The sequence below is a fragment of the Scleropages formosus genome, chromosome 10, assembly GCF_900964775.1.
Source record: "Scleropages formosus chromosome 10, fSclFor1.1, whole genome shotgun sequence".
Classification (NCBI taxonomy): domain Eukaryota; kingdom Metazoa; phylum Chordata; class Actinopteri; order Osteoglossiformes; family Osteoglossidae; genus Scleropages; species Scleropages formosus.
In genome coordinates this window covers 30,420,996-30,559,975 of record NC_041815.1, presented here as the reverse complement: position 1 = coordinate 30,559,975, position 138,980 = coordinate 30,420,996, and the positions used below count along the sequence as shown (strand labels likewise).

The 138,980-nt window shown below is 45.0% G+C and overlaps 12 protein-coding genes and 1 pseudogene across 12 annotated transcripts; all 13 read right to left on the bottom strand.

Moving 5' to 3' along the window:
* Window positions 1-1,995: 1,995 nt before the first annotated feature.
* On the bottom strand, window positions 1,996-4,725 carry LOC108932254 (extracellular calcium-sensing receptor-like). Its single transcript, XM_029255896.1, has 4 exons — window positions 4,072-4,725; window positions 3,676-3,906; window positions 3,348-3,471; window positions 1,996-2,903 (listed from the first exon to the last, which is right to left on the bottom strand). Exons 1-4 carry the CDS (start codon window positions 4,723-4,725, stop codon window positions 1,996-1,998), a joined length of 1,917 nt encoding a protein of 638 aa, XP_029111729.1.
* Window positions 4,726-14,317: 9,592 nt separating this feature from the next.
* Window positions 14,318-17,849, bottom strand: LOC114911677 (extracellular calcium-sensing receptor-like). The gene is made up of 5 exons (XM_029255799.1): window positions 17,571-17,849; window positions 16,394-17,209; window positions 15,998-16,228; window positions 15,670-15,793; window positions 14,318-15,225 (listed from the first exon to the last, which is right to left on the bottom strand). The coding sequence occupies exons 1-5, from the start codon at window positions 17,823-17,825 to the stop codon at window positions 14,318-14,320; spliced, it is 2,334 nt and encodes a 777-aa protein (XP_029111632.1). The 5' UTR covers window positions 17,826-17,849.
* A 3,454-nt stretch (window positions 17,850-21,303) lies between these two features.
* On the bottom strand, window positions 21,304-24,841 carry LOC114911663 (extracellular calcium-sensing receptor-like). Its single transcript, XM_029255746.1, has 5 exons — window positions 24,563-24,841; window positions 23,386-24,201; window positions 22,990-23,220; window positions 22,662-22,785; window positions 21,304-22,217 (listed from the first exon to the last, which is right to left on the bottom strand). Exons 1-5 carry the CDS (start codon window positions 24,815-24,817, stop codon window positions 21,304-21,306), a joined length of 2,340 nt encoding a protein of 779 aa, XP_029111579.1. The 5' UTR covers window positions 24,818-24,841.
* Window positions 24,842-43,506: 18,665 nt separating this feature from the next.
* Window positions 43,507-47,973, bottom strand: LOC108932252 (extracellular calcium-sensing receptor-like). Its single transcript, XM_029255564.1, has 6 exons — window positions 47,777-47,973; window positions 46,737-47,025; window positions 45,740-46,537; window positions 45,310-45,537; window positions 45,018-45,141; window positions 43,507-44,420 (listed from the first exon to the last, which is right to left on the bottom strand). The coding sequence occupies exons 1-6, from the start codon at window positions 47,932-47,934 to the stop codon at window positions 43,507-43,509; spliced, it is 2,511 nt and encodes an 836-aa protein (XP_029111397.1). The 5' UTR covers window positions 47,935-47,973.
* A 735-nt stretch (window positions 47,974-48,708) lies between these two features.
* LOC114911650 (extracellular calcium-sensing receptor-like) lies at window positions 48,709-53,369 on the bottom strand (annotated as a pseudogene).
* Window positions 53,370-59,655: 6,286 nt separating this feature from the next.
* Window positions 59,656-64,114, bottom strand: LOC114911631 (extracellular calcium-sensing receptor-like). The gene is made up of 6 exons (XM_029255567.1): window positions 63,918-64,114; window positions 62,877-63,165; window positions 61,880-62,677; window positions 61,450-61,677; window positions 61,158-61,281; window positions 59,656-60,560 (listed from the first exon to the last, which is right to left on the bottom strand). The coding sequence occupies exons 1-6, from the start codon at window positions 64,073-64,075 to the stop codon at window positions 59,656-59,658; spliced, it is 2,502 nt and encodes an 833-aa protein (XP_029111400.1). The 5' UTR covers window positions 64,076-64,114.
* Window positions 64,115-64,849: 735 nt separating this feature from the next.
* LOC114911647 (extracellular calcium-sensing receptor-like) lies at window positions 64,850-69,510 on the bottom strand. Its single transcript, XM_029255617.1, has 6 exons — window positions 69,338-69,510; window positions 68,286-68,577; window positions 67,344-68,153; window positions 66,998-67,222; window positions 66,781-66,904; window positions 64,850-65,763 (listed from the first exon to the last, which is right to left on the bottom strand). The coding sequence occupies exons 2-6, from the start codon at window positions 68,541-68,543 to the stop codon at window positions 64,850-64,852; spliced, it is 2,331 nt and encodes a 776-aa protein (XP_029111450.1). The 5' UTR covers window positions 68,544-68,577; window positions 69,338-69,510.
* A 6,288-nt stretch (window positions 69,511-75,798) lies between these two features.
* On the bottom strand, window positions 75,799-80,256 carry LOC114911625 (extracellular calcium-sensing receptor-like). The gene is made up of 6 exons (XM_029255545.1): window positions 80,060-80,256; window positions 79,020-79,308; window positions 78,023-78,820; window positions 77,593-77,820; window positions 77,301-77,424; window positions 75,799-76,703 (listed from the first exon to the last, which is right to left on the bottom strand). Exons 1-6 carry the CDS (start codon window positions 80,215-80,217, stop codon window positions 75,799-75,801), a joined length of 2,502 nt encoding a protein of 833 aa, XP_029111378.1. The 5' UTR covers window positions 80,218-80,256.
* Window positions 80,257-80,991: 735 nt separating this feature from the next.
* LOC108932260 (extracellular calcium-sensing receptor-like) lies at window positions 80,992-85,652 on the bottom strand. The gene is made up of 6 exons (XM_018748506.2): window positions 85,480-85,652; window positions 84,427-84,718; window positions 83,485-84,294; window positions 83,139-83,363; window positions 82,922-83,045; window positions 80,992-81,905 (listed from the first exon to the last, which is right to left on the bottom strand). Exons 2-6 carry the CDS (start codon window positions 84,682-84,684, stop codon window positions 80,992-80,994), a joined length of 2,331 nt encoding a protein of 776 aa, XP_018604022.2. The 5' UTR covers window positions 84,685-84,718; window positions 85,480-85,652.
* Window positions 85,653-91,940: 6,288 nt separating this feature from the next.
* On the bottom strand, window positions 91,941-96,092 carry LOC108925607 (extracellular calcium-sensing receptor-like). The gene is made up of 6 exons (XM_029255365.1): window positions 95,926-96,092; window positions 95,492-95,780; window positions 94,164-94,961; window positions 93,734-93,961; window positions 93,442-93,565; window positions 91,941-92,845 (listed from the first exon to the last, which is right to left on the bottom strand). The coding sequence occupies exons 1-6, from the start codon at window positions 96,060-96,062 to the stop codon at window positions 91,941-91,943; spliced, it is 2,481 nt and encodes an 826-aa protein (XP_029111198.1). The 5' UTR covers window positions 96,063-96,092.
* A 671-nt stretch (window positions 96,093-96,763) lies between these two features.
* Window positions 96,764-100,108, bottom strand: LOC114911592 (extracellular calcium-sensing receptor-like). Its single transcript, XM_029255362.1, has 6 exons — window positions 99,912-100,108; window positions 99,470-99,761; window positions 98,512-99,324; window positions 98,135-98,362; window positions 97,904-98,027; window positions 96,764-97,677 (listed from the first exon to the last, which is right to left on the bottom strand). The coding sequence occupies exons 1-6, from the start codon at window positions 99,995-99,997 to the stop codon at window positions 96,764-96,766; spliced, it is 2,457 nt and encodes an 818-aa protein (XP_029111195.1). The 5' UTR covers window positions 99,998-100,108.
* Window positions 100,109-118,106: 17,998 nt separating this feature from the next.
* On the bottom strand, window positions 118,107-121,449 carry LOC108932250 (extracellular calcium-sensing receptor-like). Its single transcript, XM_029255363.1, has 6 exons — window positions 121,253-121,449; window positions 120,811-121,102; window positions 119,853-120,665; window positions 119,478-119,705; window positions 119,247-119,370; window positions 118,107-119,020 (listed from the first exon to the last, which is right to left on the bottom strand). The coding sequence occupies exons 1-6, from the start codon at window positions 121,336-121,338 to the stop codon at window positions 118,107-118,109; spliced, it is 2,457 nt and encodes an 818-aa protein (XP_029111196.1). The 5' UTR covers window positions 121,339-121,449.
* An 8,191-nt stretch (window positions 121,450-129,640) lies between these two features.
* LOC114911591 (extracellular calcium-sensing receptor-like) lies at window positions 129,641-133,208 on the bottom strand. The gene is made up of 6 exons (XM_029255361.1): window positions 133,012-133,208; window positions 132,570-132,861; window positions 131,612-132,424; window positions 131,012-131,239; window positions 130,781-130,904; window positions 129,641-130,554 (listed from the first exon to the last, which is right to left on the bottom strand). The coding sequence occupies exons 1-6, from the start codon at window positions 133,095-133,097 to the stop codon at window positions 129,641-129,643; spliced, it is 2,457 nt and encodes an 818-aa protein (XP_029111194.1). The 5' UTR covers window positions 133,098-133,208.
* Window positions 133,209-138,980: the final 5,772 nt, after the last annotated feature.

The following is a 138,980-nucleotide window of genomic DNA, read 5'->3' as shown; positions in this document are numbered from 1 at the left end:
CTTGCCGCAACTCCCATTCACATTGGAGACCGCGGAGGCCCTGTTCCAGAACGCATTTCGCCTGTATGGTCTTCCGGAGGACATTGTCTCCGATCAAGGCCCACAGTTCACCTTACAGCTCTGGAAGGCCTTCTGGCGGAAACTGGGGTTGCGGTGAGCCTTACATCGGGGTATCATCCACAGGCAAACGGCCAGGTCGAGAGGCTGCACCAAGACCTAGGACAGTACCTCCGGTCATACTGCAGCTAAAAAAACCACCAGTGGGCCCGATATCTGCCCTGGGAGGAGTACACGCATAACTCCTTGCAGCATTCCTCTACTGCACTCACCCCTTTTCAATGTTTCCTATGATATCAGCCTCCCTTTTTTCCCTGGCATCCAGAGCGTACCGAGATCCCGGCCGTCGATGAATTGTACCGGAACAGCGAAGAGACCTGGAGGACAGTCACAGCTCGGCTATGCCGTAGCTCATGCAAGTACAAACATCAGGCAGACCGTTACCGGGGTCCAGTCTCCTTTCGTCCTGGCCAGTCGGTCTGGCTATCCACCCGGAATCTGAAAGTACATCTCCCGTCCCGTAAGCTCAGCCCCCGCTTCAGAGGCCCTTATCGGATTGTCCGCCAAGTAACTCCCGTCACGTACCACTTGCGTCTGCCCCCATCCCTTCGGGTCCATCCGTCATTTCATGTGTCCCTACTCAAACCATATAAAGAATCACACCTTCAGGCCCCTAGGACGTCAGAGCCACCCGCACCAGTGCAGGTGGAGGGGACCCTGGCATATCAAGTAACGCCGCCTAAAGTATGTGGTTGATTGGGAGGGGTATAGCCCGAAGGAGGGCAGTTGGGTACCGGCAAAGGATATCCTGGATCCGGACCTGATTGCCTCTTTTCACCGAGAATATCCGGATTGCCCAGCACCTCAGCTTCAGAGACGTCTGCCTCGGCCTCAGCGGACGTAGATGGGGGGGGTACTGTCATGCCCCCAGAAACAAGCAAACCGGCAACACCTGCGACCAATTAGGAAGACCCAGGATAAAAGCAGCTCCGTGTTCACACATAAAACATGGATTCTTGCAATTGTCTTGTGCCCTTGGAGTCTCAACGTCTTTGCTCAGTTTGTGTCTTGCCTGTTCTTGTGTTTTGACCCTCGCCTGTTCCTGACCTTGACCATGTCTTGTCCCACGATCCTGGTTGCAAAGAATAAAACCTACCCACGACTGGGTCCACCACTCACCTGTCTCCGGACCTCGTGCCTGACAGAAAGATTGCTCAACAAATATCAATTAATTAAATTTTATTTATTTTTACTTTCTATAAAGTTTAAACCCTTTTGATGTTGACCTTGCATGCACTTTACAAAGTAACATTACCATAAAAATATACATTATTTTCCCTAGAGAGTGAGTCACAAAATTGTCAATTTAATTCCATTACAGGGTTTAAAGGCGATTCTTTGCATTTTCCTTTTGGTTAGTCCAACCTTGTGTGAGTTTTCAAATCTAGCTCCCTGCTGTTGTTTATTCATTGTTTCATACATATCATTATGACTTTTGACACCCTTTCTCTTGCCTTAAATTATTAAATAGCTTTACCCATAGTAGCACTTACTGATTGACCTGCAGTTTGTTTTCTAACTGTTCTATTCTACCACTCTTACTGATTTCATTTAATTTTCCTTTATATAGATGATATAATATAGAAGGTATCCAGAAATTATCAGATGTGTTTTATTGCTGATGTGTTTGATATTGGCTTTGCAATTTATAATGAGTCTCTTTATGTACATCTTTATGTTTTGTAGCTGTACAAACTGTGATTTGGGTAATTAAAAGTTTGACTCCTTTTTTTTTCCTTTTATTCTCCAGCCCCCGAGTTCCAAAATAATTTTGACCATGGATTAAATACATTTAGAGTAACAGTTTGATGTGTACTTAAATGTATTTCACTTGCTTAATTTTAAAGATGAAGAATGTTTTAAAACGGAATTTTAGTGTTATTTTGATACCATTTTACCCATCACATGTTTCTTTGAATTCAACTCAGGCTTAAATATAATTATATAACACTTAGGTAAGAAAATGCAAAAAAGCAAACCAAAACTTGAAGCTAAAATAGCAAAGATCTCAACAGCTACAGTGAACTTGCCCGGTGAGCTGACATAGGCCGGGATAAAGGTGATCCACACTGCACAGAATATGAGCATGCTGAATGTGATGAATTTGGCTTCGTTGAAGTTGTCAGGCAGCTTCCTGGCCAGGAAAGCCAGTACAAAGCACATGAGAGAGAGGAGACCAATGTAGCCCAACACAGCCCAGAAGCCCACGGCTGAGCCCACGTCACACTCGAGAATGACCTTGTCTTTGTAGTACTTCATATTCTTGTTGGGGAAAGGAGGGGATAGTGTTAACCAGAGCACACAAATGAGGACCTGAATGAGAGTGAATGCAAGAACACTGAGTCTCTGCTGTGGAGGTCCAAACCATTTCATGACATTGCTGCCTGGCAGTGTAGCCCTGAAGGCCATCAACACCACTATCGTTTTGCCCAGAACACAAGAGATGCAGAGGACAAAGGTGACCCCGAACGCTGTGTGACGCAGCATGCAGGACCACTGAGAGGGCCGGCCGATGAAAGTGAGAGAGCAAAGGAAACAGAGGGTGAGCGAGAAGAGCAGCAGGAAGCTCAGCTCTGAGTTGTTGGCCCTCACGATGGGAGTGTTTTTGGAAAGATAGAATACAGCAAAAATGACAAGTGCTAAAAGTGCACCAAGACAAGCAAACACAAGGAGAAGTAGTCCCATAATGTCCCCGTAAGACAGAAACTCAGTGGCTTTCAGAATACACTGGTCTCTTCTGTCATTGGACCAGTACTCCTCAGGGCACTTCATGCAGTTGACAGAGTCTGTTCAAAACAAAATAATGCACAAGAATATATGATTCTGTAATTTATTTGTTTGGTAATTCTAAGATGTAGCAGAGTCTATAATAATAATTTTTTAACAATGTAATATGATAGAGGGGGGGCAGCGTGTTTGGCTGGGGCTTGCTCTCTGGTGGGTCTGGGATTCGAGTCCCACTTGGGGTGGCCTGCGATGGGCTGGCATCCAGTCTTGGGTGTGTCCCCTCCCGCCCTGCAGGCTTGTGCCCTGCGTCCTAAGCGGGGTTGCAGTGAACTGGAGCCTAACCCAGCAACGCTCGGACCCCAGACCCCCAGAGAGGAGGACCCCACCAAACCCACTGCATCACCGCACCCTCCATTATAATATGTTTATCTGTCAATATCTATTTTGTCTTCGTATTAATTTCACTGGATGACAAAGGATAATTTTATGTCTGCATATAGTACCTGTCCCGTTACTTATTTCTCCATCAGCACACTGAATGCAGTCGAAGCAGCAGACAGGCCTTCTCTTGTTTAGTGCTTTCCGTGTTCCGGGAGGACAGCTTTCTGTGCAGACTGACTTCGGCACCTTTCAAACACATAACGTGCATGAATGCAGACTTTGGACTGATAATGGCTCCTTTGGGACATATTAACAAGACTTTAAAATTGCAATTTCATTAAAAAATGTATTGATTCATTTACTAATCTCTTTTATGTGTGGCAGTATATATCTACACATACAGTATAGCGTGTGTAGAGAGTGAATATTTATGTAAACAGTAGTAATCACCTTTTCCTGGTTTCCAGACCACATAATGCTAACATTCTGCTTTATTATAAACCTTTTTCCACTTGGCAGGGACCCGTCGTATCGGCCAATGTTCACAATTTTGACAGAACCCTTTGAGTCAATTTGCCAGTTCACTAAATCATATTCGGGCACCGAATTTCCATTCTTATCAAAATAGACCTTGTCCCCAGAAAACGTGGTAAAATTTACTGTCTTCAGATGTTGCAAAACCTGCAGACAGAGAATTTAACTGCAGTTATTTCACAGATTCTAAAACTCTTAAAATCTGCACTTTACTGAACTTTTCTTTCTATTTAAATTCAGTATTCAAGCAAAATATGTAATATTCAGACTTAAGCATCTGTGATTTTGTTAAACATTACCACTGTGTCTCACCTGCCATGGCTGGATGTCACTCTTATTGTAACAGTGCTCTCCAGTGGTGGGATTTTTCCCATTGTGACACTGCAGGAGATTGCGGATAGCATGTGCTACGGCATACACTGCCTTGTAGACACTGTAAACAGTTCTTGAATCTGACATGTCTGTGTAGTCGTTAGTGACAGTCCTTAAATCCTCTGATCCGTTGCACAGTTTAAGGTTGATCGAGCTGCTGGAGGAAGAAAGACTGCAGCCAAACACTGTTTCCCAGAAGGTTCTAGTGAAGATGCTCTCAGGCACGTCTGATGGCTGCAAACTCAGTAAAAAATCTGCCAGACCTGGTATGTAACTCTCGGTAATGGCAAACCCCATTGCACCTTGCAGAATATTAACTCTTCCAGCATTTGCTAATTGTCTTGTTGAAATCCAAGACTCACTTCCAATCCACTGGATTCCTGTAATATTCATCTCTTTTGTCATCTCTAAGAAAGTTCGAAAGTATGACATTGACATGAAAGCTAAAATGACTTTGGAAGTGGATCTTTTTATGGTTTTTACTATTGAAAGTACCGTTTTTTCTGGTGCAGTATCAAAGAACTGTAGCATGTATTCAGTGCAGATTCCTTCCTTCTTTGTAATTTTGATGAATTCTGCTGTTCCTACACCCATTCAGACCCTCTCTCCACCAATCACTTAACAACTCAAGTAACCCCCACCTCCCCCCCTCCTGTACCTTTGATCTGCGAAGAGGAGGTGCGTCGGGTCTTCATCAAACAGAAGACAAGGAAAGCACCAGGCCCAGACGGTGTCTCACCGGCCTGCCTAAAAACCTGTGCTGACCAGCTGGCCCCTATCTTCACAAAGATCTTCAACAGATCACTGGAGATGTGCGAAGTTCCTTCCTGCTTCAAACGCTCCACCATCATCCCCATCCCAAAGAAACCCAAAATCACAGGACTTAATGACTACAGACCTGTCGCCTTAACATCTGTGGTCATGAAGTCACTTGAAAAACTGGTGTTGGACTACCTGAAAGACATCACTGGACCCTTGCTGGACCCCCTGCAGTTTGCTTATCGAGCAAACAGGTCTGTGGATGATGCAGTCAACATGGGACTGCACTACATCCTGCAACATCTGGACAAACCAGGGACTTATGTGAGAATCCTGTTCGTGGACTTCAGCTCAGCCTTCAACACCATCATCCCACACCTCCTCCTGTCCAAATTAACCCAACTCTCTGTGCCTACCTCCATCTGTCGGTGGATCATCAACTTTCTGACATACAGGCAGCAGATAGTGAGGCTGGGAAAATTTTCATCCAATACTCGCACAATCAGTACTGGCGCCCCCCAGGGATGTGGCTCTCCCCACTGCTCTTCTCCCTGTACACCTACGACTGCACCGCTAAAGACCCCTCTGTCAAACTCCTGAAGTTTGCAGACAACACCACACTCATTGGCCTCATCCGGAATGGCGACGAGTCTGCCTATAGACAGGAGGTCCAAGAGCTGGCTGTCTGGTGCAGTCATAACAACCTGGAGCTGAACACGCTCAAAACGGTGGAGATGATCGTAGACTTCAGGAGAAACACCTCAGCATTACCCCCACTCACCATCATGAACAGCACTGTGGCAACAGTGGAGTCATTCAGGTTCCTGGGCACCACCATCTCACAGGACCTGAAGTGGGAGTTCCACATAGACTCCATTGTGAAGAAGGCCCAGCAGAGGTTGTACTTCCTTCGCCAGCTGAGGAAGTTCAACCTGCCACAGGAGCTACTGATGCAATTCTACTCTGCAGTCATCGAGTCTGTCCTCTGCACTTCTATAACTGTCTGGTTCGGCTCAGCTACGAAATCAGACATCAGAAGGTTACAGCGGATAGTTCGGACTGCTGGAGGAATCATCGGCACATCCCCCCCAGCTCTCCAAAAGCTGTACTCGTCCAGAGTCAGTAAAAGGGCTAGCAAAATCATTGTAGACCCCTCGCATCCAGGCCACTTCCTCTTCGAACCTTGCCATCTGGCCGGCGCTACAGAGCACCGAGCACCAGGACAGCCAGGCATAAGAAAAGTTTCTTTCCTTAGGCCATCTACCTCATGAACACCTAAATCTCTCCCCTAGAGAGTAAACCAGTGCAATACATAATGCTATTTATATTTATATTTATATTTATAACTTTTTATCACATCATATCTCTTCTCACACTCCCTTGCATTTAAAACTAGTGACTGTTTTTGTATATAATATTGGGTATTGTATATTTTTATATATTTTTCATCCCTTATTCACATACTCTATCTTCTCACCTGTCTTGTCACTGTCATTCTGTCTGTGCTGTGGAAGTTCCTGTCACCAAGACAAATTCCTTGTATGTGTGAACATACTTGGCAATAAAGCTCGTTCTGATTCTGATTCTGATTTATGATCATCCCCAGATTACACAGCTGCTACTCTGGCATTGTTTGTGAATGTTTGTGTTCCTTATTAAATGAATGAATAAATAAATAAATAAATAAAATTGTCGGTAGGTTATCCATCCTGCGTTTTATGCACCTACTCAAGCAATGAACATTGGTGCATCAAATGGAAAGTAACAAATTAGGTTTACTTAATCACATGTCTGCAGCTATGTCTCTTTCTTTTAATGTAATGCACCAATTGTATTTTCGCTGAGATGTATGTTGCTTTGGAGAAAACATCTGCTAAATGAATAAATGTAAATATAAATATTAAATCCATAATCCAGTCTTGCAGATATATCATGCATAAGACCCACAGAATCTGGCCTTATCTCACAAAATTTACATGAACATTTTTTCATTTAGCAGGTGGTTTTCTCCAAATCAGCATACATCTCCAAGAACAATACAAAAAGTGCATTATACCAATCTCAACAACAAACTGCGCAACTTTTGCTCCAGGCTATGGTGATACACTACTTGGACTATTGCTACTGTCTTATCTCTGGACTTTCAGCCGCTACCATCAAAACCTCTCTAGTTGATAATGCATGCTTCAACACAGTTTTTATTTTACCTACCGAAGCATTCCCATGGATCCTTCTCCTCATTGCTTGCCAGTGGCTTCCTGTACCTCTCTGCATCAAATTGAAGACTTTAGTTACAACCATCAGTGGATCTGCACTGTAAAATTTACAAGACCTGATCACTCACTATGCTCCAGCCAGACTGTTATGCTCCTCTGCCCACTTGATTGTCTCACACACAAGATCAAAATCAAAAGCACAGATGTTTTCGGTTCTGGCTCCAATATCATGGAATGACTTCCCTCTCTCACTCAGAACTGCTGAATCCCTCCCAGCATTCAAGAAGCATCTTGAAGCACATATCTTTCGGACTCACTGCTCCCCGATCTCCTGTATCCTCAGTAAACATGTATTAAGTTTGTTTCTGTTTAATAATGAAAAAAAAAAAACATTTTAAATACAGCTACCAGTGAATCACATGCTGCTTTATATGATGGTATGAGACAAATGATCAGTCCTCAAGAATCACATGTCTGCATGTAGATCTCTCCTTCTGTTTGTGAAGTGCACTGTTGCATTGTCATCTGGTGTGTATGTTGCTTTGGAGAAAAGCATCCGCTAAATGAATAAATGTAATACTGTCTTAGTTTTTTTTTTTTTTGCAGCATCATTAGTTTACATTAGCTTCCTTCCTAAAGGTCACCCGGGTACATGTCATTCAGGTGATTATTGACTCTAAATTACTGCTACTATGCTGTGATAGACTGGCAGCCTGGCCAGGGTGTACTTTGTTTAGAGTGAATTAGATTCATTAAGCGGTGGACACATTGTTTAAATTATTTAATCCCATGTTAGAAAATATGTGTCATCTGTGTTGGACATTAAATTTGCATGCATTGTTTTTATTTGTGAAAATGGTGGAGGAATTTGACTAAGCATCAATGACCTTAACATCGTAATGTGTATGTACACACTCACTGGCCACTTTATTAAGAACATCAAGCTAATACTGGGAGGAACCTCATTTTTTGTCTGTGGAACTGGATGGATTCAGTAACAAGGTGCTAGATGCAACACACATAGTTATTAGTCCATGCTGATTTAACAGCTTCACATAGTTTTTGCAAATTCTTTGACAGCCCTTTTCTTTTATTAACATCACATTTCACCTCATCCCAAAGATGGTCCGTTGAGTGTGAAAGCACTTGGAGTGAAAGCATTTCCATGTTTGTGGAACCATCCAAAGATGATGTGTGCTGTGTAACATGGCACTAAATCCTGCTGATAGTATCGATTTCGGAAAGGCTATACTGCCCTTGAGTAAATTTGACAATAATATTTTTGTACTTTCTGGCAAATTCCGAGAGGGTGTGGTGGCATAGCAGGTTTGGCTGGGTCCTGCTCTACGGTGGGTCTGGGGTTTGAGTCCTGCTTGGGGTGCCTTGCGACAGACTGGTGTCCCATCCTGGGTGTGTCCCCTACCCCTCTGTGTTGCCAGGTTAGGCTCTGGTTTGTTGCAATCCCACTTGAGACAAGTGGTTTCAGCCTCTGTGTGTGGCAAGTTCTGTGGATGCTTAAATGTAGGGGGTGGGGAAAAAAACTGCTAAATCCACACTCAGTAGATCAATACCAAGTTTATTAATCCCAAAGGTAACCATACAGAATTCTGAAACTGCATTGCATGTATCAATGTCATTTGATTATCTACAGTTCAGGTTCATTTTGTTTTATACAAACAGCTTCAGTCTTTTTTTTTTAGTTTTGGGATGCTGTTATACCCTCCCCTGTAGTGAGATACTAGACTATTGTTCAGTAAGAAGTACATACAGCTCTACGAGGGATGAAGGACATGTAAATAGACTCCATGCTCTCTGCTGGAGAATACCTCACAGATGTTCAGATATAGTTTTCATGACAGATTTATGTATGAGTGTTTATGGAGTTTCATTATCTTAGGATATTGGAAAATTTTGATGCGACATTCACCTGTACCACATATGATGATAAACTTAATTTATACATGTTGTGTTTACGGGTGCAATAACTACACTCGAACACAAATAAAGATAAGACGCGATGGATGATGTTTTCTTTTTCCTTTACTGAACCACGTGCAGCAACAACTCTTCTACCCTTTTTCTGTACATATTGCCGGCCAACCAAACTCTAACCCATGGTACTATTAAGAGTGGCCTATTAACACTTAGCCTGGAGTTTTCACTATAATCAATAGACAACAACTCCTCCCCTCTAGATAAAGCAACCCTCTAGAGAAAGCAACCCATAACAATAACACAACCGCAAGTCCCTTTGCATGATGTCTTCGCCTCGGTAGGATTCCAAACCTTATAAAGTAAGATGGTCTGGGGGTTTCTGTGTACAGGTAGGGTAACGTTTCTCCTCACAAGCTGGGATAGGCGTTTGTGGCACTTCCTGTTAAGACATCGCGGCATCCTGTGGTGTAGTTCTGTCACTGCCATTGGAAGGGGCAACAGTAGACGTGGATGGCACATTTCCTGTAACACCTTCCAAAGAAATATCTGCCTTTCTCAACTGATCAATATGTCGTCTCCAGGTGGTGTCTGGTCCAATCTCTACTGTGTAAGAAAGTGGTCCTGTTCTTTCTTTTACCTTCGCAGGCATCCACTTGTAATCCCCGCGGTAGTCCCTAGCGAGCACACTCTCACCAATTTCCAACTCTCGTACCAGTCCGTCTCTTTGCACCTGTCTCAACTGGTTGTCCTGCACAACCCTCTTCACATTCGGTCGCAACAGGTCCAGCCTTGAACGTAAAGGTCTTCCCAAGAACAACATAGCTGGCGTTCGATTCGTGGTAGCACGTGTTGCGTTACGATATGCAAACAAAAACCTGTGCAACTTATGGGTTAACGTAATCTTGTCACCCACCATGGCACGCAGCGCATTCTTCAAACTTTGTACAAATCGCTCCACTAATCCGTTTGTAGCGGGATGGTATGGGGCAGAGGTCACGTGCCTGATCCCATTGTTCTTTAGAAAGATCTGGAACTCCTCAAATACAAACTGGGGTCCATTGTCACTCACCAGTTGTTCTGAGACACCAGTCCTAGCAAAAAGTTCTCTCAGCACTGTTATAGTTTGGGTAGCGGTTGTGGACGACATGCTCAACACTTCTGGCCACTTAGAAGATGCATCGACAACCACCAGAAATGTAGTGCCCATGAAAGGTCCTGCAAAGTCAACATGAATCCTTTGCCATGGCACAGCAGGCCATTCCCAAGGGTGCAACAGTGCAGGTTTTGGCATATTTTGAACCTGTTGGCATCCTGGGCAATGCATGGCGAGCTGCTCGATCTGCTGATCGATTCCTGGCCACCACACAAAACTTCTAGCGAGTGATTTCATCTTCACCACTCCTAGGTGACCAGCATGAAGCTCTTCCAAGACTCGAGCTTGCAACTTCGGAGGTATAATAATCCTTAATCCCCACATGAGGCAACCTCCATCCAGCGTCAGTTCATCTCGGCGCCAATAGAACTGCGGAAACTGTACCTTCTGTTCTTCATTCCAGCCAGTCTGAGTAGCTGTGTAAACTCGGGACAATATTGGATCTCTCCTGGTTTCCCTCTGAAGCATTTCAGCTGTAACAGGGGAACTCTCAAGCTGAGCAAGAGTAAAAACATCCAAGGGAATGCTTCCTTTTGCCGGATTTGCATCATCATCACCGCCTAATGGTAGCCGTGAGAGTCCATCAGCATTTGCATGACTGTGAGTTCTTTTGAACTCAATCTGGTATCTATGTCTGTGAGTTCTTTTGAACTCAATCTGGTATCTATGTCCTCCCAAAAACAACGCCCACCGCTGCATTCGCGCTGCTGCTGTCAGTGGAATGCCTTTCCGTGGATTAAAAATGGAAACCAAGGGTTGGTGGTCAGTAACCACAGTAAATTCGTTTCCATACAAATACTGATTGAATCGTTTCACACCCCATACTAGACTCAAAGCCTCTTTATCAGTTTGTGCATAATTTCTTTCTGCAGCATTGAGAGAGCGTGATGCAAAAGCTATGGGGCGTTCAGTTCCATCACCCATGACATGTGATAACACCGCTCCAATACCGTACGGCGAAGCATCACAGGCTAGCTTGATGGGTTTACGTGGATCAAAATGGGTCAACACTGTTTCTGATACCACCAGTTTCTTCACTTCCTGAAACGCTCGTTCACACTGTTTTGTCCACATCCATTTCTGTCCTGCTCGCAATAACGCATTCAAGGGGTGGAGAACAGTGGCGAGGTTTGCCAAAAACCGGTTATAATAATTAACAAATCCAAGGAACGACCTCAATTGTGAGACATCTTTTGGTCGTGGGGCCTCTGCGACAGCCCTTATCTTGTCATGACACTTGTGCAAGCCGTTTGCATCAATTTCGTGTCCACAATATGTAAAAGTACTCCTGAAAAACTCACACTTATCACGCCTCGCACGCAGTCCATAACTTCTTAGTCTCTGTAGAACACGTGTCAAGTTCTCCAAATGACTGTCGTCATCCTCTCCAGTGACTATAATATCATCAAGGTAGCACTGGGTACCTCGACATCCTTGAAGTACCTGCTCCATCGCGCATTGCCATAATGCTGGCGCTGAGGCAACACCAAAAACCAGTCTATTGTATCGATACAAGCCTTTGTGAGTGTTAATGGTCAGGAACACCTTTGAGTCTTCCTCCATTTCCATCTGCAAAGATGCTTCTGCCAGATCTATTTTACTGAAAAACTGTCCTCCTGATAAGGAAGCAAAAATATGCTCTATTCTTGGTAGTGGATATTGTTCTGCTTGCAGTTCAGAGTTGATGGAGACTTTAAAATCCCCACACAGTCTTACAGTTCCATCCTTCTTGGCAACAGGAACAACTGGTGTTGCCCAGGGGCTCCAGTCAACTTTGGACAGTATTCCTTCAGCTTCTAACCGATCCAGCTCCGTTTCCACTTTCTGACGAATAGCATAGGGGACAGGCCGCGCTTTGTGAAATTTGGGTACTGCACCCTCATTCAGGGTTATTCTCCCTTTAATATGCTTCAACGTTCCTATTCCTGGTTGGAATACCACTGCAGCACCATCCAACACCTTTTTCAGTTTCTCTTGAGTGCCTGACAAAACAGGAACTGAGATTTGTAGACTTTTTATGGATTTCCAGTCCAACTGGAACTTTCTCAACCAGTCACGTCCCCAAAGTGCTGGTCCTGCCATTGGAACTATATACAGATCTAGTTCGTGCTGTTGATCATTGTACCTTACAGTCACTGGCATCACACCCAGAGGAACTATGGGCTCACCAGTATATGTTTTCAATTTAACAGGCGATGGCTTAAGTTCTGCTTTTGTGAAATGTCTTTCAAACTCAGTCTGTGACATGACAGATACGGCAGAGCCTGTGTCCAGCTCCGTTCGGATTGACTTTCCATTCACTCGTGGTGTTAGCCAGATAGCTTGTTTCAAGTCACCTTTCAGACTGTAGATTTCCAGAGTTGCCAACCCTGTGTCACTTTCTTCATCGGATCTTTGAGCAACAGCATGCACATCTCTACTTTTCTTTTTCTGAGCCTTGTACTGTTTGTTCTTCTCGTGGTGTGAAAGATCCGAGCGACAAGCTCTTTGTATGTGTCCAACTTTGTTGCATTTTCTGCACGTTTCAGTTTTAAATCTGCACTGGTTTGCTTTGTGTCCGCCCTTGCCACAACGGTAGCACAATTCTGCATTTTGCACCGTCCTTTTTACTTTACACACAGTGGTCACTTTGTTCACCGACATTTTTACTCCGGATCGCAACTCTACAGCGTCTCTGGCTGCTGTTTCCATGGCGACAGCAATTTCAACTGCCCGTTTGAATGTGAGATCCGACTCCGTAAGCAATCTTTTCTGGATACTCTCTTGTAAAATACCACAGACTAGACGGTCTCTGTTTGCACAATACTATCAAAGCTGAGGTCTGCCGGATTTGTGGGGGCAGTGAGGGTTCTCAGCAATGCATACGCTTTTCCCCCATCGCACTTAAGTTAACAGAACCGACACCCGCTTGTCGTCGGCAATGCCGTTGGCTTTGAAATACTGTTCGATTCGCTCACAGTACATCGGCCAATCATCCGTAGCACTGTCAAACGCATCAATTTGTCCAATATATCCAGCCATCTCTCCTATATATTATTTCACTTACAGGTCTGTATTCACTCAGGATTGCGCTTCCCCCTCGGAGCCGGAGCCGTGGCACGTCGTCGTCCCGTTCGTCTCCCAGGAAAGAAAACGTCCATCCACAAAAAAAAAACCCAGGAGAAACTGCAGGGCAATATCCAAAACATCCTCGTCGCCAACTGTTGTGTTTACGGGTGCAATAACTACACTCGAACACAAATAAAGATAAGACGCGATGGATGATGTTTTCTTTTTCCTTTACTGAACCACGTGCAGCAACAACTCTTCTACCCTTTTTCTGTACATATTGCCGGCCAACCAAACTCTAACCCATGGTGCTATTAAGAGTGGCCTATTAACACTTAGCCCGGAGTTTTCACTATAATCAATACACAACAATACACACAGACCTACAGTTTTTATGAGTCGCCAGAATAGCTCCCTTTATAATTCATATGGTTTTTTGAAAATGCAGTTGTAATTTTATTTTCCAAAATGTAATTTTAAAATTTACCTCAGTTCTAAACATAGCCTGAACAGTCAAGGTAACCATGCTTGTGTTTCTTTATTTCTCTTGCATTAAGATATACATGAAAAAATATTTCCATTTACTGCCATTTTCACGGTAAACTTGCCTGGATATATATTCAGGGAAACAGTTATGTGTTTATTTAAGTGAACCTGACAAGCGCACTTTTAGAAATGATAAATATAAAAAAAAGATTTGGGGGTGCGCTGGCGCAGTGGGTTTGGCCTGTGCCGGCTCTCTGGTGGGTCTGGGTTTTGAGTCCTGCTTAGGGGGCCTAGTGACAGACTGACATCCTGTCCGGGGTGTCCCCTGCCCCTCCGGCGTTGTGCCCTGTGGTGCTCAGTTAGGTTCCTGTTTGCCGCAACCCCCGGCTCAGGGCAAGCAAATTCAGGCTGTGTGTGTTTGTTTAGAGTTGTTTTGATGTCATTTTGCCCATTATATTATTTATTTATGTATTTTTTAACTCAGGCTTAAATATGATGATATAACATTTAGGGAAAAAAAATTAAAAAGAACAAACCAAAACAAGAAGCTAAAATGGCGAATATCTCAACAGGTGCAGTGGATTCAAATTCATTTTGAAATAGTTTTGCCTATTAAAAGTTTTTTTGAATTTAATTTGGGCTTAAATATGATAATATAACATTTAGGCAAAAAAATGCAAAAAAGCAAACCAAAACTTGAAGCTAGAATGGCAAAGATCTCAACAGCTACAGTGAACTTGCCCGGTGAGCTGACATAGGCCGGGATAAAGGTGATCCACACCGCACAGAATATGAGCATGCTGAATGTGATGAATTTGGCTTCGTTGAAGTTGTCGGGCAGCTTCCTGGCCAGGAAAGCCAGTACAAAGCACATGAGAGAGAGGAGGCCAATGTAGCCCAACACAGCCCAGAAGCCCACGGCTGAGCCCATGTCACACTCGAGAATGATCTTGTCTTTGTAGTACTTCATATTCTTGTTGGGGAAAGGAGGGGATAATGTTAACCAGAGCACACAAATGAGGACCTGAATGAGAGTGAATGCAAGAACACTGAGTCTCTGCTGTGGAGGTCCAAACCATTTCATGACATTGCTGCCTGGCAGTGTAGCCCTGAAGGCCATCAACACCACTATCGTTTTGCCCAGAACACAAGAGATGCAGAGGACAAAGGTGACCCCGAACACTGTGTGACGCAGCATGCAGGACCACTGAGAGGGCCGGCCGATGAAAGTGAGAGAGCAAAGGAAACAGAGGGTGAGCGAGAAGAGCAGCAGGAAGCTCAGCTCTGAGTTGTTGGCCCTCACGATGGGAGTGTTTTTGGAAAGATAGAATACAGCAAAAATGGCAAGTGCTAAAAGTGCACCAAGACAAGCAAACACAAGGAGAAGTAGTCCCATAATGTCCCCGTAAGACAGAAACTCAGTGGCTTTCAGAATACACTGGTCTCTTCTGTCATTGGACCAGTACTCCTCAGGGCACTTCATGCAGTTGACAGAGTCTGTTCAAAACAAAATAATGCACAAGAATATATGATTCTGTAATTTATTTGTTTGGTAATTCTAAGATGTAGCAGAGTCTATAATAATAATTTTTTAACAATGTAATATGATAGAGGGGGGGCAGCGTGTTTGGCTGGGGCTTGCTCTCTGGTGGGTCTGGGATTCGAGTCCCACTTGGGGTGGCCTGCGATGGGCTGGCATCCAGTCTTGGGTGTGTCCCCTCCCGCCCTGCAGGCTTGTGCCCTGCGTCCTAAGCGGGGTTGCAGTGAACTGGAGCCTAACCCAGCAACGCTCGGACCCCAGACCCCCAGAGAGGAGGACCCCACCAAACCCACTGCATCACCGCACCCTCCATTATAATATGTTTATCTGTCAATATCTATTTTGTCTTCGTATTAATTTCACTGGATGACAAAGGATAATTTTATGTCTGCATATAGTACCTGTCCCGTTACTTATTTCTCCATCAGCACACTGAATGCAGTCGAAGCAGCAGACAGGCCTTCTCTTGTTTAGTGCTTTCCGTGTTCCGGGAGGACAGCTTTCTGTGCAGACTGACTTCGGCACCTTTCAAACACATAACGTGCATGAATGCAGACTTTGGACTGATAATGGCTCCTTTGGGACATATTAACAAGACTTTAAAATTGCAATTTCATTAAAAAATGTATTGATTCATTTACTAATCTCTTTTATGTGTGGCAGTATATATCTACACATACAGTATAGCGTGTGTAGAGAGTGAATATTTATGTAAACAGTAGTAATCACCTTTTCCTGGTTTCCAGACCACATAATGCTAACATTCTGCTTTATTATAAACCTTTTTCCACTTGGCAGGGACCCGTCGTATCGGCCAATGTTCACAATTTTGACAGAACCCTTTGAGTCAATTTGCCAGTTCACTAAATCATATTCGGGCACCGAATTTCCATTCTTATCAAAATAGACCTTGTCCCCAGAAAACGTGGTAAAATTTACTGTCTTCAGATGTTGCAAAACCTGCAGACAGAGAATTTAACTGCAGTTATTTCACAGATTCTAAAACTCTTAAAATCTGCACTTTACTGAACTTTTCTTTCTATTTAAATTCAGTATTCAAGCAAAATATGTAATATTCAGACTTAAGCATCTGTGATTTTGTTAAACATTACCACTGTGTCTCACCTGCCATGGCTGGATGTCACTCTTATTGTAACAGTGCTCTCCAGTGGTGGGATTTTTCCCATTGTGACACTGCAGGAGATTGCGGATAGCATGTGCTACGGCATACACTGCCTTGTAGACACTGTAAACAGTTCTTGAATCTGACATGTCTGTGTAGTCGTTAGTGACAGTCCTTAAATCCTCTGATCCGTTGCACAGTTTAAGGTTGATCGAGCTGCTGGAGGAAGAAAGACTGCAGCCAAACACTGTTTCCCAGAAGGTCCTAGTGAAGATGCTCTCAGGCGCGTCTGATGGCTGCAAACTCAGTAAAAAATCTGCCAGACCTGGTATGTAACTCTCGGTAATGGCAAACCCCATTGCACCTTGCAGAATATTAACACTCCCAGCATTTGCTAATTGTCTTGTTGAAATCCAGGACTCACTCCCAATCCACTGGATTCCTGTAATATTCATCTCTTTTGTCATCTCTAAGAAAGTTTGAAAGTATGACATTGACATGAAAGCTAAAACAACTTTGGAAGTGGAGCTTTTTATGGTCTTTACAATTGAAAGTACTGTTTTTTCGGATGAAGTTCCAATGAACTGTAGCATGTATTCAGTGCAGATTCCTTCCCCTTTCGCAGTTTTGATGAATTCTGCTGTTCCTTCTTCTGAATATGTCTCTGTGCTGTATAAGTACCCGACCCATGTCCAACGAAAGTGTTTCAGGAGCTCCACAAGAGCTCTTACCTGAAACTGGTCACTGGGTACAGTTCTAAAAAATGTTGGGTATAAATCTCTATTGCTCAGACATTCACAAGTTGATAGTTGGCTGATCTATGAAGAGAAAAAAGAAGGACATTCACATTCTTTTTATCTGTGAACATACTAACACACAATGTCTGCAACCGTTTGCCCCGATCAGGGTCGCTGTGAACCGGAGACTAACCAAGCAACACAGGGCCAGAAGGCTGAGGGAGAAGTGGACACACCCCGGACAGGAGAACAGTCCACCGCAAGGCACCCCAAGCAGGACTTAAACCTCAGACCCACCACAGAGCAAACCCCGGCCAAACCCGCTGCACCACTACATACTTATGAAAACCTCATATCACTTTGTTATATTGAAGCTAATGCTTTTTTGTATTCAGAGTTTTTCAGCTGCTTAATTTAATTGTCATTTTATTGCATCTCTCACCAGAGGAAGGTGTAAAGGAGCGATTGTCTTGCTCACTATGCCGCTGGGTCCGGATGAAGAGTGTCCGATGAGTGCCTGTACTCTGGTCGCAGTGCAGTCTTCTCCCAGCTTGTACTGCTCCTCTGGCCCAACCACAGCAGCCATTGCTGCACTGAGCAAGTTCTGGTTTCCACAGGCATTAAAGATCCTGTATCCTAGTGTGACCCCTGGGAGAAGCTTCTTGCTCCTGTTGATCTCCTCAAGTGTGAATATCATTGTACGGGCAGACTTAAACTCTCTATAGCTCTTTCTTACAGGGGGAAGATCAATTTGGTATGTAATTAGTAATGTTTACACTCAGCTTTCAAAATCTCAGTGTACAAAAGCTTCATGTATCAAAGTGTGGAAAAAATTGAGATATAGTTTGAAAGGTCCATATATAAAAAATAAATAAATAAACAAATAAAACAGAGCTGAAAAACCACAAATACACAAACTGTCCAAACCGCTAAAAATGTATTAATAATGTGTAGTTTATAATTTTAAACAGCTTGACCAGTACATAAAATTTTACACAGCAGGTCTACAGTGCTTTTTGCAGATAAGTTAAAAGAATGTCTATATGCTGTTTATCTGAGGAAACTCACTAAAACAAACTAAAATACATAAATTATATAAGACATTGCAATGTGCTCCGTTAAAATTGTTTACGCTGTTTAAAATTGTTAGGTGTTTGAAATTCAAATTTTTCAGCAGACGCTTTTCTCCAAAACAACTTCCAATGAACTCTATGTAGTGTTATCAGCCCACACACCTTATACATCAAGGTGACTTACACTGCTAAGTACACCACTTACAATGGGTCACTCATCCATACATCAGTGGAACACACACACTCTTGCTGTAACTCACACACTATGGGCAGACCTGAACAGCATGTCTTTGTGAGGAAATCCACACAGACACAGGTAAAACACGCACACTCTACACAGCAGGGATTGAACCCATACCCTCTTGCATCACCCAGGTGCTGTGAGGCAGCACCACTAATCACTGTGCCACCCACGGTCCAAAATGTTAAAAATTGTTTGTGAAAAATTAACTGTAGGAATTATGTCTTTTGAGCAGCTATTTTTTGATTCAAGTTTTAAATCTTATATAAATATTTTGTTTCTATTTATATTTCTTGCCTTTCTATGAGACTTTTGGGCTAAACTGTTGAGCTTTCATAAGTCAAAACCAATATATGTTGCAGTTTATGATGCAATACATGGTTTTTCATTAAGTTTAATGCATTACTGAATTTCACATTCGTAATAAATTCCCAGACTTACCTTGTACATTTAGACTTTTTTGGTTTGGTTTTGAAATCATATTTATCTTCTGTATTAATAACATCAAATGAGAAAATTCCTGCTATTATGATGTCGCCATGCTTTGAAAGGTCTGGAAATTCACTGCTTACCAGGAATTTGCAAGGTATGGGATTCTGTGCCCTTGTTAACAGAGCAAACAAGACAATGCTAGCAAGTCTCATATTTGAGTCTCTCCCTGGGTCTTAAACACATTCAGACGTGCCAGGTATTTATAATGATGTCAGCATCCATTTGTGCACAGTTGAGTGCTAGCAAATTCTCATAGGTTCACTGATATTTTTTTGCTCAGATGCTGTAAACAGCTTATCAGCACCAGTTCAGTTAAGCTTTTGTTCTTGTTCATGGCAAGAAAATTTTGAGTAAGGTGTGACCCAGGGTTTATGCTTTTTCCATTTTACATATTTTGTTTTTTGTTGTGTCTTAGGTCCTCCATACGATTTACACTAATCAAACTGATATACAGCTAGACATTAAATCATTTTAACAACTATTTCGTGATTGCTCCAGTCAAAAACCTGTTATATTTTCTAACCTGTATATACATTATTTCTTAGGGAAAAATATTGAAAAATAGAAAATACAATAGAGCTATATACAATATACAAAGATAATTATGAGAGATGTGTTGCTAATTTCTGTTGTTGTTGAGAGACTTGAATTGGAAAGTGCTTTGAGACCTTTCTAGAATCATTTGAAGAATTAAACTTCTGAGGAAGAGAAGTAAATCATTGCATCACACTGGAGCCAAATGGATTTTGGAGTTAGACTAGCAAACAGCCAGAGGTAGAGTGTAGTACTGATCTAAAAAGAGCATTTCCATAAACATACAGAACTCATTTATTTTTCTTTCTTATTTTAAACTTCAGTTTAAAACACACACTGTCTGAAACCACTTGTCCCAAGCTGGGTCGCAGCTAACTGAAGCCTATCCCAGCATAGGACGCAAGGGGACACACCCCAGCTGGGGCACCAGTCTGCCGCAAGGCACCTCAAGCAGGACTCAACTACCAGCCCCACCACACAGCAGAACCCAGCCAAGCCTGCTGTGCCACTGCAACCTTTGGGTTAAAGTGGTATTTTAAAATGGTTTTGTTGTCGTTTTGTGAATACGGAAGTTTCACTCCTCCTACAGTCTCTATGATTCCGCCAACTTTTTGGCGTGATAGCCTGAATTTTGATTTTACCTTCTGCACATTAAGTTCTGCATCCTTGTGAAGCTCTTCCAATATATGGAACTTGGAGCTTAGTCTTCTACTGTGCAGGGGGTGGACAAAATGACAGAAACACCTAAAAATGCGTTACTGTCAAGGATCTAACAAGGAGTAGGGCCACCCTTTGTCATCAGAGCAGGTTCTCTCCATCTTATAATGCTATTGTATAAGCCCTGAATTGGGTGTAGTGTGATATTATGCCTTTTTCTAGAAGAAATGTCCTTAGTTCTTTGAGGGATGAAGGATATGGAATTTACCCATTTAGTTGCATTTAACTAATTATCAAGGACTTGCGCTCCATTTTACTTCATGTAAAAGTTATAGTTTTCCTTTCGTTTTTGGGATGTTGAAGGCCTGTGTGGCAATTTGTTGGATCAGTTCTGTGTAAAAGGAAAGATAAAGAAATTGACTCTACACTGTCTGCCACAGAAGTTCTCATGAATGTTCATAAATATTTTGATCTAGTGACTGTGGGGACCGTGCAAAGTATTTTGATTTCGTATAAGAATGGTTCTCTTGACATAAATGCATTTGTCAGTGTGGATTGGGTTTTATCATCCTGGAATATTGCACAATTGTGAGGAAGCAGTGTTTGAACCTTAGTGAAAGAGAGCTCATCAGGCCACATTAAGTCATTAATTTATTTTAAATTTCATATCCTTTTTACACTGCTCTGTGGGCCAGGTCTCATACTTTTCAGGTTATGCCTTTTTTCACTTTTATCTCAGATAGAGTTCCTAAATGATAGATTTACCATAACCATCTGCCCGTGATTTTCACGTCAAATTTTTAATCATTAACTACACTTACTAATTACTTATTTATCTGCTAATATTGAGTGTTGAGATTTTTTCAAACTAGTTTAGCAGGTTCAGACTAAGATACTACAAGCTCAAAAAATAATGTTCAGATTTTGGTGGATGTCTATTTTAGCTGACACAAAGCAAATTCACTTTTTTGAGTCACCGTAATAGCTGGTTTAGTTTCTTCAGAATGATTATGTTATGCAAGTAATTTTCAATTTTTTGTCTTTTTCTTTTTAGTTGTTTCTCTATTCTATAAGTTTTTTAAATAAAATTTACACAAGACATAAATATGTTGAATGTCACCATTCTTCTTTACTTTTCCTGCAAAAGAATGTATTGAGTGTTTCAGGAATATTTCCATTTACAGTGACTTTGATACCATTTTGCCCATCAGTTTTTTTTTTGAGTTTAACTCAGGCTTAAATATGAGAATATAACATTTTGGGAAAAAAATGCAAAAGAGCAAACCAAAACTAGAAGCTAGAATGGCAAAGATCTCAACAGCTACAGTGAACTTGCCCGGTGAGCTGACATAGGCCGGGATAAAGGTGATCCACACCGCACAGAATATGAGCATGCTGAATGTGATGAATTTGGCTTCGTTGAAGTTGTCGGGCAGCTTCCTGGCCAGGAAAGCCAGTACAAAGCACATGAGAGAGAGGAGGCCAATGTAGCCCAACACAGCCCAGAAGCCCACGGCTGAGCCCACGTCACACTCGAGAATGATCTTGTCTTTGTAGTACTTCATATTCTTGTTGGGGAAAGGAGGGGATAATGTTAACCAGAGCACACAAATGAGGACCTGAATGAGAGTGAATGCAAGAACACTGAGTCTCTGCTGTGGAGGTCCAAACCATTTCATGACATTGCTGCCTGGCAGTGTAGCCCTGAAGGCCATCAACACCACTATCGTTTTGCCCAGAACACAAGAGATGCAGAGGACAAAGGTGACCCCGAACGCTGTGTGACGCAGCATGCAGGACCACTGAGAGGGCCGGCCGATGAAAGTGAGAGAGCAAAGGAAACAGAGGGTGAGCGAGAAGAGCAGCAGGAAGCTCAGCTCTGAGTTGTTGGCCCTCACGATGGGAGTGTTTTTGGAAAGATAGAATACAGCAAAAATGGCAAGTGCTAAAAGTGCACCAAGACAAGCAAACACAAGGAGAAGTAGTCCCATAATGTCCCCGTAAGACAGAAACTCAGTGGCTTTCAGAATACACTGGTCTCTTCTGTCATTGGACCAGTACTCCTCAGGGCACTTCATGCAGTTGACAGAGTCTGTTCAAAACAAAATAATGCACAAGAATATATGATTCTGTAATTTATTTGTTTGGTAATTCTAAGATGTAGCAGAGTCTATAATAATAATTTTTTAACAATGTAATATGATAGAGGGGGGGCAGCGTGTTTGGCTGGGGCTTGCTCTCTGGTGGGTCTGGGATTCGAGTCCCACTTGGGGTGGCCTGCGATGGGCTGGCATCCAGTCTTGGGTGTGTCCCCTCCCGCCCTGCAGGCTTGTGCCCTGCGTCCTAAGCGGGGTTGCAGTGAACTGGAGCCTAACCCAGCAACGCTCGGACCCCAGACCCCCAGAGAGGAGGACCCCACCAAACCCACTGCATCACCGCACCCTCCATTATAATATGTTTATCTGTCAATATCTATTTTGTCTTCGTATTAATTTCACTGGATGACAAAGGATAATTTTATGTCTGCATATAGTACCTGTCCCGTTACTTATTTCTCCATCAGCACACTGAATGCAGTCGAAGCAGCAGACAGGCCTTCTCTTGTTTAGTGCTTTCCGTGTTCCGGGAGGACAGCTTTCTGTGCAGACTGACTTCGGCACCTTTCAAACACATAACGTGCATGAATGCAGACTTTGGACTGATAATGGCTCCTTTGGGACATATTAACAAGACTTTAAAATTGCAATTTCATTAAAAAATGTATTGATTCATTTACTAATCTCTTTTATGTGTGGCAGTATATATCTACACATACAGTATAGCGTGTGTAGAGAGTGAATATTTATGTAAACAGTAGTAATCACCTTTTCCTGGTTTCCAGACCACATAATGCTAACATTCTGCTTTATTATAAACCTTTTTCCACTTGGCAGGGACCCGTCGTATCGGCCAATGTTCACAATTTTGACAGAACCCTTTGAGTCAATTTGCCAGTTCACTAAATCATATTCGGGCACCGAATTTCCATTCTTATCAAAATAGACCTTGTCCCCAGAAAACGTGGTAAAATTTACTGTCTTCAGATGTTGCAAAACCTGCAGACAGAGAATTTAACTGCAGTTATTTCACAGATTCTAAAACTCTTAAAATCTGCACTTTACTGAACTTTTCTTTCTATTTAAATTCAGTATTCAAGCAAAATATGTAATATTCAGACTTAAGCATCTGTGATTTTGTTAAACATTACCACTGTGTCTCACCTGCCATGGCTGGATGTCACTCTTATTGTAACAGTGCTCTCCAGTGGTGGGATTTTTCCCATTGTGACACTGCAGGAGATTGCGGATAGCATGTGCTACGGCATACACTGCCTTGTAGACACTGTAAACAGTTCTTGAATCTGACATGTCTGTGTAGTCGTTAGTGACAGTCCTTAAATCCTCTGATCCGTTGCACAGTTTAAGGTTGATCGAGCTGCTGGAGGAAGAAAGACTGCAGCCAAACACTGTTTCCCAGAAGGTCCTAGTGAAGATGCTCTCAGGCGCGTCTGATGGCTGCAAACTCAGTAAAAAATCTGCCAGACCTGGTATGTAACTCTCGGTAATGGCAAACCCCATTGCACCTTGCAGAATATTAACACTCCCAGCATTTGCTAATTGTCTTGTTGAAATCCAGGACTCACTCCCAATCCACTGGATTCCTGTAATATTCATCTCTTTTGTCATCTCTAAGAAAGTTTGAAAGTATGACATTGACATGAAAGCTAAAACAACTTTGGAAGTGGAGCTTTTTATGGTCTTTACAATTGAAAGTACTGTTTTTTCGGATGAAGTTCCAATGAACTGTAGCATGTATTCAGTGCAGATTCCTTCCCCTTTCGCAGTTTTGATGAATTCTGCTGTTCCTTCTTCTGAATATGTCTCTGTGCTGTATAAGTACCCGACCCATGTCCAACGAAAGTGTTTCAGGAGCTCCACAAGAGCTCTTACCTGAAACTGGTCACTGGGTACAGTTCTAAAAAATGTTGGGTATAAATCTCTATTGCTCAGACATTCACAAGTTGATAGTTGGCTGATCTATGAAGAGAAAAAAGAAGGACATTCACATTCTTTTTATCTGTGAACATACTAACACACAATGTCTGCAACCGTTTGCCCCGATCAGGGTCGCTGTGAACCGGAGACTAACCAAGCAACACAGGGCCAGAAGGCTGAGGGAGAAGTGGACACACCCCGGACAGGAGAACAGTCCACCGCAAGGCACCCCAAGCAGGACTTAAACCTCAGACCCACCACAGAGCAAACCCCGGCCAAACCCGCTGCACCACTACATACTTATGAAAACCTCATATCACTTTGTTATATTGAAGCTAATGCTTTTTTGTATTCAGAGTTTTTCAGCTGCTTAATTTAATTGTCATTTTATTGCATCTCTCACCAGAGGAAGGTGTAAAGGAGCGATTGTCTTGCTCACTATGCCGCTGGGTCCGGATGAAGAGTGTCCGATGAGTGCCTGTACTCTGGTCGCAGTGCAGTCTTCTCCCAGCTTGTACTGCTCCTCTGGCCCAACCACAGCAGCCATTGCTGCACTGAGCAAGTTCTGGTTTCCACAGGCATTAAAGATCCTGTATCCTAGTGTGACCCCTGGGAGAAGCTTCTTGCTCCTGTTGATCTCCTCAAGTGTGAAGATCATTGTACGGGCCAACTTAAACTCCCTGTAGTTCTTTCTTTTAGGCAATATAAATGGTCAGGGCACTTAAGCTCCAGTCATGAAAGGACACGCACTGACAAAATAGGAACTGTTTTGTGTTTGAAGCAAAAGAAAATTGCTGATTTTTTTTATTTGTTAGTTCGTGAAAATATAAAGTATATTTTTTCTCTTTTAGCAGTAGTATTGTTTTTTCTGAGGATTCAGAGGTTTACAGCAGTGCATTTCTGTATATAGATCACACACACACAGTTTCAGAACCACTTGTCCCTGACGGGGTCACAGGGAACCGGAGCCAACCCGGCAACACAGGGCGTAAGGGGACACACCCAGGACGAGACGCCAGTCCGCCGCAAGGCACCCCAAGCGGGACTCGAACCCCAGACCCACCGGAGAGTAGGGCTGCGGTCCAACCCACTGCGCCACTGCACCCCACATATATAGATCAGTGGCTGTGAAAGAGTCCTTTTAAATTTTGCTGGTATAAATAACGTATTTTTGCATTGAAAGATTTTAAATAGATCAAGAATACAGACATACTTACACACCTTGTACATTTTGAATTTCTTGGCTTGGTACTGAAGTCATACTTGCCATCTGACATTAAGCTGTCATAAGAGAAAATTCCTCCTATTATGATTTCACCGTCTTTTAATAGGTCTGGCAGTTCACTGCTTATCATTAATTTGCAAGATGGATTCTGTGCCCTTGTTAACAGGAGGAAGGCACAGAAGATAAAAACTCTTGGAAATCTCATTTTTAAGTCTTGGGTCAGAACCACAATACTAAAAACCAATTTAGATTTTACAGGTATATATAACAGGGTCTTTTTTGCATAGCGCACCAGCAGCAGATTCTCATAGGGTCACAGATATATTTGTGCCCTGAAACAGTAAACAGCCTATCAGATGCCTGCATCTGCAATGTCATTATTGTTCATGGAAAAATACTTTTAAATCAGCTGGATTATTGCACTCCAGAGTCAATTTCAAGAGCCCAGGGCGAACTATGTATGGTACATCCTGGATGGGGTGCCAGTCCTCTCCAGGGTACCCACACACATAGTCACAAACTCTAGGCAATTTAGAGTCATGAAGTTAATTGAAACACATGTTTTTGGACTGAGGGAGGAAACGGGAGCACCCCAAGGAAACCCACACACATACAAGGAGAACATGCAAACTCCACACAGACTGAGTACTTGTTCAGCATATCTGCCACCTTGTGTGTCACTTCACCATTGTCCAAGGACACAAGACTTTGCTTCTTTGTTCGCATGAGTATAGGTGCTTTTGTGTGCTCCTGGTTGCGAGGTCCATATTCTGCCCTTCATGGAGCTGAGTGTCAAAAAATGGTAGAAGTGCTACTACACTAATTTAAATATACTGAAACACATCACCTTTGCAGGGGGTGCGGTGGTGCAGTGGGTTGGACCTCGTCCTGCTCTACGGTGGGTCTGGGGTTCGAGTCCCGCTTGGGGTGCCTTGCGACGGACTGGCGTACCGTCCTGGGTGTGTCCCCTCCCCCTCTGGCCTTACGCCCTGTGTTGCCGGGTAGGCTCCGGTTCCCCGTGACCCCGTATGGGACAAGCGGTTCTGAAAATGTGTGTGTGTGTGTGTGTGTGTGTGTGTGTGTGTATGTGCATCAGCTGCAGAAGGTAAAAACTTGGTAGTCCAATTGCAGGAGCCCAGCAACTTTCAATTGATCCAATCAAAAGGTTCAATTCTCCCAATTGCTGCACTAGCATTGTCTGCAACAGCAGCATTTCCATTACATATGTTGAGATTTACATTAATAATATCTAAAGTTATAAATAACATTTATAAAAATAGTTATGGAAGTAATACATTTTTCAAAATTTTATTTTATAGAATGTTTATTTTATATTTATGTATTTATTTTATTGTATTCATATTTGTATTATTTATTTTATTTTTTATTTGTAGAAGTTATAAATAATAACGTATAAAGAATAAATATCAAAAGTGTTTATTCACTAAATTATTAAATGGAAACCTGAAATGTGACTTCGGCAAACATTCACACCTTTGGGAACATGTTAAAATACAACTTTTTACACAAGGATATGTATCATTTAATTACATGACACTATACCTTAGCATAGTAGGGGGTGCGGTGGTGCAGTGGGTTGGACCACGGTCCTGCTGTCCGGTGGGTCTGGGGTTCGAGTCTCGCTTGGGGTGCCTTGCGACGGACTGGCGTCCCGTCCTGGGTGTGTCCCCTCCCCCTCCGGCCTTACGCCCTGTGTTGCCGGGTAGGCTCCGTGACCCCGTATGGGACGAGCGGTTCTGAAAATGTGTGTGTGTGTGTGTATACCTTAGCATCAGTTTTGTTGAAATTAAAGATCTTTTGCTACTATCAACAATCAGCTCTTAAAACTGGATTACTGCCAGTTTGCTGACTTTGCATATTAGCACTTCAGTTTCAAGAAATGACGCAGAATTGTAAAGCAAAACTCTACATAAGTATATAATGAGCATGACTGCAGTCTTATTTTTGCAATATTTCTGCTGTTTTCAAAGGTGCTAACTGTTCTTTTCATCAACCTTCGAAGTAATACAAATACACTTCAAGAAAGGGACTGCTTTCACAGAATGTTGTTCTTTTATTTATGCCAAGATGCATAGTGGTTACACTGAAGACAATACACAATGTTTTGTTTTACATTTTCAAAGAAATCCTTCTTGTAGACACATTTGTAATATTCCTGATAATGTTAATGACTGTGAAATTATGCATATAAAATTTATAGTTTCAGGCCAAAATGGAAATCATTTCACCAATTATTGTATATTTTGCCTGTGACCTAAAATACATTTGAATGAATGCAGTCCATGTGGCACAATAAATAAATATGCTTAATGAAAGAAACTTGAAATCAGCAAGAATGCGAGCCAGGAAAGCCAGTACAAAGCACATGAGAGAGAAGAGACCAATGTAGCCCAACACAGCCCAGAAGCCCACGGCTGAGCCCACGTCACACTCGAGAATGATCTTGTCTTTGTAGTACTTCATGTTCTTGTTGGGGAAAGGAGGGGATAATGTTAACCAGAGCACACAAATGAGGACCTGTACGAAAGTGAATGCAAGAACACTGAGTCTCTGTTGTGGAGGTCCAAACCATTTCATGACATTGCTGCCTGGAAGTGTAGCCCTGAAGGCCATCAACACCACTATCGTTTTGCCCAGAACACAAGAGATGCAGAGGACAAAGGTGACCCCGAACGCTGTGTGACGCAGCATGCAGGACCACTGAGAGGGCCGGCCGATGAAAGTGAGAGAGCAAAGGAAACAGAGGGTGAGCGAGAAGAGCAGCAGGAAGCTCAGCTCTGAGCTGTTGGCCCTCACAACTGGAGGATTTTGATTATGCTGCAGAAAGTTTAATGCCGCTGCTGCTGTCAAGCAAAGTCCAAGAACTGAAAATGTAGTTTGCAGTAAACCCAGAATTCCTATAAATGTGATATTCTGATGAAAGCATTCTTTTGTCTGGGTCTTCAAACTGCATGGAAGAGTATCCCATTTTTCTAAGAAAAAGAAGAGAATGGTTAAAGTTGATTTCATTATTTCCTTTAGATTAAACTAATTCCAGATTTATTTCAGGTAAAATGTATTTTTTCATGTACAATTATTATACAGTTTGACCACAGTAACTTTGGCAAAACTAACATAACTTCAGCTATTTAATTCTGCATTGAAATCAAGGCACAGATTTCATACCTCTCCAGTTTGTTTATCACAGAAAATATATTATTACATTATTATGTGTGACACAGGATATGATTTTCTAAGAAATTTTTAGAATTTATTATTTTTAGAATGTATTTACAGAACATATTTAAAAATAATAAAATATTGACAATTACAATAACAAATCAGAGAATAATATTGGCACAAGCAGGTTTTAAAGGTTTCAAATTCAGTACCATGTAAACTTTTTTCAGTTTCCAATATGTATAACCTTACCTGTCAGATCAAACATACCACCATTTCTGCATATTTTACAGTCAAAGCAACATGGTGGTCTCCTTCTGTTTACTGCCTCCTCCTTTTGTGCTTTGCACCACTTTCTAGAAGCATTGTTTGGCGTTGGCACCTTTCAGAGATACTATATGTTAATGACTGCACACTTAAAATAATATCTTTCATTTGCATTTACATTTATTCATTTAGAAGACACTTTTCTCCAAAGTGACATATCTCAGGGAAAATACAATTTGTGTATTACATTAAGAGAAAGAAACATAGTTGCAGAAGTGATTCTTAAGTAAACCTAGTTTGTTACTTTCCACTTGATGCACTGATGTTCATCACTTGAGTAGGTGCATAAAACGCAGGATAGATAAATCCTGTTATTCTACCTACAATTCTATTTATTTATTTAATAAGGAACACAAAGATTCCCATACAATGTTGGGGTATCCTAAAACCTAATTAGGAGATTAGAGGTCAGATGTGGGATATATGTATGTTTAAGAAAATCTGATTATATGATATTTTAGCTTTATGCTTTTCCAAATTTCTAATAACTAAGACAGTTCAGTATAATAAAGATAATATATTTTGAATTTTTGGGACAAAACTGTGGCGCAGTATGCAAATACGATCTATAACCTCAAAGGAAACAAAAAGTGTTACCTGGTCTGCTGGAAAGGAGTTGTTGCCGCAGACATAAGTTGAACTTTGGCTGTGTGTCGTGGTATCAGGCATGTGGGCCATTTCACAAGCTATCACAGTGACATCGGTCAAAAACAAGCAGTGAGAAGTACAGCACTGTGAGGACAAGGGTGTCCTGTGTGTACCGCAAGTAGACAGGCCGCAGCCGAACACAGTCTCCCAGAAGGTCTTTGGAGATGACACCCACAGGTTCAAAAAAAAATCTCTGGTTGAAACATGCAATTCACTGCCAATCCACTGGATTGCTGTAATATTCATTTCTTTTGTCATCCCTGAAAAAGTTTGAAAGTAGGACACTGACATGAAAGCTAAATCAGCTTTAGGGGTAAAGCTTCTTATGATCAGTGCAACTGAAAGTACTGTTTTTTCTGGAGCAGTGTCAAAGAATTGTAGAATATATTTAGTGAAAATTCCCCCTTCTTTTGCAATTTTGATGAATTCGGGTGTTGCTTCTTCTGAATATGTCTCTGTGCTGCATAAGTACGTGACCCACGTCCACTCAAAGTGTTTCAGGAGCTCCACAAGAGCTTTTACCTGAAACTGGTCACGAAGCACAGTTCTAAAAAATGCTGGAGATAAATTTCTATTGTTCAGACATTCATAAGTTGAAAGGTGGCTGATCTGTGAAGGAAAAATAGGAAATATTACATGATGTTTGGTGATGAACATCCTTCACTGACGCAGTCTGTGGTTTTTGCGTGTAATATTTATGAAATTCTCTTAATGGAACACTAGATTTATTATTTACAGAAAATTTCAACCATTTCATTTACATGTGTTTGTAGTGCATCTCTCACCACTGGAATGTGAAATGGAGCGATTGTCTTGCTCACTATGGCGCTGGGTCCAGATGAAGAGTGTCCTATGAGTGCCTGTACTCTGGCTGTGGTGCAGCCTTCTCCAGGCATGTACTGCTTCTCTAGCCCCACCGCAGCAGTCATTGCTGTACTGAGCAAGTTCTGGTTTCCACAGGCACTGAAGATCCTGTATCCTAGTGTGACACCTGAAAGAAGCTTCTTGTTTCTGTTCATCTCCTCAAGTGTGAAGATCATTGTACAGGCCACCTCCCTGTAAAATAAGTTAACCCCTCACAACTGACAGCACATTTTTGCTTGTATATAATATTTTTTTATGAAGTATTTATCAGAACTTACTTCTTTAAGTTTTTGTCAGTCAAAATTACATATATTTCCATTGCTAAATTCCCAGTTGTATAGATCAACACAACTTCATAACGTTTTATAAGAGCAAAACTATTGTAGCTTTTTTCCATTTTGTGAAAAATGCATGGAAACATACAAAGATATTACACACACTGTCTAGCACCACTTGTCCCAAGTGGTGTCGTGGCAAACTGGAACCTAACCCAGCAACACAAGGCACAAGGATGGGATGCCAGTCTATTTCAAGTCACCCCAAGCAGGACTTGAACCCCAGACCCACCGAAGCGCGGGACCCAGCCAAGCCCACTGCACCACCGCACCCCCTTTTAATGTTACCATAACATAAATCCTAAATGGTGAATGGCAATTATAAACATGCTACCACAGAGTTCCAGCCTGGACATTCTTATGAATCTTGAAACTTCTTTTACATCATATTAATGTCACTAAAAACTAAGCAAAGTGTTTTTTTTTGTCTTGCTGAGAATTTACCTACCTTCTGGAGGTTGTCTTCATTGCCTTCATTTTGCCTTGGTCTATATCGGCAAAGAACAAACTCTCAAATCGGGAGAGTCTTTTGTCTAAGCTGCTTTTTGATATTTCATAGTTCGATCTGATTTCCAAAAATCTGCACGACAGATTCTGTGCCCTTGTTAAAAGAGCAAATAAGACAAGTGCAACTAGTGTCATTTCACAGTTGGGTCTCCGTCCAAGTGAGAACCATGGAATGTGCTTTGCTTTTATAGCATGTGTGTGTAGCACAGGTGTAGAGGACAACTGATCAGCAACACAGTGGCTTATTCTCAAAGGTAATCAAAGGTATTTGCTCAAGGCATGAAAGGTTTTACAGTAAACCAGCAACACATGACCTGATGAAATTTTTAGCCTTGTTCAGAAAGTCTTTCATTGTCATTTTTATGGCAATGCAGCTTTAGTGATGCACTCTTCCTTGTGCAATATGTATTCATTTCTTACTTCTCCCACTTAGAAAACACAGCAGCAGAAGGAAAAACAAAAGATTGGTAGATACTGTGCTGCTTGAAAGTATGTTAACTTCTTGTATCCTGTAGCTTTACCAATTCAATTCTATTCACTTCATTTTTATAGTGTGCTCTTCCCATGCAGTGACACAGAGCGCTTGAACACAGGCATAAGGCAAAGAAACAAAATCTTTATTCATCGAGAAGCAGTCTTTCTCATCTGACATAATGGGTGTGTAAAGAGCAATTCCATATGGTTGTTTAGAGGAAGTCATGCATGTAGGAGAAAAAAGGAAGTAGTGCTGGTGTAAAAATAAGTGCACCGCATGTTTCCTTGGTTAAACCAAGTAGGTAAGTAGAATTAGGTGTGTAAATCACACACATCATCTGAAACCGCTTGTCCCATACGGGGTCGTGGGGAGCCGGAGCCCAACCCAGCAACACAGGGCGAAAAGCTGGAAGGGGAGGGGACACACCCAGGACAGAACGCCAGTCCGTCACAAGGTACCCCAAGCGGGATTCAAACCTCAGACCCATCGGAGAGCAGGACTCAGTCCAACCCACGGCGCCACCACGCCCCCAGGTGTGTAAATCATAATCATATATTCATTTTACATTTACATTTACATGTACATTTCTTCATTCAGCAGACATTTTTCTCCTAAGCAACATACATCTCACAGAAATATAGTATAAGTTCGTTACATCAACAGAGGAAGAGACTTTGGGAACGCTTTGGCAGGTCAAACATAACTCGTGCAGCAGCATTCTGTGTTAGCTGTACAGGTTTGATGGCAGAGGCGGGAAGGCCAGACAGGAGAGAGCTGCAGTAGTTCAGGCGAGATATCATCACTGCCTCATTTTATATGTTTATTTCAAGATTTAAGATTTTATGTTTATTTTTACATTTTATAAAAGAATAATGACCATGCCTATAGGGTTCACATACTGTCACGCCCACAGGAACAAACAGATCAGCAACGCCTGCGGCTAATTGATGAGTCCCGGTATAAATGGAGCTCCGGGACCGCAAACCGATGCAGATTCTTGCAAACGCCCTTGTGGATTTGCAGCAGTATCAGTGACTTTTCCTTGTCCTTCGCATCCTACCTTGTTCCCTAGTTCCCAGTTCTTGACCCTCGTCTGTTTTCTCGACCACTGAGTTTCATTTTGCCTGGATTGTGATGTCTGCGCCTGGAAGACGTTTGCCTGTCCCTGACCTCTGAGTTGTCCTGTTCAACAAACTTTGTTGAAAGAATAAAACTGACCCGGAATTGGGTCCATACACATACCTCCTGTCTCCAGCCCATCTGTATGACAGAAGAATCCACCATCACCATGGACCCAGCGGAGCTGGAGCGCATGCAAGAGGTGGTGTCCGCGCAGAGAGCCCTCTTTGGCTCACACGACCAGACCCTGCGGCAGATCCTGGAAATGCTCCAAAATCTGGTGCATAAGCCATCGGTCTCCAAGCCCGCCATGATGCTTGAATCGGCCGCCGTGAGAATGCCTGTGGCCGCTTTCGCTGCACCACCCACATCATCAGAAGTCTCCCTGTGTCTGCCAGCGACGGGCCCCCGGCTGGCCACGTCTGAAAGATACTACGGCTCGCCTAAGAGATGCCAGGGTTTTATCTTGCAATGCGAACTGGTGTTCGTGAGCCAGCCCTAGGTTTATAATTTGGATGCCAGTAAAATAACATATTTAATTACTCTCCTCACCAGACCCACGCTGGACTGGGCCACGGCGATATGGCATAAGTGGGAGCCCATCACCTATGAGCGCTTCCGGGAGCAGTGTCTGGCGGTGTTCAACCACCCACTGTTGGCGTGCTTGGCCAGCGACTGCTTGATGGTGATCCAGCAGAGGGACCGGACCATAGCAGCTTGTTCCCTAGAATTCAGGACCTTGGCAGAGAAGAGCGGCTGGAACCAGGAGGTCCTCTTGGTCTCCTTCCACCGCGGGCTGCATCCTCGGATACAAGTTGAATTGGCGTACAGAGGGGAGGACTGCTCCGTGGACCGCTTTATACAAAACACGATCATCATGGACAACCTTGCTCAGGAGCATCAACCTCATCAATGGCTGCCCCCGTGGGAGACGGCGGCGCCTTTTGAGGCCCCGGAACCCATGCAGCTGGGACAGGGGCACCTCTTTCCCAAGGAGTGACAGCAGTGGCTCCAGGGCCAGTCGTGTCTGTATTGTGGAGAGACAGGGCAATTCCAAGCCGACTGCCCCGTGAAACCACCTGTTAGCCATCCCTGCAACGTAACCGAGTTGAGTGCCACCCTCCGCACAGAGTCACAGTTGATGGTACCACTCGAGGCTTCCTGGGGGTTCTTCTGGGTACAGACTCGTGCGCTGGTCAATTCAGGAGCTGCCAGTTATTTTATGGATGTGACCTTCGTGCAGCGAAATGACACCCTGATACGCAAATGTGAATTCTCCTGCCAGATCAAGGCCCTGGACGAGCAGCCACTGGGTATGGGACTAGTGGAAAAACAGACAGTGCCATTGCGTGTCCGGGTCGGGACATGCCACACCGAGTATCCCGCGTTCTATCTTATCCGGTTCCCAGAGACACCGGTGATATTGGGGTTCACGTGGTTGACTAAATACGACCCCGTCTTTTCATGGAGCAAGGGGGGAATTATTGGCCTGGGGACCGCAGTGTGCCACCACGTGCTTGGCCCTACCCTGTTGAACCACCTCGGTAGAAAGCCTGGACGTGACCAAAGCCTTTTTTGTCCTGGTGAATATCAGGACCTGGCAGACGTCTTCAGTAAGAGTAAGGCTGATCTACTGATCTACTGCCGGGCGCATCTCCGCCTCGGGGTCAGATATATCCCCTATTGCTACCCGAACAACAGCACTACATGAATATGTAAAAGAGGCCCTAGTTGCCTGGAGCATTCAACTGTCCACCTCCCCAGCATCCACTGGGTTCTTTTTCATAGCAAAGAAAGAAAGAGAGTTACATCCCTGCATTGACTATCAAGGGCTAAATGTGCTCACAGTCAAATACTCACATCCCTAGCTACTCATTCCCGCGACTCTGAAGCAGGTCCATGGGGCCTGAGTGTTTACTAAGCTGGATCTGCGTAGTGCCTATTACCTCATCCAGATTCAAGAAGGTAATGAGTGGAAGACTGCGTTTAGCACCTCCTTGGGCCATTATGAGTACCTGGTCATGCCGTTCGGCCTGGCTAATGCCCCGTCCTTGTTTCAGGCCTTTGTAAATCATGTACTGGGAGATCTGGTGACCAAGGGAGTCATAATTTACCTCGATGACATCCTGATGTATTCTCGCACGATGGATCAACACATGGGTCTGGTATGGCAAGTTTTGTGATGATTATTGGAGAACCGTTTGTATGTCAAGGGGAGAAATGCTTATTCCGCTAGAAGCAAATCTCCTTCCTTGGCTTCATTTTGGGCACTGACAGGCTGGCTATGGACCCAAAGAAGGTGCAGACAGTGCTAGACTGGCCCCAGCCCACGTCGGTTAAGGCCCTGCAGAGGTTTCTGGGCTTCGCTAACTTTTACTGGAGGTTCATAAGGGGTTTCAGCTTGGGGGCGGCTCTGCTTACAGCCCTCTTGCGGGGTAAGGGGAAGAAGCTGGAGTGGACCGAGGAGGCCCAGACAGCTTTTCAGACCCTTAAGGAGAGGTTCACCACAGCCCCGATCTTGCAACACCCCGGTCCCTCGCTTCTGTTTGTGGTGGAGGTGGACACCTCGGAGGTCGGGGTCGATGCAATCCTGTCCCAAAGACAGGACACTCCCCCAAAGTTCCACACTTGCTTGTACTTTTCGCAGAAGCTGATGCCGGCTGAGTGGAATTACAACACTGGGAATGAAGAACTCTTGGCAATCAAACTAACATTATAGGAATGGTGACATTGGCTCGAGGAAACTGCACACCTGTTCCTGGTTCTAACCGACCACCGAAATCTTGAATACCTGCAGGAAGCATGGCATCTGAACCCTCAGCAAGTGCACTGGGCCTTGTTTTTCATTCAGTTCAGATTCTTGGTGACCTACTGGCCAAGGTCGAAAAACATCAAGGCCGACACCCTGTCGAGGATGCATGGCAGGGAACCGGACCTGGCGGAGCCCACTCCGATCTTTCTGGAACAATGAGTAGTGGCTCCGGTCAGGTGGCGCTTCCAGCAGGAGCACCAAGCAGCCCAGGAAGAGAATCCCAGACCTCCAAACCGACCAAAAGGTAAGGAATACATACCAGACTGACTCTGACCTTCCCTCCTGCAGTGGGCTCACAACTCCCCAGTGGCTGGACACCTGGGCTACCGACAGACCCTTTCCCTCCTCCAAGACCATTACAGCTGGCTGTCCATGAGGGAAGATGTGCAGGAGTACATAGAGGCCTGTGAGACGTGTGCCCAAGCCCAGACCCCCACTCAGAAGCCCCGCAGGTCTGCTTGAGCTTCTCCCTGTTCCATCTCAGCCCTGGTCGCACATGTCAGTAGGTTTCTTGGTGGACCTCCCGCTATCCCAAGGTAACACCATCATTCTCGCTGCCCTCAACTAGTTCTCAAAGTCCTGTTGCTTGATACCCTTGTCGCAACTCTCATTAGCTTTGGATACCATAGAAGTCCTATTTCACATCTTTTGTCTTTATGGCCTTCCAGAGGACATTGTCTCCGATCAAGGCCCACAGTTCACCTCACAACACTGGAAGGTATTCTGGCAGAAGCTGGGGGTCATAATAAGCCTAACATACAGGTAACAGACAAGTTAAGAGACTCCACCAGAACCTGGGCTAGTTCTTGAGGTCTTATTGTAGCCAGAAGCAGCAACAACAGGCTAGATATCTACCCTGGGCTGAGTATGCCCATAACTCCCTGCCTCATTCCTCCACTGGAATCATACCTTTCCAGTGTGTTCTAGGGTATCAGCCTACATTTACTCATTTAGCTGACACTTTTCTCCAAAGCAACTTACAATGTTAAGACTACAATTACACACACACACACACACACACACACACACACACACACACACACACACACACACACACACACACACACACACACACACACACACACACACACATTTTCAGAACCACTTGTCCCATACAGGGTCGCAGAGAACCAGAGCCTACCCAGCAACACAGGGCGTAAGGGGACACACCCAGGACAGGACGCCAGTCCATCACAAGGCACCCCAAGCGGGACTGAAACCCAAGACCCACTGTAAGCAGGACTGTGGTCCAATCCACTGCGCCACTGCACCCCCAGTAGACTACAATTATTTACCCATTTATACAACTGGGTAATTTCACTAGAGCAATTCAGGGTAAGTACCTTGCTCAAGGGTACTACAGCCACAGGTGAGGCTCAAACCTGCAACCTTTGGATCCAAAGGCAGTTGCTCTAACCACTACACTACCAGGTGTCCCCTTTTCCCCTAGCATCTGGAACACACCGAGATCCCAGTCGTTGATGCCTGGTACAAAAACAGTGAGGAGACCTGGAGAACGGTCACAGCCTGGCTACGTCGCAGCGTGCACCAGTACAAGCACCAGGCAGATTTCCACCATCGGCCTGTCTCCTTTCATCCTGGCCAGTGGGTCTGGTTCTCCACCAGGGACCTGAAAATGCATCTCCCATCCCAAAAACTCAGCCCCTGCTTTATAGGCCCATATCAGATCATTCGCCAGGCTACTCCGGTCACTTACGGTTTGCATCTACCCCTGTCTCTCTGGGGCAATCCATCCTTTCGTGTCTCCCTTCTTAAGCCGTATAAAGTGTCGCACCTCCAGGTTCCGCGGGCTTCAGAGCCATGCCTGCCAGTCCAGGTTGACGGAACCCCGGCGTACCAGGTTAAAAAGTTCCTGGACTCCTGGAGGTGTCACGGCCGGCTGCAGTATTTGGTCGACTGGGAGGGGTATGGCCCAGAGGAGCACAGCTGGGCTCCGGTGACAAACATCCTGGATCAAGACCTAATTGCTTCTTTTCACAGAGACCACTCGGATCGCCCAGCGCCGGGCGGCAGGAGCCACCCAATGGGGGGGTACTGTCACGCCCCCAGAAACAAGCAGAGCGGCAACACCTGCAGCAAATTGATGAGTCCTGGTATGAAGGCAGCTCCGGGACCACAAACCAATGGAGATTCCTGCAAAGACCCTTGTGGATTTGTAGTATCAGCATCTTCTCCTTGTCCTTCACATCCTGCTTTGTTCCCTAGTTCCTGGTTCTTGACCCTTGCCTGTTTTCTTGATCACTGAGTTTCATCCTGCCTGGATTGTGATGTCTGCGCCTGGAAGACCTTTGCCTGTCCCTGACCTTTGAGATTGTCCTGTTCAACGAACTTTGTTGAAAGAATAAAACCGACCCGCAGTTGGGCCCATACACATACCTCCTGTCTCCAGCCCATCTGTATGACACATACTTTCAAACAGCACTTTATACCTATTCCTAAATATCTTTTATGTATTAATTTATTAATTATCATATGGGATACAGTGGAAGATGGCGCCACGAATGGCCGCCTCGGTGTGGAGTTCCACAGTTGTTTTACTGTTTTTGTTAGTTTGTCCTGTCTTTAGTTATATTCCTAAAATCAGTTTTACCAGGGAGTTCAGCAGTTCACACCACCCAATATTTTACCGGTTTTCGATTATTCTGACGTTTTGCTGAACATTGTAGTTGGAGGTGCAGCGGCGCTGCTCAAGCGCTCCAAGACGCGCAAGCGTGGAAATCATGGAAAGCGAGCCAGCGCACTAGTCAAACTCCAACAGCGGGGCTTTAGAACCGCGCTGCCAAGTATCCACCTGGCGAATCTCCGCTCCCTACCCAACAAAATGGACGACCTTCTCCTCCTATCCCAAAAAAACAAGGACTTCTTAAACTCTGCTGCTCTGTGTTTCACGGAAACCTGGCTGAATGAAGCCATCCCGGACAGCACGCTACATCTGCCGGGCTTCCAGCTGTTCAGAGCGGATCGCGACATGGAATCAGTGGGGAAATCACATGGCGGTGGGACCTATACATCAACGAAAGGTGGTGTACAGATGTAACAGCGTTGAAGAGGATGTGCTGTCCCGACCTAGAAGCGCTCTTCATCAGCTGTAAGCCTTTCTACTCGCCGCGGGAGTTTTCCTCGTTCATCCTCGTAAGTGTTTACATTCCACCGCAAGCGTGCGTGAACGCAGCGCTGCAACAGCTGGGCGACCAGATCACAGACACAGAGCAGCAACACCCAGACTCTGTTATAATCGTTCTTGGGGACTTTAATAAAGCAAATCTCTCCCGTGAACTGCCAAAATACAGACAGTACATTACATGTCCTACCAGAGACAGTAATATACTGGACCACTGTTACACCACAATAAAGGATGCATATCACTCTGTCCCACGAGCAGCTTTGGGGCTCTCTGATCACTGTCTCGTTCATCTTATACCGACCTACAGGCAGAAACTGAAATCAGCTAAACCTGTAATAAGAACTGTTAAAAGACGGACTGGGGAAGCAGAGCAGGACTTACAAGCCTGCTTCGAGTGCACCGATTGGAGTGTTTTTGAGGCTGCTGCTACCAGTCTAGATGAGATCACAGACTCTGTAACATCATATATTAGTTTCTGTGAGGATAGGTGCATCCCTACCAGGACTCGTTTAACATACAACAATGACAAACCGTGGTTCACTGCAAAACTCAGACAGCTTCGTCAGGCCAAAGAAGATGCCTTCAAGAACGGGGACGGAGTCTTGTATAAACAGGCCAAAAACACACTGGCAAAGGAGATCAGAATGGCTAAGAGGAACTACTCTGAAAAGCTGAAGAAACAGTTTTCAGCCAACGATCCTGCATCAGTGTGGAAAGGCCTGAAAGACATCACCAATTACAAGACACCATCCCCCAGTTCCGTGTCAACTCAACAACTGGCCGACGATTTGAATGAGTTTTATTTCAGGTTTGAAAAACCCTGTCTCACACCCCCTCCCCATGCATCAATTAACACCTCCAGTAACCCCCACCTTCCCCCCTCTTGCACCTTTGATCTGTGAAGAGGAGGTGTGTCGGGTCTTCCGCAAACAGAAGACAAGGAAAGCACCAGACCCAGACGGTGTCTCACCGGCCTGCCTAAAAACCTGTGCTGACCACCTGGCCCCTATCTTCACAAAGATCTTCAACAGATCACTGGAGATGTGCGAAGTTCCTTCCTGCTTCAAACGCTCCACCATCATCCCCATCCCGAAGAAACCCAAAATCACAGGACTGAATGACTACAGACCTGTCGCCTTAACGTCTGTGGTCATGAAGGCATTTGAAAGACTGGTGTTGGCCTACCTGAAGGACATCACTGGACCCTTGCTGGACCCGCTGCAGTTTGCTTATCGAGCAAACAGGTCTGTGGATGATGCAGTCAACATGGGACTGCACTACATCCTGCAACATCTGGACAAACCAGGGACTTATGTGAGGATCCTGTTCATGGACTTCAGCTCGGCCTTCAACACCATCATCCCACACCTCCACCTGTCCAAATTAACCCAACTCTCTATGCCCTCCTCCATCTGTCGGTGGATCACCAACTTCCTGACAGACAGGCAGCAGCTAGTGAGGTTGGGAAAATTTTCATCCAATACTCGCACGATCAGTACTGGCACCCCCCAGGGATGTGTGCTCTCCCCACTGCTCTTCTCCCTGTACACCTACGACTGCACCGCTAAAGACCCCTCCATCAAGCTCCTGAAGTTTGCAGACGACACCACACTCATTGGCCTCATCCGGGATGGTGACGAGTCTGCTTACAGGCAGGAGGTCCAAGAGCTGGCTGTCTGGTGCAGTCACAACAACCTGGAGCTGAACACGCTCAAAACGGTGGAGATGATTGTGGACTTTAGAAGAAACACCCCAGCATTATCCCACTCACCGTCATGAACAGCACTGTGGCAACAGTGGAGTCATTCAGGTTCCTGGGCACCACCATCTCACAGGACCTGAAGTGGGAGTTCCACATAGAGTTCATTGTGAAGAAGGCCCAGCAGAGGTTGTACTTCCTTTGCCAGCTGAGGAAGTTCAACCTACCACAGGAGCTACTGATGCAATTCTACTCTGCAGTCATCGAGTCTGTCCTCTGCACTTCTACAACTGTCTGGTTCGGCTCAGCTACGAAATCAGACAGCAGAAGACTACAGCAGATAGTTCAGACAGCTGGAAGAATCATCGGCACCCACCCCCCATCTGGCCGGCGCTACAGAGTACTGAACACCAGGACAGCCAGTGTCATGGTCGCGTCTGAGGGAAGCGGCGGACCCAAGTGCAGAGCGGTAATCGTGGTGTCTTCGGGGAAATCCAAGAGAGGAGGTCAGAGGACGGGCAAAGGGTCTTCGAGGTGCGAACGTCGTAACAGCAGGGAGGATCCAAAAGGCGAGGTCAGTGTACAGGCAAGAGGTCGATGATCCGAAGGAGGCAGTAGATCGGGGGAACAAGGGACGGGTTCGGGGAAGGCGTTCGGGAACAGGAAATGGCTGGAGAAGGTCGCTAACGAGGAGGCAGATCAAGGTTCCGCATCAGCTAGTTGTCCGACGCAGCCTTTTATGCTGCGGTCTGCGTTGGGTCACAGGTGTTCCGTGTTGGCCCGGAGGTGTGGGCGTGGCAGCCAGACACAAGAAAAGTTTCTTTCCTCAGGCCAAATCCCCCCTAGAGAGTAAACCAGTGCAATACACAACACTGTTTATATTTATAATTATATCTATTTATCACATCATATCTCTTACTCACATTCCCTTGCATTTGTATAGAACATATCTGTACATACATATAATGTCTAGTGACTATTTTGTATATTGTGTACTTTATATTTTTTTAATGTATTTTTTATCCTTTATTCACATATTCTATCTTCTCATCTGTGTCTTGTCACTGTCATTCTGTCTGTGCTGTGGAAACTTCTGTCATCAAGACAAATTCCTTGCATGTGTGAACATACTTGGCAATAACGCTCGTTCTGATTCTGAAATATGTGTAGCAAGTCATCCAAAATTAAATTATGCATTGACATTTTAAGTTTATATTTCTGGAGTAAGTAAATGGCCTAAGCGCCCGTTAACAGACCATACTGTTCTCCTTTCAGCAGATGTTAGCCACATTTAAGAAATCAGATGTAACTTAATGTCAGCAGGGGGTGACAGTGGTGGAAGTCCTATCAGTTGTTTAACAGTCTAGTACTGTAGTTTATACTGGTGGCCTTGCAAGGGCCTTGCCATATATTTGGTGCAGAGGCAGCCTCATGCTGGCAAGGTACACGGCACCTGGTTAATGATGCACAGGAGATGCGCGATCAAGAGCAGGGGGTGTAGGTGGCAGAACTGAACAATGTGCTTTGGAGTTACAGGAGTAGAGAAGCCGATTTGGCACTTTGTGATGATGACACCTCAACCAAGTATAAACACAAAGGAAGGCATTTTATTTTATTCGTTACTAACAAAATCAGTCCATTTAAAGCCCAGTTTTCAATATAGGCTCTGAAATTACACTTTGTTGCTTAATCTTCTGTCTGAGGAATTTTCTTCGTTAGAATTTGTACTTTTTTTTTACTGTATCATTAGCTAATCATTCCCTGCAAGCACAAGCTCTGAAAAGTAATATTCAAAATATCTAAGGAGACAAGTCCTGCTTTAATTTTGTAAATATTTATTTGATTAGTAGATGTAGTAGGGGGTGTGGTGGCGCAGTGGGTTGGACGACAGTCCTGCTTTCCGGTAGGGCTGGGGTTCGAGTCCTGCTTGGGGTGCCTTGTGGCGGATTGGCGTCCCGTTCTGCGTGTGTCCCCTTCCCTCTCTGGCCTTATACCCTGTGTTGCCGGGTAGGCTCCGCAACCCCGCGCGTGTGTGTGGTAGGCTTACTTTTACTTTATACATATGGTAAAGTGAAATAATCCAAACCTCCAGTTTACTTTATAATTTAGCTGAGTTAATTCATTTGAAAATGAATATGAATACAGAGGTAGCTTGGTTTTGTGATTGAATTTGCCACATTGGAGAAGCTGACAGAGTAGTTGTTCAAGTTGTTACTCTTATGTTAGACGGTTACAGGTTCACATCTCATCCACTGCTGCAGTAACCTTGAGCAAGGTACTAACCTTAAATTGCTCTAGTAAAAAACCTAATAGGGTGGCACAATAAGTAGCACTACTGTCTCACAGTGCCTCGGTGGTGTGAGAAGATGTGGGTTTGATCCCTGCTGAGTCGATTTGAAGTTTGCATGTTCTCCCTGAGTCTGTGTGGGTTTCCTCCCACAATCAAAAGACATGCTGTTCAGATACCCCCATACTGTATGAATGACAGAGTCAGACAGTGTGTATTCCACTGATGTAGGGATGAGTGACCCATTGTCAGTAGTGTATCCAGCAATTTAAGTCACCTTGGTGGATAAGGTGTGTGGGCTGATGACACTACATAGTTTGTTGGAAGTTGCTTTAAAGAAAAGCATCTTCTAATTAAGTAAATGTATTTTAACTTTATTAAGAAAACTATCGATATTACATGAACAGACTATGGTAATAAAAATGAAAAGACAGTAATTGTGTCTCATCGTGTCTGTGCTATAAACAGTGTATTTTGCAAAGCACATTACCTCCACTAGAGGGGGATGAGTGCTTCTCTCCTACCACACAGTACACAGCAGCTTCGGGCTACTTTCCTACAGAGGTCTCAGAATCCTGTCTCCTTCATAATGTTTTTTCCATGCTGTAAAAACAGGTGAAACACTATAAAGCTTAAAATAAACTAATATTCATCTGGTTCATTAATGCTTCTGTAAGAATGGAATACATTCTCACTATATTGGAATGGATTTACCAGTGTATAATTATTTATTATAATTGGGGATTTTTCCCATTAAGTGCTTCTTGGTGTTCTTTTCTGGTGTAAATAATATGATGTAACATTTTGGTATGAAATTACAGAATAACAAACCAAAACTTGAAGCTAAAATGGCAAAGATCTCAACAGCTACAGTGAACTTGCCCGGTGAGCTGACATAGGCCGGGATAAAGGTGATCCACACCGCACAGAATATGAGCATGCTGAATGTGATGAATTTGGCTTCGTTGAAGTTGTCGGGCAGCTTCCTGGCCAGGAAAGCCAGTACAAAGCACATGAGAGAGAGGAGGCCAATGTAGCCCAACACAGCCCAGAAGCCCACGGCTGAGCCCACGTCACACTCGAGAATGACCTTGTCTTTGTAGTACTTCATATTCTTGTTGGGGAAAGGAGGGGATAGTGTTAACCAGAGCACACAAATGAGGACCTGAATGAGAGTGAATGCAAGAACACTGAGTCTCTGCTGTGGAGGTCCAAACCATTTCATGACATTGCTGCCTGGCAGTGTAGCCCTGAAGGCCATCAACACCACTATCGTTTTGCCCAGAACACAAGAGATGCAGAGGACAAAGGTGACCCCGAACGCTGTGTGACGCAGCATGCAGGACCACTGAGAGGGCCGGCCGATGAAAGTGAGAGAGCAAAGGAAACAGAGGGTGAGCGAGAAGAGCAGCAGGAAGCTCAGCTCTGTGTTGTTGGCTCTGACTATTGGTGTACTTCTATAACAGTAAAATATGAGCACTACTGCCATGGTAAGACAAGCTCCAGTTAATGAAAGTAGAGCGAGCAACAGGCCCATCAGGTCTCCATAGGACAAGAATTCAGTTTCTTTTAAAATGCAGGCATCCCTCTTCTCATTGGACCAGTATTCAGACTGGCACTTCACGCAGTCTAGTAAATCTGTCCTCCAAAAGACACGCAAAGAAAAGTGTTAGTGCTTCTCACAGGTAGTAATTGGCCTTTTAATTACTTAGTGCATAGTGATAATGAATTTCAGTACTTTAGCACAGAGATGAGCTATTGATGGATTCTAAATTTACACATTCGCAATGTGTGAATGTGTAAATGAATGTGAGTCTGTGGCTACTATGTGATGAAGTAGGAATCCATTAAGGCTGTATCCTGATTTGCCCAGCAGCCTTTGCTTCCAGGACAGACTCCTGACCACAGACAGCCTGGCTAAGCAAAGAGGTTAATGAAAGTGAATGAGTTACTAAAGAGGTGTCATTGAAGTCTCGGGTGTAGCTCTGCATTACTATACAATGAAGCTGTAGAGCCGAAATGAAAAAAACCTGCAGAATAATTTTCAGGAGTAGGGGATACAATTGGGTGTATAGTGTGCTCCTTCTGCTTCAGAATTCTGTTGAAATGTTTTTGAAATTTCTGGCAATAGCACTGAGTTGTGCATTATATTTTACTTAAGTTGTATAATGTCAAACAAGCAGAATAAGGCTTTTTTTTTTTAATGCAGGTTTTAATTAATATGTGTTCATTCACCTGTGGCATTACTGATCTCCCCCTCAGCACAGGGCACACAGTCGAAGCAGCAGACAGGCTTTCCTTTCTGCACAGCCTTACGAGTGCCTGGGGGACAGCTCTCACTGCACATTGACTTGGGCACCTGCAGGGATTCACACGGACAGGACACCCAGCGTATACATCAGCATACACACTATACAGGATACATGTTCTGCTATCAAAGTGTCGTGTTAACATTTGCTAGTGTAATACTCAGACACTTCTATAGACAGGAATGTATACAGTACATATTAAAAACTGAAAGGGCTACCTCCCTGCTTCCTCCTCGCCACACGATGTTGACATCACTCATGATGAACTGCTGACCCTTGGGTAATGATGCGTCGTAGTAACCGATTGTGGCCACCTTTAAGGTGCTTCCTTTCACATTTTGTAGATTGATTAAATCATATCTGGCTGGAGAATCCCCATTGCTGTCAAAAAACACCTTCTCTCCTGTTTTCAGGGTGAAATTCACTGTTTGCAGGGAGTGTAATACCTGTGCAGAGAAAAGACAGACAGGAACTGTGGTGATCAAGTTTTGTTTGTGGACATTGTTCTACACAGGACGGGTTCCTCAGCTGCTGCTGTGGTATATTTTCATGTTCTTTATGCTAGTGTTTGAGTTGATCTCAGATTGAATTTCTTCAGTAGTGTCTTCAGCCAGTTCTGTGAAAGACCCAGAATTCCCTCGGTCTAACCTGCCACGGCTGCGGTGTGCTGTTGGTGGCAAGGCCACTGCTATGTCCAAAGGTGTAGAGGTTGTGGAGCGCGTGGGCCACAGCATACACTGCTTTGTACACATTGTAGGTGAATCGCAGCTCTGACACATCTGTGAACTCGTTCTGCACGCTTTCCAAATGCTCAAATCCGCTACATGGTCTCACTGAGGTGCTCAAGCTCTGTGGGGACAAAGTGCAGTTGAACACCGTTTCCCAGAATTCCCCGATGAATGAGCTCTGAGGAAAGTGGGATGGATGGAGCTGCTGTAGGAAGTTCTGCAGGCCCTCGATCTGTGTCTTGCTGACAACAAATCCAATGGCCCCGACGAGAGCCTTGTGGGCCCCGCTGGCAGTGATGGAGTTGTCTGTGATCCATGCATCGCTGCCAATCCACTGCAGGCCTGTGATTTTTTGCCTTTGCAGCTCTTCCACCAGCATTTTGACCTCCCGGTGTGTCATGAAGGCCACAATGACTTTGGAGGTGGAATGCTTTATGACGTGGACAACCCTGAGAAGCATGTGGTATGGACCTGTACTGTCAAAGGCCTCGTAATATTCTACACACACACCCTCTTGTTGAGCTACCTGCAGGAATGTAGCCATGCCGCTAATTCCATAGTCATTGTCACTGCTGACAGCGCCAACCCAGGTCCACCCAAAGTGTTTAACCAGCTGGGCCAGTGCTCTGCTCTGGTAGTAGTCACTGGGAATGGTCCTGAAGAAGGTGGGAAACTCTTTTCTGTCACTCAGACATGCACACGTGGCAAAGTGGCTGATCTGTAGTACACATACAACATTTTGCATAGTCAGAGGATGACACTTGGACTTTTTGTGGTCTTACAGATCTGTGTCAAGTACTTGTTCTGTTGACTTTTTTCTTGTATAGAGGCATATTTCTGTTTATGCTGTGAACTGAAGATAAGACTGAAATTTTAGGCAGTATGTTCATATTAGAAAATTGAATAGATGTGCTCACCACTGGTATTTGGAATTTTCCCAACATCCTCGCAAGTCCGATAGTAGGAGTTGATCCTGAATGCCCTATTATGGCTTGGACCCTTTTGGTTTTGGTGCAGTTATTGCTGTTGTCTATTTCCTCTGGTCCAGTCACTAGTGCAGTTGCAGATTTGAGTATGTTGGTGTAGCCACACGCATTGTAGATTATGTATCCAATGGTGTGGTTTGGGAGAATTCCAGGGTTTTTATTAATTTCTTCAGCTGCAAAGATCATTGTCTCTGCAAATTGGAATTCTCTGAAATTTAAACTGTAAAATATGTTGCATTGTCTCACGTAGTAATACTGATACATATCAGTTGTATGGCTAGAACAAAGGTTACCACAGACTTCATGAACATATAGGCAACATAATGTAAAATGTTATTTACAATGTTTCAGGAAATCATAAACAGTCAAAGTAATTTAAATATTTCTGCAAATCTGGTGCTCTTTCAATGTATTTTCGATATGCTGGTTTGCCATCTGGCCGGTGCTACAGAGCACTGAGCACCAGGACAGCCAGGCACAAGAAAAGTTTCTTTCCTCAGGCCATCTACCTCATGAACAGCTAAATCCCCCCCAGAGAGTAAACCAGTGCAATACACAACGCTATTTATATCTATATTTATAACTATTTATCACATTGTATCTCTTACTCACACTCCCTTGCATTTGTATCTAGTGACTATTTTTGTATATTGGGTACTTCATATTTTTACATATTTTTTATCCCTTATTCACACACTCTATCTTCTCATCTGTCTTGTCACTGTCATTCTGTCTGTGCTGTAGAAGTTCCTGTCACCAAAACAAATTCCTTGTATGTGTGTACATACTTGGCAATAAAGCTCGTTCTGATGTTCTGTTCTGATATTGAAAAAAATATTTAATGTTATTAACCTAGTAATACTTATTTAGAGAAACTTAATTGTTTCAAAATTATAGAAAATAACAATTGCACTTTTTCGTAAATTTGTAAAAAAATAATTATTTTAAAACATGTAGGGTCTAAAACTTACTTTTTACATTTATGGTCCTCTGGAAAGTTTTGAAAGGTGTACACTTTGCCTGCATAGTCAGAATATAAGGTGAAAACTCCTCCAATAAGAAGATCCCCACTCTTGGCCAGCTCCGGCTGGGCTGCTCTGGCCAGCGATGTACACTTGAGCTCTTCCATGCACACAGACAGTCCAAGTGTGAGAAGCCCGAGCAGCAGCAGCAGCAGCATCGTGCTTTCTTTTGCCTTTCACCGTGACCGGCTCTTATGCTCTGGCCCTTTTATACCACTCAGCTGTGCAGAGCTCGATCTTTGCAGATTCTGACCCTCACTGCACTGAATCACCAGTCACTGGAGACTAAGAAAAGACTATGGGCTTCATTGAAATACTGCAGGAGAGCCAAAAACAAGGACTCGGATTTGTTCATGCGTCTTCCGGTGTTATTATGAAAAACCTCCCACCCCTAGACCATTTTTCAGTCTTGTTTTTTGCTGTTTTGTAAAAGAGCGCATAATGTTTATTTCTATAATTTTACAGTAAGTCATGAGATTTTTTTGAAGGTTAAATGTTTCTGTGAGGTGGAGTACAAAATTATACTGATTAATAGACGTTTAAGGCCTTTATTGGGCAATCTGTTTTGCACATAAGGGAAAACATATCTACGCATCTCGGGTATATAATACATAGGATCAGGTATGTATTACATTGGGGATTAAGTAACACAAGTGGTATTAAAAAAACATAATGTAAGCATCTTTTTCTTCCTTTTGAAAAGACAGAAAAACAGTTTTCAATGTTGACATGTGGCCTCGAGTTGATCAGAATTATGAGGCTGACAGTCTTCAGTGAGGAACTGAGGACATATTGAGATATCTTTTGGTACTATTGTATCAGACATGTCCTAAACATAAAAGTGTTGCCATAAACTGAAAATATAAATTAAGAGAGGAATATTAAAGTGATTTTGAGGGCATTTTCCCCATCAGATGTTTTTTTTGTATTCTTTTCTGGAGTTATCAAAATAACATAACATTTTGGGACAAAAATGCAAAAGAGTAAACCAAAACTAGAAGCTAGAATGGCAAAGATCTCAACAGCTACAGCCAGCTTACCCGGTGAGCTGACATAGGCCGGGATAAAGGTGATCCACACCGCACAGAATATGAGCATGCTGAATGTGATGAATTTGGCTTCGTTGAAGTTGTCGGGCAGCTTCCTGGCCAGGAAAGCCAGTACAAAGCACATGAGAGAGAGGAGACCAATGTAGCCCAACACAGCCCAGAAGCCCACGGCTGAGCCCACGTCACACTCGAGAATGACCTTGTCTTTGTAGTACTTCATATTCTTGTTGGGGAAAGGAGGGGATAATGTTAACCAGAGCACACAAATGAGGACCTGAATGAGAGTGAATGCAAGAACACTGAGTCTCTGCTGTGGAGGTCCAAACCATTTCATGACATTGCTGCCTGGCAGTGTAGCCCTGAAGGCCATCAACACCACTATCGTTTTGCCCAGAACACAAGAGATGCAGAGGACAAAGGTGACCCCGAACACTGTGTGACGCAGCATGCAGGACCACTGAGAGGGCCGGCCGATGAAAGTGAGAGAGCAAAGGAAACAGAGGGTGAGCGAGAAGAGCAGCAGGAAGCTCAGCTCTGAGTTGTTGGCCCTCACAACTGGAGTGTCCTTGTGGATGAAAAATATTACAGCAACACTAACAGTTAAAAAATTACCAAGCAATGAAAATATCACTAAGAATATCCCCATAATTTCATCAAAGGATAGGAATTCCATCATTTTTAAGATGCACTTGTTTCTCAGTTCATTTGACCAGAATTCCTCCGGACAGGTGAGGCAGTCATTCGAATCTGTGTGGAAATGGAAGGGACATGTGTTCAGTTTTTAAGCTGTAGTTTAAACGTTTAAAGTACACAAAATTTGTCCATATATTTTCATTTAACACTGTCCAATTAGGTTAGTGGTGATCTGGTTCCTGTAGTAAAGTGTAAAAGTAAAGTGTAAGGCATAAGTACAGCTCACAGTTACATGGAGCAGTGAGGTGGCATACCGTCTGCACCTTATTCATGATTTTTTCATGTCTTGCTAACCTTTAATATCAAGCGGAAGTTACAGTATAAGCCAGGCATATGCAATATACTACAAATCTTGCTATAGGAATGCAAGTAAAAAAGCTATTTACATTTTCACAGTCATTTTTGTTAATATTGAAGGGATAGGTTTTGCTTTTGGGGGGTGTTGTTGCGCAGTGGTTTGGACCGGGTCCTGCTCCTCCGGTGGGTCTGGGCTTGGGGTGCCTTGCGACGGACTGGCGTCCGTCCTGGGTGTGTCCCCTCCCCCTCCAGCCTTGCGCCCTGTGTTGCCCGGTTAGGCTCCGGCTCCCCGCGACCCCGTATGGGACGAGCAGTTTCAGATGATGTGTGTGTAAATTTATTTTAGAAATCTTGATCGTTTTTTAGTTAGACCTTCTTCTTAGTTCTTACCCAAAATATAATGTACTTTAGATGCTGCTTAATAATACACACACACACACACACACACACACACACACACACACACACACACATTTTCTGAACCGCTTGTCCCATACGGGGTCGCGGGGAACCGGAGCCTACCCGGTAACACAGGGCATAAGGCCGGAGGGGGAGGGGACACACCCAGGACAGGACGCCAGTCTGTCGCAAGGTACCCCAAACGGGACTCAAACCCCAGACCCACCGGAGAGCAGGACCCGGTCCAACCCGCTGCACCACTGCACCCCCTGCTGCTTAATAATATACAGTAGAAAATGTGAAAAAAATATAATTATGAGAGCGTCTGTTTATCCTGGTGCACCAGCAAGTATAGTTGCAAAGCTTACATTACCAGTTGTGTTGCTTATCTTCCCTTCGGGACATGGTATGCAGTCAAAACAGCAAACTGGCCTTCCTTTCTGCACAGCTTTACGAGTGCCCAGAGGACAGCTCTGGCTGCACACTGACAGAGGCACCTTGAAAATGCAGTGTTTGTGCTCAGCAGCACAGATCCACACACAACCAAACTGTATCCTTTTCACACAGACATGTCAAAATGAATCTCGTACCTGGTACTGGTTCTGCCTCCAAATAATACTCATGTTTTTCAGTGAGAGCTGAAGGTCAGGGGGTAAAGAGGCATCATAGTGGCCAATGGCCACAAACTCGGTCTTCCCAGCTTTGCTTTGCCAGTTCAGCAAATCGTACTTTGCTCCTGGGTCACCGTTTTCATCAAAAAAAACACGCTCACCCACCATAGTTGAAAACTGAACTCTCTTTAGAGAATGAAGAAGCTGGAGAAAGTCAGCAATCACAGAGGATTATTTGAAATAAAAACAAAATTTTCTGTAATTGCCCAGTTTTTAGCTTTTCTGTGACATAAAGGAATGAGTTCTTCCTCAGACCTCTGCTTACCTGCCAAGGCTTCATGTGTTTTGCATTGCTTGAACACACCTGATCAGTATGAGTTCCCTGTGTACAGGCCACCAAGTTGTTCAGGGCATGTGCCACAGCATACACTGCTTTATAGACATTATTTGCAATTTGCAGTTCAGAGACATCTGTGTATTGGTTGTATTCATCTTCCAAACGCTCTGAGCCAGTACACAGATTTCCTGCATTTTTACTGCTCTCTGCTGTGGGTACCTTACATCCAAATATAGTTTCCCATAGTTCATTGTTAATTGACTTGTTGAGAGATGGGCGTACCCTGAGTAGAAACTCCCGCAGACCTGTGATGTTAGCTTTAGGGATTGCAAAGCCCATGGACCCTGTCAGAATGTGCTGCCACTTGCTAGTGGCAATGTTTGAGTCAGAAATCCACGATTCACTACCGATCCACTGCAATCCAGTGACATTCTGCCTGGACAGCTCCTCCAGCAAAACCTCCATGTCTAAGTAGGAAACAAAGGCCACAATAACCTCCGAAGTGGACTTTTTAATTATTTCAACTGTTCTGAATATTTTTTCCTGAGGATCTTTTCTGTGGAAGGCTTCTGAATACTCTACACAGACCCCCTTGTTAGTAGCAGCTTTTACAAAGGTAGCCATCCCATTGTTACCATAGTCATTGTCACTGCATATAGTGCCAACCCAGGTCCATCCAAAGTGTTTAACCAGCTGGGCCAGTGCTCTGCTCTGGTAGTAGTCACTTGGAATAGTCCTGAAGAAGGTGGGGTACTTATTTTTATTGCTCAGACATGCACAAGAGGCAAAGTGACTGATCTACAGTGAGAGAGAGGAAACAAACCAGTTGAATATAGACAAATGTTCTCTTCCCAACAATACAACAATATGTAAAGAACACACTACAGGAAATGCATGAATTACACATGGTTGTACGAGTGATAATCTTACCACTGGTATGCGCAAAGGTCCAATTGATGCTGCAATTGCCATTGTTGGTGTTGAAGATGTTTCTGCTATTATGGCTTGGATTGTTTTTGGTTCAGAACACTGAGTGTCGGAAATGGCCTCTTGAAACCCATTAATCAAAGACATTGCTGATCTTAACGCCAATGCAATAGAACTGCAGGAATCATAAATCTGATAACCCAAGGAGATGCCAGGCAGAAGTTCTGTGTTGTTGTTGATTTCTTCAATTGCAAAAACCATAGTTTGAGCATTCTGAAATTCTCTGAGGCTTAAACTGGAAGAAAGAAAGTTACAGAAGAAATTTTACAGGTATCATCTAAGTATCGACCTATGGCTTTTCATTATTGCAATATTTATAACCGGATGGAATAACTTAACATTTATGAAATAGAGTCACACTGCCTGAATTCATATTGCACATTTCCACTGAATGGCTTCTGCAATTTTTTCAAAATATAAGAAATTATTGTAAGAAGAAATTTAACACAAAAATATGTTTACACAGAAATGTTAAAATGATAATCAATTAAACAAGTCCATTTATGAAAGGTATACTATGCGTGCCAGTAATTTGTAAACTTTTAAAATTGAAATGCAGAACTTACACAAATCCTAAGAACAACAAAAATGTTCTCCCAAGGTCAGAAAAACCTTTTTCATCAGTATAATGCAAACAATAAAAGTAATTTAATCATATTGTGAATTACTAAATGAGTCACCCTGTAATTCAGAGGAATTTGATTTTAAAAACTATACTGAAGAGGAAAGTGACTAAGACATCATTATGGACTACTTAAATTAGTGTAACTACAATATTTGCTTCTCTGCAAATCAAATGGTTGGTCATCAATAGGGAATAAAACAATTTTATAAATGATACTTATAAGGTGTGTGGGCTGATAACACTACACAGAGTTCAGTGGAAGTCACTTTGGAGAAAAGTCTCTTCTAAATAAACAGATGTAAATAAATAAATGTAATGTATGTAAATTTTATACAAGTGTTATGTTCCCCTTCTGTAAGTGCCGGTCTCACCTTCTGCACTGTGGTGGATATGGCTTGGTAGCAAAAGTGGACTCAGTCTCCACCCAGCTATCGTGGAAGGAGAAGATCCCTCCAATGTTGATATCGCCATCCTTCTGCAATTGTGGGAGCTCAAACCTGGATAGCAGCCTGCACAGCAGGCCCTCTGCTTGTACCTGATGAGCCAACAACCAGGTGGCTGGTAGCAGCCAGGCAGCTGGGAGCACCATCATGTTTTCTCAAACAATGCTCTATCTCCTGTTTGGTGGGCCAGTTATTTTATAGTGCTGGAGGTGGGACTTCTGCTATTGATATGAGCGGAAGGGTATGCAGAATCCAAAGTGTCTCAGTGGAGCTTAAGTGACCCTGACAGAAAAAAACAAACACAGAGCTTGTTGATTCATCCTTTGTACTAGGCCTCTGTCGTTTTTTCAGTATAAAACTCCCCAGTCTGGTTATGTTGTCAGTTACTAGCCCTTTCTTTCTTGTTGAGCTTTTTTGTCTCATGATCAGATCTGAGGAGGCTGTCTGTGATACCAGCACTCTGCGTTGGCGGAAGCTGATAACTTGATACCATGGTGAAAAGACCTGCCTTCGCAAACTGGGACATCAGCTTATTGGCATCTAGTGACAATGTTAGAAATAACTGTTTAAGTTCACTTAAAAGTCTTTTTTTATTTGTAGAATGCCCAGGAAAGGGGGGGAAGGCAACCACTGAAACTTGAACCCCCAGAGATTTATTATTCCTTGCCTTTTGGTTGGGAGTTTTTTTTTTTTGTTCCTTCCATGGCCAGCTGGCTTCCTTAAAGCGTCAGTAATTAATATGGTTAATGTAGTAATCCCCTCCGCAAACCGCCACCTTACCGAGGTGGAGGGGTTTGAGTGCCTGAATGATCTCAGGAGCTATGATGCCTGGGGCTATGTGCCCCTGGTAGGGTCTCCCAAGGCAAACAGGTCCTGGGTGACAGACGAGACAAAGCGCAGTTCAAAATCCCCTTATGACTATTAAATCAAGGATCTCGTTCACCCCGCCCGGTATGGGGTCACCGGGGCCCCACCTTGGAGCCAGGCCTGGGGGGGGGGGCTCGCATGCGAGCGACTGGTGGCCAGGTCTATGCCCACGGGGCCTGGCCAGGCTTAGCCCGAAGCCAAGACGTGGAGCCGCTCTTCGGTGGGCTCACCACCTGCCGGAGAGGACATAAGGGGCCGGTGCGTTGTGATTTGGGCGGTGGTCGGGGCCGAGTGCCCGGTCGACCCAAACCTCGGACGCCAACTCTGGCTTTTGGTACTTGGAATGTCACCTCACTGGCGGGGAAGGAGCCTAAGCTACTGCAGGAGGTTGAGAGATACCGTCTAGATATAGTCGGGCTCACTTCCACTCACAGCTTGGGTTCTGGAACCACTCTTTTCGACCAAGGGTGGACTCTCCACTATTCTGGCGTTGCCCAGGCTGAGAGGCGGCGGGCGGGTGTGGGCTTATTAATAGCCCCCCAGTTCAGCCGCCATGTGTTGGAGTCTACCCCGGTGAATGAGAGGGTCGTCTCCCTACGCCTTTGGGTCAGGGAACGGTCTCTCACTGTCGTTTGTGCTTATGCGCCTAGCGGCAGTGTAGAGTACCCGGCCTTTTTAGAGTCTCTGGGGGGCGTGCTGGAAAGCGCTCCCACTGGGGACTGTGTCGTTCTACTGGGGGACTTTAACGCCCATGTGGGCAGCAACAGTGACACCTGGAGGGGCGTGATTGGGAGGAACGGCCTCCCTGATCTGAACCCAAGCAGTGAGTTGTTATTGGATTTCTGTGCTAGTCGCGGTTTATCCATAACGAACACCATGTTCATGCATAAGGGTGTCCATCAGTGCGCTTGGCACCAGGACACCCTAGGTCGGAGGTCGATGATCGACTTTGTAGTCGTTTCTTCTGATCTTCGGCCATATGTCTTGGACACTAGGGTGAAGAGAGGGGCTGAGCTGTCAACTGATCACCACCTGGTGGTGAGTTGAATTTGATGGCGGGGGAAAAAGCTGGACAGACCTGGCAGGCCCAAACGCATAGTGAGGGTCTGTTGGGAACGTTTGGCGGAGGCCCCTGTCAGAGAGGTCTTCAACTCTCACCTCCGACAGAGCTTCAACCAGGTCCCGAGGGAGACTGGGGACATTGAGTCCGAATGGACTATATTCCACACTTCCATTGTCGGGGCGGCGGTTCGGAGCTGTGGCCATAAAGTCTCCGGTGCCTGGCGCGGCGGCAATCCCCGAACACGGTGGTGGACACTGGAGGTAAGGGATGCCGTCAAGCTGAAGAAGGAGTTCTATCGGGCCTGGCTGGCTCATAGGACTCCTGAAGCAGCTGACGGGTACCGGCGGGCCAGACGGAACACAGCTCTGGCAGTCGCCGCGGCAAAAACTCGGGCCTGGAAGGAGTTCGGTGAGGCCATGGAGGAAGACTTTCGGTCGGCCTCAAAGAGATTCTGGCAAACCGTCCGGCGACTCGGAGGGGGGAAGCAGTGTTCCACGAACACTGTTTACAGTGGAAGTGGTGTGCTGCTGACCTCAACTGAGGATGTCCTCGGGCGGTGGAAGGAGTACTTTGAGGATCTCCTCAATCCCTCCGACACGCCTTCCGTAGAGGAAGCTGAGGCAGGGGACTCGGAGGGAGACTCGTCCATTACCCTGGCTGAAGTTGCTGAGGTAGTCAAAAAACTCCTCGGTGGCAAGGCTCCGGGGGTGGATGAGATCCGCCCCGAGTTTCTCAAGTCTCTCGATGTTGTGGGGCTGTCTTGGCTGACACGCCTCTGCAGCATCGCGTGGAGTTCGGGAACGGTGCCTCTGGACTGGCAGACCGGGGTGGTGGTCCCTCTTTTTAAGAAGGGGGACCGGAGATTGTGTTCCAACTACACGGGGATCACACTCCTTAGCCTCCCTGGGAAAGTCTATGCCAGGGTACTGGAAAGGAGAATCCGACCGATAGTCGAACCTCGGATTCAGGAGGAGCAATGCGGTTTTCGCCCTGGCCGTGGAACACTGGACTAGCTCTATACCCTCACTAGGGTGCTGGAGGGTTCGTGGGAGTTTGCCCAACCAGTCCATATGTGTTTTGTGGACCTGGAGAAGGCATTCGACCGTGTCCCTTGTGGCATCCTATGGGGGGTACTTCGGGATTATGGGGTTCGGGGCTCGTTCCTACGGGCTGTTCGTTCCCTGTATGACCGGAGCAGGAGCTTGGTTCGCATTGCCGGCAGTTAAGTCAGACCTATTCCCGGTGCATGTTGGACTCCGCCAGGGCTGCCCTTTGTCACCGATTCTGTTCATTATCTTCATGGACAGAATTTCTAGGCGCAGCCAGGGAACGGAGGGTGTCTGTTTTGGTGGCCGCAGGATCTCGTCTCTGCTTTTTGCGGACGATGTGGTCCTGTTGGCTTCATCGAATCAAGACTTACAGCGTGCACTGGAGAGGTTTGCAGCCAAGTGCGAAGCGGCGGGGATGAGAATCAGCACCTCCAAATCCGAGGCCATGGTTCTCAGTCGGAAAAAGGTGGATTGCCCCCTCTGGGTTAGGGGGGAGTTGCTCCCTCAAGTGGAGGAGTTTAAGTATCTCGGGGTCTTGTTCACGAGTGAGGGAAAAATGGAGCGGCAGGTTGACAGACGGATCGGTGCGGCGTCCGCAGTAATGCGGTCATTGTACCGGTCTGTTGTGGTGAAGAAGGAGCTGAGTCGTAAGGCGAAGCTCTCAATTTACCGGTCAATCTACATTCCTACCCTCACCTATGGTCATGAACTCTGGATCATGACCGAAAGAATGAGATTGCAGATACAAGCGGCAGAAATGAGTTTCCTCCGCAGAGGATAGGGGTGAGGAGCTCAGTCACCCGGGAGGAGCTCGGAGTAGAGCCGCTGCTCCTCCGCATCGAGAGGAGCCAGTTGAGGTGGCTCGGGCATCTGTTCCGGATGCCTCCTGGACGCCTCCCTGGGGAGGTGTTCCGAGCATGTCCCACTGGGAGGAGTCCTCGGGGCAGACCCAGGACACGTTGGAGAGGCTATGTCTCCCGGCTAGCCTGGGAACGCCTTGGGGTTCCCCCAGAGGAACTGGAGGAGGTTTGCGGGGAGAGGGAAGTCTGGGGGGCTCTGCTTAGACTACTTCCCCCGCGACCCAGTCCCGGATAAGCGGAGGAAGATGGATGGATGGATAATGTAGTTATTTAATGCATAGCTTACCATTTACTTATACATATCTCTGATCCTTTTTTAGTGCTCTGTGAATTGAATTGAGTTATGTACGCATATGTTTCTGTGAACTGAAATATACGTTCTTTCTACTGTCCTTAGAACATCCAGTCATCCATTCAATTTCAATAAACGCTTGTCCTGAGCAGGATCACGGTTATCCAGAGCCTGTCCCAGAAACATTGGGCACAAGGCTGAAAGGGATACACCCTGGATGGGATGCCAGTCCATCGCAGTGTCCTTAGAACACTGGTGTAAATATAATTGTATGTGCAGTTCTGTAGATCACAGCGCTGCCCTGTTCAGGAAGTGAAAAAGGGCTGAAGGTAAGATACCATTAAACATATACTTTACTTCTGAGTGACAGACTGTATATTCAAATTTTATGTGCATCTGCGTTTGCTTGAAAAATTATAGCAGTGACAATGCATTATCTAAATTAAAACTGGTATCAGGTTGATGACATGCATTGTATGTTAAACTGGAGCCTTTTATCTTAGTATTACAGTACAGTGTTATTACATTATTTGACTGTGATGTGTTGCCGGGTAGGCTCCGGTTCCCTGCGACCCCGTCTGGGACAAGCGGTTCTGAAATGCATTATATTACAGGGTGTGTGGTGGTGTGGTGTGGTGTGGTGTGGTGTGGTGGATTTGGTGGATTTGGCGGATTTGGCGGATTTGGCCTCTACCTGCTGTGTGGCAGGTCTGGGGTTTGAGTCCTGCTTGGGGTGCCTTGTGAGGGACTGGTGTCCTATCCTGGGTGATTCCCCTCCCCCTTCAGCCTTGCCCCCTGCGTTGTCGGGTTAGGCTCCGGCTCACCGCGACCCTGCTTGGGACAAGTGGTGTGTGTGTTATATCACTGTTTAAAAAAAATTCTAAAACTAGAGCCATTTTATCTTGAACTTTTTATGTCAGCTGAATCTGCAGCTTAGAAAATTCACAGTTTGTTGATAAAATTTTTAATGCATTTTATTAAGATAACTAGTTTTTTTTTTCATTTACAGAAAATTGTTTTGAGTAGGGGTGCGCAGTGGCGCAGTGGGTTGGACCAGGTCTTACTCTCCAGTGGGTCTGGGGTTCGAGTCCCGCTTGGGGTGCCTTGCGGCGGACTGGCGTCTCGTCCTGGGTGTGTCCCCTCCTCCTCTGGCCTTACGCCCTGTGTTGCCGGGTAGGCTCCGGTTCCCCGCAACCCCATATAGGACAAGCGGTTCAGAAAGTGTGTGTGTTTGATAGAGTTACACGTCTATTACAGTTTATTCTCTAGATAGGTCTCAAAGAATATATGTGGATGTGTTCTTAGCTTTGACCTTCAGTTTGTCTTTTTAGTGACATAATCACAGCAACCTTTATCACATGAGACAGCACTTCCTCCGGATGGGTACCCTGTACATCATAGCAACAGAAAAGCAGTATCCCTGGACAAAAAGTGTTTAGGGATCATACTGCAGGGCTTGGAGATTGCACCTTAAAAGTCTCTGTATTACCTGTCTGTGAAACAGTATCTGTCCAGAGCCTAATCTTAAGGACTTGACCATGTTGACAGTCTATGGCAAATTTAGAATGGTACTGGACTAATGGACCACTTTCTCCCTTTGAGAATTATGTGTCTTTTGTTTACTAGGTGTTGTACGTCACATTGAAGAAAAAATGTCTGCTAAATAAATAAATATAAATGTAATAATTAATTAAAAAAGAAGTAAAAAAAGAACAGTGGGAACTAGTCAAAACAACAAATTATCTGGTATAAACTATTTAAATAAACTATTTTTTTTCCAAGAGAAAACAAAATATTGTAGTTACACTAATTTAAGTAGTCCATAATGATGTCCTAGTCACATTTCTCTTCAGTATAGTTTTTAAAATCAAATTCCTGTGAAATACAGGGTGACTCATTTAGTAATTCACAATATGATTAAAATGCTTTTCTTCTTTGCATGCTACTGATGAAAAATGTTTTTTCTGCCTTGGGAGAACATTTTTGTTGTTCTTAGGTTTTGTCTAAATTCTACAATTCATCCTCGAATGCATGAATACAAACTTAACTTAAAATGAAACCTTGTCCATTTAATTCCTTGTCAGTAACCACAAATAAATTTATACTTAGATTGTTGAAATTTTTAAATTTTTGATTATTAGATTTTTGACATTTTTGGTTTTAGACAACATATTTCGGAGGTTTCTGAACTCAATATTGCATGATGAAAATTGTACTTTTAATCATTATTGATTAATGAACACTAAGAATTGACATTTAATTGGTTGTTTTTCCCATTAAGATTTTTTTTGTATTCTTTTCCGGTTTCAGTAAAATGGTGTAACATTTTGGGACAAAAATGCAAAAGAGCAAACCAAAACTAGAAGCTAGAATGGCAAAGATTTCGACAGCTACAGTGAACTTGCCCGGTGAGCTGACATAGGCCGGGATAAAGGTGATCCACACCGCACAGAATATGAGCATGCTGAATGTGATGAATTTGGCTTCGTTGAAGTTGTCGGGCAGCTTCCTGGCCAGGAAAGCCAGTACAAAGCACATGAGAGAGAGGAGACCAATGTAGCCCAACACAGCCCAGAAGCCCACGGCTGAGCCCACGTCACACTCGAGAATGACCTTGTCTTTGTAGTACTTCATATTCTTGTTGGGGAAAGGAGGGGATAGTGTTAACCAGAGCACACAAATGAGGACCTGAATGAGAGTGAATGCAAGAACACTGAGTCTCTGCTGTGGAGGTCCAAACCATTTCATGACATTGCTGCCTGGCAGTGTAGCCCTGAAGGCCATCAACACCACTATCGTTTTGCCCAGAACACAAGAGATGCAGAGGACAAAGGTGACCCCGAACGCTGTGTGACGCAGCATGCAGGACCACTGAGAGGGCCGGCCGATGAAAGTGAGAGAGCAAAGGAAACAGAGGGTGAGCGAGAAGAGCAGCAGGAAGCTCAGCTCTGTGTTGTTGGCTCTGACTATTGGTGTACTTCTATAACAGTAAAATATGAGCACTACTGCCATGGTAAGACAAGCTCCAGTTAATGAAAGTAGAGCGAGCAACAGGCCCATCAGGTCTCCATAGGACAAGAATTCAGTTTCTTTTAAAATGCAGGCATCCCTCTTCTCATTGGACCAGTATTCAGACTGGCACTTCACGCAGTCTAGTAAATCTGTCCTCCAAAAGACACGCAAAGAAAAGTGTTAGTGCTTCTCACAGGTAGTAATTGGCCTTTTAATTACTTAGTGCATAGTGATAATGAATTTCAGTACTTTAGCACAGAGATGAGCTATTGATGGATTCTAAATTTACACATTCGCAATGTGTGAATGTGTAAATGAATGTGAGTCTGTGGCTACTATGTGATGAAGTAGGAATCCATTAAGGCTGTATCCTGATTTGCCCAGCAGCCTTTGCTTCCAGGACAGACTCCTGACCACAGACAGCCTGGCTAAGCAAAGAGGTTAATGAAAGTGAATGAGTTACTAAAGAGGTGTCATTGAAGTCTCGGGTGTAGCTCTGCATTACTATACAATGAAGCTGTAGAGCCGAAATGAAAAAAACCTGCAGAATAATTTTCAGGAGTAGGGGATACAATTGGGTGTATAGTGTGCTCCTTCTGCTTCAGAATTCTGTTGAAATGTTTTTGAAATTTCTGGCAATAGCACTGAGTTGTGCATTATATTTTACTTAAGTTGTATAATGTCAAACAAGCAGAATAAGGCTTTTTTTTTTTAATGCAGGTTTTAATTAATATGTGTTCATTCACCTGTGGCATTACTGATCTCCCCCTCAGCACAGGGCACACAGTCGAAGCAGCAGACAGGCTTTCCTTTCTGCACAGCCTTACGAGTGCCTGGGGGACAGCTCTCACTGCACATTGACTTGGGCACCTGCAGGGATTCACACGGACAGGACACCCAGCGTATACATCAGCATACACACTATACAGGATACATGTTCTGCTATCAAAGTGTCGTGTTAACATTTGCTAGTGTAATACTCAGACACTTCTATAGACAGGAATGTATACAGTACATATTAAAAACTGAAAGGGCTACCTCCCTGCTTCCTCCTCGCCACACGATGTTGACATCACTCATGATGAACTGCTGACCCTTGGGTAATGATGCGTCGTAGTAACCGATTGTGGCCACCTTTAAGGTGCTTCCTTTCACATTTTGTAGATTGATTAAATCATATCTGGCTGGAGAATCCCCATTGCTGTCAAAAAACACCTTCTCTCCTGTTTTCAGGGTGAAATTCACTGTTTGCAGGGAGTGTAATACCTGTGCAGAGAAAAGACAGACAGGAACTGTGGTGATCAAGTTTTGTTTGTGGACATTGTTCTACACAGGACGGGTTCCTCAGCTGCTGCTGTGGTATATTTTCATGTTCTTTATGCTAGTGTTTGAGTTGATCTCAGATTGAATTTCTTCAGTAGTGTCTTCAGCCAGTTCTGTGAAAGACCCAGAATTCCCTCGGTCTAACCTGCCACGGCTGCGGTGTGCTGTTGGTGGCAAGGCCACTGCTTTGTCCAAAGGTGTAGAGGTTGTGGAGCGCGTGGGCCACAGCATACACTGCTTTGTACACATTGTAGGTGAATCGCAGCTCTGACACATCTGTGAACTCGTTCTGCACGCTTTCCAAATGCTCAAATCCGCTACATGGTCTCACTGAGGTGCTCAAGCTCTGTGGGGACAAAGTGCAGTTGAACACCGTTTCCCAGAATTCCCCGATGAATGAGCTCTGAGGAAAGTGGGATGGATGGAGCTGCTGTAGGAAGTTCTGCAGGCCCTCGATCTGTGTCTTGCTGACAACAAATCCAATGGCCCCGACGAGAGCCTTGTGGGCCCCGCTGGCAGTGATGGAGTTGTCTGTGATCCATGCATCGCTGCCAATCCACTGCAGGCCTGTGATTTTTTGCCTTTGCAGCTCTTCCACCAGCATTTTGACCTCCCGGTGTGTCATGAAGGCCACAATGACTTTGGAGGTGGAATGCTTTATGACGTGGACAACCCTGAGAAGCATGTGGTATGGACCTGTACTGTCAAAGGCCTCGTAATATTCTACACACACACCCTCTTGTTGAGCTACCTGCAGGAATGTAGCCATGCCGCTAATTCCATAGTCATTGTCACTGCTGACAGCGCCAACCCAGGTCCACCCAAAGTGTTTAACCAGCTGGGCCAGTGCTCTGCTCTGGTAGTAGTCACTGGGAATGGTCCTGAAGAAGGTGGGAAACTCTTTTCTGTCACTCAGACATGCACACGTGGCAAAGTGGCTGATCTGTAGTACACATACAACATTTTGCATAGTCAGAGGATGACACTTGGACTTTTTGTGGTCTTACAGATCTGTGTCAAGTACTTGTTCTGTTGACTTTTTTCTTGTATAGAGGCATATTTCTGTTTATGCTGTGAACTGAAGATAAGACTGAAATTTTAGGCAGTATGTTCATATTAGAAAATTGAATAGATGTGCTCACCACTGGTATTTGGAATTTTCCCAACATCCTCGCAAGTCCGATAGTAGGAGTTGATCCTGAATGCCCTATTATGGCTTGGACCCTTTTGGTTTTGGTGCAGTTATTGCTGTTGTCTATTTCCTCTGGTCCAGTCACTAGTGCAGTTGCAGATTTGAGTATGTTGGTGTAGCCACACGCATTGTAGATTATGTATCCAATGGTGTGGTTTGGGAGAATTCCAGGGTTTTTATTAATTTCTTCAGCTGCAAAGATCATTGTCTCTGCAAATTGGAATTCTCTGAAATTTAAACTGTAAAATATGTTGCATTGTCTCACGTAGTAATACTGATACATATCAGTTGTATGGCTAGAACAAAGGTTACCACAGACTTCATGAACATATAGGCAACATAATGTAAAATGTTATTTACAATGTTTCAGGAAATCATAAACAGTCAAAGTAATTTAAATATTTCTGCAAATCTGGTGCTCTTTCAATGTATTTTCGATATGCTGGTTTGCCATCTGGCCGGTGCTACAGAGCACTGAGCACCAGGACAGCCAGGCACAAGAAAAGTTTCTTTCCTCAGGCCATCTACCTCATGAACAGCTAAATCCCCCCCAGAGAGTAAACCAGTGCAATACACAACGCTATTTATATCTATATTTATAACTATTTATCACATTGTATCTCTTACTCACACTCCCTTGCATTTGTATCTAGTGACTATTTTTGTATATTGGGTACTTCATATTTTTACATATTTTTTATCCCTTATTCACACACTCTATCTTCTCATCTGTCTTGTCACTGTCATTCTGTCTGTGCTGTAGAAGTTCCTGTCACCAAAACAAATTCCTTGTATGTGTGTACATACTTGGCAATAAAGCTCGTTCTGATGTTCTGTTCTGATATTGAAAAAAAATATTTAATGTTATTAACCTAGTAATACTTATTTAGAGAAACTTAATTGTTTCAAAATTATAGAAAATAACAATTGCACTTTTTCGTAAATTTGTAAAAAAATAATTATTTTAAAACATGTAGGGTCTAAAACTTACTTTTTACATTTATGGTCCTCTGGAAAGTTTTGAAAGGTGTACACTTTGCCTGCATAGTCAGAATATAAGGTGAAAACTCCTCCAATAAGAAGATCCCCACTCTTGGCCAGCTCCGGCTGGGCTGCTCTGGCCAGCGATGTACACTTGAGCTCTTCCATGCACACAGACAGTCCAAGTGTGAGAAGCCCGAGCAGCAGCAGCAGCAGCATCGTGCTTTCTTTTGCCTTTCACCGTGACCGGCTCTTATGCTCTGGCCCTTTTATACCACTCAGCTGTGCAGAGCTCGATCTTTGCAGATTCTGACCCTCACTGCACTGAATCACCAGTCACTGGAGACTAAGAAAAGACTATGGGCTTCATTGAAATACTGCAGGAGAGCCAAAAACAAGGACTCGGATTTGTTCATGCGTCTTCCGGTGTTATTATGAAAAACCTCCCACCCCTAGACCATTTTTCAGTCTTGTTTTTTGCTGTTTTGTAAAAGAGCGCATAATGTTTATTTCTATAATTTTACAGTAAGTCATGAGATTTTTTTGAAGGTTAAATGTTTCTGTGAGGTGGAGTACAAAATTATACTGATTAATAGACGTTTAAGGCCTTTATTGGGCAATCTGTTTTGCACATAAGGGAAAACATATCTACGCATCTCGGGTATATAATACATAGGATCAGGTATGTATTACATTGGGGATTAAGTAACACAAGTGGTATTAAAAAAACATAATGTAAGCATCTTTTTCTTCCTTTTGAAAAGACAGAAAAACAGTTTTCAATGTTGACATGTGGCCTCGAGTTGATCAGAATTATGAGGCTGACAGTCTTCAGTGAGGAACTGAGGACATATTGAGATATCTTTTGGTACTATTGTATCAGACATGTCCTAAACATAAAAGTGTTGCCATAAACTGAAAATATAAATTAAGAGAGGAATATTAAAGTGATTTTGAGGGCATTTTCCCCATCAGATGTTTTTTTGTATTCTTTTCTGGAGTTATCAAAATAACATAACATTTTGGGACAAAAATGCAAAAGAGTAAACCAAAACTAGAAGCTAGAATGGCAAAGATCTCAACAGCTACAGCCAGCTTACCCGGTGAGCTGACATAGGCCGGGATAAAGGTGATCCACACCGCACAGAATATGAGCATGCTGAATGTGATGAATTTGGCTTCGTTGAAGTTGTCGGGCAGCTTCCTGGCCAGGAAAGCCAGTACAAAGCACATGAGAGAGAGGAGACCAATGTAGCCCAACACAGCCCAGAAGCCCACGGCTGAGCCCACGTCACACTCGAGAATGACCTTGTCTTTGTAGTACTTCATATTCTTGTTGGGGAAAGGAGGGGATAATGTTAACCAGAGCACACAAATGAGGACCTGAATGAGAGTGAATGCAAGAACACTGAGTCTCTGCTGTGGAGGTCCAAACCATTTCATGACATTGCTGCCTGGCAGTGTAGCCCTGAAGGCCATCAACACCACTATCGTTTTGCCCAGAACACAAGAGATGCAGAGGACAAAGGTGACCCCGAACACTGTGTGACGCAGCATGCAGGACCACTGAGAGGGCCGGCCGATGAAAGTGAGAGAGCAAAGGAAACAGAGGGTGAGCGAGAAGAGCAGCAGGAAGCTCAGCTCTGAGTTGTTGGCCCTCACAACTGGAGTGTCCTTGTGGATGAAAAATATTACAGCAACACTAACAGTTAAAAAATTACCAAGCAATGAAAATATCACTAAGAATATCCCCATAATTTCATCAAAGGATAGGAATTCCATCATTTTTAAGATGCACTTGTTTCTCAGTTCATTTGACCAGAATTCCTCCGGACAGGTGAGGCAGTCATTCGAATCTGTGTGGAAATGGAAGGGACATGTGTTCAGTTTTTAAGCTGTAGTTTAAACGTTTAAAGTACACAAAATTTGTCCATATATTTTCATTTAACACTGTCCAATTAGGTTAGTGGTGATCTGGTTCCTGTAGTAAAGTGTAAAAGTAAAGTGTAAGGCATAAGTACAGCTCACAGTTACATGGAGCAGTGAGGTGGCATACCGTCTGCACCTTATTCATGATTTTTTCATGTCTTGCTAACCTTTAATATCAAGCGGAAGTTACAGTATAAGCCAGGCATATGCAATATACTACAAATCTTGCTATAGGAATGCAAGTAAAAAAGCTATTTACATTTTCACAGTCATTTTTGTTAATATTGAAGGGATAGGTTTTGCTTTTGGGGGGTGTTGTTGCGCAGTGGTTTGGACCGGGTCCTGCTCCTCCGGTGGGTCTGGGCTTGGGGTGCCTTGCGACGGACTGGCGTCCGTCCTGGGTGTGTCCCCTCCCCCTCCAGCCTTGCGCCCTGTGTTGCCCGGTTAGGCTCCGGCTCCCCGCGACCCCGTATGGGACGAGCAGTTTCAGATGATGTGTGTGTAAATTTATTTTAGAAATCTTGATCGTTTTTTAGTTAGACCTTCTTCTTAGTTCTTACCCAAAATATAATGTACTTTAGATGCTGCTTAATAATACACACACACACACACACACACACACACACACACACACACACACACACATTTTCTGAACCGCTTGTCCCATACGGGGTCGCGGGGAACCGGAGCCTACCCGGTAACACAGGGCATAAGGCCGGAGGGGGAGGGGACACACCCAGGACAGGACGCCAGTCTGTCGCAAGGTACCCCAAACGGGACTCAAACCCCAGACCCACCGGAGAGCAGGACCCGGTCCAACCCGCTGCACCACTGCACCCCCTGCTGCTTAATAATATACAGTAGAAAATGTGAAAAAAATATAATTATGAGAGCGTCTGTTTATCCTGGTGCACCAGCAAGTATAGTTGCAAAGCTTACATTACCAGTTGTGTTGCTTATCTTCCCTTCGGGACATGGTATGCAGTCAAAACAGCAAACTGGCCTTCCTTTCTGCACAGCTTTACGAGTGCCCAGAGGACAGCTCTGGCTGCACACTGACAGAGGCACCTTGAAAATGCAGTGTTTGTGCTCAGCAGCACAGATCCACACACAACCAAACTGTATCCTTTTCACACAGACATGTCAAAATGAATCTCGTACCTGGTACTGGTTCTGCCTCCAAATAATACTCATGTTTTTCAGTGAGAGCTGAAGGTCAGGGGGTAAAGAGGCATCATAGTGGCCAATGGCCACAAACTCGGTCTTCCCAGCTTTGCTTTGCCAGTTCAGCAAATCGTACTTTGCTCCTGGGTCACCGTTTTCATCAAAAAAAACACGCTCACCCACCATAGTTGAAAACTGAACTCTCTTTAGAGAATGAAGAAGCTGGAGAAAGTCAGCAATCACAGAGGATTATTTGAAATAAAAACAAAATTTTCTGTAATTGCCCAGTTTTTAGCTTTTCTGTGACATAAAGGAATGAGTTCTTCCTCAGACCTCTGCTTACCTGCCAAGGCTTCATGTGTTTTGCATTGCTTGAACACACCTGATCAGTATGAGTTCCCTGTGTACAGGCCACCAAGTTGTTCAGGGCATGTGCCACAGCATACACTGCTTTATAGACATTATTTGCAATTTGCAGTTCAGAGACATCTGTGTATTGGTTGTATTCATCTTCCAAACGCTCTGAGCCAGTACACAGATTTCCTGCATTTTTACTGCTCTCTGCTGTGGGTACCTTACATCCAAATATAGTTTCCCATAGTTCATTGTTAATTGACTTGTTGAGAGATGGGCGTACCCTGAGTAGAAACTCCCGCAGACCTGTGATGTTAGCTTTAGGGATTGCAAAGCCCATGGACCCTGTCAGAATGTGCTGCCACTTGCTAGTGGCAATGTTTGAGTCAGAAATCCACGATTCACTACCGATCCACTGCAATCCAGTGACATTCTGCCTGGACAGCTCCTCCAGCAAAACCTCCATGTCTAAGTAGGAAACAAAGGCCACAATAACCTCCGAAGTGGACTTTTTAATTATTTCAACTGTTCTGAATATTTTTTCCTGAGGATCTTTTCTGTGGAAGGCTTCTGAATACTCTACACAGACCCCCTTGTTAGTAGCAGCTTTTACAAAGGTAGCCATCCCATTGTTACCATAGTCATTGTCACTGCATATAGTGCCAACCCAGGTCCATCCAAAGTGTTTAACCAGCTGGGCCAGTGCTCTGCTCTGGTAGTAGTCACTTGGAATAGTCCTGAAGAAGGTGGGGTACTTATTTTTATTGCTCAGACATGCACAAGAGGCAAAGTGACTGATCTACAGTGAGAGAGAGGAAACAAACCAGTTGAATATAGACAAATGTTCTCTTCCCAACAATACAACAATATGTAAAGAACACACTACAGGAAATGCATGAATTACACATGGTTGTACGAGTGATAATCTTACCACTGGTATGCGCAAAGGTCCAATTGATGCTGCAATTGCCATTGTTGGTGTTGAAGATGTTTCTGCTATTATGGCTTGGATTGTTTTTGGTTCAGAACACTGAGTGTCGGAAATGGCCTCTTGAAACCCATTAATCAAAGACATTGCTGATCTTAACGCCAATGCAATAGAACTGCAGGAATCATAAATCTGATAACCCAAGGAGATGCCAGGCAGAAGTTCTGTGTTGTTGTTGATTTCTTCAATTGCAAAAACCATAGTTTGAGCATTCTGAAATTCTCTGAGGCTTAAACTGGAAGAAAGAAAGTTACAGAAGAAATTTTACAGGTATCATCTAAGTATCGACCTATGGCTTTCATTATTGCAATATTTATAACCGGATGGAATAACTTAACATTTATGAAATAGAGTCACACTGCCTGAATTCATATTGCACATTTCCACTGAATGGCTTCTGCAATTTTTTCAAAATATAAGAAATTATTGTAAGAAGAAATTTAACACAAAAATATGTTTACACAGAAATGTTAAAATGATAATCAATTAAACAAGTCCATTTATGAAAGGTATACTATGCGTGCCAGTAATTTGTAAACTTTTAAAATTGAAATGCAGAACTTACACAAATCCTAAGAACAACAAAAATGTTCTCCCAAGGTCAGAAAAACCTTTTTCATCAGTATAATGCAAACAATAAAAGTAATTTAATCATATTGTGAATTACTAAATGAGTCACCCTGTAATTCAGAGGAATTTGATTTTAAAAACTATACTGAAGAGGAAAGTGACTAAGACATCATTATGGACTACTTAAATTAGTGTAACTACAATATTTGCTTCTCTGCAAATCAAATGGTTGGTCATCAATAGGGAATAAAACAATTTTATAAATGATACTTATAAGGTGTGTGGGCTGATAACACTACACAGAGTTCAGTGGAAGTCACTTTGGAGAAAAGTCTCTTCTAAATAAACAGATGTAAATAAATAAATGTAATGTATGTAAATTTTATACAAGTGTTATGTTCCCCTTCTGTAAGTGCCGGTCTCACCTTCTGCACTGTGGTGGATATGGCTTGGTAGCAAAAGTGGACTCAGTCTCCACCCAGCTATCGTGGAAGGAGAAGATCCCTCCAATGTTGATATCGCCATCCTTCTGCAATTGTGGGAGCTCAAACCTGGATAGCAGCCTGCACAGCAGGCCCTCTGCTTGTACCTGATGAGCCAACAACCAGGTGGCTGGTAGCAGCCAGGCAGCTGGGAGCACCATCATGTTTTCTCAAACAATGCTCTATCTCCTGTTTGGTGGGCCAGTTATTTTATAGTGCTGGAGGTGGGACTTCTGCTATTGATATGAGCGGAAGGGTATGCAGAATCCAAAGTGTCTCAGTGGAGCTTAAGTGACCCTGACAGAAAAAAACAAACACAGAGCTTGTTGATTCATCCTTTGTACTAGGCCTCTGTCGTTTTTTCAGTATAAAACTCCCCAGTCTGGTTATGTTGTCAGTTACTAGCCCTTTCTTTCTTGTTGAGCTTTTTTGTCTCATGATCAGATCTGAGGAGGCTGTCTGTGATACCAGCACTCTGCGTTGGCGGAAGCTGATAACTTGATACCATGGTGAAAAGACCTGCCTTCGCAAACTGGGACATCAGCTTATTGGCATCTAGTGACAATGTTAGAAATAACTGTTTAAGTTCACTTAAAAGTCTTTTTTTATTTGTAGAATGCCCAGGAAAGGGGGGGAAGGCAACCACTGAAACTTGAACCCCCAGAGATTTATTATTCCTTGCCTTTTGGTTGGGAGTTTTTTTTTTTTGTTCCTTCCATGGCCAGCTGGCTTCCTTAAAGCGTCAGTAATTAATATGGTTAATGTAGTAATCCCCTCCGCAAACCGCCACCTTACCGAGGTGGAGGGGTTTGAGTGCCTGAATGATCTCAGGAGCTATGATGCCTGGGGCTATGTGCCCCTGGTAGGGTCTCCCAAGGCAAACAGGTCCTGGGTGACAGACGAGACAAAGCGCAGTTCAAAATCCCCTTATGACTATTAAATCAAGGATCTCGTTCACCCCGCCCGGTATGGGGTCACCGGGGCCCCACCTTGGAGCCAGGCCTGGGGGGGGGGGCTCGCATGCGAGCGACTGGTGGCCAGGTCTATGCCCACGGGGCCTGGCCAGGCTTAGCCCGAAGCCAAGACGTGGAGCCGCTCTTTCGGTGGGCTCACCACCTGCCGGAGAGGACATAAGGGGCCGGTGCGTTGTGATTTGGGCGGTGGTCGGGGCCGAGTGCCCGGTCGACCCAAACCTCGGACGCCAACTCTGGCTTTTGGTACTTGGAATGTCACCTCACTGGCGGGGAAGGAGCCTAAGCTACTGCAGGAGGTTGAGAGATACCGTCTAGATATAGTCGGGCTCACTTCCACTCACAGCTTGGGTTCTGGAACCACTCTTTTCGACCAAGGGTGGACTCTCCACTATTCTGGCGTTGCCCAGGCTGAGAGGCGGCGGGCGGGTGTGGGCTTATTAATAGCCCCCCAGTTCAGCCGCCATGTGTTGGAGTCTACCCCGGTGAATGAGAGGGTCGTCTCCCTACGCCTTTGGGTCAGGGAACGGTCTCTCACTGTCGTTTGTGCTTATGCGCCTAGCGGCAGTGTAGAGTACCCGGCCTTTTTAGAGTCTCTGGGGGGCGTGCTGGAAAGCGCTCCCACTGGGGACTGTGTCGTTCTACTGGGGACTTTAACGCCCATGTGGGCAGCAACAGTGACACCTGGAGGGGCGTGATTGGGAGGAACGGCCTCCCTGATCTGAACCCAAGCAGTGAGTTGTTATTGGATTTCTGTGCTAGTCGCGGTTTATCCATAACGAACACCATGTTCATGCATAAGGGTGTCCATCAGTGCGCTTGGCACCAGGACACCCTAGGTCGGAGGTCGATGATCGACTTTGTAGTCGTTTCTTCTGATCTTCGGCCATATGTCTTGGACACTAGGGTGAAGAGAGGGGCTGAGCTGTCAACTGATCACCACCTGGTGGTGAGTTGAATTTGATGGCGGGGGAAAAAGCTGGACAGACCTGGCAGGCCCAAACGCATAGTGAGGGTCTGTTGGGAACGTTTGGCGGAGGCCCCTGTCAGAGAGGTCTTCAACTCTCACCTCCGACAGAGCTTCAACCAGGTCCCGAGGGAGACTGGGGACATTGAGTCCGAATGGACTATATTCCACACTTCCATTGTCGGGGCGGCGGTTCGGAGCTGTGGCCATAAAGTCTCCGGTGCCTGGCGCGGCGGCAATCCCCGAACACGGTGGTGGACACTGGAGGTAAGGGATGCCGTCAAGCTGAAGAAGGAGTTCTATCGGGCCTGGCTGGCTCATAGGACTCCTGAAGCAGCTGACGGGTACCGGCGGGCCAGACGGAACACAGCTCTGGCAGTCGCCGCGGCAAAAACTCGGGCCTGGAAGGAGTTCGGTGAGGCCATGGAGGAAGACTTTCGGTCGGCCTCAAAGAGATTCTGGCAAACCGTCCGGCGACTCGGAGGGGGGAAGCAGTGTTCCACGAACACTGTTTACAGTGGAAGTGGTGTGCTGCTGACCTCAACTGAGGATGTCCTCGGGCGGTGGAAGGAGTACTTTGAGGATCTCCTCAATCCCTCCGACACGCCTTCCGTAGAGGAAGCTGAGGCAGGGGACTCGGAGGGAGACTCGTCCATTACCCTGGCTGAAGTTGCTGAGGTAGTCAAAAAACTCCTCGGTGGCAAGGCTCCGGGGGTGGATGAGATCCGCCCCGAGTTTCTCAAGTCTCTCGATGTTGTGGGGCTGTCTTGGCTGACACGCCTCTGCAGCATCGCGTGGAGTTCGGGAACGGTGCCTCTGGACTGGCAGACCGGGGTGGTGGTCCCTCTTTTTAAGAAGGGGGACCGGAGATTGTGTTCCAACTACACGGGGATCACACTCCTTAGCCTCCCTGGGAAAGTCTATGCCAGGGTACTGGAAAGGAGAATCCGACCGATAGTCGAACCTCGGATTCAGGAGGAGCAATGCGGTTTTCGCCCTGGCCGTGGAACACTGGACTAGCTCTATACCCTCACTAGGGTGCTGGAGGGTTCGTGGGAGTTTGCCCAACCAGTCCATATGTGTTTTGTGGACCTGGAGAAGGCATTCGACCGTGTCCCTTGTGGCATCCTATGGGGGGTACTTCGGGATTATGGGGTTCGGGGCTCGTTCCTACGGGCTGTTCGTTCCCTGTATGACCGGAGCAGGAGCTTGGTTCGCATTGCCGGCAGTTAAGTCAGACCTATTCCCGGTGCATGTTGGACTCCGCCAGGGCTGCCCTTTGTCACCGATTCTGTTCATTATCTTCATGGACAGAATTTCTAGGCGCAGCCAGGGAACGGAGGGTGTCTGTTTTGGTGGCCGCAGGATCTCGTCTCTGCTTTTTGCGGACGATGTGGTCCTGTTGGCTTCATCGAATCAAGACTTACAGCGTGCACTGGAGAGGTTTGCAGCCAAGTGCGAAGCGGCGGGGATGAGAATCAGCACCTCCAAATCCGAGGCCATGGTTCTCAGTCGGAAAAAGGTGGATTGCCCCCTCTGGGTTAGGGGGGAGTTGCTCCCTCAAGTGGAGGAGTTTAAGTATCTCGGGGTCTTGTTCACGAGTGAGGGAAAAATGGAGCGGCAGGTTGACAGACGGATCGGTGCGGCGTCCGCAGTAATGCGGTCATTGTACCGGTCTGTTGTGGTGAAGAAGGAGCTGAGTCGTAAGGCGAAGCTCTCAATTTACCGGTCAATCTACATTCCTACCCTCACCTATGGTCATGAACTCTGGATCATGACCGAAAGAATGAGATTGCAGATACAAGCGGCAGAAATGAGTTTCCTCCGCAGAGGATAGGGGTGAGGAGCTCAGTCACCCGGGAGGAGCTCGGAGTAGAGCCGCTGCTCCTCCGCATCGAGAGGAGCCAGTTGAGGTGGCTCGGGCATCTGTTCCGGATGCCTCCTGGACGCCTCCCTGGGGAGGTGTTCCGAGCATGTCCCACTGGGAGGAGTCCTCGGGGCAGACCCAGGACACGTTGGAGAGGCTATGTCTCCCGGCTAGCCTGGGAACGCCTTGGGGTTCCCCCAGAGGAACTGGAGGAGGTTTGCGGGGAGAGGGAAGTCTGGGGGGCTCTGCTTAGACTACTTCCCCCGCGACCCAGTCCCGGATAAGCGGAGGAAGATGGATGGATGGATAATGTAGTTATTTAATGCATAGCTTACCATTTACTTATACATATCTCTGATCCTTTTTTAGTGCTCTGTGAATTGAATTGAGTTATGTACGCATATGTTTCTGTGAACTGAAATATACGTTCTTTCTACTGTCCTTAGAACATCCAGTCATCCATTCAATTTCAATAAACGCTTGTCCTGAGCAGGATCACGGTTATCCAGAGCCTGTCCCAGAAACATTGGGCACAAGGCTGAAAGGGATACACCCTGGATGGGATGCCAGTCCATCGCAGTGTCCTTAGAACACTGGTGTAAATATAATTGTATGTGCAGTTCTGTAGATCACAGCGCTGCCCTGTTCAGGAAGTGAAAAAGGGCTGAAGGTAAGATACCATTAAACATATACTTTACTTCTGAGTGACAGACTGTATATTCAAATTTTATGTGCATCTGCGTTTGCTTGAAAAATTATAGCAGTGACAATGCATTATCTAAATTAAAACTGGTATCAGGTTGATGACATGCATTGTATGTTAAACTGGAGCCTTTTATCTTAGTATTACAGTACAGTGTTATTACATTATTTGACTGTGATGTGTTGCCGGGTAGGCTCCGGTTCCCTGCGACCCCGTCTGGGACAAGCGGTTCTGAAATGCATTATATTACAGGGTGTGTGGTGGTGTGGTGTGGTGTGGTGTGGTGTGGTGGATTTGGTGGATTTGGCGGATTTGGCGGATTTGGCCTCTACCTGCTGTGTGGCAGGTCTGGGGTTTGAGTCCTGCTTGGGGTGCCTTGTGAGGGACTGGTGTCCTATCCTGGGTGATTCCCCTCCCCCTTCAGCCTTGCCCCCTGCGTTGTCGGGTTAGGCTCCGGCTCACCGCGACCCTGCTTGGGACAAGTGGTGTGTGTGTTATATCACTGTTTAAAAAAAATTCTAAAACTAGAGCCATTTTATCTTGAACTTTTTATGTCAGCTGAATCTGCAGCTTAGAAAATTCACAGTTTGTTGATAAAATTTTTAATGCATTTTTATTAAGATAACTAGTTTTTTTTTTCATTTACAGAAAATTGTTTTGAGTAGGGGTGCGCAGTGGCGCAGTGGGTTGGACCAGGTCTTACTCTCCAGTGGGTCTGGGGTTCGAGTCCCGCTTGGGGTGCCTTGCGGCGGACTGGCGTCTCGTCCTGGGTGTGTCCCCTCCTCCTCTGGCCTTACGCCCTGTGTTGCCGGGTAGGCTCCGGTTCCCCGCAACCCCATATAGGACAAGCGGTTCAGAAAGTGTGTGTGTTTTGATAGAGTTACACGTCTATTACAGTTTATTCTCTAGATAGGTCTCAAAGAATATATGTGGATGTGTTCTTAGCTTTGACCTTCAGTTTGTCTTTTTAGTGACATAATCACAGCAACCTTTATCACATGAGACAGCACTTCCTCCGGATGGGTACCCTGTACATCATAGCAACAGAAAAGCAGTATCCCTGGACAAAAAGTGTTTAGGGATCATACTGCAGGGCTTGGAGATTGCACCTTAAAAGTCTCTGTATTACCTGTCTGTGAAACAGTATCTGTCCAGAGCCTAATCTTAAGGACTTGACCATGTTGACAGTCTATGGCAAATTTAGAATGGTACTGGACTAATGGACCACTTTCTCCCTTTGAGAATTATGTGTCTTTTGTTTACTAGGTGTTGTACGTCACATTGAAGAAAAAATGTCTGCTAAATAAATAAATATAAATGTAATAATTAATTAAAAAAGAAGTAAAAAAAGAACAGTGGGAACTAGTCAAAACAACAAATTATCTGGTATAAACTATTTAAATAAACTATTTTTTTTCCAAGAGAAAACAAAATATTGTAGTTACACTAATTTAAGTAGTCCATAATGATGTCCTAGTCACATTTCTCTTCAGTATAGTTTTTAAAATCAAATTCCTGTGAAATACAGGGTGACTCATTTAGTAATTCACAATATGATTAAAATGCTTTTCTTCTTTGCATGCTACTGATGAAAAATGTTTTTTCTGCCTTGGGAGAACATTTTTGTTGTTCTTAGGTTTTGTCTAAATTCTACAATTCATCCTCGAATGCATGAATACAAACTTAACTTAAAATGAAACCTTGTCCATTTAATTCCTTGTCAGTAACCACAAATAAATTTATACTTAGATTGTTGAAATTTTTAAATTTTTGATTATTAGATTTTTGACATTTTTGGTTTTAGACAACATATTTCGGAGGTTTCTGAACTCAATATTGCATGATGAAAATTGTACTTTTAATCATTATTGATTAATGAACACTAAGAATTGACATTTAATTGGTTGTTTTTCCCATTAAGATTTTTTTTGTATTCTTTTCCGGTTTCAGTAAAATGGTGTAACATTTTGGGACAAAAATGCAAAAGAGCAAACCAAAACTAGAAGCTAGAATGGCAAAGATTTCGACAGCTACAGTGAACTTGCCCGGTGAGCTGACATAGGCCGGGATAAAGGTGATCCACACCGCACAGAATATGAGCATGCTGAATGTGATGAATTTGGCTTCGTTGAAGTTGTCGGGCAGCTTCCTGGCCAGGAAAGCCAGTACAAAGCACATGAGAGAGAGGAGACCAATGTAGCCCAACACAGCCCAGAAGCCCACGGCTGAGCCCACGTCACACTCGAGAATGACCTTGTCTTTGTAGTACTTCATATTCTTGTTGGGGAAAGGAGGGGATAGTGTTAACCAGAGCACACAAATGAGGACCTGAATGAGAGTGAATGCAAGAACACTGAGTCTCTGCTGTGGAGGTCCAAACCATTTCATGACATTGCTGCCTGGCAGTGTAGCCCTGAAGGCCATCAACACCACTATCGTTTTGCCCAGAACACAAGAGATGCAGAGGACAAAGGTGACCCCGAACGCTGTGTGACGCAGCATGCAGGACCACTGAGAGGGCCGGCCGATGAAAGTGAGAGAGCAAAGGAAACAGAGGGTGAGCGAGAAGAGCAGCAGGAAGCTCAGCTCTGTGTTGTTGGCTCTGACTATTGGTGTACTTCTATAACAGTAAAATATGAGCACTACTGCCATGGTAAGACAAGCTCCAGTTAATGAAAGTAGAGCGAGCAACAGGCCCATCAGGTCTCCATAGGACAAGAATTCAGTTTCTTTTAAAATGCAGGCATCCCTCTTCTCATTGGACCAGTATTCAGACTGGCACTTCACGCAGTCTAGTAAATCTGTCCTCCAAAAGACACGCAAAGAAAAGTGTTAGTGCTTCTCACAGGTAGTAATTGGCCTTTTAATTACTTAGTGCATAGTGATAATGAATTTCAGTACTTTAGCACAGAGATGAGCTATTGATGGATTCTAAATTTACACATTCGCAATGTGTGAATGTGTAAATGAATGTGAGTCTGTGGCTACTATGTGATGAAGTAGGAATCCATTAAGGCTGTATCCTGATTTGCCCAGCAGCCTTTGCTTCCAGGACAGACTCCTGACCACAGACAGCCTGGCTAAGCAAAGAGGTTAATGAAAGTGAATGAGTTACTAAAGAGGTGTCATTGAAGTCTCGGGTGTAGCTCTGCATTACTATACAATGAAGCTGTAGAGCCGAAATGAAAAAAACCTGCAGAATAATTTTCAGGAGTAGGGGATACAATTGGGTGTATAGTGTGCTCCTTCTGCTTCAGAATTCTGTTGAAATGTTTTTGAAATTTCTGGCAATAGCACTGAGTTGTGCATTATATTTTACTTAAGTTGTATAATGTCAAACAAGCAGAATAAGGCTTTTTTTTTTTAATGCAGGTTTTAATTAATATGTGTTCATTCACCTGTGGCATTACTGATCTCCCCCTCAGCACAGGGCACACAGTCGAAGCAGCAGACAGGCTTTCCTTTCTGCACAGCCTTACGAGTGCCTGGGGGACAGCTCTCACTGCACATTGACTTGGGCACCTGCAGGGATTCACACGGACAGGACACCCAGCGTATACATCAGCATACACACTATACAGGATACATGTTCTGCTATCAAAGTGTCGTGTTAACATTTGCTAGTGTAATACTCAGACACTTCTATAGACAGGAATGTATACAGTACATATTAAAAACTGAAAGGGCTACCTCCCTGCTTCCTCCTCGCCACACGATGTTGACATCACTCATGATGAACTGCTGACCCTTGGGTAATGATGCGTCGTAGTAACCGATTGTGGCCACCTTTAAGGTGCTTCCTTTCACATTTTGTAGATTGATTAAATCATATCTGGCTGGAGAATCCCCATTGCTGTCAAAAAACACCTTCTCTCCTGTTTTCAGGGTGAAATTCACTGTTTGCAGGGAGTGTAATACCTGTGCAGAGAAAAGACAGACAGGAACTGTGGTGATCAAGTTTTGTTTGTGGACATTGTTCTACACAGGACGGGTTCCTCAGCTGCTGCTGTGGTATATTTTCATGTTCTTTATGCTAGTGTTTGAGTTGATCTCAGATTGAATTTCTTCAGTAGTGTCTTCAGCCAGTTCTGTGAAAGACCCAGAATTCCCTCGGTCTAACCTGCCACGGCTGCGGTGTGCTGTTGGTGGCAAGGCCACTGCTTTGTCCAAAGGTGTAGAGGTTGTGGAGCGCGTGGGCCACAGCATACACTGCTTTGTACACATTGTAGGTGAATCGCAGCTCTGACACATCTGTGAACTCGTTCTGCACGCTTTCCAAATGCTCAAATCCGCTACATGGTCTCACTGAGGTGCTCAAGCTCTGTGGGGACAAAGTGCAGTTGAACACCGTTTCCCAGAATTCCCCGATGAATGAGCTCTGAGGAAAGTGGGATGGATGGAGCTGCTGTAGGAAGTTCTGCAGGCCCTCGATCTGTGTCTTGCTGACAACAAATCCAATGGCCCCGACGAGAGCCTTGTGGGCCCCGCTGGCAGTGATGGAGTTGTCTGTGATCCATGCATCGCTGCCAATCCACTGCAGGCCTGTGATTTTTTGCCTTTGCAGCTCTTCCACCAGCATTTTGACCTCCCGGTGTGTCATGAAGGCCACAATGACTTTGGAGGTGGAATGCTTTATGACGTGGACAACCCTGAGAAGCATGTGGTATGGACCTGTACTGTCAAAGGCCTCGTAATATTCTACACACACACCCTCTTGTTGAGCTACCTGCAGGAATGTAGCCATGCCGCTAATTCCATAGTCATTGTCACTGCTGACAGCGCCAACCCAGGTCCACCCAAAGTGTTTAACCAGCTGGGCCAGTGCTCTGCTCTGGTAGTAGTCACTGGGAATGGTCCTGAAGAAGGTGGGAAACTCTTTTCTGTCACTCAGACATGCACACGTGGCAAAGTGGCTGATCTGTAGTACACATACAACATTTTGCATAGTCAGAGGATGACACTTGGACTTTTTGTGGTCTTACAGATCTGTGTCAAGTACTTGTTCTGTTGACTTTTTTCTTGTATAGAGGCATATTTCTGTTTATGCTGTGAACTGAAGATAAGACTGAAATTTTAGGCAGTATGTTCATATTAGAAAATTGAATAGATGTGCTCACCACTGGTATTTGGAATTTTCCCAACATCCTCGCAAGTCCGATAGTAGGAGTTGATCCTGAATGCCCTATTATGGCTTGGACCCTTTTGGTTTTGGTGCAGTTATTGCTGTTGTCTATTTCCTCTGGTCCAGTCACTAGTGCAGTTGCAGATTTGAGTATGTTGGTGTAGCCACACGCATTGTAGATTATGTATCCAATGGTGTGGTTTGGGAGAATTCCAGGGTTTTTATTAATTTCTTCAGCTGCAAAGATCATTGTCTCTGCAAATTGGAATTCTCTGAAATTTAAACTGTAAAATATGTTGCATTGTCTCACGTAGTAATACTGATACATATCAGTTGTATGGCTAGAACAAAGGTTACCACAGACTTCATGAACATATAGGCAACATAATGTAAAATGTTATTTACAATGTTTCAGGAAATCATAAACAGTCAAAGTAATTTAAATATTTCTGCAAATCTGGTGCTCTTTCAATGTATTTTCGATATGCTGGTTTGCCATCTGGCCGGTGCTACAGAGCACTGAGCACCAGGACAGCCAGGCACAAGAAAAGTTTCTTTCCTCAGGCCATCTACCTCATGAACAGCTAAATCCCCCCCAGAGAGTAAACCAGTGCAATACACAACGCTATTTATATCTATATTTATAACTATTTATCACATTGTATCTCTTACTCACACTCCCTTGCATTTGTATCTAGTGACTATTTTTGTATATTGGGTACTTCATATTTTTACATATTTTTTATCCCTTATTCACACACTCTATCTTCTCATCTGTCTTGTCACTGTCATTCTGTCTGTGCTGTAGAAGTTCCTGTCACCAAAACAAATTCCTTGTATGTGTGTACATACTTGGCAATAAAGCTCGTTCTGATGTTCTGTTCTGATATTGAAAAAAATATTTAATGTTATTAACCTAGTAATACTTATTTAGAGAAACTTAATTGTTTCAAAATTATAGAAAATAACAATTGCACTTTTTCGTAAATTTGTAAAAAAATAATTATTTTAAAACATGTAGGGTCTAAAACTTACTTTTTACATTTATGGTCCTCTGGAAAGTTTTGAAAGGTGTACACTTTGCCTGCATAGTCAGAATATAAGGTGAAAACTCCTCCAATAAGAAGATCCCCACTCTTGGCCAGCTCCGGCTGGGCTGCTCTGGCCAGCGATGTACACTTGAGCTCTTCCATGCACACAGACAGTCCAAGTGTGAGAAGCCCGAGCAGCAGCAGCAGCAGCATCGTGCTTTCTTTTGCCTTTCACCGTGACCGGCTCTTATGCTCTGGCCCTTTTATACCACTCAGCTGTGCAGAGCTCGATCTTTGCAGATTCTGACCCTCACTGCACTGAATCACCAGTCACTGGAGACTAAGAAAAGACTATGGGCTTCATTGAAATACTGCAGGAGAGCCAAAAACAAGGACTCGGATTTGTTCATGCGTCTTCCGGTGTTATTATGAAAAACCTCCCACCCCTAGACCATTTTTCAGTCTTGTTTTTTGCTGTTTTGTAAAAGAGCGCATAATGTTTATTTCTATAATTTTACAGTAAGTCATGAGATTTTTTTGAAGGTTAAATGTTTCTGTGAGGTGGAGTACAAAATTATACTGATTAATAGACGTTTAAGGCCTTTATTGGGCAATCTGTTTTGCACATAAGGGAAAACATATCTACGCATCTCGGGTATATAATACATAGGATCAGGTATGTATTACATTGGGGATTAAGTAACACAAGTGGTATTAAAAAAACATAATGTAAGCATCTTTTTCTTCCTTTTGAAAAGACAGAAAAACAGTTTTCAATGTTGACATGTGGCCTCGAGTTGATCAGAATTATGAGGCTGACAGTCTTCAGTGAGGAACTGAGGACATATTGAGATATCTTTTGGTACTATTGTATCAGACATGTCCTAAACATAAAAGTGTTGCCATAAACTGAAAATATAAATTAAGAGAGGAATATTAAAGTGATTTTGAGGGCATTTTCCCCATCAGATGTTTTTTTGTATTCTTTTCTGGAGTTATCAAAATAACATAACATTTTGGGACAAAAATGCAAAAGAGTAAACCAAAACTAGAAGCTAGAATGGCAAAGATCTCAACAGCTACAGCCAGCTTACCCGGTGAGCTGACATAGGCCGGGATAAAGGTGATCCACACCGCACAGAATATGAGCATGCTGAATGTGATGAATTTGGCTTCGTTGAAGTTGTCGGGCAGCTTCCTGGCCAGGAAAGCCAGTACAAAGCACATGAGAGAGAGGAGACCAATGTAGCCCAACACAGCCCAGAAGCCCACGGCTGAGCCCACGTCACACTCGAGAATGACCTTGTCTTTGTAGTACTTCATATTCTTGTTGGGGAAAGGAGGGGATAATGTTAACCAGAGCACACAAATGAGGACCTGAATGAGAGTGAATGCAAGAACACTGAGTCTCTGCTGTGGAGGTCCAAACCATTTCATGACATTGCTGCCTGGCAGTGTAGCCCTGAAGGCCATCAACACCACTATCGTTTTGCCCAGAACACAAGAGATGCAGAGGACAAAGGTGACCCCGAACGCTGTGTGACGCAGCATGCAGGACCACTGAGAGGGCCGGCCGATGAAAGTGAGAGAGCAAAGGAAACAGAGGGTGAGCGAGAAGAGCAGCAGGAAGCTCAGCTCTGAGTTGTTGGCCCTCACAACTGGAGTGTCCTTGTGGATGAAAAATATTACAGCAACACTAACAGTTAAAAAATTACCAAGCAATGAAAATATCACTAAGAATATCCCCATAATTTCATCAAAGGATAGGAATTCCATCATTTTTAAGATGCACTTGTTTCTCAGTTCATTTGACCAGAATTCCTCCGGACAGGTGAGGCAGTCATTCGAATCTGTGTGGAAATGGAAGGGACATGTGTTCAGTTTTTAAGCTGTAGTTTAAACGTTTAAAGTACACAAAATTTGTCCATATATTTTCATTTAACACTGTCCAATTAGGTTAGTGGTGATCTGGTTCCTGTAGTAAAGTGTAAAAGTAAAGTGTAAGGCATAAGTACAGCTCACAGTTACATGGAGCAGTGAGGTGGCATACCGTCTGCACCTTATTCATGATTTTTTCATGTCTTGCTAACCTTTAATATCAAGCGGAAGTTACAGTATAAGCCAGGCATATGCAATATACTACAAATCTTGCTATAGGAATGCAAGTAAAAAAGCTATTTACATTTTCACAGTCATTTTTGTTAATATTGAAGGGATAGGTTTTGCTTTTGGGGGGTGTTGTTGCGCAGTGGTTTGGACCGGGTCCTGCTCCTCCGGTGGGTCTGGGCTTGGGGTGCCTTGCGACGGACTGGCGTCCGTCCTGGGTGTGTCCCCTCCCCCTCCAGCCTTGCGCCCTGTGTTGCCCGGTTAGGCTCCGGCTCCCCGCGACCCCGTATGGGACGAGCAGTTTCAGATGATGTGTGTGTAAATTTATTTTAGAAATCTTGATCGTTTTTTAGTTAGACCTTCTTCTTAGTTCTTACCCAAAATATAATGTACTTTAGATGCTGCTTAATAATACACACACACACACACACACACACACACACACACACACACACACACACATTTTCTGAACCGCTTGTCCCATACGGGGTCGCGGGGAACCGGAGCCTACCCGGTAACACAGGGCATAAGGCCGGAGGGGGAGGGGACACACCCAGGACAGGACGCCAGTCTGTCGCAAGGTACCCCAAACGGGACTCAAACCCCAGACCCACCGGAGAGCAGGACCCGGTCCAACCCGCTGCACCACTGCACCCCCTGCTGCTTAATAATATACAGTAGAAAATGTGAAAAAATATAATTATGAGAGCGTCTGTTTATCCTGGTGCACCAGCAAGTATAGTTGCAAAGCTTACATTACCAGTTGTGTTGCTTATCTTCCCTTCGGGACATGGTATGCAGTCAAAACAGCAAACTGGCCTTCCTTTCTGCACAGCTTTACGAGTGCCCAGAGGACAGCTCTGGCTGCACACTGACAGAGGCACCTTGAAAATGCAGTGTTTGTGCTCAGCAGCACAGATCCACACACAACCAAACTGTATCCTTTTCACACAGACATGTCAAAATGAATCTCGTACCTGGTACTGGTTCTGCCTCCAAATAATACTCATGTTTTTCAGTGAGAGCTGAAGGTCAGGGGGTAAAGAGGCATCATAGTGGCCAATGGCCACAAACTCGGTCTTCCCAGCTTTGCTTTGCCAGTTCAGCAAATCGTACTTTGCTCCTGGGTCACCGTTTTCATCAAAAAAAACACGCTCACCCACCATAGTTGAAAACTGAACTCTCTTTAGAGAATGAAGAAGCTGGAGAAAGTCAGCAATCACAGAGGATTATTTGAAATAAAAACAAAATTTTCTGTAATTGCCCAGTTTTTAGCTTTTCTGTGACATAAAGGAATGAGTTCTTCCTCAGACCTCTGCTTACCTGCCAAGGCTTCATGTGTTTTGCATTGCTTGAACACACCTGATCAGTATGAGTTCCCTGTGTACAGGCCACCAAGTTGTTCAGGGCATGTGCCACAGCATACACTGCTTTATAGACATTATTTGCAATTTGCAGTTCAGAGACATCTGTGTATTGGTTGTATTCATCTTCCAAACGCTCTGAGCCAGTACACAGATTTCCTGCATTTTTACTGCTCTCTGCTGTGGGTACCTTACATCCAAATATAGTTTCCCATAGTTCATTGTTAATTGACTTGTTGAGAGATGGGCGTACCCTGAGTAGAAACTCCCGCAGACCTGTGATGTTAGCTTTAGGGATTGCAAAGCCCATGGACCCTGTCAGAATGTGCTGCCACTTGCTAGTGGCAATGTTTGAGTCAGAAATCCACGATTCACTACCGATCCACTGCAATCCAGTGACATTCTGCCTGGACAGCTCCTCCAGCAAAACCTCCATGTCTAAGTAGGAAACAAAGGCCACAATAACCTCCGAAGTGGACTTTTTAATTATTTCAACTGTTCTGAATATTTTTTCCTGAGGATCTTTTCTGTGGAAGGCTTCTGAATACTCTACACAGACCCCCTTGTTAGTAGCAGCTTTTACAAAGGTAGCCATCCCATTGTTACCATAGTCATTGTCACTGCATATAGTGCCAACCCAGGTCCATCCAAAGTGTTTAACCAGCTGGGCCAGTGCTCTGCTCTGGTAGTAGTCACTTGGAATAGTCCTGAAGAAGGTGGGGTACTTATTTTTATTGCTCAGACATGCACAAGAGGCAAAGTGACTGATCTACAGTGAGAGAGAGGAAACAAACCAGTTGAATATAGACAAATGTTCTCTTCCCAACAATACAACAATATGTAAAGAACACACTACAGGAAATGCATGAATTACACATGGTTGTACGAGTGATAATCTTACCACTGGTATGCGCAAAGGTCCAATTGATGCTGCAATTGCCATTGTTGGTGTTGAAGATGTTTCTGCTATTATGGCTTGGATTGTTTTTGGTTCAGAACACTGAGTGTCGGAAATGGCCTCTTGAAACCCATTAATCAAAGACATTGCTGATCTTAACGCCAATGCAATAGAACTGCAGGAATCATAAATCTGATAACCCAAGGAGATGCCAGGCAGAAGTTCTGTGTTGTTGTTGATTTCTTCAATTGCAAAAACCATAGTTTGAGCATTCTGAAATTCTCTGAGGCTTAAACTGGAAGAAAGAAAGTTACAGAAGAAATTTTACAGGTATCATCTAAGCATCGACCTATGGCTTTTCATTATTGCAATATTTATAACCGGATGGAATAACTTAACATTTATGAAATAGAGTCACACTGCCTGAATTCATATTGCACATTTCCACTGAATGGCTTCTGCAATTTTTTCAAAATATAAGAAATTATTGTAAGAAGAAATTTAACACAAAAATATGTTTACACAGAAATGTTAAAATGATAATCAATTAAACAAGTCCATTTATGAAAGGTATACTATGCGTGCCAGTAATTTGTAAACTTTTAAAATTGAAATGCAGAACTTACACAAATCCTAAGAACAACAAAAATGTTCTCCCAAGGTCAGAAAAACCTTTTTCATCAGTATAATGCAAACAATAAAAGTAATTTAATCATATTGTGAATTACTAAATGAGTCACCCTGTAATTCAGAGGAATTTGATTTTAAAAACTATACTGAAGAGGAAAGTGACTAAGACATCATTATGGACTACTTAAATTAGTGTAACTACAATATTTGCTTCTCTGCAAATCAAATGGTTGGTCATCAATAGGGAATAAAACAATTTTATAAATGATACTTATAAGGTGTGTGGGCTGATAACACTACACAGAGTTCAGTGGAAGTCACTTTGGAGAAAAGTCTCTTCTAAATAAACAGATGTAAATAAATAAATGTAATGTATGTAAATTTTATACAAGTGTTATGTTCCCCTTCTGTAAGTGCCGGTCTCACCTTCTGCACTGTGGTGGATATGGCTTGGTAGCAAAAGTGGACTCAGTCTCCACCCAGCTATCGTGGAAGGAGAAGATCCCTCCAATGTTGATATCGCCATCCTTCTGCAATTGTGGGAGCTCAAACCTGGATAGCAGCCTGCACAGCAGGCCCTCTGCTTGTACCTGATGAGCCAACAACCAGGTGGCTGGTAGCAGCCAGGCAGCTGGGAGCACCATCATGTTTTCTCAAACAATGCTCTATCTCCTGTTTGGTGGGCCAGTTATTTTATAGTGCTGGAGGTGGGACTTCTGCTATTGATATGAGCGGAAGGGTATGCAGAATCCAAAGTGTCTCAGTGGAGCTTAAGTGACCCTGACAGAAAAAAACAAACACAGAGCTTGTTGATTCATCCTTTGTACTAGGCCTCTGTCGTTTTTTCAGTATAAAACTCCCCAGTCTGGTTATGTTGTCAGTTACTAGCCCTTTCTTTCTTGTTGAGCTTTTTTGTCTCATGATCAGATCTGAGGAGGCTGTCTGTGATACCAGCACTCTGCGTTGGCGGAAGCTGATAACTTGATACCATGGTGAAAAGACCTGCCTTCGCAAACTGGGACATCAGCTTATTGGCATCTAGTGACAATGTTAGAAATAACTGTTTAAGTTCACTTAAAAGTCTTTTTTTATTTGTAGAATGCCCAGGAAAGGGGGGGAAGGCAACCACTGAAACTTGAACCCCCAGAGATTTATTATTCCTTGCCTTTTGGTTGGGAGTTTTTTTTTTTTTGTTCCTTCCATGGCCAGCTGGCTTCCTTAAAGCGTCAGTAATTAATATGGTTAATGTAGTAATCCCCTCCGCAAACCGCCACCTTACCGAGGTGGAGGGGTTTGAGTGCCTGAATGATCTCAGGAGCTATGATGCCTGGGGCTATGTGCCCCTGGTAGGGTCTCCCAAGGCAAACAGGTCCTGGGTGACAGACGAGACAAAGCGCAGTTCAAAATCCCCTTATGACTATTAAATCAAGGATCTCGTTCACCCCGCCCGGTATGGGGTCACCGGGGCCCCACCTTGGAGCCAGGCCTGGGGGGGGGGGCTCGCATGCGAGCGACTGGTGGCCAGGTCTATGCCCACGGGGCCTGGCCAGGCTTAGCCCGAAGCCAAGACGTGGAGCCGCTCTTCGGTGGGCTCACCACCTGCCGGAGAGGACATAAGGGGCCGGTGCGTTGTGATTTGGGCGGTGGTCGGGGCCGAGTGCCCGGTCGACCCAAACCTCGGACGCCAACTCTGGCTTTTGGTACTTGGAATGTCACCTCACTGGCGGGGAAGGAGCCTAAGCTACTGCAGGAGGTTGAGAGATACCGTCTAGATATAGTCGGGCTCACTTCCACTCACAGCTTGGGTTCTGGAACCACTCTTTTCGACCAAGGGTGGACTCTCCACTATTCTGGCGTTGCCCAGGCTGAGAGGCGGCGGGCGGGTGTGGGCTTATTAATAGCCCCCCAGTTCAGCCGCCATGTGTTGGAGTCTACCCCGGTGAATGAGAGGGTCGTCTCCCTACGCCTTTGGGTCAGGGAACGGTCTCTCACTGTCGTTTGTGCTTATGCGCCTAGCGGCAGTGTAGAGTACCCGGCCTTTTTAGAGTCTCTGGGGGGCGTGCTGGAAAGCGCTCCCACTGGGGACTGTGTCGTTCTACTGGGGGACTTTAACGCCCATGTGGGCAGCAACAGTGACACCTGGAGGGGCGTGATTGGGAGGAACGGCCTCCCTGATCTGAACCCAAGCAGTGAGTTGTTATTGGATTTCTGTGCTAGTCGCGGTTTATCCATAACGAACACCATGTTCATGCATAAGGGTGTCCATCAGTGCGCTTGGCACCAGGACACCCTAGGTCGGAGGTCGATGATCGACTTTGTAGTCGTTTCTTCTGATCTTCGGCCATATGTCTTGGACACTAGGGTGAAGAGAGGGGCTGAGCTGTCAACTGATCACCACCTGGTGGTGAGTTGAATTTGATGGCGGGGGAAAAAGCTGGACAGACCTGGCAGGCCCAAACGCATAGTGAGGGTCTGTTGGGAACGTTTGGCGGAGGCCCCTGTCAGAGAGGTCTTCAACTCTCACCTCCGACAGAGCTTCAACCAGGTCCCGAGGGAGACTGGGGACATTGAGTCCGAATGGACTATATTCCACACTTCCATTGTCGGGGCGGCGGTTCGGAGCTGTGGCCATAAAGTCTCCGGTGCCTGGCGCGGCGGCAATCCCCGAACACGGTGGTGGACACTGGAGGTAAGGGATGCCGTCAAGCTGAAGAAGGAGTTCTATCGGGCCTGGCTGGCTCATAGGACTCCTGAAGCAGCTGACGGGTACCGGCGGGCCAGACGGAACACAGCTCTGGCAGTCGCCGCGGCAAAAACTCGGGCCTGGAAGGAGTTCGGTGAGGCCATGGAGGAAGACTTTCGGTCGGCCTCAAAGAGATTCTGGCAAACCGTCCGGCGACTCGGAGGGGGGAAGCAGTGTTCCACGAACACTGTTTACAGTGGAAGTGGTGTGCTGCTGACCTCAACTGAGGATGTCCTCGGGCGGTGGAAGGAGTACTTTGAGGATCTCCTCAATCCCTCCGACACGCCTTCCGTAGAGGAAGCTGAGGCAGGGGACTCGGAGGGAGACTCGTCCATTACCCTGGCTGAAGTTGCTGAGGTAGTCAAAAAACTCCTCGGTGGCAAGGCTCCGGGGGTGGATGAGATCCGCCCCGAGTTTCTCAAGTCTCTCGATGTTGTGGGGCTGTCTTGGCTGACACGCCTCTGCAGCATCGCGTGGAGTTCGGGAACGGTGCCTCTGGACTGGCAGACCGGGGTGGTGGTCCCTCTTTTTAAGAAGGGGGACCGGAGATTGTGTTCCAACTACACGGGGATCACACTCCTTAGCCTCCCTGGGAAAGTCTATGCCAGGGTACTGGAAAGGAGAATCCGACCGATAGTCGAACCTCGGATTCAGGAGGAGCAATGCGGTTTTCGCCCTGGCCGTGGAACACTGGACTAGCTCTATACCCTCACTAGGGTGCTGGAGGGTTCGTGGGAGTTTGCCCAACCAGTCCATATGTGTTTTGTGGACCTGGAGAAGGCATTCGACCGTGTCCCTTGTGGCATCCTATGGGGGGTACTTCGGGATTATGGGGTTCGGGGCTCGTTCCTACGGGCTGTTCGTTCCCTGTATGACCGGAGCAGGAGCTTGGTTCGCATTGCCGGCAGTTAAGTCAGACCTATTCCCGGTGCATGTTGGACTCCGCCAGGGCTGCCCTTTGTCACCGATTCTGTTCATTATCTTCATGGACAGAATTTCTAGGCGCAGCCAGGGAACGGAGGGTGTCTGTTTTGGTGGCCGCAGGATCTCGTCTCTGCTTTTTGCGGACGATGTGGTCCTGTTGGCTTCATCGAATCAAGACTTACAGCGTGCACTGGAGAGGTTTGCAGCCAAGTGCGAAGCGGCGGGGATGAGAATCAGCACCTCCAAATCCGAGGCCATGGTTCTCAGTCGGAAAAAGGTGGATTGCCCCCTCTGGGTTAGGGGGGAGTTGCTCCCTCAAGTGGAGGAGTTTAAGTATCTCGGGGTCTTGTTCACGAGTGAGGGAAAAATGGAGCGGCAGGTTGACAGACGGATCGGTGCGGCGTCCGCAGTAATGCGGTCATTGTACCGGTCTGTTGTGGTGAAGAAGGAGCTGAGTCGTAAGGCGAAGCTCTCAATTTACCGGTCAATCTACATTCCTACCCTCACCTATGGTCATGAACTCTGGATCATGACCGAAAGAATGAGATTGCAGATACAAGCGGCAGAAATGAGTTTCCTCCGCAGAGGATAGGGGTGAGGAGCTCAGTCACCCGGGAGGAGCTCGGAGTAGAGCCGCTGCTCCTCCGCATCGAGAGGAGCCAGTTGAGGTGGCTCGGGCATCTGTTCCGGATGCCTCCTGGACGCCTCCCTGGGGAGGTGTTCCGAGCATGTCCCACTGGGAGGAGTCCTCGGGGCAGACCCAGGACACGTTGGAGAGGCTATGTCTCCCGGCTAGCCTGGGAACGCCTTGGGGTTCCCCCAGAGGAACTGGAGGAGGTTTGCGGGGAGAGGGAAGTCTGGGGGGCTCTGCTTAGACTACTTCCCCCGCGACCCAGTCCCGGATAAGCGGAGGAAGATGGATGGATGGATAATGTAGTTATTTAATGCATAGCTTACCATTTACTTATACATATCTCTGATCCTTTTTTAGTGCTCTGTGAATTGAATTGAGTTATGTACGCATATGTTTCTGTGAACTGAAATATACGTTCTTTCTACTGTCCTTAGAACATCCAGTCATCCATTCAATTTCAATAAACGCTTGTCCTGAGCAGGATCACGGTTATCCAGAGCCTGTCCCAGAAACATTGGGCACAAGGCTGAAAGGGATACACCCTGGATGGGATGCCAGTCCATCGCAGTGTCCTTAGAACACTGGTGTAAATATAATTGTATGTGCAGTTCTGTAGATCACAGCGCTGCCCTGTTCAGGAAGTGAAAAAGGGCTGAAGGTAAGATACCATTAAACATATACTTTACTTCTGAGTGACAGACTGTATATTCAAATTTTATGTGCATCTGCGTTTGCTTGAAAAATTATAGCAGTGACAATGCATTATCTAAATTAAAACTGGTATCAGGTTGATGACATGCATTGTATGTTAAACTGGAGCCTTTTATCTTAGTATTACAGTACAGTGTTATTACATTATTTGACTGTGATGTGTTGCCGGGTAGGCTCCGGTTCCCTGCGACCCCGTCTGGGACAAGCGGTTCTGAAATGCATTATATTACAGGGTGTGTGGTGGTGTGGTGTGGTGTGGTGTGGTGTGGTGGATTTGGTGGATTTGGCGGATTTGGCGGATTTGGCCTCTACCTGCTGTGTGGCAGGTCTGGGGTTTGAGTCCTGCTTGGGGTGCCTTGTGAGGGACTGGTGTCCTATCCTGGGTGATTCCCCTCCCCCTTCAGCCTTGCCCCCTGCGTTGTCGGGTTAGGCTCCGGCTCACCGCGACCCTGCTTGGGACAAGTGGTGTGTGTGTTATATCACTGTTTAAAAAAAATTCTAAACTAGAGCCATTTTATCTTGAACTTTTTATGTCAGCTGAATCTGCAGCTTAGAAAATTCACAGTTTGTTGATAAAATTTTTAATGCATTTTTATTAAGATAACTAGTTTTTTTTTTCATTTACAGAAAATTGTTTTGAGTAGGGGTGCGCAGTGGCGCAGTGGGTTGGACCAGGTCTTACTCTCCAGTGGGTCTGGGGTTCGAGTCCCGCTTGGGGTGCCTTGCGGCGGACTGGCGTCTCGTCCTGGGTGTGTCCCCTCCTCCTCTGGCCTTACGCCCTGTGTTGCCGGGTAGGCTCCGGTTCCCCGCAACCCCATATAGGACAAGCGGTTCAGAAAGTGTGTGTGTTTTGATAGAGTTACACGTCTATTACAGTTTATTCTCTAGATAGGTCTCAAAGAATATATGTGGATGTGTTCTTAGCTTTGACCTTCAGTTTGTCTTTTTAGTGACATAATCACAGCAACCTTTATCACATGAGACAGCACTTCCTCCGGATGGGTACCCTGTACATCATAGCAACAGAAAAGCAGTATCCCTGGACAAAAAGTGTTTAGGGATCATACTGCAGGGCTTGGAGATTGCACCTTAAAAGTCTCTGTATTACCTGTCTGTGAAACAGTATCTGTCCAGAGCCTAATCTTAAGGACTTGACCATGTTGACAGTCTATGGCAAATTTAGAATGGTACTGGACTAATGGACCACTTTCTCCCTTTGAGAATTATGTGTCTTTTGTTTACTAGGTGTTGTACGTCACATTGAAGAAAAAATGTCTGCTAAATAAATAAATATAAATGTAATAATTAATTAAAAAAGAAGTAAAAAAAGAACAGTGGGAACTAGTCAAAACAACAAATTATCTGGTATAAACTATTTAAATAAACTATTTTTTTTCCAAGAGAAAACAAAATATTGTAGTTACACTAATTTAAGTAGTCCATAATGATGTCCTAGTCACATTTCTCTTCAGTATAGTTTTTAAAATCAAATTCCTGTGAAATACAGGGTGACTCATTTAGTAATTCACAATATGATTAAAATGCTTTTCTTCTTTGCATGCTACTGATGAAAAATGTTTTTTCTGCCTTGGGAGAACATTTTTGTTGTTCTTAGGTTTTGTCTAAATTCTACAATTCATCCTCGAATGCATGAATACAAACTTAACTTAAAATGAAACCTTGTCCATTTAATTCCTTGTCAGTAACCACAAATAAATTTATACTTAGATTGTTGAAATTTTTAAATTTTTGATTATTAGATTTTTGACATTTTTGGTTTTAGACAACATATTTCGGAGGTTTCTGAACTCAATATTGCATGATGAAAATTGTACTTTTAATCATTATTGATTAATGAACACTAAGAATTGACATTTAATTGGTTGTTTTTCCCATTAAGATTTTTTTTGTATTCTTTTCCGGTTTCAGTAAAATGGTGTAACATTTTGGGACAAAAATGCAAAAGAGCAAACCAAAACTAGAAGCTAGAATGGCAAAGATTTCGACAGCTACAGTGAACTTGCCCGGTGAGCTGACATAGGCCGGGATAAAGGTGATCCACACCGCACAGAATATGAGCATGCTGAATGTGATGAATTTGGCTTCGTTGAAGTTGTCGGGCAGCTTCCTGGCCAGGAAAGCCAGTACAAAGCACATGAGAGAGAGGAGACCAATGTAGCCCAACACAGCCCAGAAGCCCACGGCTGAGCCCACGTCACACTCGAGAATGACCTTGTCTTTGTAGTACTTCATATTCTTGTTGGGGAAAGGAGGGGATAGTGTTAACCAGAGCACACAAATGAGGACCTGAATGAGAGTGAATGCAAGAACACTGAGTCTCTGCTGTGGAGGTCCAAACCATTTCATGACATTGCTGCCTGGCAGTGTAGCCCTGAAGGCCATCAACACCACTATCGTTTTGCCCAGAACACAAGAGATGCAGAGGACAAAGGTGACCCCGAACGCTGTGTGACGCAGCATGCAGGACCACTGAGAGGGCCGGCCGATGAAAGTGAGAGAGCAAAGGAAACAGAGGGTGAGCGAGAAGAGCAGCAGGAAGCTCAGCTCTGTGTTGTTGGCTCTGACTATTGGTGTACTTCTATAACAGTAAAATATGAGCACTACTGCCATGGTAAGACAAGCTCCAGTTAATGAAAGTAGAGCGAGCAACAGGCCCATCAGGTCTCCATAGGACAAGAATTCAGTTTCTTTTAAAATGCAGGCATCCCTCTTCTCATTGGACCAGTATTCAGACTGGCACTTCACGCAGTCTAGTAAATCTGTCCTCCAAAAGACACGCAAAGAAAAGTGTTAGTGCTTCTCACAGGTAGTAATTGGCCTTTTAATTACTTAGTGCATAGTGATAATGAATTTCAGTACTTTAGCACAGAGATGAGCTATTGATGGATTCTAAATTTACACATTCGCAATGTGTGAATGTGTAAATGAATGTGAGTCTGTGGCTACTATGTGATGAAGTAGGAATCCATTAAGGCTGTATCCTGATTTGCCCAGCAGCCTTTGCTTCCAGGACAGACTCCTGACCACAGACAGCCTGGCTAAGCAAAGAGGTTAATGAAAGTGAATGAGTTACTAAAGAGGTGTCATTGAAGTCTCGGGTGTAGCTCTGCATTACTATACAATGAAGCTGTAGAGCCGAAATGAAAAAACCTGCAGAATAATTTTCAGGAGTAGGGGATACAATTGGGTGTATAGTGTGCTCCTTCTGCTTCAGAATTCTGTTGAAATGTTTTTGAAATTTCTGGCAATAGCACTGAGTTGTGCATTATATTTTACTTAAGTTGTATAATGTCAAACAAGCAGAATAAGGCTTTTTTTTTTTAATGCAGGTTTTAATTAATATGTGTTCATTCACCTGTGGCATTACTGATCTCCCCCTCAGCACAGGGCACACAGTCGAAGCAGCAGACAGGCTTTCCTTTCTGCACAGCCTTACGAGTGCCTGGGGGACAGCTCTCACTGCACATTGACTTGGGCACCTGCAGGGATTCACACGGACAGGACACCCAGCGTATACATCAGCATACACACTATACAGGATACATGTTCTGCTATCAAAGTGTCGTGTTAACATTTGCTAGTGTAATACTCAGACACTTCTATAGACAGGAATGTATACAGTACATATTAAAAACTGAAAGGGCTACCTCCCTGCTTCCTCCTCGCCACACGATGTTGACATCACTCATGATGAACTGCTGACCCTTGGGTAATGATGCGTCGTAGTAACCGATTGTGGCCACCTTTAAGGTGCTTCCTTTCACATTTTGTAGATTGATTAAATCATATCTGGCTGGAGAATCCCCATTGCTGTCAAAAAACACCTTCTCTCCTGTTTTCAGGGTGAAATTCACTGTTTGCAGGGAGTGTAATACCTGTGCAGAGAAAAGACAGACAGGAACTGTGGTGATCAAGTTTTGTTTGTGGACATTGTTCTACACAGGACGGGTTCCTCAGCTGCTGCTGTGGTATATTTTCATGTTCTTTATGCTAGTGTTTGAGTTGATCTCAGATTGAATTTCTTCAGTAGTGTCTTCAGCCAGTTCTGTGAAAGACCCAGAATTCCCTCGGTCTAACCTGCCACGGCTGCGGTGTGCTGTTGGTGGCAAGGCCACTGCTTTGTCCAAAGGTGTAGAGGTTGTGGAGCGCGTGGGCCACAGCATACACTGCTTTGTACACATTGTAGGTGAATCGCAGCTCTGACACATCTGTGAACTCGTTCTGCACGCTTTCCAAATGCTCAAATCCGCTACATGGTCTCACTGAGGTGCTCAAGCTCTGTGGGGACAAAGTGCAGTTGAACACCGTTTCCCAGAATTCCCCGATGAATGAGCTCTGAGGAAAGTGGGATGGATGGAGCTGCTGTAGGAAGTTCTGCAGGCCCTCGATCTGTGTCTTGCTGACAACAAATCCAATGGCCCCGACGAGAGCCTTGTGGGCCCCGCTGGCAGTGATGGAGTTGTCTGTGATCCATGCATCGCTGCCAATCCACTGCAGGCCTGTGATTTTTTGCCTTTGCAGCTCTTCCACCAGCATTTTGACCTCCCGGTGTGTCATGAAGGCCACAATGACTTTGGAGGTGGAATGCTTTATGACGTGGACAACCCTGAGAAGCATGTGGTATGGACCTGTACTGTCAAAGGCCTCGTAATATTCTACACACACACCCTCTTGTTGAGCTACCTGCAGGAATGTAGCCATGCCGCTAATTCCATAGTCATTGTCACTGCTGACAGCGCCAACCCAGGTCCACCCAAAGTGTTTAACCAGCTGGGCCAGTGCTCTGCTCTGGTAGTAGTCACTGGGAATGGTCCTGAAGAAGGTGGGAAACTCTTTTCTGTCACTCAGACATGCACACGTGGCAAAGTGGCTGATCTGTAATACAGAGGAACAAAGAATTCATTTTACTGTAACTGCATGCTATCAAGCATACCTTGCAATAATTTCCCTTTGAAAACGCAGCACATTTAACATACGAAGGTCATCCATTGCCACATGTTCTTTTTCATTTGAGACTGTTGATGACAGTGCTGCTTTTGTTTTAAAATTAAGAAGTTTGTAGGTCACCCAGACCGAGAGTTCACTTTTTAAAAGATATTTTTTTCCATTAAAATTTAATTATTCACCATTTCGGTCTTGGCGACTTATTAAAAAAACAGCTCTGTAAAAGGTTTTCTGAATCACCTTTGTTTTACTGACCTTGCTGTTGTGTATTCTTCAGTCTGCAGTTTTTTACAGTTTATTTTAACTCCTTTCATTTTGTATTAAATCAGTGTCGGATTTAGTTCTGTTTTTATTGACAATACTTTACATTAATGATAGCTTCAGCATTATTCTCTGTTATCTGTCAGTTCTGATAAATTGTGACACATATTCCCATTTTTAATAGAATTGTTTTGTCTTACCACTGGTACATGAAATCTTCCTATTATTCTCGCAAATCCAATCGTAGGTGTAGATCCCGAATGTCCTATTATTGCTTGGACTGTGTCTGGATTGGTACTACTGCACCTGTAAGTAGTTTGGTCTAGGCCATTTACTAAACTCATTGCAGCCCTCATTATGTCCATAGTTCCGCAGTCATTGTAGATCTTGTATCCCAGGGATACATGTGACAGGAGTTCAGAATTTGTGTTTATTTCATCTATTGCAAAGATCATTGTACAGGCAAACTGCAGTTCTCTGAAATTTATACTGAAAAAATGACATTAGTTTTCAATACATTTTTGTTAATAACAAAAGTATTTGTACAGCATGCATTCATGTATTCAAGAAATTGAAAGGTTTGAAAAGCCCCACTAAATGTAAAATTAATCTCAAAGATGTTACATTTACATACTTCTTGCATCGCCGAGGCTCTGGAGCAGATTGAAAGGAGTCTGTGTCACCCTCTTGCCCAGTGTGAAATGAGAAGATTCCTCCAATGACAAGATCCCCGTCCTTGGCAAGTTCTGGAAGCTGTGATCTGCCCAGCATCCTGCACCTGGGCTCTTGGGCAAAAGCTGGTATGGAGAACAGGAAAGGAACCAGACACGGCAGCATTGCAGGGCTGCTCTATACCAACTGGTACCTCTCTGTTCTCCTGATGCCTTTATATACTGTACCTCTTGCGGCTTAGTAGCTGCTGAACAGAGGAGCCTTCTTGGCAACTCTCCCAGGTGAGCTGGAGAGGATGTAGGCCTCAGGAGTCACTACATTGAAGTACTGTTGGTGTGTGATTGTTTTCAGAATCTTGTATACAAATTCTGATTTTGTCATGTGCTTTTGTGTTACTTAGGAAAAGTGCACAGTCACTAGTGTCACAGTCTGAAGAGTTGGAAAGCAGCTAAAAGACCTCAAGCTTGTTCTTCTAGAAGACACTCATGACACTTGAAGAAAAACATGTACAATGACAATGCAATACATATGGTTGTTTTATATCATTTCATTATAATAGATGGAAAGTACATGTACTTAAACTGTGATGACAGAATTACTGAGAAAGATCTACAAAATATTTTAAATACTTCAGTGAGAAATATCTTTTAGTTTTTAGTTCTCGCGGGCTATTGTTTGTCTCCTAAATTAATATTAACATAAAATTTATCAAAACTGTGTTTCTTCAATCAAACACCTGACTAAACAATATATGGTAAGCTCAATTTATGTGTCATCAAATGCGTTTGTATATCTTTGTATTAAAGAGCTTTTGAAGGCATTTTTCCCATTAAGATTTTTTTTGTATTCTTTTCCGGTTTCAGTAAAATGATGTAACATTTTGGGACAAAAATGCAAAAGAGCAAACCAAAACTAGAAGCTAGAATGGCAAAGATTTCGACAGCTACAGTCAGCTTGCCCGGTGAGCTGACATAGGCTGGGATAAAGGTGATCCACACCGCACAGAATATGAGCATGCTGAATGTGATGAATTTGGCTTCGTTGAAGTTGTCGGGCAGCTTCCTGGCCAGGAAAGCCAGTACAAAGCACATGAGAGAGAGGAGACCAATGTAGCCCAACACAGCCCAGAAGCCCACGGCTGAGCCCACGTCACACTCGAGAATGACCTTGTCTTTGTAGTACTTCATATTCTTGTTGGGGAAAGGAGGGGATAGTGTTAACCAGAGCACACAAATGAGGACCTGAATGAGAGTGAATGCAAGAACACTGAGTCTCTGCTGTGGAGGTCCAAACCATTTCATGACATTGCTGCCTGGCAGTGTAGCCCTGAAGGCCATCAACACCACTATCGTTTTGCCCAGAACACAAGAGATGCAGAGGACAAAGGTGACCCCGAACACTGTGTGACGCAGCATGCAGGACCACTGAGAGGGCCGGCCGATGAAAGTGAGAGAGCAAAGGAAACACAGGGTGAGCGAGAAGAGCAGCAGGAAGCTCAGCTCTGAGTTGTTGGCCCTCACAATGGGAGTGTTTTTGTATCTGAAGAAAATTATTGCCACTCCACTTGTTATACCTGTTCCAATTAGGGAGACTGCTATGAGCAATATTCCCATAATTTCTGCATAGGACAGATATTCAGTTTTCTTGAGAATGCATTTGTCCTTGTTCTGGCTTGACCAGTATTCCGGATGACACTGTGTACACGTGATCGAATCTGTAAAATAAAAATTAGGTTTGAGTATGGTGTACAGTAAACAAGGGGTCACGCTAAGTTCCACCTATATAACAATCTGTTTTAAAATCGCTTTAAATTTTCCAGATATGTAAATGTAGTCAAAACTTATTTTTAGTAATTTAAAGCAACACTTTTGTGTTATGACAGTTCTTTTTTTTCACTAGTACTCTATTAAAAATATTGATGGCATCGTAGTAAAAAGTACCTGTAGCATTGCTGATCTCCCCCTCAGCGCAGGGCACACAGTCATAGCAGCAGACAGGCTTTCCTTTCTGCACAGCCTTCCGAGTTCCTGGGGGACAGCTCTCACTGCACACTGACTTGGGCACCTGCAGGGATTCGCACGCACAGACATTCAGCATGTCACCATACATCTGCAACTGACAAGATGTACATGTTTACAAAGTAATTTAAATCACTTAACTAGAAGACTCGCCTGTTTGGCATTTTGTGCCCATACAAGGGACACGTTGTTCAGTATTAACTGTTTCTCTGTGGGGAAGGATGCATCATAGCGTCCCACTGTGATGATATGAATCTGCCCGTCATCTTGCTGCTGCCAGTTTACCAGATCATACTTTGCCATTGGATCGCCTTTCTCATCAAAGTAAACTTCCTCGCCTTCTTTTGTTTTGAAACGTACTTTTTTTAAGTACTGCAGAAACTACATATAGAAACATTCCAAACACGCTGTAATTAATATTACACAAAGAAAGCAAATATTACAGTTTTTTTTTTTTTTCTTTTCACAAAGTGTGTTTGACCTCGTGTTTGACTTATTACATCTTGGTAAATGTTTGCATTTTAATTTACCTTCCATGGTTCTGGCTGCTTCTTGCTGATACAGGTATCATTAGCTTCATTGTTGCCATGTCTGCAGGTGAATATCTCATGGAGTGCGTGAGCAACAGCATACACTCCCTTGTAGACATTGTTTAAACTCTGCATCTGAGACATGTCAGTGTATGTGTTTTCTACCCCACTCAGATTCTCTTGGCCTGTGCACACTCTTCGATTGACTGCATCTTCTTGGCTTTGAAATTTGCATTCAAACAAGACTTCCCAGAACTCTTTGAAAATGGTATTACCAGATGAGTTCAGTCGCAGAACATCCAACATAAATTTCTGTAGGCCTCCTACCTCTGCTTTTGCAATGGAAAATCCAATAGCTCCATTGAGCAAGTGGTGGCCCATCACTGTGGCAGTGTAAGTGTCAGAAATCCAGCCTTCAGTACCAATCCATTGGTATCCTGTGAGGTTATGGTGAGCTAAATCCTTCAATAGTACATCCATGTCCATATAGGACACAAAAGCCACAATAACCCGGGAACTTGCCATCTTTATTGTCTCTATAATTCTTAATATATTTTCTTTCGGGTAGGTTCTGAAAAAGGGGACTGAATACTCAATGCATATTCCCAGCTTTTGAGCGATCTCTGAAAAAGTTGCCATTCCGTTGTTTCCATAGTCATCATCAGTTCTTATGGCTCCTACCCATGTCCAGCCAAAGTGTTTCACCAATTGGGCCAGTGCTCTGCTCTGGTAGTAGTCACTGGGAATGGTTCTAAGAAATGATGGGTATTTGCTTTTGTCACTGAGGCATGCACAGGTGGCAAAGTGACTTACCTGTGAAGAGATTTATAACAATAAACTGAAGTGACATAAATGCAGATACAAATCCTATTAATGAATTTCAGATTCATTCTATATGTATTAAAAAGCATGTTGAGAAATGTTTTGGACGCAAGCTACCACTTAACAATTTCCTCACCACAGGTATGTAGAATGGTCCGATAGATGACGAAATGGCAATACAAGGCGATGAGGAGGTCTCTCCTATGATTGCCTGCACCATAGCTGGTTTGGTACAGGTTGCGTTGGCAGTAAGGTCATGCTGCTGGTTGGCTAGTGCCAGGGCAGCCTTCACAGCCATGGATACAGAACCACAAGAGTCGTACACTTTGTAGCCCAGGGTGATGTTTGGGAGCAGAGTTGTACTGTTGTTGATCTCCTCAACAGCAAAGATCATAGTCTGAGCATAGTGGAATGATCTTAAATTTAGACTGTGAGAAAGATGACACATGCAAGACAGATATTCATAGAGTTCATAAAATGCCATTTCATGCAATCTTAGTTCAGTTATTCTTTTTCAACATATCAATTTTGTAACTGTAAAGATTCAGTCCGATGTATTTAGTAGAAAATGAACTTACTTGGTGCACTTTAGAGGTGGTGGTGGATGTGCGTAGGAAAGTTCTTTTTCCCAGTTGTTGTGGAAGGAAAAGATTCCTCCAAGCATAATGTCACCATCCTTTAAAAGCTGCGGGGACTCAGGCCTTCCCCACTGCTGACACAACGGATTGTCTGCTCTGGTCCGAAGCCCATGAGCCAGCAGCACAGTGATCAGAACTGCCAACCCTTTCCATGTCAATGTACAATCCATGTCTACTCTGGTACAGCCGGGATGGAATCACCACTGTGAAGTGGGTGGCGTTTTTTTTGCTCCTATATTTATACACTGCTTTACCAAAGCATCAATCCTCAATGGTAAACTTAAGGCCTCATGTGAAAAGGATACTAAGTAGCAGTCTTACATTGGTTGAGGTACTGATACCATGTTGTCTCCTGTGTTGGTTGCTGTCTTTTATGAAAACCTGTACATCAGGATTAACTGTAAATTAATTATTTCTACAGTGGCACTTTTAATACAGCATGTACTGCAGTGAAAACATTAATGGCTTCCTCTATATGGGGTTTCCTATGGTTTTATTTGTTTTAATGGGATAAATTGGCTGTTTCATAAATTACTTTGTGTCTTTGTACTGACGTTAAAATCAAAGATTTAAAAGCTTGTTCTTTGTTAGTGCACTTTTTATTGAGATGTGAATTTGCACAATTAGTAATTATTAAGACTATTCTCATTATTAATATTATTAAGTTTAGCCAAGGTAGGGTCAGGAAGCTGTCAGGTGGTTCAGACCTGGCCTCTGGTATAGGAGTGCCAACCACTAGCTCAAGCCACATTTAAAACAAAGAACGGACAAAGAGAATTATTTCCAGACAGCAAAGCAGTTAGACAAATACTTTTCCCTAAACTCATTAATTTATACATGAACACATTGTGATAGAAGCTGGACTACAAGAACAGAAATTAAGATATAATATTGGTGGGAAGAACATCAATAATATTCAGTAATGCCAAGAATACTTCACAAATGTGAAAGGATGAAGGAGACTTTAAAATACTGTTCCAAAGAACATGGAGCAACAAAATGGGAATGTCATTAAAACTGAAGAAAAGGTACGACATAGCACCAAACTTTAGAGATGGTGACACAAGTCAGAAGTCATTGGTACCTTTTGCCTCCTGGGATCATTGATCAACAACATAGAGACCAAAAGTTATAACACGCTTGACCTGGATTTATTCTGTATGGTTATGGCTTTTATCACTTTTATTATAAAAGTTACTTAGAAATACAAAGCAGAAAATTCAACTTTGAAAAGTATTCACCTCCTTTCGTCCTTATGCATTTATGCATTTGTTTGCTGCCACTTTTGCAATAAACCCGCACTCTTTCTGTGGTGAGTTATAACCTTTTTTCTCATTATGAAGATTTTATATTTTTTCTGTCTTCCTTGAAAAAATTCTTCCAGCTGTTGTGTTACTTGGGAAGTGATGGAGTACTGGAATCCTAAATGCTTGCCATAAATTTCTCTGAGATTTAATTCAGGGCTTTGATTGGGCCTTTCAAAGAATTTAGCTTTCCTCTTTTTAAGCCATTCATTAGTGAAAAGCATTAGCCAAATTAATAAATGTATATAAAATATATTGCTTTAAACAGCAGAATGAAATAAATTCCATTCATCCATCCATTTTTTTTAACTGCTTGTCATGGGATGGCGGTGGCAATAGGGAGAGCAGAGAAGCCCAGTCATCCCTGTCTCATGCAAGTTCCTCGAGTTCAACCCGGGGGATCCCCAGCCACTCCCAGGTCAACTGGGAGATATAATCTCTTCAGCGCGTCCTGGGCTGGCCTCGGGATCTTGTCTCAGTTGGCTGTGCTGGTAAACCTCCAACGGGAGGCATCCAGGGGGCATCCGTTCCACATGCCCAAACCACCTCAACTGGCTCCTCTCAATGCGGAGGAGTAGCTCTCTACTTTGAGTTCCTCCCAGATGGCTGAACTCCTGAACCTGTCACAGAGAGTGAGTCCCACGACCCTGCAGAGAAAACTAATTTCAGCCCCTTGTATCCGTGATCTTATTCTTTGGTCATTACCCAGAGTTCATGACCATAGGTGAGAGTATGGACGTAGACCGAATGCTAAATAGAGAGCTTTGCCTTTTGGCTCAGCTCCCCGTTCACCACTACAGTCCAGACCAGCGACCAAATTACTGCTGTTGCTGCTCCCAGTCTGCAGTCGATCTCATGCTCCCTTCTCCCCTCACTCATGAATCAGGCCCCAGCATACTTAGACTCCTCCACCTGGGGCAGATTTTTTCCCCAGGGGGCATGCCATCTTTTTCCGTGAGACTCCGACTTGGAGATGCTGGTCCTTATACAAACCGCTTCACACTCGGCTGTAAACCATTCCAGTGCATGCTGGTGGCATCCCTGTGACGGTGCCAGACGTACAACAACCTCTGCAAAAAGCAGAGACATCATCTTCCAGCCTCCACATAGATTGCCCTCTGACCTTGGCTGTGTAACACACATGTAACACGTAGTGTAATGTGTTTTCGTTAGGCCAGAATAGGTTCGTCTGCGGAGATATAACAAAACACCACTCACTTTGGGCAATTGAAAACTGTATTAAACTTTTCCAAAATAAACTCTATGTTTCCCTTTTGGTTTTTCATATATACATTAATTTCAGTAAACCATTACCTTCATTGAAAACATGAAACTGAACTCTTTGGTAACTTAAAGCAACAAAGGAAAATAACAATTTGGTTACACAATACAAAATGTAGCAACTAAGGGTGCACCCCAAAAACTATTAGGCATACCCAAGTCAATACACTTCAGCAATGTTTAAACACTTATTAGTGAGCAAACAATCAGTATCAACAGTCCAGTATCAACAGTTCAAGTATTAATTTCTCTTAGTGGTTCCAGTTTCAAATCACCAGTTGTTCAAAAGTTCCAGGAGTTCTCAACTAGCAGAGGGAATGTGTGTCCACGAGGGAACAAGTAGTGTTTGTTACAACACAAAGTTATAACAAGCTCCTCACTCAAAGGTAAGCAATCATCCATCGAAGTAAGTCAAGAATTAGACAGAAATTGAATCCTTTCCACAGCAGCGAATACGCAATTCAGAGCTATCCCACACAAATGGGTTTCAGTCTCCAAAGCTCGGTTCTTCGGGTGGCTTGCCATCTGGATCTTTGCGTAAAAGTTCATTGTTGCTCCAGGTAAGAATAAACACTGACCGAATCCATATGCAATGGAAACAACAGTTGAACAGTGTTCTCAGTTTCTTTAATTTTTATCCAACTCGGTCAAAAGTTTCGCATGTACGCTCTACTAATGACGTTATCAGTTTTCGAAGAATGAGTCAAAATGGCACTCCCCATAGAACTGCCGTGTGTGGAGGCGGGACATCCAGTTTTGCTCTCACCTTATTGGATGATCGACTCCGTCAGTCAACTCAATAAGCAATTAAGAGGAAAAAAAGAAAAATAAATTCCTCTGTAACTATTTCTCATAAAGTTATTTCCCTTTTTCTTACCCATATCTTATTACATGAATCAACCTTTCATTTATTTTAAATCTGCTCATCATGGAATATTTTTTGCAGTATATTTACAGGGTTACAGCCACACCTTGATATCCTGTCCATGAAAACCTCAAACAGGAGTGGGGACAAGGCACAGCATTGGTGGAGTCCAACACCCACATTGAACGAGCCTGACTGAATGCCGAGTATGTGGACATAGCTCTCGCTCCATGTGTACAGCGTCCGAATGGCTTGCAGCAGTGGCCCCAGCAACCCATACTCCAGAAGCACCTCCTACAAAATTTCTTGAGGAACATGGTCATAGGCCTTCTCCAAGTCCACAAAACACATGTAGACTGGATTAGCGAACTCCCATGGCCCCTTAATTTTCTGTGAGAGGGTGAAGAACTGGTCCACTGTACCAAATTCCAGGATGGAAACCGCATTGTTCCTCTTCAATCTCAGGTTCAACTATCGGCCTGAGCCTCCTTTCTGGCAGCCTGGCATACGGCAGACTTTCCCAAGGAGGCTGAGAAGTGTGATACACCGATAGTTGTCACACAGTCTCCGGTCCCCTTTCTTAAAGACAGGGACCACCACCACAGTTTGTCAATCCAAAGGCACTGTCTCCGAGGTCCATGAAAGATTACAGAGGTGTTTCAGCCATGACAGCCCCACAACATCCAGGGCCTTGAGCACTTTCAGGAGAATCTCATCCACCCCTGGTGGTTTGCCACTGTGGAGTTTTCCAACTACCTCAGTAACTTCCACCAGGGAAATGGACTCTGATACCTCAGCAGTCTCTGGCCCTGATTCCTGTAAGGGAGGTATGTCTCTTGGCTTTAGGAGTTCCTCAAAGTTCTCCTTCCACCTCCTGACAATGTCCTCATTTGAGGTCAGAGTTTACCTACATTTGCTGAGTATGGCTTGAGCCAAGCTCCTCTGACTCCTCCTGCGCTATTGGTTGGTTCTCCAGAACCTCTTTGAGGCCGATCTAAAGTCATTTTCCATACCCTCCCCAAACTCCTCCCATGCTCTGGATTTTGCTTCTGCAACCGCAGCCGTTGCCGCCTTTTTTGCCTGCCAGTACCTATCTGCTGAGTCAGAAGTCTCCAGAGCCAACCAGACCCTAAAGGCCTCCTTCTTCCACTTGACGGCTTACCTCACCACCGGTGTCCACCATCTGGTTCTTGGGTTGCTGCTGTGACTGGCACAACCAAGCTTTTGGCCACAGCTGCACTTGGCTGCTTCCACAATGGAGGTTCTGAACAGGGCCCATTTGGACTCAATGTCCCCTACCTCCTTCAGGACATGGGAGAATCTTACGGAGGTGGGAGTTAAAATTATTCCGGACAGGATCCTCTGCCATTTGCTCCTAGCAAACCCTTACTATGAGCTTGGGTCCACCAGGTCTGTCTGTCAGTTTTCTCCGCTGTCTGATCCAGGTCACCACCGATGGTGATTGGTTGACAGCATCTCTCTTCACCCGAGTGTCCAGAACATGTGGCCTCAAGTCAGATGAAACGACTACAAAGTCAATCGTTGACCTTTGACCCAAGGAGCTCTGGTACCTAGTACACTTATGAACATCCTTGTGTTCAAACATGGTGTTTGTTATTTACAAACTATGGCTTGCACAGAAGTCCAATAACATTTCACCATTCGGGTTTAGGTCAGGCAAACCGTTCTTCCCAGTCACCTCACTCCAGATTTTCCCGTCATTGCCAACGTGAGTGTTGAAGTCCCCAAGCAGGACTATGAAGTCTGTAGGTGGGACCCTATCCAGAACCCCACCCACTCTCTCAAAGAAGGCCAAGTACTCTGAATTGCTGTTTGGTGCATAAGCACACACAACAGTCAAAGTTTTCCGCTCTGCAACCTTAAGTTGCATTGACACAACCCTCTCACCGGGACAATCTCCAACTGTATGGTAGCCAGCCAGGGGCTTGTGAATATCATTAACCTGCCCGGCGCTTCTCACCCTGTGCAACCCCTGAGTAGCAGAGGAACCACTCCCTACTGAGGAATCTGGTTCCAGAGCCAAAACTCTGAGTGCAAGTGAGTCCAACTATAAATGGCTGGTATCTCTCAACCGCCTGCACCAGTTCTAGCTCCTTTCTCCCCAGTGAGGTTACATTCTATGTGCCAAGAGCTGTTTTCTGACACAAGGGTCCATGACACAACACACCACCATAGCCCCTTCTGCTGCCTGAAAAGCATTGCATTTGGCCCCCATGTTGGACCTTCCGGGTGGTGGGCCCACATGGCTCTCCAACGCTGCCTTTTCAGGCTGAGCCCAGCCGGGTTATGTGGGCTGCCCAGCTACCAGGTGCTCCAGGTAGGAACACTACCCCCAGGCTTGGCTCTATGGATAGGTCCCAGTGACCCTATTCCGGGCAGGGTAAACGCTGTGTTTTCATTTTCTATACGGGTTTTCAGATCGTGTTAGTCTGGATCTTTACTCCAGACCTGTTCATCATGGGAGACCCTACCAGGAGCATACTGCTCTCGACAATATAGCTCTGGAGCTCCCTAGATCATCGAAGCCCTTCTGCCACAACAAGGCCTCGATCCAGGAAGGAATGAAGAAAATTGTACTCAAGAAAACAAGGATGACAAAGGATGTGCAAAGTGTAGGTGGAACTATAGCAGTATACCTTCCAGAGTTACCATGCTGGTACAGTCACTAAATTTTGTTAGACCAAGGTGGATTAAATAATAAAACATGGTGCCGGCGTGAGGCAACGTGTTGATTGTTTCTCCTCGCAGACTTGTTAGTTTAGTGTATATTATTTTGTTTGTGTCACTGTCCTTCCAGCCAGTTGATTCTCGTATTACTTATGACCGCCAAACACTTCTGCAAATACGTGAAACAGTGAGATCAGAAACAATTCTTAGCGTTAGAGAGCTGAAGTCACTACCTTCGGTCTGTCGCAAACAACATCATGACTGCAACCCACCTGGGACCACTCAGAAGATGCGAGCTCGGAAACGGGGCCATAGGGCCAGCATACAGTTGAGAACAAAACACCGCGGGCTACGACTTCCGATGCCCAGCATTTTCCTGTCCAGTGTTCAGTCTCTGGACAACAAACTGGACAATCTCAGAGGACGACTTAAATTCCGAAGAGACTTACGGAACTGCTGTGTTTTCTGCTTTACGGAGATGTGTCTTACCACCAGCATGTCGGACCACACGGTGCAGCCCGAGGGCTTCTCAATCTACTGCACAGATCAGACTGGTTCATCGGGGAAAAAGAGAGGAAGGGGTGTATGCTTTCTTATTAATGACATATGGGGTACGAATGTGGAAGTGATTGCACAGAACTGCACTCCGGACCTTGAATACCTTCTGATCAAATGTCGATCGTTCTACCTGCCCAGGGAGTTCTCAGCTGTGCTCATGGCTGAGGTTTACATCCCACCCTAAGGGAACACACACAGCTGTCATGTCCCTGGCAGCCGGCACATCGGCGACACCTGCTGCTTCCTAATGGGAATGGCAATAAAGAGGGAAGCCGAGGAAGCCCAGATATGGAACCTTGTTTTGCCTCCTTTGTTTCTCTTCGAGCCGTGCTACTGTGAACCTACTCCGACATCGACCTTTGCCTGTGTATTCCCGACCATGTTCTTTGCCTAGCCCTCTGTACTACGTTTACTGATTGCCTGACCCACGCCTGTCCCTCTATTTTGCTTTTGGATTCTGATTTGGCTTTATAAAACATCGGTGTACGACAACTCTACGCTTGAGTCCGTCCTTGCTATGCGCAACCATGACAGAAGGTTCCGCCAGCTACCAGGACGCAGCGGAGTATGCGCAAATGCGTACGGCACTCGCCACGCAAGGCGACATTTTGGGAGCGCAAGACCAGTCACTGCAGTGCCTACAACAAACGATAGAAGGATTGATCCAGGCTCTCATGGCAGGAGATATTCTCCAACCCGCCTCCCAGATGGCACCCGCGACTCCTGCTGAGCCTGCCCCACCCGCACCACCTGAGGCATCTGGTACAGTCGCAAGGATCGCGACCCCAGAGAGGTATGACGGTTCGCCCGATCAATGTCAGGATTTTCTGATGCAGAGCGAGTTGCTCTTTGAATGTTCTCCTTGCATGTATCAGACGGACGCATCTAAGATCGCTTTTGTCCTGTCCTTGTTGACCAGTCCAGCCCGGGCGTGGGCAGCCGCTGGGTGGCGCATTCGCCAAAGAACCACCTATGTCGCTTTTAGCAAGAAGTTTGAAGCGGTTTTTGACCACCCGCATGCGGGGTGCGTGGCGGGTAATTGTCTCATGCGTCTCACCCAGGGAAATAGAAGCATGGCTGAGTACGCTCTTGAGTTCAGACCCCTCACGGCAAAGAGCGGATGGAACTCTCCTGCCCTCCTCACCTGTTTCTGCAAAGGGCTGAACCCCCGGATCTAGGACGAGCTCACATACAGGGTTGAGGATGGGGACTTCGACCGGTTTGTGGAGACCGCCATTGCCATTGACAACCTTGGCAGGAGTCGACAACCCCGAGGAGACCAGACCCTCCCCCCGGGGCCCGGCCCAGAGGAGGACTGGCTCAGGAGAGAAGAAAGAAGACGGCGCCTGGTGGGGAAACTGTGTCTCTATTGCGGGTCCCAGGAGCATCTCCGTGCTGCATGCCCAGTGCGACCACCCCAAGGGACCTCCAAAGACACGAAGGTGAGTCTGGGGGAGCACTGGGGACAGTTGCGGTTGTAAGTGAGTATTTCCGGGGGGCAAGCCAAGTGCAGGAAAGTGCCCTCATTGATTTAGGAGCAGAGGGCTGTTTTATGGACGTGGGCTTTGCCAAAGGACACCATGTCCCTCTTAAAACCTGTGAAGTCACCCTGAACGTGAAAGCCCTTGATGGTCAACCCTTGTGGACCGGGGTGGTTGATACTAGAACTGTACCTCTCCTGCTCGAAACAGGAGCTTGTCACCACGAGAGACTTACCTTCTTTCTGCTCTGAGCTCCAGACACCCCGATCATTCTAGGTTACCCCTGGTTGACACGCCATGATCCAGTCTTCAAATGGAGTACCAATGAGCTGGTTTCATGGGGAGATTACTGTCGCTCGTCTTGCCTCACCCTTCCTTGTCGGGCCACGTCAGTGGAAGGAGTAGAGGGCCTTCCCTAACCGGTCATACCCCTGGACTCCGAGGATCTACGAGAAGTCTTCAGTAAGGACCACGCCGCCGAACTGCCTCCTCACCGGTCCTGGGACTGTGCTATCGACCTCTTACCAGGTACCATGCCACCTCAGGGTCGGGTGTATCCCCTGTCATTGCCGGAACAATGGGCCATGCAGGAGTACATCAAGGAGGCCCTTGAGACCGGCCTGGTCTGGCCATCAATGTCACCGGCAGCGGCAAGGTTCTTCTTTATCAGTAAGAAGGACGGGGGACTAAGGCCATGCATAGATTACCGGGGGTTGAACGCAATAACCGTCAAATACCCACACCCATTGCCATTGATCACCTCGACCTTGGAAGGTATTCATGGGTCGACTTGGTTTACTAAATTAGACCTCCGCAGCACATATAACCTTATTCGGATCCGTGAGGGGGATGAATGGAAGACGGCCTTCTCCACTACACTAGGTCATTATGAGTACAGGGTCATGCCTTTTAGCCTAGTTAACGCTCCCTCGGTTTTCCAGGCCTTTCTGAACCATGTGTTGGCGGATTTCCTTAATCACTGCGTCATTGTCTACCTTGACGATATACTGATCTACTCGAGGACCCGAGAGCAGCATATCCAGCAGGTCCGGGCGGTCCTCAGGCGGCTCCTACAACATCGACTGTATGTCAAGGCAGAGAAATGCGAGTTCCACCAACGCCAGATCTCCTTCCTGGGCTACATCCTGAGCCAGGAGGGAGTCTCCATGGACCCCAGGAAGGTGGATGTGGTGACCTCCTGGTCCCGACCCATCACAGTAAGGGCGCTCCAGCACTTCCTTGGGTTTGCCAACTTCTATTGTCGCTTCATACGAAATTTTAGTACAGTAGCCGCTCCCCTTACCGCACTAACGGCTAGCAAGGACTGAAGACTCCCTTGGGGGGGGCGGAGGCGGAGAAGGCTTTCCAGGATTTAAAGAAACAGTTTACCTCCTCCCCAGTGCTGAAACAGCCGGACCCTTCCTTGCCGTTTGTGGTGGAGGTCAACGCCTCCTCAGTAGGGGTGGGTGCAGTCGTGTCCCAGAGGCAAGGGGACCCTCTGAAGCTGTACCCCTGTGCCTTCTTCTCCAGGAAGATGATCCCCGCCGAACGTAATTACGACATTGGGAACCGGGAACTCCTTGCTATCAAGCTCGCGCTTGAGGAGTGGCGTCACTGGTTTGAGGGCGCTGTCCATCCCTTTGTGGTACTCACGGTCCACCGAAACCGTGAATACCTTGAGACCACGAAAAGGCTAAACTCCCAACAGGCCCGATGGGCCCTGTTCTTCACCCGTTTTCACTTTACTGTTTCCTATCAACCAGGTACCAAGAATAGAAAAGCCGATGCTTTATCGCGGATTCATGACCCAGAACCGAGGCCCACCAACCCAGAGGGGATCCTACCTCAGGGATGTGTGGTGGGTCCGGTCCACTGGCAACTCCTCCAGGACATCCAAGAAGCCCAGGACGGTGAGCCAGAACCACCTGGGAAACCTGCATGTCGTGTTTATGTGCTCATTTCCTTCCGCACAGCAGTGATGAAATGGGCCCATGAGGCTCCGGAGGCAGGGCATCCCGGGATTCGACGTACCCTCTCCCTGGTACAAGGACGGTTCTGGTGGCCTTCAATGTCCGATGACGTCAGGGACTTCGTCCAGGCCTGCACCACCTGTGCTCAAACCAGGACCTTACCCAAAAAGGCAGCTGGTCTCCTACAACCCTTGCCTACGCCGACCCAACCCTGGACCCATGTGGTGCTGGACTTCCTAGTGGACCTGCCGTTCTCCGAGGGTAAGACCGTGATCCTCTCTGTCATAGATCATTTCTCCAAGGCCTGCCGACTGGTACCCCTTCTGAAGCTGCCTACAGCTCTCGAGGTATCGGAGATCGTGTTTGAACAAGTCTTTAAACTGTACGGACTCCCCGAAGACATTGTTTCATATCGGGGGCCCCAGTTCACCTCTCAGGTGTGGAAGGCCTTTTGGGGATGGCTCGGAGTAACGGTCAGCCTTACATCTGGATACACCTGCAGGCCAACGGCCAAGCAGAACGCCTAAAGTAGGATGTATCAAGGTTCCTACAAGCCTACTGTTCCCAAAGACCGCACCAATGGGCTTGCTACTTGTCCTGGGCAGAGTATGCCCACAACTCCGCACCACATATATCCACAGGTATGTCGCCGTTCCAGTGTGTGTTAGCCTACCAACCTGTCTTTTTCCCTAGAGAGACCTCCCCATGTCTTGTTCAGGCCGTGGAAACGTGGCACAATGAGAGCGCCCGCGTATAGAGGACGGTCCGGTCCCACCTGCTCCGCAGTGCGGAATGCCACAAATGTCAGGCGGACCGGCACCGGCGTACCCTTTTGTTCATACCCAGGCAAAGAGTTTGGGTCTCCACCCGAGATCTTAACCTGAAGGTTCCCTCAAAGAAACTCGGGGCCAGCTACATCGGCCCCTTCAACATAGTGCGTCGTGTCGCACTGGTTACTTACCGCCTTCAGTTGCCTCCTGACCTCCGAGTACACCCTACGTTCCATGTCTCCCTCCTGAAACCTGTAGGAGTGTCCCTGCATCAGCCACCAGTGGACATCACACCAACACCTTCACTACCCCTCGAAGGGGACGATGTCTACAAGGTCCGGACCCTACTGGACTCTTGCCGACGGCGAGGTCGGTTGCAATATGTTTTGGGCAGATTGGGATTGGGCCCCACCTTTCTCAGGTGGGTCCGAACACTTTATAATGATGTCGGTAGCCGGGTTATGATTAACGGCTCTCTCGGGGAGTGGTTGCCCCAGACGAGTGGGGTTAGACAGGGGTGCCCGCTGTCTCCCCTCCTCTATGTTTTGTATGTGGAGCCGTTGGCGGCAGCAATTTGGGCCCACCCGGGGATAGATGGGTTGCACATTCCAGGAGGTGGTGGCAGACTGTTAAGCTGGCCCAATATGCAGATGATACAGTCCTGTTTGCGTGCTCTGACCGCTCACTCGCCCAGGCACTGCGCCTGACTCAGATGTTCGGTAGGGCCTCGGGTTCGGCGCTCAACCTCGGGAAGACAGAGGTAAAGTACTTTGGATTCTGGGGAGCGCGAGAGGACACCTTTGGTGGTCTTTCGCTTTGTAGCGGTCCCCTTAGAGTGCTGGGTGTAAGTTTTCTCTCAAAAGGAGCAGCCCGGGTCAACTGGGAGGAGCGTCTTGCAATAGCTAGGTGGAAGATGGGGTTGTGGAAGGCAAGGTCCCTGTCCTTCCTGGGTAAAACACTGATTTTGAAAGTTGATGTCCTCCCGACCTTACTTTACTTGGCTCATGTCTACCCCATGCCTTGCAATTTAAGGAAAGGGTTCGTGAAAGATGTGTTTGGCTTGGTATGGGGTGGGAGGCATGAGGGAGGTGATGTACCTAGGGAAGGACAGGGGCGGAAGGGGGGTTCCTGATTTCCCCCTAAAATTTGATTGCCTTTTTTTTGAGCAGCACTGTTTCCGTCTGACAGCTCCCCTGGAGCACCCGCACCAACATTTTATTCGCCTCTGGCTGTCTTTTCCGTTGCGGCATTTGGTGAGTTCGTGGTCCAGTGCTGGACCAAAGGCCCAGTCTCTGCCGGATCACTACAAACAGATGGTGAAATGGAGCAAGATCATTCCGAGAGACACTGACGCAAATACCCTCCTCAAGCACAGAGTGTCATATAATGCCTTGTTGGAGAGGAGGGGAATGCGAGTAATGTTAGGCCTTGGAGAAGACATTTGGGGCCGAATTCAGCCAAAAGGGCTTGACAATAGCCTGCAGGACTTAAACTGGCAGTGTCTCCATGAAAGATTACCCGTAATGGAGAAACTTTACAGGTACAGGTTGACCGGACGTCCCAACTGCCCGCGACCCCAGTGTTTGGGTGCGGAAACGATTGAGCACGTTTTTTGGGATTGCGGTTATGCCGGGACAGTCTGGTCATTGGTTGAGCCCTTGTGCAGAGAGTTAGATGGCGAGATGGCATTGACTTTTGATAATATCATGAAGGGACTGTCCCCCAAGGCAAGTAAAGCAACCTCTGGTAGGATTTGGTTGATTGTGAGTTTGACAAAGAAAGAATTGTGGAATGCACGCATTAACCTTGTCCGAAAGGGGGTTGAAAATGGGAGCTTATGGTGCCTTTCTGAAGATTCAAGCTGAACTGAAGTTCAGAATAAAGCGGGATCTGATTGCCTGGGGCTACCACAAGGCAAACGACAGATGGAAAGACCTCGTGGATAAATGTGTCTGAAGCTCTGAGGATGGATGTCTGCTTTATGGAACTGCATTCTTTTAAAACATATTGTACTTTCTTGTATCTTACCCCTTTGTATATTTATTCTTTTATGTTTGTTTGTATGGGGGTGTGGTGGCGCGGTGACGCGGTGGGTTGGGCCGCAGTCCTGCTGTCCGGTGGGTCTGGGGTTCGAGTCCCGCTTGGGGTACCTTGTGACGGACTGGCGTCCCGTCCTGGGTGTGTCCCCTCCCCCTCCGGCCTTACGCCCTGTGTTGCCGGGTAGGCTCTGGTTCCCCGTGACCCTGTATGGGACAAGCGGTTCTGAAAATGTGTGTGTGTTTGTTTGTGTGGTTTTTATTTGTGTAGTATTTATTCACAGATTTTAGTGGTTTGGGTTTGTGCACTTCTAACTAACATTTTTAACTTATCTGGGTTTTATTTGTATAGTGTTTTATTTATAGATTTTAATAGCCTTGTTTTATCATGTGTTCCTGTGCACTTTGAGTTTTGTATTGATGATTATTCATGTGTATGTCTGTTTTGTATTTATTTGTCTGTTTTTAGGGGTATGATCAAGTTTTATGTTGTAATTTAGAAGTATTTTATGTGTTTTGAAGGAAGTATGTATTATGATGATGACTTTGGTTGAGCTGCTACTGGGGGACAGTCCTTTTGGTATGTTGGTGTGGGGAAGACATGGGTCAGTTATATATTTTGAAGCCAGAAAGGGATTGTTATGGGAAAGATTTTGTCTTGACAATGTGTTTTATGTAATGATTGCTTAGTAACTTTGTTGACCAACTGTAGGAAAATGGTGTTGGGTTTGTTTGATTGTGGATTTTAATGTATTGTCTTGGTTGTGTATTATTGATAACTTTATTAAATAAAGTTTAGTAAAAAAAAAAAAAAAATCTGGTAGATTGGGAGGGGTACGGCCCGGAGGAACGTTCCTGGGAAGCCGCTTCGGACATCCTGGACCCCGACCTGATTGCTGCCTTTCACAGGGACCATCCAGAGTGCCCAGCCCCACGCCCCCGGGGTCGCCCTCTATCTTGGCCCAGGGCGTCCGGGGCCGCCCGTGGAGGGGGGGGTACTGTCATGTCCCCCGCAGCCGGCACATCGGCGACACCTGCTGTTTCCTAATGGGAATAGCAATAAAGAGGGAAGCCGAGGAAGCCCAGATATGGAACCTTGTTTTGCTTCCTTTGTTTCCCTTTGAGCTGTGCTACTGTGAACCTACTCCGACATCGACCTTTGCCTGTGTATTCCCGACCACGTTCTTTGTCTAGCCCTCTGTACTACGTTTACTGATTGCCTGACCCACGCCTGTCCCTTGACTTTGCTTTTGGATTCTGATTTGGCTTTATAAAACATCGGTGTACGACAACTCTACGCTTGAGTCCGTCCTTGCTACGTGCAACCATGACAACAGCGCTCTGAAAGAACTGTACCACGTCGTCACTAAGTACGAGAACAAGTACCCAGACAGCCTGTTCATTATTTCTGGGGACTTTAACCAAGCCGATTTCAGGAATGTGTACCAAAGTACCATCAGCACATTTGCTCCATCAGAGGCTCAAACACGCTCAACCACTGCTACACTTCACACAAAAGTACGTATCGCTCCCTGCTGCATCCGCACCTCGGGCAGTCAGATCACACCTCGATCCTGCTGCTCCCGGTCTACAAGCAGAAACTGAAGTGAAAGGAGCCTGTGACGCGTACTGTGCAGCGCTGGACACCAGAAGCGGAGGAAAGGCACCAGGACTGTTTTGACTCCATGGACTGGGACATGTTCAGAAACTCATCCTCCAATCTGGACGAGTATGCCACAGTGGTCATGGACTTCATCCGGTACCGTGTAAGTGTCTGCATACCACATAAAACAGTCCACTCATTCCCCAATCAAAAACTGTGGATTACTGCCGAAATCATAAATAAGATCCCCGCGCGTACCTATGCGTTTCAGTCCGGAGGCACAGACACGTACAAGAAGACTAAGTATGAGCTCTGCAAAGCCATCGCCATTGTGAAATGGGAATACAGCAGGAAGGTAGAATCACAGTTTAACTGCACTCAAGACGCACGTAGGTTGTGGCAGGGAATTCAAACTTTAATAGACAATAAACAACAGACACAGACATTGACAGGTACCACTCCGTCTCTCCCTGACGAACTGAACGCGTTTCATGGTCCCTTCGAGATCGCAAACAAAGACCCCCCGGTGCAAATTCCCACGGTGCTACATGATAACGCCAGTCTCACCGTCTTTGTAGCACAAGTAAGAAAAACGTTTAGCCGTGTCAACAACCGCAAAGCTGCTGGTCCGGATGGACTTTCAGGGCGAGTTTTAAAAACATGCAGTGAGCAACTGGCTGCTGTGTTCACGGATATATTTAACACCTCCTTAAAAAGCTCAACTGTACCCACCTGTTTCAAAAACACCACCATTATCCCTGTTCCTAAGCAAAACAAAGTGAGCTGCCGTAATGACTATCGGCCAGTAGCAGTGACCCCCATTGCAATGAAATGTTTTGAGAGGCTGGTGCTGGGACACATTAAGGACACCATCCCAGACACTTTGGACCCACTGCAGTTTGCCTACCGCCAGAACAGATCCACTGAAGACGCAATGTCACACACACTTCACACCATTCTGTCTCACCTGGACAATAAAAACTGCTATGCAATGCTATTATTTGTGGACTATTGCTCAGCATTCAGCACTGTCATCCCAACCAAACTGATCCACAAACTACTAGGACTGGGACTGAGTGCCACATTGTGCAGTTGGATCCTGGATTTCCTCACCAACAGATCCCAGCATGTGCGGATTGGCAGTGACACCTCCTCCCCACTGACCATCAACACTGGCACTCCACAGGGAAGCCTCCTGAGCCCAGTGTTATATTCTTTGTTCACACATGACTGTGTGGCCAGTCACAGCTCCAACACCATCATAAAGTTTGCTGATGATACCACTATTGTGGGTCTGATCACCAACAACGATGAGACGGCCTACAGAGAGGAGGTGAGGCTCCTGGGAGAGTGGTGCCAGGACAACAACCTGTCTCTCAATGTCAGTAAAACTAAGGAGCTGTTGATTGACTTCAGGAAACAGGATACAGTTCATGCACCCATCTACACAGGAGGAGATGTTGTAAAGAGGGTCAACAGCTTCAGATTCCTAGGGGTCACTCTCACTGCCAAACTCACATGGACTGAGCACACAGCATCAACCATCAAAAAGGCCCATCAACATCTCTACTTCCTCAGGCATCTGAAGAAAACCCAGATGTCCACTACAGTCCCCACCACTTTCTACAGGTGTGCTGTGGAGTCTGTCCTCATAGAGTGTATTACATCCTGGTGTGGCAGCTGCTCCATACAGACAAGAAAGCCTTCCAGAGAGTAGTCAAAACAACTCAGGAAATCATCGGCACACAGCTACCAGCACTCCAGGACACCTACACCACACGCTGCCTCAGAAAGACAGTGCGCATCATGAAAGATCACAGTCACCCCACACGGGCACTCTTCCCTTCTCTGCCATCTGCAAAGTGGCTCAGGTCTATTCGAACCTGCACTGCTAGGTACAGGAACAGCTTTTAACCCACTGCTGTAAGAGTATACAACGCTCACCAATGTGCCACCTTTACTAAACAGAGTTGGATTCTTCCTTCCATGCAAGGGGGTGTGGCGGTGCAGTGGGTTGGACCACGGTCCTGCTTTCCAGTGGGGCTGGGGTTCGAGTCCGCTTGGGGTGCCTTGTGACGGACTGGCGTCCCATCCTGGGTGTGTCCCCTCCCCCTCCGGCCTTCCGCCCTGTGTTACCGGGTAGGCTCCGGTTCCGCTTGACCCCATATGGGACAAGCGGTTCTGAAAATGTGTGTGTGTGTGTGTTCCTTCCAAGAACATTGGTAAATTACACTGTCACTTTAAGCATTCTCATTCTCACGTTCTGAGTTCTCTGGCTGTCTATTGGCATTACTGTTACCGTTATTTATTATTATTGCTGTTGGTGTTGCATTACTGTCATTGTCACTGTTTTGTTTTGTGCAGTATTTGTATTGTCTCTGTCTTGTCCATAGTCTGTGGAGAAGCATTCAAGAAGAATTTCATGATACTTGTACAGGGTACTTGTACCTATGCCAATAAACTTGAAGCTTGAAACTTGGTTGTGTAGATAGCATATTCTTTAGGTTTGAAAACTTAGAAATAACCAAACTTCTGGTTCTGTACAAGTTAGTGGTGTGCCATAAAGAGGAAAATTGCTGAAGTGGAGAAAAAAAAAATAGCCAGCTTCAATATAAAATTTGGAAAATGTGTTCAAGGTATCATTACATTCAACATTACAATAAATACGAGAAAACATGAAAAATTAGTATTCACCAATTTGTTATAGCATTATCAAAGAAGAACATCTGTCATAGCACCACCATGTGTGCAGCATTTTGTAATAAAGGGAAATGGATCATTTACGAAAATGAAATAAAGGAAACCTTAAAAAATACAGTATAACAACATGCCGTTGATGACTATCATATGCTCTTGTTTACGAGGCAAGGGCAGTTATCATCTTCATGAATTTTTCACTTAATATTTACAGACTTCCTCGTTTTAGTTATAAAATTAGATGTTCATGCACAATTTTCCAGTAGCAGTTATATATAAATTAAAACACTGCAGACCAGTAATACTGAGTTGTTTTTTTTTTTTGAATGAGTCATTTTAACCTGTATCATTTTTAGTTTTTTTCACATTTTCCATCTATACTCTTAAATTATTAAAATAACAATGAATTGTTTCAGTAGATTTAAAATATAGTGAAGGCTTCTGTGTGTCATTAAATTCAACGTGGGAAATTATTATTCTTAATTTATCCCATTGTAGAGCACAGACGTGTGAGAAATGTAAAGTGTGTAATAAAAATAAAATAATAATAAAACTTGTTTACAAAAAGCTACATTTTACTTTTGATGGCACTTTCTGGGAACGGAATAAAAAATTTTGAAATTCATGTTTTGTTTTTTTTTCCTCAACTCATGGATGAACTTGATTGTCAGCCAAGGCAGGTTGAAACTGATTGCTCAATACTAAAATTCTGATTGATCAATGCCAAAAACTGGTGTATAGAGTAGAACTTCTCTAGAAATGAAAGTAGTAACATATTATGGCCCATTTCTGGTGGATAGTACTCACTGGCTATCATTGGTATTCTAGAAATACATTAACCAAGGATTTTTAGAACTGAAAAAATACATACATGTATTTTATTTACATAGATTTTGTAGGCATTTTTCCCATCAAGAATTTCTTTGTGTTCTTCTCTGGTTTAAATAAAATAATGTAACATTTTGGAATAAAGATACAAAACAGCAAACCAAAACTGGAGGCTAAAATGGCAAAGATCTCAACAGCTACGGTGAACTTGCCCGGTGAGCTGACATAGGCTGGGATAAAGGTGATCCACACCGCACAGAATATGAGCATGCTGAATGTGATGAATTTGGCTTCGTTGAAGTTGTCGGGCAGCTTCCTGGCCAGGAAAGCCAGTACAAAGCACATGAGAGAGAGGAGGCCAATGTAGCCCAACACAGTCCAGAAGCCCATGGCTGAGCCCACGTCACACTCAAGAATGACCTTGTCTTTGTAGTTCTTCGTATTCTTGTTGGGGAAAGGAGGGGATAATGTTAACCAGAGCACACAAATGAGGACCTGTATGAGAGTGAATGCAAGAACACTGAGTCTCTGCTGTGGAGGTCCAAACCATTTCATGACATTGCTGCCTGGAAGTGTAGCCCTGAAGGCCATCAACACCACTATCGTTTTGCCCAGAACACAAGAGATGCAGAGGACAAAGGTGACCCCGAACGCTGTGTGACGCAGCATGCAGGACCACTGAGAGGGCTGGCCGATGAAAGTGAGAGAGCAAAGGAAACACAGGGTGAGCGAGAAGAGCAGCAGGAAGCTCAGCTCTGAGTTGTTGGCCCTCACAATGGGAGTGTTTTTGTATCTGAAGAAAATTATTGCCACTCCACTTGTTATACCTGTTCCAATTAGGGAGACTGCTATGAGCAATATTCCCATAATTTCTGCATAGGACAGATATTCAGTTTTCTTGAGAATGCATTTGTCCTTGTTCTGGCTTGACCAGTATTCCGGATGACACTGTGTACACGTGATCGAATCTGTAAAATAAAAATTAGGTTTGAGTATGGTGTACAGTAAACAAGGGGTCACGCTAAGTTCCACCTATATAACAATCTGTTTTAAAATCGCTTTAAATTTTCCAGATATGTAAATGTAGTCAAAACTTATTTTTAGTAATTTAAAGCAACACTTTTGTGTTATGACAGTTCTTTTTTTTCACTAGTACTCTATTAAAAATATTGATGGCATCGTAGTAAAAAGTACCTGTAGCATTGCTGATCTCCCCCTCAGCGCAGGGCACACAGTCATAGCAGCAGACAGGCTTTCCTTTCTGCACAGCCTTCCGAGTTCCTGGGGGACAGCTTTCACTGCACACTGACTTGGGCACCTGCAGGGATTCGCACGCACAGACATTCAGCATGTCACCATACATCTGCAACTGACAAGATGTACATGTTTACAAAGTAATTTAAATCACTTAACTAGAAGACTCACCTGTTTGGCATTTTGTGCCCATACAAGGGACACGTTGTTCAGTATTAACTGTTTCTCTGTGGGGAAGGATGCATCATAGCGTCCCACTGTGATGATATGAATCTGCCCGTCATCTTGCTGCTGCCAGTTTACCAGATCATACTTTGCCATTGGATCGCCTTTCTCATCAAAGTAAACTTCCTCGCCTTCTTTTGTTTTGAAACGTACTTTTTTTAAGTACTGCAGAAACTACATATAGAAACATTCCAAACACGCTGTAATTAATATTACACAAAGAAAGCAAATATTACAGTTTTTTTTTTTTCTTTTCACAAAGTGTGTTTGACCTCGTGTTTGACTTATTACATCTTGGTAAATGTTTGCATTTTAATTTACCTTCCATGGTTCTGGCTGCTTCTTGCTGATACAGGTATCATTAGCTTCATTGTTGCCATGTCTGCAGGTGAATATCTCATGGAGTGCGTGAGCAACAGCATACACTCCCTTGTAGACATTGTTTAAACTCTGCATCTGAGACATGTCAGTGTATGTGTTTTCTACCCCACTCAGATTCTCTTGGCCTGTGCACACTCTTCGATTGACTGCATCTTCTTGGCTTTGAAATTTGCATTCAAACAAGGCTTCCCAGAACTCTTTGAAAATGGTATTACCAGATGAATTTAGTGGCAGAACATCCAACATAAATTTCTGTAGGCCTCCTACCTCTGCTTTTGCAATGGAAAATCCAATAGCTCCATTGAGCAAGTGGTGGCCCCTCACTGTAGCAGTGTAAGTGTCAGAAATCCAGCTCTCACTGCCAATCCATTGGTATCCTGTGAGGTTGTGCTTTAATAATTCCTGCAGCAGCACATCCATGTCCATATAAGATAGAAAACCCACAATAACCCGGGAGCTTGACCTTTTGATCGTTTCCATGATTCTTAATATGTCTTCTCCGGGGTAGGTTCTGAAAAAGGGGACTGAATACTCAATGCATATTCCCAGCTTTTGAGCGATCTCTGAAAAAGTTGCCATTCCGTTGTTTCCATAGTCATCATCAGTTCTTATGGCTCCTACCCATGTCCAGCCAAAGTGTTTCACCAATTGGGCCAGTGCTCTGCTCTGGTAGTAGTCACTGGGAATGGTTCTAAGAAATGATGGGTATTTGCTTTTGTCACTGAGGCATGCACAGGTGGCAAAGTGACTTACCTGTGAAGAGATTTATAACAATAAACTGAAGTGACATAAATGCAGATACAAATCCTATTAATGAATTTCAGATTCATTCTATATGTATTAAAAAGCATGTTGAGAAATGTTTTGGACGCAAGCTACCACTTAACAATTTCCTCACCACAGGTATGTAGAATGGTCCGATAGATGACGAAATGGCAATACAAGGCGATGAGGAGGTCTCTCCTATGATTGCCTGCACCATAGCTGGTTTGGTACAGGTTGCGTTGGCAGTAAGGTCATGCTGCTGGTTGGCTAGTGCCAGGGCAGCCTTCACAGCCATGGATACAGAACCACAAGAGTCGTACACTTTGTAGCCCAGGGTGATGTTTGGGAGCAGAGTTGTACTGTTGTTGATCTCCTCAACAGCAAAGATCATAGTCTGAGCATAGTGGAATGATCTTAAATTTAGACTGTGAGAAAGATGACACATGCAAGACAGATATTCATAGAGTTCATAAAATGCCATTTCATGCAATCTTAGTTCAGTTATTCTTTTTCAACATATCAATTTTGTAACTGTAAAGATTCAGTCCGATGTATTTAGTAGAAAATGAACTTACTTGGTGCACTTTAGAGGTGGTGGTGGATGTGCGTAGGAAAGTTCTTTTTCCCAGTTGTTGTGGAAGGAAAAGATTCCTCCAAGCATAATGTCACCATCCTTTAAAAGCTGCGGGGACTCAGGCCTTCCCCACTGCTGACACAACGGATTGTCTGCTCTGGTCCGAAGCCCATGAGCCAGCAGCACAGTGATCAGAACTGCCAACCCTTTCCATGTCAATGTACAATCCATGTCTACTCTGGTACAGCCGGGATGGAATCACCACTGTGAAGTGGGTGGCGTTTTTTTGCTCCTATATTTATACACTGCTTTACCAAAGCATCAATCCTCAATGGTAAACTTAAGGCCTCATGTGAAAAGGATACTAAGTAGCAGTCTTACATTGGTTGAGGTACTGATACCATGTTGTCTCCTGTGTTGGTTGCTGTCTTTTATGAAAACCTGTACATCAGGATTAACTGTAAATTAATTATTTCTACAGTGGCACTTTTAATACAGCATGTACTGCAGTGAAAACATTAATGGCTTCCTCTATATGGGGTTTCCTATGGTTTTATTTGTTTTAATGGGATAAATTGGCTGTTTCATAAATTACTTTGTGTCTTTGTACTGACGTTAAAATCAGAGATTTAAAAGCTTGTTCTTTGTTAGTGCACTTTTTATTGAGATGTGAATTTGCACAATTAGTAATTATTAAGACTATTCTCATTATTAATATTATTAAGTTTAGCCAAGGTAGGGTCAGGAAGCTGTCAGGTGGTTCAGACCTGGCCTCTGGTATAGGAGTGCCAACCACTAGCTCAAGCCACATTTAAAACAAAGAACGGACAAAGAGAATTATTTCCAGACAGCAAAGCAGTTAGACAAATACTTTTCCCTAAACTCATTAATTTATACATGAACACATTGTGATAGAAGCTGGACTACAAGAACAGAAATTAAGATATAATATTGGTGGGAAGAACATCAATAATATTCAGTAATGCCAAGAATACTTCACAAATGTGAAAGGATGAAGGAGACTTTAAAATACTGTTCCAAAGAACATGGAGCAACAAAATGGGAATGTCATTAAACTGAAGAAAAGGTACGACATAGCACCAAACTTTAGAGATGGTGACACAAGTCAGAAGTCATTGGTACCTTTTGCCTCCTGGGATCATTGATCAACAACATAGAGACCAAAAGTTATAACACACTTGACCTGGATTTATTCTGTATGGTTAACAAAACATGCTTAACAATGTGGGCCTTTATCACTTCAATTATTGAAGTTACATAGAAATACAAAGCAAGAAATCCAGTTCTGAAAAGTATTCACCTCCTTTCGTCCTTATGCATTTATGCATTTGTTTGCTGCCACTTCTGCAATAAACCCGCACTCTTTCTGTGGTGAGTTATAACCTTTTTTCTCATTATGAAGATCCATCCATCCATCCATCTTCCTCCGCTTTTATCCGGGCCCGGGTCGCGGGGGCAGCAGTCTGAGCAGAGTCCTCCAGACTTCCCTCTCCCCGCACAACTCCTCCAGTTCCTCTGGGGGAACCCCAAGGCGTTCCCAGGCCAGCCGGGAGACATAGTCTCTCCAACGTGTCCTAGGTCTGCCCCGAGGCCTCCTCCCAGCGGGACACGCTCGGAACACCTCCCCAGGGAGGCGTCCAGGAGGCATCCGGAACAGATGCCCGAGCCACCTCAACTGGCTCCTCTCGATGCGGAGGAGCAGCAGCTCTACTCCGAGCTCCTCCCGGGTGACTGAGCTCCTCACCCTATCCCTAAGGGTGCGCCCAGCCACTCTGCGGAGGAAACTCATTTCTGCTGCTAGTATCCGCGATCTCATTCTTTCGGTCATGATCCAGAGTTCATGACCATAGGTGAGGGTAGGAACGTATATCGACCGGTAAATTGAGAGCTTCACCTTATGACTCAGCTCCCTCTTCACCACAATAGACCGGTACAATGATCGCATTACTGCGGACGCCGCACCAATCCGTCTGTCAACCTGCCGCTCCATTTTTCCCTCACTCGTGAACAAGACCTCGAGTAACTTAAACTCCTCCATTTGAGGGAGCAACTCCCCCCAACCCGGAGGGGGCAATCCACCTTTTTCCGACTGAGAACCATGGCCTCGGATTTGGAGGTGCTGATTCTCATCCCCGCCACTTTGCACTCGGCTGCAAACCTCCCCAGTGCACGCTGTAAGTCTTGATTCGATGAAGCCAACAGGACCACATCGTCCGCAAAAAGCAGAGACGAGATCTCGCGGCCACCAAAACAGACACCCTCCGTTCCCTGACTGCGCCTAGAAATTCTGTCCATGAAGATAATGAACAGAATCGGTGACAAAGGGCAGCCCTGGCGGAGTCCAACATGCACCGGGAACAGGTCTGACTTAACTGCCGGCAATGCGAACCAAGCTCCTGCTCTGGTCATACAGGGAACGAACAGCCCGTAGCAACGAGCCCCGAACCCCATAATCCCGAAGTACCCCCCATAGGATGCCACAAGGGACACGGTCGAATGCCTTCTCCAGGTCCACAAAACACATATGGACTGGTTGGGCAAACTCCCACGAACCCTCCAGCACCCTAGTGAGGGTATAGAGCTAGTCCAGTGTTCCACGGCCAGGGCGAAAACCGCATTGCTCCTCCTGAATCCGAGTTTCGACTATCGGTCAGATTCTCCTTTCCAGTACCCTGGCATAGACTTTCCCAGGGAGGCTAAGGAGTGTGATCCCCGTGTAGTTGGAACACAATCTCCGGTCCCCCTTCTTAAAAAGAGGGACCACCACCCCGGTCTGCCAGTCCAGAGGCACCGTTCCCGAACTCCACGCGATGCTGCAGAGGCGTGTCAGCCAAGACAGCCCCACAACATACAGAGACTTGAGAAACTCGGGGCGGATCTCATCCACCCCCGGAGCCTTGCCACCGAGGAGTTTTTTGACTACCTCAGCAACTTCAGCCAGGGTAATGGACGAGTCTCCCTCCGAGTCCCCTGCCTCAGCTTCCTCTACGGAAGGCGTGTCGGAGGGATTGAGGAGATCCTCAAAGTACTCCTTCCACCGCCCGAGGACATCCTCAGTTGAGGTCAGCAGCACACCACTTCCACTGTAAACAGTGTTCGTGGAACACCGCTTCCCCCCTCTGAGTCGCCGGACGGTTTGCCAGAATCTCTTTGAGGCCGACCAAAACTCTTCCTCCATGGCCTCACCGAACTCCTCCCAAGCCCGAGTATTTGCTGCGGCGACTGCCAGAGCCGCGCTCTGTTTGGCCCGTCGGTACCTGTCAGCTGCTTCAGGAGTCCCATGAGCCAGCCAGGCCCAATAGAACTCCTTCTTCAGCTTGACGGCATCCCTTACTTCCGGTGTCCACCACCGTGTTCGGGGATTACCACCGCGCCAGGCACCGGAGACCTTATGGCCGCAGCTCCGGACCGCCGCCCCGACAATGGAGGCGCGGAACATAGTCCATTCAGACTCGATGTCCCCCACCTCCCTCAGGACCTGGTTGAAGCTCTGTCGGAAGTGAGAGTTGAAGACCTCTCTGACAGGGGCCTCCGCCAAACGTTCCCAACAGACCCTCACTATGCGTTTGGGCCTGCCAGGTCTGTCCAGCTTTTTCCCCCGCCATCAAATTCAACTCACCACCAGGTGGTGATCAGTTGACAGCTCAGCCCCTCTCTTCACCCGAGTGTCCAAGACATATGGCCGAAGATCAGAAGAAACGACTACAAAGTCGATCATCGACCTCCGACCTAGGGTGTCCTGGTGCCAAGCGCACTGATGGACACCCTTATGCATGAACATGGTGTTCGTTATGGATAAACTGCGACTAGCACAGAAATCCAATAACAACTCATTGCTTGGGTTCAGATCAGGGAGGCCGTTCCTCCCAATCACGCCCCTCCAGGTGTCACTGTTGCTGCCCACATGGGCGTTAAAGTCCCCCAGTAGAACGACACAGTCCCCAGTGGGAGCGCTTTCCAGCACGCCCCCCAGAGACTCTAAAAAGGCCGGGTACTCTACACTGCCGCTAGGCGCATAAGCACAAACGACAGTGAGAGACCGTTCCCTGACCCAAAGGCGTAGGGAGACGACCCTCTCATTCACCGGGGTAGACTCCAACACATGGCGGCTGAACTGGGGGGCTATTAATAAGCCCACACCCGCCCACCGCTTCTCACCTTGGGCAACGCCAGAATAGTGGAGAGTCCACCCTTGGTCGAAAAGAGTGGTTCCAGAACCCAAGCTGTGAGTGGAAGTGAGCCCGACTATATCTAGACAGTATCTCTCAATTTCCCGCACCAGCTCAGGCTCCTTCCCCACCAGTGAGGTGACATTCCAAGTACCAAAAGCCAGAGTTGGCGTCCGAGGTTTGGGTTGACCGGGCACTCGGCCCCGACCACCGCCCAAATCACAACGCACCGGCCCCTTATGTCCTCTCCGGCAGGTGGTGAGCCCACCGAAGAGCGGCTCCACGTCATGGCTTCGGGCTGAGCCCGGCCAGGCCCCGTGGGCATAGACCTGGCCACCAGGCGCTCGCATGCGAGCCCCCCCCAAGGCCTGGCTCCAGGGTGGGGCCCCGGTGACCCCATACCGGGCGGGGTAAATGAAAGCCTTGATTTTTTCTTCATAAGGGGTTTTTGAACCGCGCTTTGTCTTGTCTGTCATCCAGGACCTGTCTGCCATGGGAGACCCTACCAGGGGCATATAGCCCCAGACAACATAGCTCCTGGACTCATTCAGGCACTCAAACCCCTCCACCACGGTAAGGTGGCGGTTCGCGGAGGGGCATTATGAAGATTTTATATTTTTTCTGTCTTCCTTGAAAAAATTCTTCCAGCTGTTGTGTTACTTGGGAAGTGATGGAGTACTGGAATCCTAAATGCTTGCCATAAATTGCTCTGGGCTTTAATTCAGGGCTTTGATTGGGCCTTTCAAAGAATTTAGCTTTCCTCTTTTTAAACCATTCATTAGTGAAAAGCATTAGCCAAATTAATAAATGTATATAAAATATATTGCTTTATACAGCAGAATGAAATAAATTCCATTCATCCATCCATTTTTTTTTAACTGCTTGTCATGGGATGGCGGTGGCAATAGGGAGAGCAGAGAAGCCCAGTCATCCCTGTCCCATGCAAGTTCCTCGAGTTCAACCCAGGGGATCCCCAGCCACTCCCAGGTCAACTGGGAGATATAATCTCTTCAGCGAGTCCTGGGCCGACCTCAGGATCTTGTCCCAGTTGGCCGTGTATGGAAAACCTCTAATGGGAGGTGCCCAGGGGCATCCATACCACATGCCCAAACCACCTTAACTGGCTCCTCTCAATGCGGAGGAGTAGCAGCTCTACTTTGAGTTTCTCCCAGATAGCTGAACTCCTCACCCTGTCACAGAGAGTGAGTCCCACCACCCTGCGGAGAAAAGTCATTTCAGGCGCTTGTATCCGTGATCTTATTCTTTTGGTCATTACCCAGAGTTCATGACCATGGAGTCCATAAGTGAGGGTAGGGATAAATACCAAATGCTAAATAGAGAGCTTTGCCTTTTGGCTCAGCTCCTCCTTCACCACTACATTCTGGTACAGCGACCAAATTACTGCTGTTGCTGCTCCCAGTCTGCAGCTGATCTCACGCTCCTTTCTCCCCTCACTCGTCAATCAGATGCCAACATATTTAAACTCCACCACCTGGGGAAAATTTTTTTCCCCTTATGCGAAGGGGGCATGCCATCCTTTTCCGTGAGATTCAGACTCAAAGGTGCTGATCCTCATACCAACTGCTTCACACTCGGCCGTAAACCATTTCAGTGCATGCGGAGGCATCTCTGTGACGGTGCCAGAAGGACAACAACCTATGCAAAAAAGCAGGGACATCACCTTCTGGCCTCCACATAGAATGCCATTCTGACCTTGGCTGCACCTTGATGTCCTGTCCATGAAACGTCAAACAGGCGTAGGGACAAGCCACAGCCTTAGCAGAGTCCAACACCCACATTGAACAAGCTTGACTTAAGGCCGAGTATGCGAATATAGCTCCCACTTCATGTGTACAGTGACGGAATGGCCTGTGGTAGTGGCACCAGCACCCCATACTCCAGAAGCACCTCCCATGGAATTTCTCAGGGAACATGGTCATAGGCCTTCTCCAAGTCCGCAAAACACATGCAAGTTGGAGTAGGGAACTCCCATGCTCCCTCAGTTATCTGTGAGAGGATGAAAAGCTGGTCCACTGTACCAAAGACAGGATGGAAACTGCATTGTTACTCTTCAATCTGAGGTTCAGCTATTGGCCTGACCTTCCTTTCTGGCAGTCTGGCATAGACTTTCCCAGGGAGGTTGAGAATTGTGATGCCCCGATAGTTGGCACACAGTCTCTGGTCCCCTTTCTTAAAGACAGAGACCACCACCGCAGTTTGTCAATCTAAAGGCACTGTCTCCGAGGTCCATGCAAGATTACAGAGGCGTGTCAGCCATGACAGCCCCACAACATCCAGGGCCTTGAGCACTTCCAGGAGAATCTGATCCACCCTCGGTGCTTTGCCACTGCGGAGCTTTCCAACTCCCTCAGTAACTTCTACCAGGGAAATGGACTCTAATACCTCAGCAGCCTCTGGTCCTGGTTCCTGTAAGGGAGGTATATCTCTTGGCTTTAGGAAATCCTCAGAGTTCTCCTTCCACCTCCCAAGAGTGTCCTCATTTGAGGTCAGAGTTTACCTACATTTGCTGAGTATGGCTTGAGCCAAGCTCCTCTGACTCCTCCTGAGCTGTCGGAGGGTTCTCCAGAACCTCTTTGAGGCCGACCGAAAGTCATTTTCCATGCCCCTGATATTACCCCTGGGCTACTGCCACTTTGTATTTGAGTTTATGTATCCCCCTCCTCATCTCTCACCTGTACCTGTACGTATCAAATTCAAGACTCATTGATACCTATAACCTGATCGTTCACTACGTTCCAGCCAGACTGCTATGCTCCTCCACTACTGACTGCTTGATAGTCCCATACTCTAGAGGTCCAAAATCAACAGCAGAAAGGTTTTTGGTTCTGGCTTCTAAGTGTTGAAATGACCTTTCTGTCTCACTCAGAACTCCTGAATCTCTCTCAACACTTACAAAGGGTCTCAAAACATATCTCTTTTAAACTCATTTCTCCCCTGTTCTCTCATGTGCTCAATAAGCATGTACTATGTTACTTTACTTTAAAGAAGAAATTAAATCTCAGATACTTTTATGAAGTTGCTTAGAGATAGTCAAGTGGTAGTGTAATGTTTAGCACTGTTGCCTTTGAAACCAAAGGTTGCAGGTTTGATACCTACTTCTGCCCGCAGTACCCTTTAGCAAGCTAGTTGCCATAAATTGCTCCAGTAAAATTACCCAGGTGTATGAATGAGTAAAGTAATTCTAAGAACCTTAACAGTGTACTTTGCTTTGGTGAAAAGCGTCAGCTAAAGGAATGAAGGTACATGAAGTATACTGGTTTATAGAGTGGAATGAAACAAATTGTATTCAAGGAAACAAGTATGATAAAGGATGTGTGAAGTGAAGGTGGAACTGTAGCAGTGTACCTTCCAGAGTTACCGTGGAGATACAGTCACTACATTTTTTTACGTCAAGGTGGATGTGTCGATAGCATATTCTTTAGGTTTGAAAACGTAGACATAACAAAGCTTCTGGTTCTGTACGAACTACTGGTGTGCCATGAGGAGGAAAATTGCTAAAGTGGAGAAAATAATAGCCAGCTTTAGTACAAAATTAGGAAAGTATGTTCAAAGTGTCATTACATTCAACATTACAATAAATGGGAGACAAGCTGCAGAATTAGTATTCAGGGATTTGTAATAGCATTAATTGGAATACCTAGTGTTTTTTTTTCTTAAATGAGTCATTTTAACCTTACTCTTAAATTATTAAAATTACAGTGAATTGTTTTGGTAGATTTAAAATATAGTGAAGGGTTCTACGTGTCATTAGATTCACCGTGGGAAATTAGTATTCTTAATTTATTCCACTGAAGAGCACAGAGGTGTGAGAAATGTAAAGTGTGTAATAAAAATAAAATAATAATAAAACTTGTTTACAAAAAGCTACATTTTACTTTTGATGGCACTTTCTGGGAACGGAATAAAAAATTTTGAAATTCATGTTTTGTTTTTTTTTCCTCAACTCATGGATGAACTTGATTGTCAGCCAAGGCAGGTTGAAACTGATTGCTCAATACTAAAATTCTGATTGATCAATGCCAAAAACTGGTGTATAGAGTAGAACTTCTCTAGAAATGAAAGTAGTAACATATTATGGCCCATTTCTGGTGGATAGTACTCACTGGCTATCATTGGTATTCTAGAAATACATTAACCAAGGATTTTTAGAACTGAAAAAATACATACATGTATTTTATTTACATAGATTTTGTAGGCATTTTTCCCATCAAGAATTTCTTTGTGTTCTTCTCTGGTTTAAATAAAATAATGTAACATTTTGGAATAAAGATACAAAACAGCAAACCAAAACTGGAGGCTAAAATGGCAAAGATCTCAACAGCTACGGTGAACTTGCCCGGTGAGCTGACATAGGCTGGGATAAAGGTGATCCACACCGCACAGAATATGAGCATGCTGAATGTGATGAATTTGGCTTCGTTGAAGTTGTCGGGCAGCTTCCTGGCCAGGAAAGCCAGTACAAAGCACATGAGAGAGAGGAGACCAATGTAGCCCAACACAGCCCAGAAGCCCACGGCTGAGCCCACGTCACACTCGAGAATGACCTTGTCTTTGTAGTACTTCATGTTCTTGTTGGGGAAAGGAGGGGATAGTGTTAACCAGAGCACACAAATGAGGACCTGAATGAGAGTGAATGCAAGAACACTGAGTCTCTGCTGTGGAGGTCCAAACCATTTCATGACATTGCTGCCTGGCAGTGTAGCCCTGAAGGCCATCAACACCACTATCGTTTTGCCCAGAACACAAGAGATGCAGAGGACAAAGGTGACCCCGAACGCTGTGTGACGCAGCATGCAGGACCACTGAGAGGGCCGGCCGATGAAAGTGAGAGAGCAAAGGAAACACAGGGTGAGCGAGAAAAGCAGCAGGAAGCTCAGCTCTGAGTTGTTGGCCCTCACAATGGGAGTGTTTTTGTATCTGAAGAAAATTATTGCCACTCCACTTGTTATACCTGTTCCAATTAGGGAGACTGCTGTGAGCAATATTCCCATAATTTCTGCATAGGACAGATATTCAGTTTTCTTGAGAATGCATTTGTCCTTGTTCTGGCTTGACCAGTATTCCGGATGACACTGTGTACACGTGATCGAATCTGTAAAATAAAAATTAGGTTTGAGTATGGTGTACAGTAAACAAGGGGTCACGCTAAGTTCCACCTATATAACAATCTGTTTTAAAATCGCTTTAAATTTTCCAGATACGTAAATGTAGTCAAAACTTATTTTTAGTAATTTAAAGCAACACTTTTGTGTTATGACAGTTCTTTTTTTTCACTAGTACTCTATTAAAAATATTGATGGCATCGTAGTAAAAAGTACCTGTAGCATTGCTGATCTCCCCCTCAGCGCAGGGCACACAGTCATAGCAGCAGACAGGCTTTCCTTTCTGCACAGCCTTCCGAGTTCCTGGGGGACAGCTCTCACTGCACACTGACTTGGGCACCTGCAGGGATTCGCACGCACAGACATTCAGCATGTCACCATACATCTGCAACTGACAAGATGTACATGTTTACAAAGTAATTTAAATCACTTAACTAGAAGACTCACCTGTTTGGCATTTTGTGCCCATACAAGGGACACGTTGTTCAGTATTAACTGTTTCTCTGTGGGGAAGGATGCATCATAGCGTCCCACTGTGATGATATGAATCTGCCCGTCATCTTGCTGCTGCCAGTTTACCAGATCATACTTTGCCATTGGATCGCCTTTCTCATCAAAGTAAACTTCCTCGCCTTCTTTTGTTTTGAAACGTACTTTTTTTAAGTACTGCAGAAACTACATATAGAAACATTCCAAACACGCTGTAATTAATATTACACAAAGAAAGCAAATACACACACACACACACATTTTCAGAACCGCTTGTCCCATACGGGGTCACGGGGAACCGGAGCCTACCCGGCAACACAGGGCGTAAGGCCGGAGGGGGAGGGAACACACCCAGGACGGGACGCCAGTCCATCGCAAGGTACCCCAAGCGGGACTCGAACCCCAGACCCACCAGACAGCAGGACTGTGGTCCAACCCACTGCGCCACCGCGCCCCCAAGAAAGCAAATATTACAGTTTTTTTTTTTCTTTTCACAAAGTGTGTTTGACCTCGTGTTTGACTTATTACATCTTGGTAAATGTTTGCATTTTAATTTACCTTCCATGGTTCTGGCTGCTTCTTGCTGATACAGGTATCATTAGCTTCATTGTTGCCATGTCTGCAGGTGAATATCTCATGGAGTGCGTGAGCAACCGCATACACTCCCTTGTAGACATTGTTTAAAATCTGCATCTGAGACATGTCAGTGTATGTGTTTTCTACCCCACTCAGATTCTCTTGGCCTGTGCACACTCTTCGATTGACTGCATCTTCTTGGCTTTGAAATTTGCATTCAAACAAGGCTTCCCAGAACTCTTTGAAAATGGTATTACCAGATGAGTTCAGTCGCAGAACATCCAAAATACATGTTTGTAGGCCTCCTACCTTTGCTTTTACGATGGAAAATCCAATAGCTCCATTGAGCAAGTGGTGGCCCCTCACTGTAGCAGTGTAAGTGTCAGAAATCCAGCTCTCACTGCCAATCCATTGGTATCCTGTGAGGTTGTGCTTTAATAATTCCTGCAGCAGCACATCCATGTCCATGTAGGATACAAAAGCCACAATAACCCGGGAACTTGACCTTTTTATAATTTCGATGATTCTTAATATATTTTCTTGTGGGTAGGTTCTGTAAAAGGGGACTGAATACTCAATGCATATTCCCAGCTTTTGAGCGATCTCTGAAAAAGTTGCCATTCCGTTGTTTCCATAGTCATCATCAGTTCTTATGGCTCCTACCCATGTCCAGCCAAAGTGTTTCACCAATTGGGCCAGTGCTCTGCTCTGGTAGTAGTCACTGGGAATGGTTCTAAGAAATGATGGGTATTTGCTTTTGTCACTGAGGCATGCACAGGTGGCAAAGTGACTTACCTGTGAAGAGATTTATAACAATAAACTGAAGTGACATAAATGTAGACACAAATCCTATTAATGCATATCAGATTCATTCTATATGTATTAAAAAGCATGTTGAGAAATGTTTTGGACGCAAGCTACCACTTAATAATTTCCTCACCACAGGTATGTAGAATGGTCCGATAGATGAAGAAATGGCAATACAAAGCGATGAGGAGGTCTCTCCTATGATTGCCTGCACCATAGCTGGTTTGGTACAGGTTGCGTTGGCAGTAAGGTCATGCTGCTGGTTGGCTAGTGCCAGGGCAGCCTTCACAGCCATGGATACAGAACCACAAGAGTCGTACACTTTGTAGCCCAGGGTGATGTTTGGGAGCAGAGTTGTACTGTTGTTGATCTCCTCAACAGCAAAGATCATAGTCTGAGCATAGTGGAATGATCTTAAATTTAGACTGTGAGAAAGATGACACATGCAAGACAGATATTCATAGAGTTCATAAAATGCCATTTCATGCAATCTTAGTTCAGTTATTCTTTTTCAACATATCAATTTTGTAACTGTAAAGATTCAGTCCGATGTATTTAGTAGAAAATGAACTTACTTGGTGCACTTTAGAGGTGGTGGTGGATGTGCGTAGGAAAGTTCTTTTTCCCAGTTGTTGTGGAAGGAAAAGATTCCTCCAAGCATAATGTCACCATCCTTTAAAAGCTGCGGGGACTCAGGCCTTCCCCACTGCTGACACAACGGATTGTCTGCTCTGGTCCGAAGCCCATGAGCCAGCAGCACAGTGATCAGAACTGCCAACCCTTTCCATGTCAATGTACAATCCATGTCTACTCTGGTACAGCCGGGATGGAATCACCACTGTGAAGTGGGTGGCGTTTTTTTGCTCCTATATTTATACACTGCTTTACCAAAGCATCAATCCTCAATGGTAAACTTAAGGCCTCATGTGAAAAGGATACTAAGTAGCAGTCTTACATTGGTTGAGGTACTGATACCATGTTGTCTCCTGTGTTGGTTGCTGTCTTTTATGAAAACCTGTACATCAGGATTAACTGTAAATTAATTATTTCTACAGTGGCACTTTTAATACAGCATGTACTGCAGTGAAAACATTAATGGCTTCCTCTATATGGGGTTTCCTATGGTTTTATTTGTTTTAATGGGATAAATTGGCTGTTTCATAAATTACTTTGTGTCTTTGTACTGACGTTAAAATCAGAGATTTAAAAGCTTGTTCTTTGTTAGTGCACTTTTTATTGAGATGTGAATTTGCACAATTAGTAATTATTAAGACTATTCTCATTATTAATATTATTAAGTTTAGCCAAGGTAGGGTCAGGAAGCTGTCAGGTGGTTCAGACCTGGCCTCTGGTATAGGAGTGCCAACCACTAGCTCAAGCCACATTTAAAACAAAGAACGGACAAAGAGAATTATTTCCAGACAGCAAAGCAGTTAGACAAATACTTTTCCCTAAACTCATTAATTTATACATGAACACATTGTGATAGAAGCTGGACTACAAGAACAGAAATTAAGATATAATATTGGTGGGAAGAACATCAATAATATTCAGTAATGCCAAGAATACTTCACAAATGTGAAAGGATGAAGGAGACTTTAAAATACTGTTCCAAAGAACATGGAGCAACAAAATGGGAATGTCATTAAAACTGAAGAAAAGGTACGACATAGCACCAAACTTTAGAGATGGTGACACAAGTCAGAAGTCATTGGTACCTTTTGCCTCCTGGGATCATTGATCAACAACATAGAGACCAAAAGTTATAACACACTTGACCTGGATTTATTCTGTATGGTTAACAAAACATGCTTAACAATGTGGGCCTTTATCACTTCAATTATTGAAGTTACATAGAAATACAAAGCAAGAAATCCAGTTCTGAAAAGTATTTACCTCCTTTCGTCCTTACGCGTTTATTTGCTGCCACTTTTGCAATAAGCCCGCACTTTTTCTGTGGTGAGTTATAACCCTTTTTCTCATTATGAAAATTTAATGTTTTTTTCTGTTTTCCTTGAAAACATTCTTCCAGCTGTTGTGTTATTTGGGAAGTGATGGAGTACTGGAATACCAATGTATCGCAACGGACGGGAGTCCAGACACAGAGGCGCATTGCTGTTACGTTCGAACACAGACAGAAAGTAAAATGATCCCACATGCAGAGTGATATTAGAAGCACACTGTGGAAACTTTAAAGTACTGGGTGACGATGAAACAATGAACATGGGACAACGAGACACCCAATGTATTCGTGCAAAGGTGAAAAGTGAAACGTGAATCTCTGAGTACGACTTGAACATTGAGGTGTGACGAAATACCAGACTGGACGACAAGAGGCAGGAGTAGGCAGGATAAGCACTCAGGACTGAAACATAAACACCTATAGAACAAACTGGGAAACCAGGGAACTACTGATCACAAAGAGAGCACACTAGAAAGTGCTGATTAAGAATCTGCAATCTGTCCTCTGCCGCTTGCTTCTTTTATACCTCAGCAAACTATGAGATTGTGAACAGGTGCATGGGTCTGGGCTAGCAGCACTGAGTGGCACCTCCTCTGGCCAGGAGGGGTATTGTCACGCCCCCTCAGCGCAACAAGGGACAACTGCGGCGGATAAGGGAGCGACCACATAAAAGGATGCTCCAGAGCACACACAGATGTGGAACCTTGTTCAGCATTCTCTCTTGCTTATGGAACTTACCTTTGCTCCCTCGTCCTTGCCCTCCCGATCCTTCTCTCCTGAATCAGCTCGACTCTCTAGTGATACGACTCACTGCATGTCTTTGGATTACGTCTCCTGGTGTCTCCCTTGGATTTCCTCAGCACATCAGTGACCCTTTGCCTGTTTCTTGACTATGTCTTCTGGTTTAACCCTTGAAAACCCTGCCTGTGCTCCACACCTGAGTCCGTCGCTCCAACCAGGGGCAAACCCTGTGACAGGTATTATCCCCATGGGTCGTGACACCTAAATTCCTGCCATAAATTTATATGGGATTTAATTCAGGGCTTTGACTGGGCCTTTCAAGGAATTTCTCTTTCTTCTTTTTAAGCCATTTAAAAGTATCTTTGAGATTCTGTTTCTATTAGCACTGTTGCCTTTGAACCCAAAGGTTGCAAATTGCTTCCCACCTCTGCCTGCAGTACCTGTAAGCAAGCTAGTTACCCTAAATTGCCCCAGTAACATTTCCCAGCTGTATGAATGGCTGAAATAATTGTAAGTACCTCAACAGTGTAATTTGCTTTGGTGAAAACACACATCATATGAAACCCCTTGTCCCATACAGGGGTCGCGGGGAGCGGGAGCTTAACCCGGCACCACAGGGTGAAAGGCTGGAGGGGGAGAGGACACACCGAGGACGTCACAAGGCATCCCAATCAAGACTCGAACCCCAGACCCACTGGAAAGCAGGACCCGATCAAACCCACTGTGTCACCACATCCCCTTCACTTTGGTGAAAAGCATTATCTAAATAAATAAATGCATATAAAGTATATTGGTTTATACAGTGGAATGAAACAAATTTCATCCATCCATTTTTTTCAACCACTTGTCATTTACATTGACGGTGGCAATAGGGAGAGCAGAGAAGCCCAGGCATCCCTCTCTCGTACAAGTTCCTCCAGCTCAACCCGGGTGTGCCCAGCCACTTCCAGGTCAACTGGGAGATATAATCTCTTCAGCGAGTCCTGGGCCGACCTCAGGATCTTGTCCCAGTTGGCCGTGTATGGAAAACCTCTAATGGGAGGTGCCCAGGGGCATCCATACCACATGCCCAAACCACCTTAACTGGCTCCTCTCAATGCGGAGGAGTAGCAGCTCTACTTTGAGTTTCTCCCAGATAGCTGAACTCCTCACCCTGTCACAGAGAGTGAGTCCCACCACCCTGCGGAGAAAAGTCATTTCAGGCGCTTGTATCCGTGATCTTATTCTTTTGGTCATTACCCAGAGTTCATGACCATGGAGTCCATAAGTGAGGGTAGGGATAAATACCAAATGCTAAATAGAGAGCTTTGCCTTTTGGCTCAGCTCCTCCTTCACCACTACATTCTGGTACAGCGACCAAATTACTGCTGTTGCTGCTCCCAGTCTGCAGCTGATCTCACGCTCCTTTCTCCCCTCACTCGTCAATCAGATGCCAACATACTTAAACTCCACCACCTGGGGAAAATTTTTTTCCCCTTATGCGAAGGGGGCATGCCATCCTTTTCCGTGAGATTCAGACTCAAAGGTGCTGATCCTCATACCAACTGCTTCACACTCGGCCGTAAACCATTTCAGTGCATGCGGAGGCATCTCTGTGACGGTGCCAGAAGGACAACAACCTATGCAAAAAAGCAGGGACATCACCTTCTGGCCTCCACATAGAATGCCATTCTGACCTTGGCTGCACCTTGATGTCCTGTCCATGAAACGTCAAACAGGCGTAGGGACAAGCCACAGCCTTAGCAGAGTCCAACACCCACATTGAACAAGCTTGACTTAAGGCCGAGTATGCGAATATAGCTCCCACTTCATGTGTACAGTGACGGAATGGCCTGTGGTAGTGGCACCAGCACCCCATACTCCAGAAGCACCTCCCATGGAATTTCTCAGGGAACATGGTCATAGGCCTTCTCCAAGTCCGCAAAACACATGCAAGTTGGAGTAGGGAACTCCCATGCTCCCTCAGTTATCTGTGAGAGGATGAAAAGCTGGTCCACTGTACCAAAGACAGGATGGAAACTGCATTGTTACTCTTCAATCTGAGGTTCAGCTATTGGCCTGACCTTCCTTTCTGGCAGTCTGGCATAGACTTTCCCAGGGAGGTTGAGAATTGTGATGCCCCGATAGTTGGCACACAGTCTCTGGTCCCCTTTCTTAAAGACAGAGACCACCACCGCAGTTTGTCAATCTAAAGGCACTGTCTCCGAGGTCCATGCAAGATTACAGAGGCGTGTCAGCCATGACAGCCCCACAACATCCAGGGCCTTGAGCACTTCCAGGAGAATCTGATCCACCCTCGGTGCTTTGCCACTGCGGAGCTTTCCAACTCCCTCAGTAACTTCTACCAGGGAAATGGACTCTAATACCTCAGCAGCCTCTGGTCCTGGTTCCTGTAAGGGAGGTATATCTCTTGGCTTTAGGAAATCCTCAGAGTTCTCCTTCCACCTCCCAAGAGTGTCCTCATTTGAGGTCAGAGTTTACCTACATTTGCTGAGTATGGCTTGAGCCAAGCTCCTCTGACTCCTCCTGAGCTGTCGGAGGGTTCTCCAGAACCTCTTTGAGGCCGACCGAAAGTCATTTTCCATGCCCCTGATATTACCCCTGGGCTACTGCCACTTTGTATTTGAGTTTATGTATCCCCCTCCTCATCTCTCACCTGTACCTGTACGTATCAAATTCAAGACTCATTGATACCTATAACCTGATCGTTCACTACGTTCCAGCCAGACTGCTATGCTCCTCCACTACTGACTGCTTGATAGTCCCATACTCTAGAGGTCCAAAATCAACAGCAGAAAGGTTTTTGGTTCTGGCTTCTAAGTGTTGAAATGACCTTTCTGTCTCACTCAGAACTCCTGAATCTCTCTCAACACTTACAAAGGGTCTCAAAACATATCTCTTTTAAACTCATTTCTCCCCTGTTCTCTCATGTGCTCAATAAGCATGTACTATGTTACTTTACTTTAAAGAAGAAATTAAATCTCAGATACTTTTATGAAGTTGCTTAGAGATAGTCAAGTGGTAGTGTAATGTTTAGCACTGTTGCCTTTGAAACCAAAGGTTGCAGGTTTGATACCTACTTCTGCCCGCAGTACCCTTTAGCAAGCTAGTTGCCATAAATTGCTCCAGTAAAATTACCCAGGTGTATGAATGAGTAAAGTAATTCTAAGAACCTTAACAGTGTACTTTGCTTTGGTGAAAAGCGTCAGCTAAAGGAATGAAGGTACATGAAGTATACTGGTTTATAGAGTGGAATGAAACAAATTGTATTCAAGGAAACAAGTATGATAAAGGATGTGTGAAGTGAAGGTGGAACTGTAGCAGTGTACCTTCCAGAGTTACCGTGGAGATACAGTCACTACATTTTTTACGTCAAGGTGGATGTGTCGATAGCATATTCTTTAGGTTTGAAAACGTAGACATAACAAAGCTTCTGGTTCTGTACGAACTACTGGTGTGCCATGAGGAGGAAAATTGCTAAAGTGGAGAAAATAATAGCCAGCTTTAGTACAAAATTAGGAAAGTATGTTCAAAGTGTCATTACATTCAACATTACAATAAATGGGAGACAAGCTGCAGAATTAGTATTCAGGGATTTGTAATAGCATTAATTGGAATACCTAGTGTTTTTTTTTCTTAAATGAGTCATTTTAACCTTACTCTTAAATTATTAAAATTACAGTGAATTGTTTTGGTAGATTTAAAATATAGTGAAGGGTTCTACGTGTCATTAGATTCACCGTGGGAAATTAGTATTCTTAATTTATTCCACTGAAGAGCACAGAGGTGTGAGAAATGTAAAGTGTGTAATAAAAATAAAATAATAATAAAACTTGTTTA

What these genes read in the sequence shown, in the direction of transcription:
- LOC108932254 (XM_029255896.1), bottom strand. Translation starts at nt 4,725, where the DNA reads ATGGGTGTAGGAACAGCAGAATTCATCAAAATTACAAAGAAGGAAGGA. An exon ending in GTGACATCCAGCCATGGCAG is followed by an intron (nt 3,907 to 4,071) that starts GTGAGACACAGT and finishes CTCTGTCTGCAG; the next exon opens with GTTTTGCAACATCTGAAGAC. An exon ending in GGTCTGGAAACCAGGAAAAG is followed by an intron (nt 3,472 to 3,675) that starts GTGATTACTACT and finishes TGTGTTTGAAAG; the next exon opens with GTGCCGAAGTCAGTCTGCAC.
- LOC114911677 (XM_029255799.1), bottom strand. Translation starts at nt 17,825, where the DNA reads ATGATATTCACACTTGAGGAGATCAACAGGAGCAAGAAGCTTCTCCCA. An exon ending in GTGACATCCAGCCATGGCAG is followed by an intron (nt 16,229 to 16,393) that starts GTGAGACACAGT and finishes CTCTGTCTGCAG; the next exon opens with GTTTTGCAACATCTGAAGAC. An exon ending in GGTCTGGAAACCAGGAAAAG is followed by an intron (nt 15,794 to 15,997) that starts GTGATTACTACT and finishes TGTGTTTGAAAG; the next exon opens with GTGCCGAAGTCAGTCTGCAC.
- LOC114911663 (XM_029255746.1), bottom strand. Translation starts at nt 24,817, where the DNA reads ATGATCTTCACACTTGAGGAGATCAACAGGAGCAAGAAGCTTCTCCCA. An exon ending in GGTCTGGAAACCAGGAAAAG is followed by an intron (nt 22,786 to 22,989) that starts GTGATTACTACT and finishes TGTGTTTGAAAG; the next exon opens with GTGCCGAAGTCAGTCTGCAC. An exon ending in AGAAATAAGTAACGGGACAG is followed by an intron (nt 22,218 to 22,661) that starts GTACTATATGCA and finishes TGTTTTGAACAG; the next exon opens with ACTCTGTCAACTGCATGAAG.
- LOC108932252 (XM_029255564.1), bottom strand. Translation starts at nt 47,934, where the DNA reads ATGGAAGAGCTCAAGTGTACATCGCTGGCCAGAGCAGCCCAGCCGGAG. An exon ending in GAGGACCATAAATGTAAAAA is followed by an intron (nt 47,026 to 47,776) that starts GTAAGTTTTAGA and finishes CATATTTTACAG; the next exon opens with TTTAAATTTCAGAGAATTCC. An exon ending in GCACACCGCAGCCGTGGCAG is followed by an intron (nt 45,538 to 45,739) that starts GTTAGACCGAGG and finishes TTCTCTGCACAG; the next exon opens with GTATTACACTCCCTGCAAAC.
- LOC114911631 (XM_029255567.1), bottom strand. Translation starts at nt 64,075, where the DNA reads ATGGAAGAGCTCAAGTGTACATCGCTGGCCAGAGCAGCCCAGCCGGAG. An exon ending in GAAAATTCCAAATACCAGTG is followed by an intron (nt 62,678 to 62,876) that starts GTGAGCACATCT and finishes TGTGTACTACAG; the next exon opens with ATCAGCCACTTTGCCACGTG. An exon ending in GGAGATCAGTAATGCCACAG is followed by an intron (nt 60,561 to 61,157) that starts GTGAATGAACAC and finishes TTTGGAGGACAG; the next exon opens with ATTTACTAGACTGCGTGAAG.
- LOC114911647 (XM_029255617.1), bottom strand. Translation starts at nt 68,543, where the DNA reads ATGGTTTTTGCAATTGAAGAAATCAACAACAACACAGAACTTCTGCCT. An exon ending in GACCTTTGCGCATACCAGTG is followed by an intron (nt 68,154 to 68,285) that starts GTAAGATTATCA and finishes CTCTCACTGTAG; the next exon opens with ATCAGTCACTTTGCCTCTTG. An exon ending in GGAGGCAGAACCAGTACCAG is followed by an intron (nt 66,905 to 66,997) that starts GTACGAGATTCA and finishes TGCATTTTCAAG; the next exon opens with GTGCCTCTGTCAGTGTGCAG.
- LOC114911625 (XM_029255545.1), bottom strand. Translation starts at nt 80,217, where the DNA reads ATGGAAGAGCTCAAGTGTACATCGCTGGCCAGAGCAGCCCAGCCGGAG. An exon ending in GAAAATTCCAAATACCAGTG is followed by an intron (nt 78,821 to 79,019) that starts GTGAGCACATCT and finishes TGTGTACTACAG; the next exon opens with ATCAGCCACTTTGCCACGTG. An exon ending in GCACACCGCAGCCGTGGCAG is followed by an intron (nt 77,821 to 78,022) that starts GTTAGACCGAGG and finishes TTCTCTGCACAG; the next exon opens with GTATTACACTCCCTGCAAAC.
- LOC108932260 (XM_018748506.2), bottom strand. Translation starts at nt 84,684, where the DNA reads ATGGTTTTTGCAATTGAAGAAATCAACAACAACACAGAACTTCTGCCT. An exon ending in GACCTTTGCGCATACCAGTG is followed by an intron (nt 84,295 to 84,426) that starts GTAAGATTATCA and finishes CTCTCACTGTAG; the next exon opens with ATCAGTCACTTTGCCTCTTG. An exon ending in GAAGATAAGCAACACAACTG is followed by an intron (nt 81,906 to 82,921) that starts GTAATGTAAGCT and finishes ATTTCCACACAG; the next exon opens with ATTCGAATGACTGCCTCACC.
- LOC108925607 (XM_029255365.1), bottom strand. Translation starts at nt 96,062, where the DNA reads ATGCTGGGCAGATCACAGCTTCCAGAACTTGCCAAGGACGGGGATCTT. An exon ending in GGCGAGGAGGAAGCAGGGAG is followed by an intron (nt 93,566 to 93,733) that starts GTAGCCCTTTCA and finishes GAATCCCTGCAG; the next exon opens with GTGCCCAAGTCAATGTGCAG. An exon ending in GGAGATCAGTAATGCCACAG is followed by an intron (nt 92,846 to 93,441) that starts GTGAATGAACAC and finishes TTTGGAGGACAG; the next exon opens with ATTTACTAGACTGCGTGAAG.
- LOC114911592 (XM_029255362.1), bottom strand. Translation starts at nt 99,997, where the DNA reads ATGCTTGGAGGAATCTTTTCCTTCCACAACAACTGGGAAAAAGAACTT. An exon ending in CCACCTCTAAAGTGCACCAA is followed by an intron (nt 99,762 to 99,911) that starts GTAAGTTCATTT and finishes TCTTTCTCACAG; the next exon opens with TCTAAATTTAAGATCATTCC. An exon ending in GGGCACAAAATGCCAAACAG is followed by an intron (nt 98,028 to 98,134) that starts GCGAGTCTTCTA and finishes GAATCCCTGCAG; the next exon opens with GTGCCCAAGTCAGTGTGCAG.
- LOC108932250 (XM_029255363.1), bottom strand. Translation starts at nt 121,338, where the DNA reads ATGCTTGGAGGAATCTTTTCCTTCCACAACAACTGGGAAAAAGAACTT. An exon ending in CCACCTCTAAAGTGCACCAA is followed by an intron (nt 121,103 to 121,252) that starts GTAAGTTCATTT and finishes TCTTTCTCACAG; the next exon opens with TCTAAATTTAAGATCATTCC. An exon ending in GGAGATCAGCAATGCTACAG is followed by an intron (nt 119,021 to 119,246) that starts GTACTTTTTACT and finishes TTTATTTTACAG; the next exon opens with ATTCGATCACGTGTACACAG.
- LOC114911591 (XM_029255361.1), bottom strand. Translation starts at nt 133,097, where the DNA reads ATGCTTGGAGGAATCTTTTCCTTCCACAACAACTGGGAAAAAGAACTT. An exon ending in CCACCTCTAAAGTGCACCAA is followed by an intron (nt 132,862 to 133,011) that starts GTAAGTTCATTT and finishes TCTTTCTCACAG; the next exon opens with TCTAAATTTAAGATCATTCC. An exon ending in AGCAGCCAGAACCATGGAAG is followed by an intron (nt 131,240 to 131,611) that starts GTAAATTAAAAT and finishes TTCTATATGTAG; the next exon opens with TTTCTGCAGTACTTAAAAAA.